We start from the raw sequence: 144179 nt of genomic DNA, 5'->3' as shown, positions 1-144179 counted from the left end.
GCTTTTTTTTTTTTTTTTCTCATTCAGTTTTGCTGTGTAGGAGTTATAAAGAATTCATGATGTAAAACTTAATTTTGGTGGCAAAAATTATTTTAAAAATACGAAATAAAAATTAAACACATGAAATGTCAGTGTAAGATTGAGTGGAACTGCCTATACTTTGCAACCTTTTGCATCCAGATTGCGAGCTTTTGGTCTTGTTTTTTGGTCTTTTTCTCTTCTATACAGTGTGCTGTTCCTTCTGGCAGCAGCAGTGTGCCTTCCTTTATGTGACACACAGGTGAGCTCTGCTTTGTAACACAGCTCTAGTTAGAGCTTGATGTCTGACATCTTGTTAGCATATGACTGATGCAGTTTTTGCTTGTAAGCCAGGCTGGGATTCCTGCTTTTAATATATTTGCATCAGTGCAAAACCTTTGAGTAGTGCAGACACAGAGGTCTTTGGTAAAGCTGGTGGCTGGGGAAACCATGGTTTAACTGCTCAGAGGTCTTAGAGCAAAACACTTGGGGTTGAATTAATTAATTACACATACTTTCAGGAGGTTCCTAAATTAGCTTTGTAATCACTCTACACTCTTGCTGTAGCTACTGGAGAAAGAAAGGAGGTACCTCAAGAGAGGTACCTCAAGAGAAAAGATCTGTTCCTTGGAGGTGCTTTTCTATTTTGGAGACCCAGGAAGGCTGCTTCCTTGTTTCAGATACTTTAATTAATATCTGAAGTCAGGTGGGATGAGTCTGGTGACAGATGAGACCTGTCTGGATACAGCTCATCCAAGGTAGCCTTCAGAAGTGTTGCCCCTGCACTAGGTCCCTTCCCAGACCATGGGGCAGAGCAGGAACTTCTTATACATTCTTCTAATGTATAAATAGTCTTCCTCTGAAAGCAGACATCTAAAATATGCAGGTGAATTCCTCTCAGAAATGTTTATTTTTCCCCACTGGTTGTGAAGAGACCTTACCTTGCTCAGAGACAGATGTCTGTTAAAAGCACTTTTTTGGATACTTATGGAGCCTTGGGAAGAGAGGCTGCTCAGCTGCTGCAGGGGCTGAGGGGGCAAAGGAGACAAGACAAAAACCTTAGTGATGTTTTTCTGATTCTCTTGCCCTTCCTTGACCACCATTGGAAGACTAATCAAACTGGGGTGCATATGCTCAGATTATTTAAAATGGTGTCCATACATTAAGGAAATGAAGCTGTTCTTGCCAAGACTAGCTGAGAGCATGAGTAGCTGGCATATGCCAGGCCTTTAAGCAGGACAGGGAAACCTTTAGCCTTCCCTTGTCTTCTTTAGTCATCTTCTTCTCTTTCTTTGTAGCATAGCACTGTACTTGCTTTGTGGAGCTCGCTGCACAGGGAAATAGCAATATGTATGTTTATGTGGATGTACTTTTATTTATGTAGATGTTCTTTTTTTGCAGTTTGATCCAAACGGTTATTTATGGGCTCTAATTCACTTAATCTGTGTTGGTAAGTAATTTTCTTTTGGAAAAAGAATTAGGAAGAGTGAATGTGTTGGATAAATCAGCTTTATTATGAAGTTACTGATATCTGAAGTTTTTGATGTAAGAAACACTTGGAAAAGACTGAGGAAGTGCAGTAAAGATAAGGAAGTGCATTCCTTTTATAGCTTTTTATGTTGAAGACAACAACAGAGTGAACTAGGTATTACAATCAGTTACCAGTGAATGACAAAATGTGCACATGCAATTTTAATCAACACTAAGCTTTTCTGGGAGTTTTTGGTGGCTGCATACTAAAAGGCAGTCCTGTCTGAGGGGAGAAGAAACATGAAAAAAATCCAAGCAATAACATGTAGTCAGAACTTCCTTGCACACAGTAATTTTATTTTTATACTGACACAAATATTCTAAAATATGATGGAATATGCTCCCAGAGGAAGGATGTTGAAATATTGGGGTGTTTTTTGCATTCCTGTGCATTTTTTTAAAAGTTTAACAATGAGTTGCGTGACTTGTCCCGTTTTCTTTTGTCTTTTTCAGACTAAACATTGATTTCAATAAATCATAATTTTTCTATGAAAAGCTAGAAACAATCAGACCCAGAAATTATGAAGAAAAGGAGATCAGTAATTTTTAACTAGGAGATTTTGTGTCTTTTGGACTATTAGACTGGCTAATAAGGGCCTTGTATTTGGTTCTTATCTGTCCTATAGAGACTTAGTGCTTCATTAATATGTTAAATCTTGTCTGCAAATTAGGGATATTTTCTTCTTTATTATTTTCTATTCATATTGTAAAGTTTTTAGGGCAAAGGAAATGTGCTTATAAGTATTTGTGTCCAGGGAGGTCTAGAGGTCTAAAATGTTGTTAACATACAAATAAGAAATAGTATATATGTTTTGGTTTTTTTTTCCTTTAAGAAATATTATATTGTAAACATTTTCTTGTTTAGACAAAATAAAAAGGTGTGGTTTTTTTTTACTTCAGATGTTAATTTACTGTCATGAGTGATGTTACTGCTTTCTCAAAGCCAGGAGATTGCATTTGTAAAGGAATGCTAGAAGGTGGAAAACTGCTTATAGAGTCTTTAGGAGGCCTCTTCTGTATGCTTGAAACACCTAGGAAGTGCTAGCATAATTTTTATGCTCAAAATATAGCTTCTTCCCATTTCTTTTGGTTTGTTTGTTTGTTTGTTTTGTGAGAAACTTGTTGATATGTTTTGGGGGAGGGGTGCTCTACGTAATTTGATTTCCTATCAACTGACACAGAATAAAGGTGATGCAAGGAAGGGCAAACAGGTGAGCTAACTTATCACACAGTTAAACAAGAAAGAACATTAGGGAAAGGACATGTTCTACCCTTCAGCTTGTCTAACAAAGGCAGAGTTGAGGACATCTATTACACAGTGTTCTGCTGGATTTGCTTTTGCTGGTTTTGTTTGTGAATAAAAAACAAACAAAACCACACCAAAGGCTTGAAGAAAGAGTCTAAAAGAACAGAGCAGGAAGCTGCATTGTCCCTTTCCTGAGTGTCTGAATCTTTTCCCAGAATAGAAATGGGAACTAACTAAGAGGTGGGTAGGTCAAGAATGTAAAGAACCTGGAAACCTTAGAGCTGAGAGAACTCTGACCAGCAAGAACAGCTCAGAGCCAACAGCTGTAGGGGTCTACATAGATGAACACATCATAGAAGTTACCAGAATTAATGGTGTGGGCTGAAGAACCCATTCTGCAATACTTTTCTAGGCGTATTTACACACATGTAGACACACACACGTGCACGTGCTCTTTTGTAGTTGCCATAGGTTCATTTCTGTTAATGGGTTAATCATCCTTTTTGCCATGTTGCTGAAGTGTAGTTCAGAGGGCTTCCACATCTGCCAGTACCACAGCTCAACAAACCATTGCTTGTCAGAATGATTGCACATCATGGCAATTATACATGTCATTTCAATTGCAGGGGCTTACAAAATATTTCACAAGTTATGGAAACCTAACTCTTTAAGGTAATGTGTTTTCATGTTCTTTTTTTTTAAAAAAAAAAGAGATTGCTATCAAAGAGGGTTAGAGGCACATTTGTGTGGCAGCTGGGTAAACTCTAGGGTTCTCTGCATTCCCAGTGTCAGCTTGGCCACTCTTAGCTAATCATTAATGACTTCTCTTGCAAAAGGAGCTTTATTTATTGTGGATAACAACAGCATGTGGTTATTGACAGTTACACTGTGAACTCAAACTCTGAATTAGTTTTAAACAGTGTGTTATCAAAGGATAATCACTCAGTCCTGGAAAAAGAGCCCCTAATTACCAGCACAGTCATCAAGTGGAAATGTTAGTTTGTGTTAGTCTTGAAAGCTGTATGGTTCAAATCTGTCAGTATCTCCCTGTGAGACACAGTCTCAGAAGTGTTTAGCTGATGATGACTTGCCACAGGACAGGAATGGCTAAGAACCTTAAAAACTTTGAAACCTTGTTCTAATCCCATGTGCTCATTAGAATTTCAGCCAGACACAAGTTGTTTTGAAAGCAGGTGCCATTACATGTTCACACTGTCTCTAATCTGCAGTTGCCTGTATGGATGGAGATGGATATGTTGTCACTGCATATTATGAGTACATTTGTAATACATTTGTGTATAGAATATGGATAAGCTCCTTTATTTCAAGGCCATTTTGCCTCTCTGTTTAAAGGGTCTCAATTTCAGTCTCACTTTATGTTCACTGTTAATGGCAGACTCACTGACACAGTAACAACAAAAATATTGTGCAAATGATGTGTAAATTAATTTTCTGATTAATATATTGCTATTAGTATAATAGTAATAGATTATTGTTATAATGCACGTGATTGTAATATATTGTTACTATTACCTAATTATAACATTGTGTCATAGGTTATATAATATTAATATTATGTAATATTACAGTGTTGTAATGCTGTTTAATATACTGATCTCTCATACCAAATGGATTGCATCACTCAAAGAGCACCTTTTTTTCTTTCCCTCCTTTCACAGTGAGCTGGACCAACAGTACATCAACTATGTATTCAGGTAAAATGAATAAGCCTTTGATACACCATTGCTGGTTTTATGTGGTCTGTGTTTTCATTTTAAACTGTGGTTTGTTCAGGAAACTCATAGCTAGCACTACTTAAATGTATTTACTTAGCAGGACAGTCACTGAAAGGAAAGTGCTAAGCTGAATGGCTTAGCAGCTGAATTTTTTTGGCTCTGGTTATAGGTGGACATGCCAATATACACCTGGGGAAGTAACGAGGTGTTAATCATGAATTTTTTAATCACCGTGTGCACAAGTGATCTATAATTTCCAGAAATCATATTTACAGAGTAACTGTACCTCTCTGGCAATACCTCACTTCACAAAAATAAAACTTGTACAAAATTGCCAGGAGGGAAGGTAGTGATTTTTGAAGTACGATCAGCAAAGCACATGAGCAGTAGCTGATTGTTCAGAGTGCTGTTAGTGGGGTTGAGTAATTTAGACTTTCAGTTGTTTTTCTGATTCAGAGATGTAAAAGTGGCTTGTTATTTTCTAGTTAGTGAAAGAGCTTGAGTCACTCACCAGATTTGTAAGCTTTTGTATTAAAAAAAAAAAAAAATTTAAATCTTTTCCTCAAAGAGCCATATAAGCCAGGACATTTGGTGTTTATGGCTTCCACTAGATTTTTATGAAGCTTTATTTAAAGTAAGACAGAGACTTTACTACATTCTTCTCCATCCATAATTACATCTTGTGTACGTTGGCCTTTTTTCTTGGAATGGTAGCTTAAGTTGTATGGGAACACTATGGAGTACAGATACGAAGTTCTAAGAAAAAATGGTCACAAGGAATGAAAGAGAGAGCACGAGTTAGGAATAAGCATAACAAAACTGATGTTGTACTTGTCCATTTGATTAAGTGTGTGCTCTTGTCTGGCAACATTAAAGATCCTGGAAAGCAGCACATCAGGGACACCAGTGTAGGACACTTCAGTTCCCGTTTGCCTTGTCAGCATCATCAGCATGATAATACTGTGTATCTTCCTCTATCTCACTTCAACCAAATCTTTTTCCATAAATTATTAGAGCAGACCTCTGATATTGTGCTTCTATGATTCCAGTGGTTATTGACCAGGGTCCCATGCATTTACAATATCTGAATATTGTTTTGCTTGAATTAGGCTCTTGTTTAAGTCAACTGTTGTTTTCCATTTACTATGAAGTGCAAAGCAAAAAAAAAAATTACTCAAATAAGGTATTTGTGTTTATTGAAAGAGTTTTGAAGAATTAGTCATGGAACTTGCAAATATGGTACTGTATGCAGAAGTAACTCGTGAAGACTTGAATGAGCTGTAGCTATTTGCCCATTGAAGGGAAAATTTTGAAACAAGCAGCAACATCAAATTTGTCATTTATCACCTCTCTCTCTGACTATGGCTGTAAGTTGTAATTTTAAAAGTTGAAAACTGCATCTGGACCTGAACCTTTGAATTCATTTTTTTGCTGAAGGTCCTTGTTTTTCAGCTTTGAAAAGTCAGGGCTGGGTTCCTGCTGAGTTAGCTGATGGCATCCTTTGGGTCTGGGAAGTTGTGTCCAGCAGAGAGCAGGAGTTCCACATTACAGGGAAAGTATGATACTTGATTTAGAGACTTTTGGAAAGGAGAAACTACTCACTAAGAACCTGTGATGTGTAATGGTATATATTTTAAGACTATTCTTTAAAATTAACCTTTTTTACCAACAACAAAATAAAACCCCAACAATGGACCTGTGTTAGTTCCAAGATGGTGGGGTTTTTTTCATCTGCTTTAAAACAAAGAGTTGTTACCAAAGCTTGCAAAAATTTTCACCATTAAGGAGCTTGAAGGTCAGTGTAGTTCCCAAGGTAATGGTGCAGAGCAATTGGTATAAAGCAGGTGGCTTAGAGGGGGCAGAAGACTGTATGTTTATTTATTTGGCTTGGGTCTTTGGGTATCTGCATGTCTGTGTGTCTGTATATGTATATATATATTTTTAGGTGTTTAAGAAGCTCAAATTCTATAGCATTTGGACCTCATCTTGTCTAGGGAAAACAAGTGGTACCATGGGCAACAGGATAAGTGACATATGATTTCTTTTAGTTTTGTTTTGTCATAATAGCAGATGATGTTTGACAAGGTGGGAAATTTGGCAGAAGCTCTCTCCTTGTTTGTGTCCTTCATGACATGCTACCACCATGAAGGTCCTCCAGTGTTTAATGGGGCTGAAATCTTTCTGCTGCAGAAGGTACTGTCTCTAAGTGAGACCTCTGTACATGTAGTTATCTTGGAGATGAGTGCCCCCTTCCCAAATTTGAATGAAGATGGTTAGAGTGTTTGAGAGCTATGTAGAGGTATGTATGTATGTGTACACACAGCTTTATCACACAAGCTTAATTTCTATAGAAGACAGTCAAAAGTAATATGATCGGCTAAAGAGTATTTTTGAATATTCTCAGAATGAGCACTAACTCCTCACAGGCAGTTCTGGGTCAGAATTACTGTAAACATGTGCTTGTCTCTGTCAGAGGGTGCCCAGCACTAAATGTTGTGATTTAACAGGCAGTAAGGTATTTGCTGCTTCAGCTACTCAGAGCTTCTTGAGGACTGTTTTGGCCATGGTAGAACCCCAGTTCCACTTGCAAAACACAGCAATCTGATGTGTACCAGTGGTTCTGTCTTTACAAGCATGTCTCTATGATTCTATGGTTTTTGAAGGAAGTTGATAGTGTGTCATATAAGTGCATCTTTCTCCTCTTAGCATTATTATCAATAGGTCTTATTTCTTATTTCTAACCTAGATCAGACAGCTATGTGGCTGTGCAAAGAAGAGAAAGCAGCTGTGTGGACCCAACCAGATGGTGTACAGAATCATAATATCATTTAGATTGGAAAAGACCTTTCAAGTCACTGACTTCAACTATAAACCTAACACCAAGTCCACCACTGAACCACATCCCTAAGTGCCACATCTACAAGACTTTTATACATACCTTCAGGGACTGTGACTCAATCACTTTCCTGAGCAGCCTGTTCTAGTAGCTGATAACTGTTTTGATAAGAAAGTTTTCCTAATATACAGGGTGATATGTAGGTCTGTTACAAGAGAGGCTGTTCAAAATGTTTCTGTGTGAAAGGAGTTGTATTCTGAGTTTAGAGACAGCCTGGACAGAGCAGATTAAAAGTTCTGCTCCAAGCTGCTTTGTGTCAGAATATACCAATATGTTAGATGAAAAATAAAAGAATTATGTTTAGATTAACTGTACTGACTCTATTGGACACTTACAGAGCTGCAACTGAAATCAGCAAAGTCTCCTAATGTATGCTGTCCCTACATGCCATGCACTATTTCTTGTTTTAAAATCTGGAATAGTTTTGGAGGGCAGAATGTCTGAAGCAAATGTACATGAATGGGAATTTTCCAGAATCAAACAGATCTGAAGAAATATTTGCTGATGTTGAAAAGTGTGGTGTTCTTCTCACTTCATCACTTACAGCATGATTATTCAATGGCTTGAAAAATAGGAGCCAGATCAGGAACAAGGCTGGAAGAAGGAGGGAAAGCAGAGCTGTGCTATGCAGAGAAGGGAGGGGTGATGTTGCTTCTCAGTGCCCAGCCCCATCCTGTTCATCCATCTCCCGTGAGTTTAAGCACGTGAGGGGAATTGTACTTTCAAGAACCTCCTTCTAATCCTTCAGTCTTGTTCCCACCACCTTTTTTTTTTTCTTTTATTTTTTTCTTTTCCTGCAGTATTGCGTTTCCATGCACTCTGACTTCTGCCTTAGTGTTTTACTGTTGACTGTTTTTTCCATAATCTTGCATTTTCCTTTATTCCTTTCCAGTCCCCCACTTATTATCAGAGAAGGAGCCAGATTTCTTACCCCCCAGCTAGGTGGCAAGGGGTTGCATGGGGGGCTTGTAATGTCTACCTGGAATGCATAATGTGTTTTAGAAGTAGGTCATGGCTCATATTGGGCTTTCTTTTTGTGGAGAACCTGGAAGAAAGTTTCAGTACACTCCAGTATCTGTTGCTGTCACAGAGGTGTGCCAGATAGCCTCCCTGGTGAGGAGAAAATAAAGACTTAGAGCAGGAGAGTTTCCAATGGTGAGTAAGCGACACTGAAAAAGGTGTAAGGTAAAGGCTCTACTCTATGCAGCTAAACTACATCTGGCTTCTGGAAGAGCAGCTCATCTGTCACTTTTGTGAATTAAAAAGCTGCAATAGATTTTCTGTAATAGGGAAGGCTAGCCTTGTAGGCATAAATTGCTGTTCTTGCTGACAAAACCTTTTTTCAGCCAGGAAGAAAACCACGGTGACCCAGCCCTCTGTACTGAGGGAAAAGGAGTGGAGAAACCCAACACAGGGACTTTGTTTTTACTGCAGCCTGATGTCCAGGTTGTCCTGCTGGAAATTTCTGAATCCCTAATGTGGTTTTACAACATCATGGTGTCTTTTCTACTGATGTTCTGTGCAGAGCAGGGTTACAGTACAGCTTTAATGCCATCTAACCCATTTGCCTTAACCTGCCCTGCACTTCACAAAGCAGGTTTTGTTTTCCTCTTATGTTTTCTTTGGACTGAGGCCTGGGATGTATGGTTAGGGTTATCAGTTCCTCTTGGTTGCAGAAGGAAACTTTTCTCTGAGCATGTCCCAGCTCTGACTGTTGGGGTTTTTTGTTTCTTTAAAAATTAATAATGCAAAAAGCAAAAGTGGAGAAACATGGTGTAGTCATAATTCTCATATCTGGTGATACAGTTTCACTTGCCCTGCTACTCTCCTCTTTTCTCTAATAGGCAGTCAGAAGCAATAAGCCTCCCCTTCCTTTTCCAACTTTGCCATGAAACTGAGGAATTGGAGCTATTTCTTCTGAATTCCTCTTGATGTCCCTTGTCTGGGGACAAGGAGTGGGGAGGATTGCCTCCTGTAAGTGATCTGCTTTACAGCATTCAATATCTTTGTGACAACTACATCTTTTAAAAACATGTATAAATATTGACAGTGTGAACATACTGTACCAGCTGATGCCTTTCAAAGACATTGTATATAAAACGTTAAGCTTAAAATACCCACCTGCCTGTCAGTCATGAAGCTGTTGTCTTCCATGGCTGATTTCAGTGGTAAGGCTTCCTTGGCCACGGGATTGTCATCCTCTTTGCAGCTCTTTTTTTGCTGCTGGTGCCTCTGTGGATGACATTGGCATTCACCAAAGCTTGTGCAGGGCAGGCCACCACAGGTGGCAGCCTGGTCACCTGCAGAACTAGGACCAGCTGAGAGCAAGCAGGCTCGAAAGTGTTAACATTGGAAAAGGGAGTTTCCTACTTAGAAGCACCAGAACATGGTACTGTACTGCTGCAGGTACTGGAAGTAGCTCATCTACTGTCAGTACAGTTTCCTAGCTGTAACCTCGTGTGTTGGCAACCACTTCTAGCTTTTCTCTGCCTTAACTTTACATTGTACAGTCTACCATTCCTCTGTTGGCTTGAATGGCACTTTACTGGCATTACTGGGTCTACTAAGCTGTAAGAATTGTTGGTAATTAGCCAGGGAAAATTGCCTACTGCATCATTCATAGTGAATGTCTTTTTTACCTATGTAAAAGCAGTGCTTGATGCTTATCAACCTCTACAGATAATCTTTTCTTCTTCTCCCTCTTCTCCTTTGTTTTTTGTCATGACCATATGTCCATGGTGTCCTGTAAATGGAGGAAGCTGTAGCTCTGCTTTTGGAGACATGCATGCTTCTCCCATCTTACAGTGCCCCAGAATATATTTCTGTAGCCTTCTAACCTTGGAAACAGCACAGAATGGAAAAAAACATTAAAAAATCAGAAATTTACAGGAAGAATTAGTAGCACTGAAAAAGGCTCTGTATAGCCTATACTGCAAACTCAGGGAAGGTAGGACCACAGAAATCTGAAGTGATACTCCAGACAAAGAACTGGTCACAGCTGGTTTTCTTGTTCATTTCCCATCTTCATGATTCGTATCTTTCTGAAAAGTGTGCATCATTTGGGCTGGCACTTGGCTCTATTTTCACGCTCTATTTTTTAAAAAGTCTTAAGTTTAATTGCATCATTTTTCCTTTCTCTGACGGGCATTTTGGGCATGAACGTGAGGTGCGTGCACAAACACGTGCATAGGACTCAAACTGGATTTGACTCTTGCATGCAATATATGCACATCCCTGTGAAGCAGACACCAGTACTCACACAGCTGGAATTAATCCTCAGACAGAGAGACACACAAGTCTAGACATAGGTACAGTTCCCTATAATTTCTGTCTCAGTGGTGTCAGCAGCTGGCTGAACAGCAGGTCTGTTGAAAAGGACTCAGTGGTAAAAGTGAACTCTGAGGCCTGTGTGAGGCAGCAATGCTTGAGCGTGGTAAATTAAGGGAAACCATATTTTGGGCTACATTTGAAGGAGTTTGGCTCTCAGGTTGAGAGAAGTTGTTACAAGCGTTGCTGAGGCTGCAGCTGGAATTCTGTGCTCAGTTTTCGGCCTCTCGGAAAAAGATACTGAGAAAGTGAAGACCTAGCAGAGGGTGAGTGGCATTGCTAGGGACTTGGAGCTGATGGAAGGAGAGGTTGAAGGATCTCATGTTGTTGAGATGGGCAGAGACCACGGTGCAGCCTAACAACTGCCTATACCTTCTTGAAAGGGAGTTGCAAAGATTATGGAACTAAACTTTTCTAACAAATGCCAGATGGTATAACATGAAACAGCAACCATAAAATGCAGCTTTCGATGTTGAAAGACATCAGGAAAAGCTTCTCAGGGAGAAGTTACACAAAGAGGTGTGGAATCTTCATGCTGGGAGGTTTTTGAGACCTAGCAGTTTGAGACAGAACCACAGGTGATATGATAAAATACTGGTGACAGTCCTGCTTCAGGTACAAGGTTGTATTAGGTGATCCCAGAGGTGCCTTCCCAATGAACCTCTTTTTTAATTAAATTGATACTTACACCTCAGTTACACTACTTAACTGGAGTAAGTTTCACCAGGAAATAACATACACAAAGCTGTCAATTTATAATGTTCAGGCTATGGGATAAATTCTGTATTATACAATTAATCCTTTTTTAAAAATTATTTTTTAGTGTGGTGCTCTTGGCCTCTGCATCCCATCCAGCAGGTAAAGTGGATTGAGTTGTTCCTTTTTTATGTTTCAGTATTGCCTTTCCTTTCCATACAGTTTTTTAGAGGATTCCAAAGCTTGGAATTCAACTGGAATATGATCAATAATATGCTATCTTGCAGGAAGAGAAGAGGGTATATAACACTGTGTAATTTGTATAGTACTCACTAGCACCTTCCTTAGCTGCACTTTGTGAAGCAGCAGCACAGGACAGACAAAAGAACAGCTTTTGAGGTGGTGCATGGTAAAGAACAAGGATTACCTAGGTGAATATGTCCCCATCAGAGCAGTGTCCCAGCAGTCCATATAGAACTGAGTTTTCCTTTCTGCTATGCAGAGATTTTGTTTTGTTGCTTTTTTAAGATGTATACCATCACTCAAGCCCGTGGCAGGATTTGGAGTAGCAAAAGATCAGAGGCTAAAAATAGAGAAATGAATATTTGGTGGTGGCTAATATTCCTATCATACTGGGTTTTAAATAGTTAGAAGGATAAGGATGATAATCTGTTGTTTTTCACTAGACATTTGCTCAGAAAAACAAAGGCACAAGCATTTAAATAAACAAAAATTCCCCTTTTTGCCTGGTGGTGCATATTGTATACCTAGCATTGTCCCACCAGGATAGACAGAGATGTCAGACAAATTGGTGCATGTCAAAAAGTGAAAGATGGAGTTTCCTCCAAATCTGTAGAGCCGGAAGGCTTGAGAACTCCTGGAAATTGTTGCTTCCAGGAGCAACCAAGTCCCAGGTTCCTGGAAATGCAAGTACTCGAGAGCTCTACTTGGAAATGAGAGAACTTTTTTAAACTTCTCAACTTGCTCTGTGTGACAGAGTTCACATGCCAGAGGGGGAAGAAGCCAACATACATCTGTGTTTCCTGTTGCTTCAGTAGGAACTGTCACAAGCTTTGTAATAAAGTAAGTGGATATGATGCATGTCTATCCACTGGCAACTCTTGCTTAAGCAGGATCTCCCCATTACTAGGAAAGAATACTCTAATGTATCTGTTTCCCCTTTTTCAACCAAAGGGACTGGCTAGAAGCAAGGTCAGAGAGAAATCATTAAACACACTAGAAATGTGGAAAGCATCGTAAATGAAAAGTCAGCCAGCTGTAAAGGCTTAGAGGAATGTTAAACTAGTAATGTTCATGTAATTGCTCTTCCCCTGCTTGTAAAAGTGGGTAATTTTTTTCCCCCTGTGTTCCACTGAGTATATTGCTTTCTCCTTCAGGTGATCTCTTCAGTGCCTTGGACTTTCCACTCCTGTACTTCTACAGGTTTCACAGCAGCTGCTGTGCCAGGTAACCTCTCTATAACAAGACATGTGAATGTTTTCAAAATAAGAGATCACATTGACTTCCAAACATGCCTCTCAGTCAAAAATTCTGGGCTATGTAAAAACTTGGTTATTTTAGTTTCTGCAAGCATAAGACAATAAAATGGCAGAGAATTTCTTCCTGTGAATATCTGTGCCTATTCTATGTGTTTGAAGGTTCTGAGATTCAAGTGTGCTGGAAGTATATGTGTTTATTTGAGTGAGTACATTCTGATCAGGAGAGTTCTCAGTCACCAGCAAAGTAATTTTTACCCAATGTAGGAAAGCTTTTTAAGTAGCCTCTTTCAAATGCTTCTCAAGTCAGATTAGCCCTTGTAAAACTTGCTGTTTGCAGTGATTACAAAGTATTAGTCTTCAGCAGTGTATGGGTGAACATGGATTTGTTTGTTTGTACATCTTGTTATTTGGCAGAAGGCTTTTTTTGGGTAAAAGGGAAAAGCTTTAACAAGCATTCCTTTATTTTGAGTAGCAAATGTTCACAGCTCAATAGTGTAATTCTCACAGGACAATGAAAGTATGTTTTCTATAGGTCTTGATTCTTTAAAAAAATGTATTCCTATCTTTCTCTTCCAGTCTTTTGCCAAATGGAAGTATTTTCTTTTTAGGCAGGAAAAAAATATTTTCATGCTAATTGAAGGTAAAAATATTTCTTGATTCTTAGGGGTTTGCTTAATTGTATCTAAATTTTCCATTAAAAGGTGAAATTAAAAAATTATTGTTAAATTATTTCCTTATGTACATAGTTTTTAGGTACAAAAGTGGCTTTTTTTTCTTCCAAGGGTCGATTATCCACACTACAAGTAACTTGCAACTAGGTGCTAATGAATAAGTTGTTCCATGGTAGGTAGCTGAAATCTCTTTCTTCTTGAAGGCAAGGCACTAATGGATATCTGTCTAACCAATATATTATTCTTTTCCATTTCATTAGAATATTCCACTGTTGTAACCTCCCACTTCTCTTTCAATTGCTCAGCTTCAGTAGCTGTATAGAAAGTAGCACTGTACACTACAGCCACTGAAAAGGAGTAATTAGATGAATAAACAAGCATCTCAGTTGCTGTCCTACATCTTGTATTCTAGTGTCTTTGTGGACATAAAGGATTTGCAATGTAAAGTCAGGGAAACTGATGCAGCTAAATCTACTGCCCATGCAGAATTTCTGAAGCATTACTAATAAGGTGCAAAGTGCTCCCTTCTGTTAAAGAAGTAAATTTGTGTTAATTGGGACATCAGTATTTCAGGTGTTATTATTAGCTGTTTCACTTTTTATCTCTGAATTACACTAAACAGCTTAAAATCACTCTGACTAAAAGCCCTTCTCCACAGGGCAGAAGATGAAGAGCAAACTTTAGCTACTGGGCTTTCAAAAGTTTGGGCAGTGCTGCTTCATTGAACTCACTGATTTCTCTGAGTGGAATGCTCAGTTGTTCAGCACTTCATCTTCTGAAGTAGGAGCTGAGTTTGGGGCTATCTTTTATCATCAAGGCTGCATCTGCTTGCTTAACTCCAGGAACAGCGAATAGGCCTTTGGGGGGGTCTCATTATGGTTCAGTGTAAGAAACCCTAGTTCCTCCTTCTCCTGGGTAGTTATTTTGCCCTACTTTTCAGTGTGTCAAAAACCACCTGTACTGACATGTGGCTGAGATGCAACTTTGCCACATATACTGAGCAGGGAACTGCACTTGGTGTAGGTGCTGGAGCCCAGCATGGAACTTCTGACATGGGGACACACTGTCTTCCACCCTTCCTGCTGTTGCAGAGAGGACACCAACTGCATTGTATCAGTATCCAGAGCAGCATACTTTCTTTGAATACCTTTTTTATTTACCTCACCACTTGTGTTCTGTGTTGATCCCATCTTGTTTTCCATATAGCCTCCCACAGTACTTTGTAATCTTCTCAACCAGCCACACAGAAATTTATGCCTTACATATCCTCAAGTCCTCTTTTATTCCCTGCTTGCTGGTTTCACTGATTCACAACCAGTGTAAGTCTGCCATAAGTGAGAAAAAATACAGAGCTAAAGCTTATAAGCTCTGTGAGGTCCAGTGAGATGTGGAGCGGAGTTTCCTTAAGAGTAGCCTTGGCTACAGGAACACTGAGGACTATGTCCTATATGACTTGAGGATCAAAATTCACATGGCTGTCAGCAGAGTTTTGGAGTATTCTGTTCCCAGCACTACTGAGTCATCAGTTAAATGGTAGACTGAATGTATTTCACTTCCTAATTGGAATTTAGGCTTCATGAAGTTTAAACCACTTGAATGCTTTAGGCAGAAACTTTCCAGTGGTTATTTCCTCAGTTCAAGGCGGTGTGGAGGTTGAAGTGAGTTAGTTGCCAAACTTGTGTGGCTCCTGTTAAAGTTGGCATTGCCTTTATTCAGAGCCATTTCAGTGCCTGAAGTTAATATCTCACCTCATGTTTCCAATAATCTCTACTTTTCTGATTATGCAAGTGCATTAGAGACCAGCAATAAAAGCGTCAGACTTACTTTACTCAAACCCTAGTCACTGACTGAACAAAACCCAAAATGTCCTAGTCATAATGTAAGCTCTTTGTCCAGCAGATTTATGTCTCCAAATTGGATTAACACAGCTTGAAGGGTGACTGTTCAGTTCTGCATTAGGAAAACCAAGATACATGTAAGACGTTGCTTAGCTGAAATTAAGAGATTTTGTTAACAAGCTTTCCCCATCCCTTGCAGTGGACTGTTGGGATTCTTTCTGATGTTGCACACAGTGAAGCTAAAAAGCAGCACAACCTCAGGGCAATATGCAGCATGGACTTTCCTTGCAAAGGTAAGAGAAAGACCCTCGCAGGAACACAGTGCATCTGTGCTTCTCACAACAGAACTGAGGAGTTTCTGCAACTCTCTGGTTTCCCTTGCTATTCCTATTGCCTAGGAACTCCAGGGACTGCCTGTGCAACTTGCATGTAAAGTTGATGTGACAAATATCAGGTGCACAGTGAGCCAGAATCACTAGCTGAAATAAAATACTGTGTATAGACTGGGCTTACTGGACCTGGCTTGATTATTGCAGCTAAGGATTTGGCTTATCTCAGTAATACCAAGCTATACTTTCCAGAGGTGTTTTGGAGAAGAATACTCCTGAAAACTCCCACTGCTATTGCTGCAAGGGAGAGCAGTGCATGTCATTTGCCTTGACATTAACAAGGCTTTTGGCAGTATCTCCCACAACATTCTTATATGCAAATCAGATTGTTAACAGTCTGCCTGTGCAGACAGTTAGATGGGTGAAAAGATGGTTACATGATCAGGTTCAGAAGGCAGAGCTTAATGATTCCTACTTTAAATGGGGGCTTGTGACAAGTGGAGTAACACAGGGGTCTGTCCTGGGACCCATCCTGTTTGACATCTTTATGGAAGAATCAGAGATGATTCAGTGCATTCACCTTTGCAAAGGAAACCAAATTGGTAGGGCCAGTCAATAATGCTGAAGGACAGGGTTGCTTTCCAGAGGCACCTGGAGAGGCTGGAGAAATGGGTCACCAGAACTCTTGCAAAATTCAGCAAGGACAGATGTGTGAAGCCTTGCACAGAGGAATGAAGAGCCCCTGGCAATAATGAAGGCTGGGGACTGGGGGCCTGTCAGGCTGCTCTGTGGAAAAGCACCTGGGGATTTTGGTAGAGAAGAAGCTGAACGTGAGCCAGCAGTGTGCTCTGGCAGCTAAGAAAGCCAAAAGTACCCTGGGTTGTGCTAACAGTAGCACAGGCAGTAGATTCATGGAAGTGATCATGTCCCTCTACACAGCACTTGTTACACCACATCTGAACCAGGGAGCTTTGTTTTAGGCACCTCAGTACAAGGAAGAGTGGAGTGAGTTCTGCAGAGGGCTGCCAAAAATATTCAGGGAGCTGCAGCACTTGTCTTGTCTTGTGAGGAGCATCTGCTGGACCAGGCTTGTTCATCCTGGAAGAGAGACAGCTTTGGGAGCACCTAACAAACAGCAGCTGCCCAGTAGCTATGGAGAAACTGTCAGGATAGATCTGGGCTCTTTACTGTGGTACATGGTGGAGGAGGGGAGTGGTGGTGAAAGGTGTTAAGTTGAAACAAGAGAGGTTCAGATTGGGTATAAGGAAAAACTTTTTCACCCCGTGTACAAGTCAAGCAGGGGCAGAGGTTGCCCAGGGAGGCTGTGCAGTCTCCATCTTTGAAAAGGTTTTCAAGGCTCAACTGAACAAAAGCCCTGAGCAACTTGGTCTGACCTCCTGAGATCCATTCCTACTGGAATTATCCTATGATCTGTGGATCTAGGGTCTGGCCGTACTTGGTTTAAGTTATTAACAGCTTATTTGTTAAATTATTAGTGGTAAATGCAGTCAGAAGAGCTTGTCAGACTCCTTTTCCCTGGTTAGATTTTACTTAGTTTCATCACTCTCAACTAGCTCACCTGAAAACCACAACCTTTCTGTGTGGTTTGTGATCACAACTTTGCTACTACTGTGAATGAACCTTTTACCTTCAGAGAACAACAACGAGAAAAATAGACTTACATAATATGCTTGTTTAGGAACTGTACTCAAATGAGTCTTTGGTTTTTCTGGGGATAACAAGGAGGGAGTGAGATGGCTGGTTTTGTGCTTTGCAAGCTGTTCCATGCTGTACATGTCACAGAGTTTCTCACCAGTTTGAATTTCTTCCAAACATTCTGACTGTGCAAATTTTAGTACCTTAGCTTTCTTCTTGCTCTTTGGTAGCAAGTCAACCGATCTAAAGCTTGCTCTTGTGTCTTGTTTGTTCTGTTGTTTGGTTTTGGGGTTTTTTTTTTTCCTTTTTTAACATTGTGCTGGAGATGTGAATAGCTGGCTCTGCTAGTAGGTATTGTGAATGAGGAGAAATGGTTCTACTTGTGGTATTTATGAGCTATCTGAAAAAAATGCAGGCAAAGATGTGTTGTGAAATACATTTTAAGCAGATCTGGGTCCTTCCCAGCTGAAGTGGATCAGAGCCATGAAGTCTGGACTGGATCAAAGCTTTCCCAAAGTTCAAGGGTTTCTAGATCTGTGGGGCTTTGGCCAACTCCAGGCATAAATTAGACAAAGTTTGTTCTAGCCACTGTTGTCAATGCAATTACGTGCCTTTATAGCAATTAAAGGTTTGTCCCTGTGTCACAGTAATTTAATCTGTTCTTCAGACCTAGAAGTCTCTGTTTGCTAATGTGCATGTTTTAGTATCTTGCTTAGGAAGGTTGTTGTAAAAGACTAAACTAGTCCTTTTTATGTTGTAGTTTCTAACCCCATGCTCAAATTATATGTCTTAAAAAGTTTAAAAAGGGGAATAAGTAATAAGAACATGAGATCTGTCTGAAACACTAATAATTTTATCAAAACTAGCAGTTTCCCCTGATGTCTTCCACTAGTGTTTTAAAGCTTGAAATAAGAATGATTTTAGAGCTCTGTCATACCCATCTGAGGCAGCATCAGGAGCATGGAAGAACTGCTTCTCCAAGTGCTAAAATGCAGCTGGTTTTGAGTTAGAGGTCAGGGAATGCTTGAAAAATTCAGAAACACCATACATTGGTTTTAGAACAGGGATCATAAAAAAATGCAGGGACAGATACAAATAGGCAGAAAGCAAGAGCTGAAATTTGACTTTCCTACAAGGGTAGGGGCTGATCTACCAGAAATTCTCACAAGGTATCTGGTAACTATAATCATAGAGTCATCATAGAATGGTTTTGCTTTGAAGGGACCCTCAAGATCACCCAGTTCCATCTCCCCTGCCATGGGCAGGGACACCTCCCACTAGACCAGGTTGCTCAAAGCCCCATCCAGCCTGGCCTTGAACACTTCCAGGAGAGATCATCCACAGCATCCTAGGGCAACCTGTCCCAGCATCTCACCACTCTCACAGTGAAGAGTATCTTCCTAATGTCCAGTCTTAATCTACTCCCTATCACTACATGCCTTTGTGAAAAGTCCCTCCTCAGCTTTCCTGTAGCCCCCTTCAGGGGCTGGAAGTATCCCTATAAGATCTCCCTGGAGCCTTTTCTGCTCCAGGCTGAAAAGCCCCAGCTGCCTCAGCTTGTTCATAGAAGAGTTGCTCCAGCTTATGAGGAGTTACAAATTTACATAGGGGATAGTTAAGAAGAGCCCTGATCACTATCTGATCACTAATGCTGCTTCCTGCAGTGGCTGGAAGTGTTATAACTATGTACAGATGCAGCCTAACATTGCCTGGATATGAGGGCCTTCTCAATCAAATCTTATGTCATGATAGGTGCAGAATAGCAATATTTAACTAGTACTGTAAAAATCCAATACTGTAAATCCAAATGTGAGACTCCCTTTAAAAAAAAAAACAAACCAACGAAATTGAAGTTAATGCAGATAAAGAATAAAGATAGAAAGTGCTTGAATCTGGACTTGCAAAATGATATCCAGTGGAAAAAAAGAAAAAAAAAAACTATGGTCACAACAACAGCTTTGCATTCCCACATGAGCATTTTTCTTGGATTGAGTAGTGCCCTAGATCATCCTCTTAGTCTCTCAGACTGACTGGAGTTTTCACCAGCAGTTGGAAAGAAGCAGTGTTTGAGGCCAGAATATGTTTATCTTGCAAATGAGCCAAGAAAGGAGAATGCTGTAGCCCTCAGACAGCAGCACAGGCCTCTAGGGAGGTGTAGAGAATGGAGAATTAGAAAATCTGTTTTCCATTTGGATGCTTTGTACCTATGTGACTGATGAGCTGGGGCTGAGATTGTTGCCACCACTTCATTTCTTTTAAAGTGCCAATAGACCAATAAACTAAACCATGAAATCTGATGGGCCTGCTTTGCAGATTCAAGGACACATTCTTTGTGAAGTCCACATATTTGGCCTCCCTGCCCTCTAATTTTTCATTCACTTAAAAACTGGAGCAGGGTTGTAACTTGTTTTTATGATAGTTACTTTGGCTGTGGCAATTTAATCAATGCATGAGGTTTTTAAATTCTTCCCCATAATGATTTTTGCCAGCTTTCATGTCAAAGCATTACTTTGTGCAGAGACAGACAAAGCACAGGTTTCACCTGTGTATGTAGTCCTGTGTGATATTTATAGTGACAAATGCTTTCTGCACTTTTGATGTGAAGCAAATAATGTTGTGTGTGTGTTACTCATATCTGTATAGATGCATGAGAAATGCTAAAAAAAAAATTGCTAAAGTGATCGGTAAAACAAGCAAACAACCCAACAGCAACAACAAAAAAAGCTTTTAAGAAGCGTAAGAAATATGGAATGCTTTGTCATAGCCTTGCACAGTTTTAATCCCCAGATGAGTAAGGATTTGAAACTGTAGTGAGATTTCTTGTCTTAATTTGAAAGCTATGATAGTATCGTGGGTCATGTACTGGGAAGAAGAACTGAAGATGCTCGTGTATACAGACAGAAGCATCTGGTGAGCTCTAACAGGGCTGTCAGTGAGCTTGTTCAGAGTAAGGCTGGCGATCTGTATCTGGTGATGAAACCTATTAGGGTCTTTAAAAGTTAAGCAGCAGAATAATCTAAATTATGAATACAAGGAAAAAATAGTATTTCAGAACTTTTCTTTGGCTAGATACTAGTTATTTATTAATTCATGTTCCCATGTCATGCTCAGTATTATCTCAATAAACTTGTAGGGAATTCAGTTAGTTTCCAATAGGAACCTATTGAGACACCTTGTTTTAAAGAGGAAGAATAAATAGTAAAGTCAGTGGGTTTTTGATTCCCTTACTTCCTCCCTCACTGATGAAATAAAGTTGGAAAACTGAAATCAAGTTGCACTGAGTTTTACACTGATTTTTTTCTGCATTTATTGAAGCAAAATTTAGATTAATCTGACCAGGAGTATGCAACTCTTCTACATGGCCATCCCATGTACCATGTGTCATCTCCAGGGCATCCGAACAGTGTTGGAGCTTCCCAGAAACGTAAAATCCTCCCTTGACAATTTCATTGGTTGCTTGTTTGTAAATGTGTCTGCTGCCAATCACCCTATGTTTAAAGGTGGCTATCAGACATTAAGAAAGTACTTTTGCTGAAGTGTCTGCAAGAGTATCTTATCCAGGGGTCTGTAGCCTGCTGCACTTACACACCAGCAGTTTTAATCCTCCCCCAAAATATATAACAGCTATTCCAAATGCCTCCTGTTCTCTTTGCTTTTATATTTTGTGCCTGGGTATCTGCTTCTTTGGTCGCCATGACGTCTTGAAGAGAATGGATAGACAATATTTCTCTTTGTGTCTGTGAAAAAAATGGGTTATATTCCTCCTAAAGACTAGAAGAGTACTCATGTTTTTTATTAAAGGAGAAATTCCTGCTTTTCATAAACTGAAGAGGCCACTACTGCAAGTCTTATGGTTATGTTCACTGCACCCCTCTTCATAGACAGCAGTTCACGTGAGAATTTTAACTGCTTTAATTCCAAGAGAACCAAGAGAAATAAAACAAATTCATGTTTTTGCACATTTTTGCAAGCCTAAAGCCTCTGCTAAAGCATGCACTCTATTTTTAGATCTTTTAATTCCTCTCGCACTGCTGCTTAGCGTGCAAGTGCTATAAAATATTCTGGTCCAGAATGTCAGTTCTTCTGCTGAGGGCTATTTACTTGTATAAATAGTTGCCACTCTGAAACAGAGTCCTGCCATCAGTACTTTCTCAAGTAATTGGCTCTTCATCTCTGCCCTATTGTGGGAGGATTTTTTATAAAAAGAAAAAAATCTGTTTAAAAATTTGATTTATATAACATAACAAGAACAAAAATATGTTCAGTTTGCTGGTGCTTGCCCACTTGGTTATACTGAGGACTGAAGTAGTGTCTGCTTTGCATGCTGCTATGTGCAGGCAAAAGTGACAGTGAGATTCTTGGCTGAAAAGCACATTGCTTTCTTGGCTTGGACCTCATAAAGCTGTATGCAAAAATGTCATCAACTCCCACTGGAGTTCCATAAACACAGTGAGTTTTCATTCGGCCAAGGTCCTGCACTGTGTGCAAGGGTGTCTTGAGATCTCTGCTCGCCCAGCCTGGAAAAAAACTGCATCTGGAAGCCAAAGCCCTGGGAGAGAGGAAGAATTGTGTGTTAGACCTGGCTGGACTCTTGTTGGTAGGTGCTCCCCGTGGCACCAGTGTGGTTTAGGTACATCTCTAAACTGAGAGATTCCATGATCCTAAAGCTTTTGAGTTCATAAATGTAGAAGTGAGCTGCTTCTATCTGCACACCTTGTGTACATGTGGATATTCACACACACATATGCACACATTTAAAGGTAATTAAAAATGGTGAAAGTTCTTTTTTATCAGTTGTTGGTCCTCCCTGTATGAAATGCAGTGAGTACATTTATTCTTGAAACATACATTTGATTCCTGTGAGTCACCATGGGGACCATGCAAATACCTTGGAAAAGAAAATGTGTTTTGCAGCCAATCTTCATGAGCAGACAAGGCAGTGTGCTCTTAACTTCATCTTAAGGGTCTATAAAAAAGACCAGTTGCTGAAACCTTAAAAATATAGGTTTTCAGGTAGTTTCCATGGAGACAGTTTGAGAGTTACGTTGTAGCATCCAACACTCATTACACCATATAATTGTTGGGAAGACATCAGTCTCCATAACAACTCCTTTGTGTGATACATGACCACTAAGCTAAGTGGCACAGGCTCCCTGAGGCACTAATGCAATTTAAGGAAGCTGTCTTGCAAGAACAGCTGAGACTCGCTGGGTATCTTGAATCTTCAGGTAATGGAAAATTTTAATATGTACATTTAGAAGAGTTGTGTAGGGCTGCAGTTGGGTATCCATTCGAAAATGGCAGCGACACAGCTTTTGGGCATGACATTGTCAACAAATAAGTACATACAGTGATGAGTTGCAACTTGGAGGTGATATTGCTCTGTAATTTTCATCAGTGCTCAAAATGATAAATCCAGTCTCAGTGAACATTACTTGATAGCTTGAGCCCTAAGACATGCTCTGAATCAGTTTGTTTCCTTTTATCCATTGTGTTATCCATTTGAAGTGCATTGTGTACATTGGGTATTGTCATTCTCTTGAGCATAAAGCAAGCTGCAGAACCACTAGGTTGGGTATGTCTTTGGAACAGGCTTTTCCACCCCTGCCTCTGACAAACTGTCTTTATTTGCTTGATAGTAGAAAATGGTGGTTTAAAAGTAGATTTCATCAAATATATCAGAATTTTGAATAGCAGAGGATGCAGGTTCATTAGTTCCTCTGCATAATAGATTCCTCGTCTTCCATTTTTTATTTGGGTTCCTGGAGTTGTGTATGGAGAGCTGAGGCTGGGAGATGAATCATAAGTGTGACAAAGAGAAAAGAGTGAGAACTCTTTCAGAAATCATTTCCGATGCTAATGTACTGATGTAGATGGCAAAATTTTATGGGAGAAAAATATAACACACTCATGTAGAAGATCTCTCAGATAGCTAAGGCTAGACTTCTGAAAATGAGCAAAAATAGCCACATTCTTCTTCCTTGCTTGTTCCCTGTTATTTTCAGGGTCTGGGTCACTCGCTTGCTTTTTGATTCTTAAAAACATTTATGAGTGAAATGTCTCCAGACTGCTTCACAAATCTAGAGCCTCTCTGACCTCTTGGTGACTCCAAAGTTGCTTTCTTCAGAAACTTCTCATGTTAGCAATCTGCTGCTGGCTCTCTTTTTCTTCCTCTCCCTTCCCAGTTCAGAACCAATCTGTGCAAAATGTGAAGTGCTGTCATTTCCTAATCTCACTCTGTACCCCTGCTTAAGGATTAAATTTTGACTTTCATCAAAAGTCATCAAGAACACCTCTGGAGGAAGCAGAGCGAGTGGCTTATGTCCTGTCCTTGAAATCATACGATCTTTGAACAATCTCAGGAGATGACTGTGAGTTGTTCTTCTCCTAACCACAGCTAGCAATGGGGAGGAAAAAAGGCAAAGTCCAGCTTTCTCTACATGCTGTGGGTGGTTGTCCTAAGGGGGGCAGAAGGGAATGTGTCTTCTAGCTGAGGCTTCCGCACCCTTTCTGAGGAAATAGGGGGCCAAAGACTGTAGTCAACTGTAGTCACTTCCATCTCTCTGTCCATGAATGAGACACACAGGGACTGCTGAGACCCATTAGGGCTAAGCATGGAACCTTGTGACATTGCTCACAAAAGGCATTGCTCAAAGTGGATTAGCTGTGTTAGTATTTTAATAAATTTTTTCAAGCTGATACCAGTTTTTTTAAGATTTCTGATGGAATATTTTGACCTTTTGTAACAATGAATGGTTAGGAAGCCCTGGAAAAACTTTTGGGTTTGAATGGAAAAATAAAACCTTAAAGAGAACCAGTTCTTCCTTGCTGTCCTTAGCATAATAAAAATAATAATAATAATAATAATAGCATGTTGATTTCTTTCCATTACATCATTACTAAAACAGCATAAACACACCAGAGAATAGCAATGTAGAGACTGTGTCTGGGTTATTGTTGTTGGGTTGTACGGAAAGGAGTCAGCAGGGACATTTAGTTATCTGGTCTGGGAATTATTTGTTTATGAATTAGGTTTTCCCAAAGGAGTTGTGAGATGGGAAATACAATAGGAAACGGACTTCATACATGCACAGAAATACCAAAACTGTGTCATGGAGGAGAGAGGTTGATGGAAACTTGCTATTTTTGCTAACGGATTTTTAAAAAATACTTGATTACGCATCCCGAAGTTTCTTCTGCTATTTTTGATACTAGTGATACCCTCCACAGCATTCTGAGTTAGTCATGACAGAAAAATGTTTTACATCCGATACACTAACAAGGAATATAAGCACTTCAGATGTTTCTATGGTTTTTAACTATGAAAAAATGCATCGTATTGCTTTTCACTTAAATATTCCCCTTAAGCTAGGCATCTTCCTTCATTCTCACAATATCCTTGAATACTTTCAGCAACATTTGTGCTTTCATGTGTAAAATCTATTTTCTTATAGCAGCAATACTGGGGGCAAGAAGATATTTGAAGATGCACTCAAAACCCCACAGCTCTTGAACTGACAATGGCCTTGATCTGCAGTGTTCAGCCTGAGACTTTGGGGTAATCTGTCACAGAAAGAGCAGTCACTGACAGTCTGTGCAGTGTCCTACCCAGCAACCCCTCTACAGCAAGGTGCTCCAGATATGATCAGTCTTGTCACAACGGGCCAGTCCCCATCCAGGTCATCTGAACCAGCAGAGGTGGCTTCAGAGTGGGTGTGTGCTTACCTGTCTGATGTCTGCATGGAAAGGGAAAGTTCACTAATGAGTTCACAGGTTGCTCAGGGGATATTTTCTGCTGTCAGTCTACCTTGTGAAGGTTGTTACTTAGTATAGGTTAACACCTAAGCACATGGCTTTGGGCTGAATTTCCAGCTGACTGTTGAAAAAAAAACTCACTTTTTGTGATGTGTGGAAACACGTTGATGGAGCCTGTAAAATATCTGCCTTTAGGCCAGTATTTTTTTTGCCTTATTTGCCTCCATTCTCTTTCAGAAGTTGTGGTCCCTGTAAATATGTTCTCTTGCACTTTGAGGGAGAACAAACTGACAGGGGTTGAAGGCATCCTCCTGGTTAATTTGGACTTTGGTAAGAATTAGGAAAAGGTGCAGATAGAGCAGCTAAATGGTGAAGAATAATCACAGCCACTAAGCAGTCTGCTCTTCAAAATACTGTCTTCCACCACAGTGCCAATGTGGGAACTGTCTCCAGGAAACTGAACTCTCATTTTTCCTTTTCTCCATGGCCCCTTGACTGCTTACAACTTTACACTCTGGAACCAGCTTTTTGTTGTTTTGGGTTTCTTTTTTTTTCCTGAATGCCAGCTGAGCTGCTGTGGTGGGAGATCATGATCCACCTGTGAGGAGTTTGGATTTGCCTCCTCTCCTGCCTTTGGTCAGAGGTCCTGATGCTGCAAGGCAGATAGAATAGCAGTTCCTGCCTGATGTGGCTACTGGCCCACCCACTGGCATCTAGCACAGGCAGATGCTGAGTTCATTGCTTCCCAAGGAGCCAACTCTGTTTTGTGCCAGGTATATGTAGCAAAACTGTGTTTGCCTGCTAGGTTGGCCGCTTAAATGTGACGATGCCAAAGCATGGCCATCTTACCTGGGTTATCAGCCTTCTCTGTCCCTTTATGTTAATTTTATTTCATGATCTCATGAAGGTTAGATGAGGTGAAGAATAGCTTGGAATGCCAGAGGGCTAGCTCTTGCTGAGCTTAACATAAGATGAAAGGTATTTTATTGTGGTGTTTTATAGCGGTGAAGTGTTAGAACATCTGGCTGCTCCTCCAAACTGAAAAGCAAGACTGTGAAAATCAGATAGAAAAATTTATTCTTTACCACAGTATGCCACGTTACTGACCAATAAAATTCAGAGCATTAAACACAAGATGATACTGAGACAAGTGACTGAGTAAAACAAAAAAAAAAGTGTATGTTTTTTACAAGTTCAAAAGGTTTCAGTGACTGGGTAATTTCAGCAGAAGCAGACACTCTATAGAAATTTCTATAGACTTGAAGTGAAGAGATTAATAAACTGCATGCCACAGGATCTAAGTTTTTTATCAGCTAAGGTCAGCATGCAGATATCTCCTTTTGTCCAGTGTGCCCATTGACTACAAACCTGGTGCATTAGGAAAGGGTCATAAATTCTCCTGAATTGTCTGTCATCAACCAATACTTGGCTCTTGGTCCACTCCACTTTTTGTCCATCATCCTAATAGGTAGAACACTTCACTGCTGTTGTTGTTGCTGTTGCAGTGCTTACTCCATTTACAGAAATATTCAGTAATTCATAAAATAAGAACAAGATGATGAATCACATTTCCCTGTCAAATTCTGAACTCAGAGTATTTAGGGGAGAGACTAAGTGGTAGGAGAAGTTTAAGGCCTTTGGAGTACTGGGGCAACATATAAAGCAAATCAAGTCCTTGACAGGCTGAAATGACAGAGGAAAATGACAGTTAAGCATTATCATGCATGAAGCATTTACAGAAAACAGGAGGCATTGGGTCTTAAGTTCGGTATAACCTTGAAGTAAAAATGTATTTCAGCTTTTGGTGAAATATACATGCAGAAGCAGTCCATCTTGTGACACCAAGAATGGACAAAGCACTTCTTGAAAAATTAAAAAAAAAAAATAAAATCAAAGTTATTTGGCCTAAAGACACCTTCTTGATCACCCCCCTCACCCTGCTGGCCATATTTCTTTGGATGCAGCGCAGGATGTGGTTGCACGTCAGGATGTGGCTCACGTCAAGGTTCTCATCTACCACCACCCCTAAGTCCTTTTCTGTCTCATCAGTCATGTATGTTCTTTTTATTTCTATGCTATATATAGTATGTGTTTATAAATGAACACATATATAGATGTTTATACAGTGACAGATGTGGGGCTTTCTAAAAAGAAAGAATTAGACCCTGTCTTACTCATGTTTTATCATTGTGAATAGGACCATGTTATCCTGTTTCTCATAGAAGAAGATTTTTTTTGTAGAAATTCTATTAATTACACTCAGTAACCTACATATCCTTTTTTATTTTCTGTAATTAACTATTGTAAGGTGTCTGTGCAGCATAAAATAACAGCTCTGTCTTATCTGTGGTAGCTCTTGTGAGGATTAAAAAAGATAATGCAGAATCAAGGAAATTAATGTATTGCCGAGAATTGGAAATTCTTTAACTATACATTAAATCTTTGTATGTCTGAGAGTTGTAAGATGTGTGCCAGGTACCTTAAAGAGGTGAGGGCAGAGAATTCTCTACAAGTGATTCAGAGACAAGAGACAGATGGACTTTTTTTGAGCCCTTTCTGCTTTGTAGGATGTGGCTGGGCACACAGCTGGGTTCCAGAATGACCCAGTAACTACAGCCTCAGTATCCCCTAATGGCTTGTTTTTCTCCCCAAGCCAAACTGCTAATGAGATGCACACAGTGCAAGAACAATAGCTTGGCCACCTTTGTCTTATAAGGAATAAAAGAATAATGAAGTTAGAAAGCAGCTCAGCAGTTCTTTTGGCGTTCACATGATGGCCAGGGTTAAAAAAGAGTTTCTGTAGCACATTGTTCTGAAAAGATAATACATTAATCCTTGACAATGTACTAATCTGATAAGACAGGATGCTGAATGACTGTAAGGAAGCAGATACAACCACCTATTGCATCAGTCTTGCAGGATCACTGTCTTGGTTATATTGGTCACCACATCCTGGAAATGAAAAGAATCACTGAGAAAAATCTTCATAAAGGCAATAGAAAATAGAGGATATATACCTAATTCACTCAATACTGGAATGGTGTATGAGTGTCTAGGTATAGAAATGCAGAGGATTATCTTCCCTCTAATTAAGAAATCTACTTTCTTACAGAAAGATGATATATATAGAAATACTCCTCTGTGATACAGTGATTATTATTTTGAGTATTGGTAAAGTAAAAAAAAACCAACACCGTAAATATCTGATGATTTTGCTAGAGGTGAACATTTTTACTGTTTCTGTTCTGAAAATGTTTTAGAGGGCAGGTTGCTGACTGTATTTGTTATTTGGTCTACCCTCTCCTTCTTTGCTTAATATGTTTTTAAATGCAACATGTAGATGATTTTAAGCTGGGTCAGAAATTAATTGATATGAAAACCAGATAGATTCGTTTACACTAGAACCAAGTTTTATCATTAGGCATTTGACTGCTAAGGCATGTTTGAATACTGGCTGCTTTTGAGTCACAGGACGTGGAACTCACTTTGTTCTTAACGAAACCCTGGAATTTAGCATTATTGTTTTAATAATGCTAAAAAAATTAAATAAAGTGAAATAAAATACGAGGAAAAGGCAGAAGAGACTGACCGAAACCTCCTTTGAGATAAACATAGGATTTTTTAGGGAAGATCTGTGCAGGCATTTAGGCAAAAATGAAACGAAGGATCTCAAACAATTTTACAGCAGCTGGTAAAACTTCTACATGGCTGGATCAAAGCTTTGTGGATCATGAAGTTGCTGTCACCGTTGCCATGGTGCCACCGTTGCCATGGTGCCAGCATGGCTTACAATTTAAGTAACAACCCTGCCCGGGCTTGTGCATCTCTTGATCAATAGTGTGTGTCAGGGAGGGCTAAAAGGGTTTTCTTCCTTCAGGAGAGCTGAACAGAGTCCACCTATGAGCAGTGTGCATCTAAGTCTGCTGTAATGCACAAGCTCATTGCAGTGTTTACTGCATTCATAGGCTCAGAGTCTCCAGCTGAGACTCTGAGGGAATGGAAAACTTTAGCACACATCTGCACTTGGAGTGAGAGTGGTGCAGGAGATGTGCTCAAGGTAGCTTCCACCCAGTGAGCAGAACTGAGAGGGAAACCTGTTTTCCTTTCCCCTTTTCTCCAACTTATTTCACTTTGGAGGGTTTCATTCCTTTGTTTAGGCTGCTCAGCTTATCAGGCAGGATCATAGCATTGCTGTTTCCTTTGGGAAGGACTATCATTTTGGTGGTTCGAGGTTAAGGCTTCATTACTTTTCCTCAGAAAAATCTGTGTCTCTTCTTGAAATCCTTTCCCTGTCAGTGGTTTTATTAATACTGCTCCTTCAGGGGGCTGCATTATCACCTGAAGCTGTTAGGTTAAGCAGCATATTTTGAATTTCCTTTTAATTGGTAAAAACAGAGCTTCAGAAGACAGTTGAAAACTCTCACAGATCCTTTCAATGTGTTGATTAGTACAACTAAATCAATATCTAGAGGAAGGAGGCTTTACATGAGAGCTGGATGGAGGACTTTTGCCCCCATTTGTGGTTATCTCCTTTAACCAGATGTTTGCTCTGTTACTTTAAAAATGGTTTAAGGGAGCCTTCAAACTTCTAGAAATGATCCAGATTGCACAGAATGCCTTATCATTACAATAGGCAATATTTTTGAAAGCTTCAAGGGAATTTTTTATTTCTATGGTAGATCATCCCCAAAGCTGACCTGAAATTAAATAGCTAGTGCTTGTTTGATTTTACTCTGCTTCTGAATGTGGTATTATTTCAGGTACTATGCAGGACTGGGAATATCTTCTGTGCACAGTATCTGCAGCTGTTAATGGCACTTTATTTTGACTAATGACCATGGGAGGAAAACAGTTTGGGTTTTTTTCCCCATGAGTTCCTTGTATTTGATTTTCTCCCCTGCCCTATTCACAAGCAGTCCAGTTGTACTTGACTTTAGTTCTAGTCCACTTTCTTGCAAGGAAGGATGTGTACCATGTTTGTCATCTTTAGCAGTGATTTTTGCTGCCCGCTATGGCAGGTTTCCAAGTGCTTGGACCAGTCTTCCTCAACCAGTGTGTGCTTACTGGTGGTCATTGGTGCCTCTTCTTGTTCATTGCTGGCTTTCTCATGTTTGTGAACCTTCAGAGTCAGCACCTGTTCTGTGAAGATCTCATCTCAAGTCTGGATTATTTCAAAACAGCTCATCAGAACACGCTGGACAGTTTTAGACTGGAGAGATCCAAGCCCCTTGGTGTTCTTCCATGTATTTGTCTGTCCCAGACAATGCCTTGTTCATCTGTTTCTGGAGGTGCTGGATCTCTCTGGATCAGACTCTTCTTGCTAAGATGCAGGGAAGTGACGTAGCTGGCAATGTTTGGTTGCCTTAAAGTTGTTGCCTTAAAGCAGAGGAGAGCTAGATAGGAATGGCTTGTACTCCAGCTGAGATGAAAACTGTATGTAAACAGAGGTGTTAATATCTGAGAAAATTAATGTGAATTATCAAATACAGAAGATGGCATTAAGATTAAGATGGGATGGCATTAAGATTAAGATGGCACTGTTCTTTTTTTCCTTTTCTGAAGGCTTTTGTTTCATTTTTGCTAGGCTTCCATACCTAACATAGCATTTTATATTTGTGTTCACCCTTGTACACAGTTACTCTCAAGGAAATGTATATACCAATGAGATGGAACTCTGAAATCTGGGAAGTTATTTCAGTGGCTCTCTCTCAAGAAACAAAAGAGTGTATGTTGTTTCTGGTGTTTGCCTCCTGTAATTTTTGGTATCACTGGATTATCTTGATGTGGCTGTTTTCAGTGGCACTAACAGTGATCCATTTCCCTAGTGATTTTTGATAATTGTCTTAGCAGCTGGGTAAAACATGCAGAAAAAGAACAAAACAAATGTTATGTCTATAAAAAGCTTGACATTGCTTTAATTCCACCCAGCAGAATGAAAACAAAGGTTATGTACATCAGAAGTTTTTCATGATGTTTTGAGATGATGACCCGATGATAAATAGGATGATTTATTTTGAACAGTGAGTGAACTTGATGAGCCTTTCAAAACACTGTCTTTGGAAAAAAATACATGTTTCTGTGAGGACAGAGGTTTTGGCAGTTTGGGGAAGTGAGGTTACAAGGATTGGCTCTGTGTACACAAACTAAGGAAAACTTTTGTGAAGTATTCTGTGTTCACTTACAGCAAGAACTATGACATTTAACTTTCTAGCAGTTTAACAATGAATCAGAGGAAACATACTTTTTATATGGTATGTACAAGTACAGTTGTAATATTAACAAATCATGGTCATGCTTGGAATAAATCCCCCATATCTCTCCATTCCAGATAGGAAAATTAAATCAGAATCTAAATTTTGAAAATGTCCTCATCAGTGTTCTTGGCTATATAAGAAACATGTTCCTGAACACCTCATAAATACTAGATACTAAAAATCTCCAGCCAGCTTTTGCAGCTTGAATATCTTTCCCTAAAGTAGCTGTAAAGTCAGGGGGTAGAAAGGACCAACAATAGCTTGGTCAAGAATGACAAATTTATGTAGCCAGTGCTGGCTGGCTTGAACTGATCAAGATCTGACACACCAGAGAGGCTATGAGAACCACAGCTGGTCAGTGGAGAAGGCAAGGCAGCAAAGAATGAAGCCTCCTGCATGTCTCTATGTCCCAGGATCCAAGTAAAGGATCCTTTGTAAAGGACGAGGGTACTTAGGATGCTATCTTCTGTCTTCAAGCCATATGTCAGACTCACCAGAATTTTCTGATGTTATCTGGTCAAGAAATAGATCTGATAGGGAAGCTGGCTCAGCAGTGATCTCACCTGTTCTTAAGGTCCTTCAACAAGGAATTCTCCAATTTTTAAAAAAAATTAATTATCTAATTAACTAATTTATAATTCTTAATTAATTTCTATTTTTCCCTATATTTTTAAAAAGAACTTTTATGAAACAAGTTTTGCTTTCTCTTCTGGACCTTTTTTCTTGTCTGACCATAATGTGATGAGGAGAAAGGAGGAGATCATTCATGGAGTTGTCTAGTTGTCTATCAAAGTTCCCTGGAAAATCTTTAAAACTACTGTAATAGTGCCTCTCTCCACTCAAGAATCACTCAAGAAAATTTACAAATGCAAGTGCATGAGAGCACATTCTCTCCTAGGGTGGTTTTCATGCTGGATTGATCCCTGCTGTGCAGCAAGTTCTTCCACACAGTAAGATATTTCTGTTTCTTGATTCATAATCTTTTACCCAGCGCTTCAGTGATGCCATCATTGTTCTTGTTGTCAGTATGGATCCTGAAGTTGAGCACTGTGTTGTTCTGCAGAGCATCCTGTTAAATGTAAAAGATGATGTAAGCAGTGTGAAGGATGTTAAGTGCTATCTGGGCCTGCCTTTGGTTCCCAGAATGATGGGAATGCCATGCGTTCTCGTTCTTTTTCTGTGAGGAACTGAATCAGGGAATCACTTCTAAACAAGACGTTTAAAACCTCTGATCAACCCACTTTTTTGTGGGTCAGTACTCTGGAGCTCCATGTCCCTCTGCTCTGTCACACTTTGGTATACCAGTATCCAAAGCTCAGCCTTTCATACAGGCATTTCACTGAGGAAAAGCAGACTTTTTTTCCTCCTAAGTGTTTCCTTGTAATCCTTCCTTAAAGCTTCACTGTAGTTCATGCTGTACCACCTGCATATGAGTTCTGATGATAGAATGGCTAAGATTGGAAGGTACCTTAAAGATCATCCAGCTTCTCTGCCTCCCAATACTTAAGCCCTGTGGAACACTTGTGACCAGCTGATACCTGGATTTTACTCCATTCACCACAACTCTTTGGGCCTGGTCATCTTCTGGGCTGATTAATTTCTACAAGTTGTGTCCATCAGCAGTGGAGGAGATTAGCCCACTCTTCTCTTATGCACAGACCTTCTCTCAGGTAAGTATCCACCATAATGACAGAATTACAGGATGTCAGGGGTTGGAAGAGACTTCTGAAGATCATTGAATCAAACCCCCTGCCCATGAAGGACCAAAACTAGAGCAGGTCACTAAGAAATGCATCCAGATGAGTCTTTGAAGTCTACAGAGGAGGAGACTCCACAGCCTCTCTGGGGAGCCTGTTCCAGAGCTCTGTAACCCTTACAGTAGAGAAATTCTTCCTCATGTTGAGGTGGAACTTCCTGTGCTCTATCTTGAATCCATTGCTCCGCATTCTGTCACAGGCATGCGTGAGAAGAGGTTGTCCCTTTCTTCTTGATGCCAGCCCTTATCTATTTATATGCATTAATTAGATCCCCTCTCAGCCTTCTACTCTCCAGACTAAAAAGCCTCAGGTCTCTCAGCCTTTCTTCACAAGTCAGGTATTCCAGTCCCTTAAGCATCCTCATAGCCCTCCATTGTACCCTCTCAAGTAAATCACTGTCCCTCTTGAACTGGGGAGCCCAGAACTGGATGCAGTACTCCAGGTGAGGTCTCACTAGGGCAGAGTAGAGGGGAAGAAGAATCTCCCTCAATCCCCCCCTCAATCTGCTGGACACACTCTTCTTAATGCACCCCAGGATACCATTGGTCTACTTGGCCACAAGGGCACATTGCTGTCCCATGGATAACTTGTTGTCCAGCAGGAACTCCAAGGCCCCATGGGGCTGCTCTCTAGCAGATCCCCTCTCTACCTGTACTGTGCATTTTGTTATTCCTTCCCAGGTGCAGGACTCTGCACTTGTTCTTGTTGAACATCATTAGGGTTCTCTCGGCCCAGCTCTCCAGTCTGGCCAAATCTTGCTGAATGGTTGCACAGTCTTCAAGTGAATCAGCCACTCCTCCCGGTTTTGTGTCATCAGCAAACTTGCTGAGAAGACACTCAGACTCAAGGTCACTGATAAAGGTGTTGAACAGGACTGGACCAAGCACTGATGCCTGGGGAATTACACTAGTTACAGGTCTCTAGCATAAACTTTTTTCCTTCAATGCTGGTGCACACTGTTTTTGATTGAGATAACAAACAAACTCTGAAGTCCAAGATTTTTATTTATTTATAAAATTACTTGTAAATAATTCATTGATTGCAACTATAAAAACAGTAAAGAACAAGAAAAATAGGTGTTAATAAAGTGCTCTTTAAATAGGTCTTCTCTCCGTGGTACAATGGAGTGACACATTAATTTTAAGTGAATTATTTTAAATTACGTTTTCCTCTTTTTCTGTGTGTGTGCAAGGAAAGATTTGAAATGATTTCCCAGGAATTATTTCAGCTCACATGGAAATGTTTTGTTAAATGATGCCATGCTTGGATTTTTTCCTAATCACTGAAAGCTGTGTCAGAATTTTGTGGAAATGTTCACAGTATAGATGTTTTTTAAAATAGGTTTTACTGTACAGGACGGTCGCAGTTTCTTTAAGCAAGTAAGTAGGCAGAGTCCATGGAACTATTCCTCTTTCTAAAATTGTTGAGACTCAACCATCCAGTCTGTATAATTTGGTAGAATTAGTGACTGTACATCAAAATCTTGGGGACCTTTGTTCAAAATCTGCCGATTATAGCTAATAAAAATTTTCCTTTCCACCTTCTACTTTTAAGGATTCAGCACCAAAATATAATTTGAAATCATTAACCTTACTTTTCCCTTCTACATGTTTTCTTTTCTCTCACAAGTGCATTCCTTTTCCTAAGACATCTGAATGCCTAAGAGGAAAACTGTGACCTTTAAAGTGAAGAAAGAGATTATTACTGCACTTAGCGTGTTGTGGTTTGATTTATTTTTTTTTAAAGGACATTCAACACATCTGTGTAGGTGGCTTTTTAAAGAACTGAATGTGCACTTAAAACACTTTAGAAAATGCTGAAAAGTACTTGAACGAAAATTACCTTCTGAACTATGTCCATAGATTTAGATTCTTCCCCTGGAACAAATTATATGGTTAGCTTCCCCTTGTTTGTTATGTTAAAATGTGTTCTTCTCTCAGATAAACAAGCAAAGGTAGATTTTTTAGCAATGTGTTTTCCTTTTGTTTTGTCATGTTTTGTTTTTTCTTTTTTTTCTTCCACATGCTTACTTCATGTGCTCTTCCAACCCACGTTTTGTTTCTCTCTGGCACTGAGACACTCTTACATAATTTTTCAAAAATACGACAGTGTTCTCCTGTAATAGTCCAGAAGGCTACAGCCTGCATTTTTGCAGAGGTTTGGGATGATCACAGTAGAATGGTGTATTGTTTTTTATAAGGCCTGATTCTGGAGTGTTCTTAAAGGCCTGTTTCTCTGCTGCTGGCCCCTCATCAAGTTTCTAGTAAACAGGATTCTATAAGGGAGTGGGTGACACAACTTTAACTTCTGTCATTTCTCAAGTACAGCACTTCAGTGTCTCTCAGGAGCACATCTTTAAGAAAAGAAGGCTCTGTAGATACTACAGAGCATCTTTCATTTGTTCCTGTTCACAAGCTCAGTAATGAATCATGTATATTTTTATGTAATAAATTAGTATTTGCCTAAGATAATGAGGTAATTTCTACAATCATTCACACTACTGTAGGTCAGCACAGCTCCTGCAAGGTGTAAGGGGAGAGAGAATACAGCCAGATCTGTAACAAAGTATGGCTGTGTCTTACAGTGCTTCATTTGAACTGCCATCCAGCCCAGGTGCTGTATTTTAGTCAAGTGCATGAAAGATTCAGCTCCTGAATGGTTAATTTCCACTTTTTGGATTCGGTCTCAGCTCTCTGTGGCTTCAAATGACTATGAGACAGGCCAAGGTGTGACCTGAATGTGGACACTTGCACTATCATCTTGAGTTTTGAAGTAACTCCCAGTTTATTACTTCCTTCTCTTCTGCCAGTCTCTTTTGGGTGCATCTGTTCAATGATATATTTGCCTGCATCTATACATGCAAAACTGCATGGGTAGAGCTGTCTTTGATTTTCCTCAGGGGTGGGGGCTCATTTTTTCTGTTAGCTTGGAGCTTTACACTGTTGTACACTACAGTCGTAAGCTGTGTGCAAATACTTAAAGACAGATGAATGAAGAGTTTGTATCAGGAGATATGTCTGTAGCTGTATTGATACCAGTGATTTGATTGCTGTACAGGAGCAGAGGGCACCTCCAGTCTTGTTGTATCCCACCTGGATCAAGTTCATCTCCTGTTTCTCTGCAAGGTGCCTGTGCTATAGGCAAATGGAGAACAGTCAAGGTGTAATATATGGTCATCTCTGGGAAGCAAAAAGCCAAGTCCTGCATCCCTGAATCTCCCTGAAGTAGATAATATGCCCAAATAGGTCAGAGGAGGCACTCACAGTCGCCATCAAGCACCATTCCTCCTGTGTGGTGTTTAGGGCTGTTGCGTGGTCTCACTGCCACCTTTAGGTTATTGTCCCTTCCCCAGCTACCTCATAGAGTGGGGCTGGAGAAGTGATGTAGAGCATCTTTTCTTCATCTGCTGCTGCTGCTGATCTTACCCTGATTGCACTTCAGGCAGGTGCAGATCCCTGCCTTTTAAAATGAAGCCATAAGTAAAGTAGTGGGTATTGACACCAAGGTCTGGTACACAGAGCCTGCACTAAGGTGGCATTTACTTCTTTGCTGCACACGTAGTGGTGTTTTAACAAGTAATAGATTATGGAATGAAGTTTCCACTGTCTTCCCTGGGAGTTACCTAGACAAACGATGATTAGGAAATCTTAGCTGATAATTGTTTGAATGTTTTGTTTCTTAATTTCATCTTTTTCCTTGGGCAATTTTGTGTTATCCTAAATAGTTCCTTTCATTCCTCAGTGCTTGTGTTTCCCAAGTATTTGTAAATCACTACCAAGTCTTCCTTTCCCACAGGCATTGCTTATCCTAACTGTTGACTGAAAACCAATCCCTCCATCTAATGACTCTGTCACTGTTCTCTGAACTCCTTCCATTTTACATTATCCATCTGGCAGCAAAATGTCCAAAACTGCGTGCTGGCTGCAGATGTGGTAGCTCTGTAGCTGCTGAGGTAGAGGGCTGCCAGAAACCCTTGTATCTTGGGATCTAGCTGTTTCTGATCAATACAATGAAAATATAAAGTCTTTTTTCCCCAGCTTCTCTGTCCTGACATCTCATTGTAATGAAAGATTTGTGATATAAACCTGCTGAAGTGCTGAAGTTGTGTTGTTTTTCTTTACCCCATGCCCTATTCCTTTTTTTTTTTTTTTTTTTTTTCCTTTTCTGCGCCCACAAACACATCTCAAGCTTCTCATTCTCCTTTTCAAGCCTGGGATCTGACTGCTCTCCCCAGTCTGCTGTCAGCAAATAAAACCCAGCAAGTTTCCAGGCCAGACCAGATGGGATGTGTGATGAGGAACCCTGTGCTCTGGTTCCCTGCCCGGCCTCTGCTGTGTCCTGGGTTCTGTAGGAGTCAAAATTGAAATGACCATCATACTATTTTCTCCCTTGGTTTCCCAACCTAATGAGCAGCATATTTTGCATGTGCTTTCCCCACAGTCAGGTTTCTGCCCCAAGCTGACTGCACAGCTCTGGTGTCCCTGTCTCTTGGGTTTTTTTCTGCTGTTTCTGGCCTGCTTCCCACTGTCCAGAGGAGAAAGGAGATGCCTGTGTTTCGTCTCTGTACTTGCATAGGGGAAGGGAGCTCCACGTGGAATCTCCATGTTTAGCAATGTCTCACTGTTTAGCATGGGTTCATTGGGTTTCTCCTGCCCACTGACAGTATCTTTTAGGTACTGCATCTAATGGTTAAGAAAAAGAAGGGGGGAAAAAAGGATATTGAAAAAAGTGGCTGCATGTGCAGAAATTTAACTGCAGCAAAAGTATTTCAGTTTTCATTTGTGAGAGGGCAAATTCACAAAGTGGTTTTCTTTTTTCTTTCAATTTCACAGGTTATCACTGCTAGCTTATCACCGTTCTTCTTTGTCATGACTGCCAATGTACTAACAATTTCTTGGTAAGTGCCTACATGAGTTTTTTCTCTTAACAGTAAAAATGAATTTCCATGCAGTGCGTCATGTGGAAATACTTTTAAAATGCCAAGTTCTATTAATGCTAGTAATATTTTGCATGTATGGAGAGCCAGGTGTGCAATGGTGGATGCAGTGCAGTCATAAAAATAGAAGAGTATTTCTTCTGCCCCCGTGGGAGAACATGGACATTTTGGACATTATGCCTCACCACAATTCACTCAGCATGTTTTACAGCTAGACAAATGGATGCAGTAGGCAAATAAATGACCCATTCAAAGTCACACTATAAATTAGTGGCAGAATTAGAAATAAAACAAAGGAGTCATGGTTTGGTGACAGCATCTTTTTATCTAATATAGTGCATTCAGTTCCCTAATGCAGTGTGTACTGTGAATGCATAAAAAGAAAATAGTACAAAAGTAATGATAATTAACTTTTTTCATTGCTGTACTTGGATTCATAATGTATGGCCACACATTATGAACCACCTCACTTGAACTTTCTAGGTAGTAGTGCAAAGGATAGTGGTGCAAACTTCTTTGGTCAAAGACAGTGGTTTTGGCCTGTGTTTGTACAACACCCAGTGAAAGGGAATCCCAGCCCTTCACTGAGGCTCCTAAATGCTTCTGCCATGCAAATAGCAATTAAATACGGGGCTAGGCATGTTTATCTGAGGATGGATTTGTTGTTGGAAATAAAAGTCTGCTTGCTTTTGAAAAGCTGTAAGCTTCCTTTTTTCCCCTCACAGTTTGGTTGCCATCCTAAAGAATCAGCTCTGCACTGAATGGAATTAGCATATTCTTTTTTCAGGTATGATAAAGAAGCTACAGGATGGAGAATCTCAATTTAAACGTGCCCCGTGTACATATGTGTGAATATGCATCCCCATATGTATGTTAGGCACATGTTATCTCAAATGTGCATTTTCTTTTTACCTCTTGGAATATGTTGATGTGACTTATGTATCTCAGTGCACCTAAACCACTCCTAGCATAGACCATTAACTTGCCATTCCTCACCATCTTTTACATGTGTTTGTGCAGGTCTGTCCATGTGCATGCTGGGGGTAGGCTTTTAAAATATGTATGCATTCCCTAGAAAATCCTGTGTACTGATCTGTGTGCTGATGTGAGCACATGGACTTCTACAGTTGCACACATACTACGTGCTCTATGTGCACTGAAAGTAATATAAAGGTTGAACACATCTGCATCTTTAAAATAAACTTCACTTTAGCCCTTGGGCCACTGTTATGCTTTGATTTTCACAATTCAAGAAATTAAGAAGAGAAACATTTTTGTTTGTTTGCTTGCTTCTTTATTTATTTGAATTCTGTTATTGCTTGTGCATCAGCAGTACCTTGGCTATCAGCAAAGCTCTGGAAATAGTTTGTTGGATGCTAGCAGCTGCAAAACACTCACAGGGTCATTAATCACCACATTTTTCTACTGTTGCTCCTATGTTGTCATGGACAATATTGTATGTTAATTTCTGAGTGATGGGTAAATGCAGCTAGCTGTCACCCCACAATAAACAGAAGCCAGAAGGTTTGCCAGATGGTAAACTGAAGGTAAATCAGGAATTGGTATCTAGCCATGGTTTTTGCTCTGCTTCATCCTGAAGTGATAACGATGGCTTCTATTGACCTTGTAATCTGGTGAGTGTAGATTGCATGGGAACGAACATGGATACCTGAGATTTCACATCCTTCAGAAAGGAATTATTCTCTGATGTAGGACAGAAGATATTCAAGAACAATTTTGGATGCAGACACATAGCTGTACAGATTACTAATTTTTGTACAGAATTGCCAGTCTAATTTTTAGAATGCTGCAGCAGATAGTTGGGGGTTTTTGTTTTGTTTTGTTTTTAAAGCTGCCATTAAAAATATTGTAGAAAACAGTGTACCTGTAGAAATTTAAAAAAAACCAAAAAACCTGAGTAATTTTTAAGACTCTGTTAGGCTTAGTTGTTCCTATAGTCAGTGGTTTTTTTTTTCCTTGGGATAAAGAATATGAATACAGTATTCAACCCGAGCTTCTGAAGGAATTAATGCAAAGGGTAGGTTTATAACTGGAGCTGAAATCCAGGCAAGACCTGAGGGTGAACCCTCCCTTAGAGATGAGTGCTAAGAGATTTTTAGTGATCACAGGTGAACAGATTCATGTGTTTTAGACCTTTTTGAAACCTTGCAGCACTTCTATCCTTTGCTCCTTGGTGGCAATTCCACACCCAAAGGTATTCAGTCTCCACAGTTGACTGTCTGTAGCACCTACTTTCCAGGGCTGTTTCCTGTGTAATTGTAAGATATTGTTGTTATACAATGTTTTTTCCTCTGAGGAACAGGGGCAAGTATGTGATTTTTAAAACAGCAGATCAAAGCTAATATTTAAGTCAATGTAATACTATTAAAGACCAGGGAAAAAAAAAAAAAAAAAAGAAAGAAAAGCCCTCTTACCAATTAACTTAACAGAAGTTTTTTTGTTTATAAAGTCCATTAAGGAGCTTTTCTGTTTCATAAGCTAAGTAAGCCATGAGGCTAAGATGAAAGGTCAGTACACTTTAGCTTTACACTGTTATAAAAGGGGAGACTACCATATTCCTGTCAGCTATAATTGGTAGCAAAGGAGATTTGGGGATTATTAACTATTGCACGGATGGAGTGGGCTGATAGCTTATTTCAGTTAATGATTTTATTTGTAAAACCATTCACCATGATTTGTAGCCCTGCTTCTAGCCCAGGTCTTGGAGAGGAGCATGACTGCCACCACCCCAGCCCTGTGAGCAGCATAGGAAGGAAGGGCTTGGGGATTCCTGCCCTTCATTCAGCTGGGGCAGGTTCCTTCACCAGGTTCCTCACAAAGAGAAGTAAACAGGAGAATTTCTACCAAGCTCACTACATCAGTGGAATCTCCTCAGAAGAAGTCTTTTACTTGATTTCTTCAGTCCCCAAAACTTAGGCTTTAGATCAGTTTTCAGAACAAAAAGTGAATAGAAGTTGGCAGGGGGAATTATTAACCTGCTGAGGTCCAAACTTTCCTGCCTTCCTTTCCAGTTATTGCTACTGTTTGGTTGTGCAGCTCTTCTTGTAACTAGATGCAAACTTGTCTCTCTAGATTTCTACCTGTCTGTTTTCACATCAATACCACCAGCCCTAAAATATAGGAAGGGTAGCTTCTGATATGATCAGTTAAATAAGATATTTCTGGTTTCAACTTTTTATTAGCAAGATGAATGAAAAAAATCACCTGGGTTCCTGTCTCCAGGCTAAAATATGTTTAGACAAAATAATACCTCTCTCTTAATGATGTGCTGTTTGGCATTGTATCAAGTAGAGGGACTTGCCTGATGCTAAATTTGTGGTATGCTTTGTTTACAGCTTTGTGATCAGTGGAGTTGGAGAAGCTTTGCTTGTTTACACTGAAAGGACAGGCACATAAGGAGGAACCAGATCTCACCAGCTGGAAAAGAGCTGACTTGCAGCCTGGAGACCCTGTCATGAGTAAAATGGAATGAAGAAGTGCAACTGAACACAAGGAAAGAGACCTATTGTTTTTCTATTAAAAAAGAAAAACTGTGCTATTAATAGTGCTGGTCAGAGAACAGCATATTTGGCAGGATGGTTAGGAGCCTTTGCCTCAAAGCACAAGACAAAGTATTTCTGATTGATGTGGTAAAGGAAAATCTGCACTGTCTCATGCTGATGGCTCTGTGTGAGAACCTCTCAGCAGCAGCTTCTTGCACAGGGAACTGAGCTCAGGAAAAGCAGCATTCCCAACTGCATGTCCCTGGGTTGTTTTTTTTTTTGTTGGAAGCTTGACAGCAGGTTGTACCAAAGAGAGTCAGAGCCCAGATCCTGCCATGAATTCAGGATCAGGAAGGATGGATTTTGGATCCAACTGTTCTGTAAGCAGCAAGCTGCTGCACACAGATCTGCCAGTCACATCCTCTGAACTGGCACGGTGACCGAGGCCATGGGGCTTCTGGAGATAATTCCCTTCTGGAATGGTGGAGGTTTGACAGCTTTGTACGACGGGGAAGTAAGCAATAAATCTCAATATCTGTAGTGATTGCTCTTTGTGTGTCTCTTTTCTTCTTCCGTTCTTCAAGATTTCTCTTGAACTCTGCAAATTTTTGTCAGCTGGAGGGGACAGAGGGAGACTTACTGTTCCCAGCAGTGGTTTGCCTCCAATTACTGCAAGAAGCAATAAAGATTATGTACCTCAAATGAATGTCACGAAGAGTGTAAAGCAATTCATCTCAAGAATTCTTAAAATAACTTCATTTCTGGTTGCTTAATGGTTGTTAGTCTTGATATATTCGTGCCTGGGAAAGCAGTCTATGTGAATGTAATATTAAGTGATGGGTTGATAATATTGTAGGGAAGGTCTACATGGTAAAAGAATTTTGATAACAAATCTTCAATGAGGAGAGGGCCTTGTCTCACATGGCATTAGATATCTGAAGTGTAGTCTCTTCGTCAGTATTGGCAAAGTTTCCTTCATGGTCAGTGGAAGCAGAAAGGTGTTGTCACAGAGATGATTGTTTTTTAATAGATTAATGATAATTAATGACTGACAGCTTTCTAGAAGTGATCATCTCTCTGTAGATGGAAATTAGGTGACTAGTCTAGACAAGACTCTTGGCTTTTAGAAAGCTATAGTTAGCTGAGGCATATCTGCTTCAATCTGACAGATTCCAGCAGCTGAGTTTTAAAGTACAGCTCCATTTTAACTTCCAATAAAACACCACAGTTTAACAAAGAGGTCAATTTACTGAAGATTGTTGTCAGTTCTATGCCTGGAGAATTTTAGGTAAAGATCAGTTGGTTTTTAGAAAAAAATGCTGTAGTTTAAAAAGGAGAATTCAGAGAAGTACTCTGGCCTGTATTGTGCCTAAGCTTATTCCAGTTAATTGCAAGGGGTCTGTTTCTACTGGCGTGTTGTCCATGCATACTGGGTCACACTCCAGCATGAGCTGGGAGTGAGTCCTTTTCTTGCAAGGTGATAAAACTCAGGTTTGGGGGCACCGAAGGAGAGAAGGACAAGCACAAAAGAAAAAACATGTGTTGGGACTTGAGCACTAGTCCTGAAATCAACATCAACCACATGGCACAAGTAGTGGAGCCCATACTCACTGCCCAGTTATGCCAGACAGCCAGTCATGGACCCTCATGAACTTCCTCCAGTCTGTAAGTTCAGACAGTGCCTGGGAGTGATGGATCAGGCGTCCTGGCCTCCCCCAGACAAATTGCTCTTCCAGTCAGCTGTGGCAATACAGTGGGATCCTCACCGTGCCACCTTTCTGCTGATTTTGAGGTGACCCTGGGAGACCTCATGAAAGAGGTCTGTGTGATAGCTGAGGTTTTGCAATCTTAGCTGGAACCTTTGCTGTGGGAAAAGCTCATCGTGTACCTCTCTTCTTGCGTAACTTTCAAGGGGAGGCTGCGGTTTGGATTTTTTTTTTCTTTTTTTTTTTATTTCCTCCCTCTTGTCTGTGCTGTTCATAGCACTATTTCAAAACCCAAACCACCCATCTGGTTTCTTGCTGGTGGTCTCAGTGGAAAGCCAGTGGCCAAATCAGCAGCCAGAGGGGCTGTAGCATTTTAATTGCAGGGGGCATGCTTGGGGCAGCTGTGGGAAGGGTGTTTGGCTGCAGTAGACATTACACTGACTGAGCTCTGGGGGAAGTCAGTCTCTGCAGCTGGTGAATTAGTATCTCTCTGCATAGTAAGTCCACTACCTTTTTATTCAACTTCATGCATGTTAAACAACACCAAGCTGTTTGCTTCTGCTTTCCTTTTTCTGCTTTCGTTTTTTTTGCCTTACTGCAATGTGCTTGCTTTTCTGAGACTCTGCTTGATATAAGCAAAATACTGCAGGTTCCACTTGATTGCTACATAATCAATCAAGGACCAGCTAGAAAGCAACAGTATTACTTCATTTATACCCCACAGAGAGTAATCCTTCCTCATCTGCTGCCCTCACCTTCTCTGATCAATCCTACAGACTCTTCCTTGAATGAGGTACTGTCTTCCCATACCCCTCTGCCCAACTATGAAGTGATTCTAGTACTTGCTATTGTAGTATAAAATTAATTTAACAGAAGAACTGCAACACATATAAACTCCAGATGTAAGAGTGAAGTTGGGCCCCTCTGTCAAACAATGCTGGGAAGAAAAAGCACCCCCTGAACCAACCTGACCTGCCTCAGGTGAGGATGACTCCTGTGGACCAGCCTCATGCTCATCAGTCTAGCAGAAGTGGAGCTCCAAGGCCTTCAAAATCTGCCTTTGCTAATTCAAAGTTTCCTCAAGGTGCTAAAGGTACAGGTTGACTTCCTTCTTCCTCAGGCATGTCAGAGCTGACAGGAGAGCCAGGCTCTGGTGCAGCAGCCAGCCCTTTGGGAGTGTCTGTGAGCAAAGGGCTGCTCAGGTGATACCAGCAGCGAGGTGATGGAGGGTTAGGCTGGCCCTAGGAGTAGAGGTTGTGGAGAGAAAGTCCTTTGGAGGCTGTTGCAACAAGTGAGTGTGCCTTGGTCAACACCTGAGCACCAAGGTGGGGATGTCAGCTGAAAGCATTAAGCTGCATCCCTAAGGTGCCATCTCAGCTGGCAGTTCAGAGCAGATGTGTGATACACAAATACAAATGAGCCACGAGGGGACACCAAGGGGATGACCCCAGCTTCCCCCTGCAGCTCATGGGAAGGGCTCTGTTCCTACCAGTGACACCAGGGAAGAAGAGACACAGAGGTGATGGTTGGGTTCCCTGGTCCCTGGTGGGCACAGGAGACTTGCAGGGGCTTTGCAGAGAAAACTTCATGACTTACTGAGGAAGCAGCAGCCTGATTTTTAATTCAGCCCTGCTTCAGAAGGAGGGATGCTGCAAGGGTAAAAAACACTTCAGGGTTGTTACAATGATCTGCAAAGAAGGGAACCTCAGGTCAAGCTTAAGATGGCCCTTGCAAGACTAGCAAACCATGATGTTCAGTAATTTAGAGAACAAATATACAAAGGGTGTAATATTAACATTTAATTAACTTTTTTTTTCCAGTCAGTCAGAAATTCAAAGTGACAAGCATCAAAACCAGTGCAAGCTACTCCTGGGGAGATCCCAATTGGACATCAGAAGAAAATTTTTCACTATGAAGACAGTTGGACATTGGAATAATTTCCCCAGGGAAGTGGTAGATTCCCCAACACTGAACATTTTTAAGGCTCAGCTTGACAAGGTGATGGGCAATCACATCTAAATAAAGTTCTTACCTAGAATCTTTGGACTGAATGATCCTTGAGGCCCCTTCCAACCTGGCATTCTAGGATTCTATGAATCACACAGCACTGGGGGAGGAGGAGTTCCCTTAACTTACAAAGATGTAGTGACACCAATTTATGCCTGAATGCAAATCAAAGGCTCTGTAGCTCAGCTAGTGGAAGAACATCTGGTTGTATCACTGCTTAAGGAATTTACCCTCTAAAATCTCCTCAGTTCTTGGGCTGTCAGCACATGAGCCTAGACAGAGAAACTGGAGTGTGCTGGTCTTTCTGAGGGACAGCAGGTCCCTGGAGTCTGTCCCATAATGCTGTTTTCTCATCTACTCCTTTTGATCAAACCACTCAAAGATGGCCCTGAATCATATAATGCCTTTTTGATCTTACCATGCTTACACTTAAATTTTCTAAATGTCTTCTTTTTTTTCCTTTTTCTTTCTGATTGAGGCTTGTGTTATCTGCTGCAGAGGTGTGACTTGTGCAGGTGGCTACAACACCTCTACTTAAAGCCAAGTGCCAAGGAAAGAAGACTGAAACAGTAAAATCAATGTTACCTACCACTGAGCTACTAACATGCAGGCACCAGAGCTGCTGTTCCAAAGTGATCTTCTGGATCTGGTGGCTGTGAGAGTTTCCAGCAGAAAATGTTATTAAATTAATTCAATTAACCCAATGCTTATCACTGAAGTGATTCTGTTGTTGTTTATTGCTGAGTGGATGTTGTGCTTCATGCTGGAAGAGAATCTATGCCAATCTTTCAGTACCAGTTTAATACTGAAGCTGAAAAACTGCAGAGCAAATGATCTTAGAAAAAAAGCATTAGGAAAAGCTTTATTTATTATTTTTTTTATAAAAAGCAACGTAACTATTAAAATCCTTGTTAAGGTTCAGAATTCTGATTGACTGTCACTCTTTTTAACACTTGTGTCAGAGTTGGTAGATGAGTGTATATATTTTTATGTTCTTGTTTCCCATCCTCAAACAAGAAGATCTGAAGAATTTAAGTAATGTGATGTCATCATAGTACATGTTTTGGAAAGGATTCTTTTATTAAGTATTGTAGAAAATTTAGTTACTGGAAGCTGTATTGGGTGCTGAGGAGAGGTTTTCTTTGGCTTTGTTTTACCTTTAAGCTTAAGGAGATTGTGGCTTGTAGAAAACTCCGTGGCAAATTTGTCTTGCCCTTAGCAGAAGCTGAATGAACAGCTTTCAAACAGATCATCTGCTAGTGTGAAGCAGGCAACAGGCTCAGTGAGAAAATTTAATCCTGTTCCAGACAGCAGACACAGGGACAGGCTTATTTGATTTGAAAAGAAGGTGTGGGTGAGGGGAAGGAGATTGAGGGCAGGGCTGAAAAAAATTGAAATACTTTTGTACCAGGCAATAAAATGGGAAAAGATTTGCTTCTGAAAAATGTGTTAAAAATTTGTTGCTTATTCATATGGTTTTGTTGTTTGGGGTTTTTTGGTTTTGGTTTTTTTTTAGGGCATATTACAAATACATGTCTGTTTAGTCCCAAAAAGGAATTAGAGGAGCACAGGAAGGTTGTGTAACTATTTCCATATTAATTGCCTAGTTAGAGAAGCTTAACCCTTTTTCTAACTATGCTTTATAAGTGTCATTGAGTAAACCTTTGATTTCTGCTAGAAAATAGATTATTTGGGGGGGGGAAGAATGCTGGTGAAAAAGTTGTGCCATCTCTTCCTGATGACTGAGGTGAGGAGTCTACCTTCTCCTTACCATCTGGGAAGGAATGCCATCACACAGCGACTCTCTTCTACTTTGGCTTCCAGAACAAGTGGGGGTAGCCAGTTGACATCTTAAGTCCTTGAAGGTATATAAAATCTCTTGGAAAACAACATTAAGAGCAGGCTTAGTATATTTTGTCATATGCTCTGTCATTAAGATTTAAAAACATACAGCTCAGAGCTTGTTCAATTGCCAGTTTGTTTTCTATATATGGGAGGATACAATAAAAAACCCTCTTTGGACACTCCTGCCTGCCAGTGGATAAAATCCCCTTCCTACATTCACAGTCATGACTGTAGGAGATGCTGTGTAATATTAGGAACCGAAAGCTCCTCAACTTTTCTTCCTGCTGTTTGCCAGCCCCATGCCTTTCCTGACTCCCCACAAACACCATTTCCAGAGGGAGGGAAACCTGAGCTTCTGTAGATGGGGCTGGTGAAGAGGCTCTGCCCTAAGGCTTATGTTGGTTCAAGTACTTGAGGTTCTGCACACTGTGGGAAGCAGATGTAAGGCTCATTCTCCTGGTGGACTCTGATCCATGTTTACACTTCAGCTTTTGGCTTTAGTGCCCTTTGCCCATGAGGGAAGCTGGTGCACCAAGAAATTTGTTTGTATTGGAGCTGAGGGCATCCAGTGCCTTGCCATACTGTGTAAGAACAACACCTGCCTGAGGCAAGCTGGGTGAATAAAACAAGCCTCCATCACAACCCCTTCAAAACTGATGAGGAGTAGGAGTTGTTGAGGAGTTGTTGAGGAGTTGTTAGGAGGAAATGGATGTTCAGATTGAGAAACTGCTGGTTTGGAGTTACTCTCCTTAAGTTGTTGGGTAATGAAGATGGAAAGGAAAGGTGGAGACCTGGGAACACTATTTGTCATGCCTAAGTGCAGGAGTATCTCTAACACCAGATAGATTAACAAGAGGGTTAAAGAATCTGTTAAGAGGACTATGGATCAAGCACGGAGTTATTGTTAAGCAGAAATGTTTTGGAGATTTGCAAATGCCCACTCTAAGAACGTTGCTATTGGAAAAGCAGAAAGCATTCATTGGCCGGGGTGGGAAGCACCACAAGGCAAATATTCCTCAGACCTTCATTTGAAAGTTGTGGAGATGAAGCCAGTCTGGATAATTGTCCCCTGTAGCCCTGGCTGGAGGTGGGATTTAGAAGGGATTTCTGCTGTTTGTCTGTCACACACCTTCTAGAACATCAAGGGATGAGCTTTGGCTTCAAATGAGGCATGATGGACTCCTCTGAAGGAGTCACCTCTCCCTTACTGGTTCCTGGAAATCAGTCTGTTCTTTGTTTACCAGGGGAGGGGTCCCTGTGCCTCTGTGCCAGTTACCTCCACAGGTTTATAAATTAACAAGTGAAGTTTATTCAGGTTAGAGCAGTCAGAAAAAAATGTAATGGAGATCCTCCATCCCCATAACTCTGCAATTAGGCAAGCAGTTCCATACCAACAACAAAGATTATCAGCATGTTGACAAGGGGTGCCCAGTGAGATCAGTCCCTCCGATGAGTTTCTTCATTTCAGCTGCATGAGAGAAGGGCCAACCACATTTCTGTGTCACTGAAGATCAAGCTAGAGGTGACTCTGCAGGCATTGCCCTGAATCTCACTTGCCAGCAGCTGAATGACCCAATCTACTTGTTTGGCAAACTTCAGCTGTCAGTGGACAACACCCCAATAGCCATAGTGTGAGAGAGACAAAAAGTTTTAGAAAGAAGAAAACAGCATCCAACTTCTTCTCTTTGCCATACTGCTTCTGGCTGTCTCAGAGCCCAAGGCTGAGACCTGCAAATCACTCCAGCCATGGACACTCAGAAAACAGAGTTGAACTGTAGTAGGAGGAACCTTTCTTGCTCCTGAGGCTCGATGAGCTGCTGATCTCTCCATTGCCTAGCACCAGAGTGAGCTTCTCTCTGTGGGTGTGTGTCCCACCTTTATTGGCCCCCCTGGTAATAGGGGGCCTGTCCTAACCAGGCACAGGTGGACTCACACCCACTCTCTGGCAACTCGAGGCACCTGGTTTATCTTGTTTCTCTACATTGAACTTTCTTTCAAACATCATGCTCCTTGAGGGCAAAGTTCCTTGTTCTCTCCCATTTAATGTCTCCGGTTATAGTCAATGAATTAGGATGTAGGATAGACACAGAAGCTGAAAGTTTCAGAAGGCAGCTTTTATTTCTTTATTATGTTTGTCTGTTCAGACTGCCTTCAGCACGGGTGCTCCTTGGGCTTGTTATTGACAATGAATAAGAACAGACTGTGCAGAGATTAACACAGATGATTGTAGCCTCAAGACTTGATGAGCTGTAACCAAAGGAAATAAATCTCCACTTTCAAGGAGGGCCTTACACAACAGAATTTCATGTGGCTCAGCTGTATTCAAAGTGGAATATTAAAATTGCTGAGCTAAGAATTGAATGTTGTGAATAGCCATGTTGTATGGGTAAATTGCTTACCACAGCTTCTCAAATGGAAAAAACACAACTAGATTGTTTTCATTTGGGTTAAAACAAACAAACAAACAAACAAAGCCCTAAAACAAACCCTCTGTGATTCAGAAATCTTTGGAGAAAAGCAGCATAGTTCACCAGACCAAATGCTGAATTGCAAAGGCAGCACCACTGAGGATTTTGACAGAGGAACCCTTAATCTTCTGCTACAGAAAACCAGTGTAAAAGCTAGAAAATAACTTCCCCTTTCCCTTCAGAATCTCTCTCATGTTTTATTCTTCTTGTTTCTGAAAACGTGACACAAGGACACGTTTGAACTGTTCTGGTTCAAACTCCTCTTTGAAACCAGGGAAAATTACTTTTAAAAGAGTAAATGCAGAGAAAAGCGAGATGATGCTGTAACCTCTTGCTGCCAGCACCTGGGGCTTCATGGGAAAACTGGGAGGGTTTTCTAGGCTACAAAAAACCTGGGTCTCTGTGTCTCTCTGTGTTCTGCATTCTGACTTAGTAAACCACATCTTCTTTTAAAAATGATGCAAATTAAATCTGCTTATCAGTCAATCATGATACCCTATTCACTTCAGCTGGGTTTCAGGTTAGATACAGCTCCCTTAAACAAATGCTTGTGCTGGTGTGAATGTCTTAGGCTGTGAGGTCAGCTAGGAGAAAAATAATAGAATATTATGTTGCAACAACTCCCAGTCCACTCAACCATATCATCCAAAAGTAAGGATTGGGAGGGTTTTGCAACTGTTTATGTTTTTTTAGGGAAAGGATGGAAGGAGAGACAGTTTTACCTGTCTTATGTTGGTCTCCCTGAGAGACTTTATGAACTTGCTTCATGACAAATGCTTTCATGTGCTGGAGATTTGGCTATCTTGCCTTAATAGGAAGGTACAAAGTACTCTGAAATATTTTTGACCACTCCAAAAATACATTCCTACTATAGAATTCAGTCATCATTTTCCATGTGATGGTTTAAAAACAAAAAACAAAACAAGCCCATGGCATGAGATTTCAGCTGGAGCATTCTTTAAGGTCTTAAGAGCTCCTTTTTTATTGTTGTTGTAGAATCCATTAAGTTTCCATGTCATCATACTGGTTTCATCTCCTCCTATATTCTATAATAATCTTATAGAAATAACCACTGTTACTGTTATGCTAAAAATAGATACTTCTTTTACTTTCTTGCTGAACTGTCAACTGCAAAAATAAATCATAGGAGTATTGTTATTAAATCAATAGGTTTAAGACTAGAATTCTCCTTGCTTTCCCAGTTTTTTATTTTCTCTATTTCACTGATTTCTATTTCTATATTTTCTATAGTGCTAGGATCGAAGCTCAGTTGTGCTTCGAAAAGTCTCTTTACTGATTGACTGGCTTCTGCTCCTGTGGAGAGCAGCAACCCAGGTACAGGTGGGTTTCCCTGTGCCTTGGTGGGGTTCTCCAGTGTCTCCTTCACTGAAGGTCACTACCATGACTTCTTCCCTCTACTCAGTTCCTTATTTTAATAAAACTACAGAATGATGTCCCTGAGACTCCTACCACTTTCTCATACCTAGGGATGAATTCAAAACCAAGCAAGAGAGGCCAAAGTGTCATCAGATATGTCTCAGATATTTAAGAAATTAAAGAGAGAATAACTTGGGTGGTTGGCAATAAATGTCCTGTTGAACACATTCAAAAGATCAAGTTTGCGAAGTATCTGAGCTTCCTGCTGGTGAAGGAATATTTCAATTTCCCAGTCCTGTGGCCTTGCAGACTTTCATGCTACCTTCCTTTATCTTTCTAGCTAAGGAGCTGCTTTGGGTGACAGACTGCCATTTCTTGCATATTTGTCTGTAATAATTGTGCTGCCACTATCAATTAAATTCACCAGATATTTTTCTTCCCGAACTCCTGCAGCTTTAATCTGAAACTTTCCATTTTCCTGTGCATGGACACCATCACAGCCTGAACACAGTCCAATTTTCCATTAATGGACACAGCAGGCTTTGAAAATAAATCAGACAAAGGGTGGAGTCAGTAGCTCCGGATGCACCATGTGAAAGAGGCAGCCAGATCCAACTCCCAGCACTGCACCAACTTCTTTCCATTTATCTTCATTTATCTTTGCATTTACTGACATCATGAAAGGTGAACCAAAAAAAAAAAAAAAAAAGAAAGAAAAAAAATAAGACAGGTAAGCAGCAGCAGTCAAGTCAAAAGCACCTAACAAAGAATGAAAAAGAAAACAAGATCTCATAGTTCTTAATCCATCTACATGATGTATCACTTAAACTGTGATGTTTGAAATGGTCCTAAGAGATTACATCTGAATGCTGTGCCTCATATACTCCACTGACTAGCAGAGGTCTAATTTGGAGTGATATTGCTGAAGTTAGAGGATATGAAAGGTTGGGTGCTGATCAAAAAATAAAAGTTGTTTTTTTCTTCTGTGCAGACTGAGTTTTAATTCAGCTCCAATCTGTACAGAAATAAGATGAAATACAAGTCACTCTGAAAGGAAGATGACAGCTTGTGGAGTCTTGGATTCAGAAAACATTAATAAACCTCTGGAGCTGTTATAGGAGACAGGAACTTCACAGTTCTGGTATTGGCTTTGTGTGTGTTGTTATCTTTGCCCATGGAAATACCCCAGATGCTGATGGGTGTCCAGTCTCTGCTGCTCACTGAAGGATGTTTCAAGCAACCTGGGAGGATGTCAGCTGGGAAGAAGGCATTAAATACTGAGCTTTCACAAACATACTGTGCTATTGGAATTTGTGCATATAAATGTCCTGGGACTGCTTCTAAGCTTGGGTTGTCTAGTTTTGGCTAGAAAGCATGCCCACAACTAGAAGACTGAAACTGGAAAAGCCTACTGATGTCTGGATGTGTGTTGGTCTTTGTCCATTTGAGGTGGCTCACTCATGCTTAGGTGTTTCATTAAAACGCTTGTGCATGCTTGTGCAATGCTTGTGCTCCATGAGGAGCTGCAGTTTGTGGGTTGCATCATGGAGACCAAAGCACAAAACTTGCCCTCTCTGAATAGCTCAGTTTGGGCCTTGAAGGCAGAAGGAAGTTTGCTGATGATTACATTTCATCTATGTTGTTTAGCACCCTTCTAGTCCTCTCACAGCTGGTGGGAGAAGAGAGGTCCTTTTCTTAGGAGGAGATGAGCATGAAGATGATGGTAATGATGAGTGGGTTGCCATTGCTTCAGTCCTGGTTTCTTTAGGAGGGCATATCTTTAACATGCCTCAGTTCTCCCTTTTCCTCTAGGGATGCTCAAGCAGACAATTGTGGTGACAGCCACTTGTTTTGCTTCTTGCCAGCTCTGGGTTTCCTTTTAAGGGAAAGTTGAAGGGTGGGGTAAGTGGCCCCACACCCAGGTCTTACCCCACCATGCAACCAAAAGAAAGCCAAAACACAGAGATGAGAACCAGGCCCACAGTGCTAATACCCTTCCCAATTAAAAAAGACTGCACATGGCAGTTTAATCAAGAGGAACCGATGGCCTTGCAGGCTGTGCTCTCACCCACAGGTGAAGGATGATGTGCAGGATGACACAAGGAATGTGTCTGGAGTCCAGGTCCAGGTTAGAGGTGTTCACACGTGTTGTTCTGCAGGGACATCCAGCTGGCAAGTGGGGAGGGACTGGGGAAACAGCCCAGTCTAGACTGTTCATCCAGCTTGGATGGTAACAATTCAGTCATTCTCTGCTCTGGGTGGGATGAGAGCAGCTTAGAAATAAAATCCTTTTATCTGTCTTTTAAAAACTTTACAGCTACTATGTTTCTACATGAGGTTTTTATGTTTTTTTACCAAGAGCAAGAAAAAATACGGTCAGGTTGCTTCAGTTGCCAGCAGAAAATACTGCTAGAAGCCACAGACTCCCATTGTTTTCTGCATATTTATTATTTCGTGGTCTGTTCCTCCCTCCCTCATGCAGCGTGTCAGGCTGTTCAGCTCTGCAGTTCTCCTGAGTCTATTCCTGGTGTGTTATCTCCCACCCCCATCCCCATCCCCATCCCCATCCCCATCCCCATCCCCATCCAGGGTAGTGGTTCAGTCAACACTGTGTTGAGGTGCAGAGGTCTGGGGGTGGCTGTGCTGCTGGCAAGGGAAGGATCAGCCCAGCATTCAGCACCTCTCTTGTGCTTACCTCTGGCTAAGCTGCTTTTTTTTTTTTTTTTTTTTTCTCTCTCTCTCTCTGTGTGTGTGGTTTTATTTTGTGGTTTTGTGGGTTTTCTTAGCATTCTACAAATATGTTGAGATTTGCATCTTCTCTGCTTTCTGTTTTGTGTGTATGTGATGCCTTTTTAAGCATGAGAGAGGGAGAGAGAGCTGAGCCCTGTGCACTCCCAGGTGTTCTTGATATGCATATGAGCAGAAATTAAAGGACCAGAATGGGGACCATTTTGTCTTCTGGTGCAGAGACCAAAAGACAGCAGTTCTGGTGCTGCAACGTGATGCCTTTGCCCAATGTAGCCACGTGGGGCAATGGAAACCACAGGGCTGGCAACAGAGGACAAAGAGATGGCCTGAGATATTCTAGATGTCTCCAAACCTTTCCTTGCTGAACAGGTCCAGCCTCTACAGGTGTTGAAGACAAAAGCTGGTCTAAAGTTCTGTCTGAAAACTGAAAGACAATGCCAAAAGTCTCTCTTCTAAATCAATGAGCTGAATCCATTCCTGGTAAACCAGTCTCTGTGAACACAGATTTAATACTGGCTTGTAGATAAACCAGGCTTTATATTCTTCCCTTCTGCCTTTTCATCCTGTCTCTCCTAGTCAGTGCTCAAAAGTACAAAGCCCTCCAGCTGTTCATAGAGGGAAGCAATGGGGAAGATGAAAATTTGCCCTACATGTGCTGTAAAGAAGAGACAAGTCTAAAGGCTCACTCATGGATGCTGGTGAATGGAACATGAGGGAAGGTCAGGCCTTGTGGCTTGCACAACTTCTTCCTCGATGGACATACCCAAGGCAACACTTCACTGCTCTTGGAAGCTCTTGGAAGATAATTTTCTTGTCTGTTTTCCTCTTAGTATCTTGTCTAACTATATGCCAGGACTCAAGAACATCTGCTGCTACTGAGGACCTCTCCATCCTACAGTTCCCACAGGGGAAAGATTTCCCTTTCAAGTCAGGGGAAATACTGGAGTTCAAGAAGTTATACACCAGTCACTGATATAATTTGACTGCAAACTGGAAGGATTCTTCTGGCTTGAGGAATTAAGTCCTGGAACATCATTTAAACAGAGTAGCAGAGGCAAGGCCCCTGGCTGCTTTAAGACAATGCTCAGCAATACTATGGAAAGGGTTGTATGATAGGCTAGAGAAATGCATAGAAAAGGTAAATTAACTTCTGGTAGCAGCAATATTTAGCTCTTGCCAACAGATGGAAATTTTGTTGCTCAAGTCAGTAATGTCTTGGTCCTTCCTGCCTTGCTTTTAAGGTATACAGGGCATTTTACCAGGGTGACAGTTCCAGCAGCACACTATTAGCATTACTTCTCCTCACTGTTGGTCCTAGTGTTTGCTGCTGGGGTCTGGGCAAAGTTGGGGTTTTTTTTTTTTTGGTTGTTTATAGTGATTGAAAAGCTCTCCTCTGAGCTTGCCTGGACCAGCAGACTTCAGGCAGTCACTTGGCTGTTATGGGCTCACAGTGAAGTTGTTGGGAAGGAACAAGGTTTAGGATTTCAGAAAAGCCTTTTTTCCTTGTGTGCAGCTTTCTTTGAAGGGATGCCTATTTTTTTTTTCCACTCTTCACTAAGAAGTTTACAATGCAAGATGAACAAAGTTTGAATCTGCTCCCCACACTCATTCTCCCCTACCCCAAAGATGCAACCTAGGACAGACTTCAGTCTCAACCACCAATGTTGGGATTGTTGCTGTGATTGCTCAGTCTGTCACCTCTCTAAACTACTTTTACCTTTAAAGTTCATGTGGTCTGTTGCCAAAATCCTTTAGCATTGTGGGAAGGTGTTACTGTTTCCTAGCAAACTGCTCCTCACTGCTTTCAAGGAAAGCTTATGCTGTAGGCTCCCTATTTTAGAAGGCTGGAGCAGTTAGCTGAAGTTGTAGCATTTAAAGATGTTCCAGACTATCTCAAAGTCTGTAGTTGCCCATTTAGTGAGTAGTTTTGGGAAATGGTAAATAAAACTTTTCTGTGTAATTTCTATGTTCAGGAATCTGTGTAAATACAACTGTTGTTCATATTGCCACCAAAATGATTTACAGCTGAAGGTCTCTAGAGAACCCAGACAGTGCCGGGGGGAGGTAGGGAGCCAAACCTGTTGCTTAACTTTATTAATGTGGAATGAGAATGAACAATAAATGGATGTTGTTTGGTGAGGCCACCTAGCTAGGTATGGGATTTAGGGGCTGTCCTAAGTGGAACAAAAAATAACTTGAATGGCAATAGGTGGCGTGTAATTGCATGTGTGTGTGCATCAGTGTCCAAAACCAAATTTGCAACCTCCCAGGTGAAACCAGCTGCTTGTGAACAACAACTGGCATGGGGGCCAGGTGGAAATTTTACTGCTACCTGGACTGAAGTGGCCTATCCTCAGTTCAAGAAGGACAGGGAAGTGCTTGAAAGAGTCCAGCGCAGAGCTACTAAGATGATTAAGGGAGTGGAACATCTCCCTTATGAGGAAAGGCTGAGGGAGCTGGGTCTCTTTAGTTTGGAGAAAAGGAGACTGAGGGGTGACCTCATCAATGTTTTCAAATATGTAAGGGGTGAGTGTCAGGGAGATGGAGTTAGGCTCTTCTCAGTGGTGACCAGTGATAGGACAAGGGGTAATGGGTGTAAATTGGAGCATAGGAGGTTCAAGTTGAATATTCGAAAAAATTTTTTTACTGTAAGGGTGACAGAGCCCTGGAACAGGCTGCCCAGGGGGGGTCGTGGAGTCTCCTTCACTGGAGACATTCAAAACCCGCCTGGACACGTTCCTGCATGATGTACTCTAGGTGGCCCTGCTCTGGCAGGGGGGGTTGGACTAGATGATCTTTCGAGGTCCCTTCCAACCCCTAGGATTCTGTGATTCTGTGATTCTGTGATCCTGAATTCTCCAGTGAACAAGGGACTGTGAGGCATAAGCAATGCTGAGAAGCCCACTTGTGCCTTACCTTTATGCACACCAATGGTTTGCACTGGGAAAACTAGGGCCTGAAAGCTCCAGGAGGAGGAGCGGATGCTCAAAAGGAAGGCTTGAAAAAAAAAACCTAAAGCAAACCTAAAACAATGGTCTGGAAAGAAGAAGATTAAGATCTTGGCTGAAGAAAAGACCCTGGAAGTGTGGGGAGATGAATGTTAGGAGATGGCAGGGACCCTGAGCCAGTCACATTATTGATTTATTAATAAGCAGCTTTACGCCCCAGAGGAAGGCAAAACCAATACCATTTGACACATATAGATGATAAAAAACAATTTTACATACTGTGACTGGTGGAAAAGAGTCTGGGTTTAAACATTTTTTTAAAACTTTTATTTATTTTTTTTAGAAAAGGAATAAACTCTGCATGGTAGAGTGTATGGTATATATTTCAAAGCAGAACAAATGATACAGAATGGATTATTTTCCCAAACTATTTAAAGTTGAACCTAAAATCATTTGTAAATCAACACTCATTACCATGTAAGACAAAGGCAAACAATCAACATTTTTTTTTCTTGTTTGGTACAGATTTCCTCTACTTCAGCCTGAATTTTCCCAGGGTTGGGGAGAATAGGAGGGCAAATTCTGCCCATTGTCCTTACCATAATTGTACTGACCAAGCTTTGTGCTCTGAGATCTAGCATCATATGGCTTTATAAATGTTCCTAATTGAACAGTGCAACATCATCACCATCTTAAGTGTTTATTTGACATTCAACATGTAACTGAACATAATTCCAAAACCCTTTCCCGCCCCCAAAACCAACAAGAACAACAACGAAAAGCAGAAAGTCTCCAGCAATCAGATTTCATCCCAGAAATCTGTGTAAACTGTAGATCAGGGCTGGGTAGCAGCACAGAAGACAAAAGACGTGACAGCATGATTCAACAGCGTCTCTGAAGACTACTGTAAGACTGTCATTCTTTAGTCTACATCTTGCAATCATAATTTGCTTTTTCCCTGCAATGCTATAAAGCAACTTGAAAACAAATTAAAAAAATAAAATAAAATCAAGACTCAAAAGCAAAAGGTAAGAAGCCTTTACAGAAAGGTAAAGCTTCTGCTTAGCCTTGACTGGTTGCTATTAGAAACAGATTTCTGCAATTCGAAGCAAATCTTGAACATATATACATGATGTTGGTGGGAAGGGATGCAGCCAAGGATGGAAGCCCTCCTAGCAGACCCACAGACCATTCTGGCTTGTAGGTCACCACTACCCTGCCTGCTCAAGCTAAGTAAACCATCAGGGCAACCGTAGGCGTTAGGCGTGCTCCAGGCTCTTGGCTCCTCTGTTCCCGGGTTGCACTGGGACTGGGAGGAAGAGGAGGAGGAGGAGGGGACAGGAATGCCAGTGAGGGCTCCCACTCCCCTTGCTCCACAGCCAGCTGAGTGACATGTGGGTTGCAGTGACGTGGGGCATAGCACTGGGGAGGCAAGTGCTCGCTTTTCTCTTTACCCCCTCCTCCCCAGTCCTGTTGGAATGTATCTATTTGAGTAATTAGATAAGTATTAATAATAACTGTAAGCTAGCATAGTCACCCCTCCCCCCTTAAAAATGGAGGGAGAGCAACAACATCAAGCAAATTCCCATTTGTCCTGACACGTGTAACCTTTCCAGACCCTACAGAGCAATCATATGCAGGCATTTTTCAGACTAGAATTTAAAGGAGTCAAAGCAGGTAAAGAAAGTGGATGTTTCCTGGCCTAACTGAAGGAAATAAAAAAAAAACCTGATTAAAGTTTAGAGCAAAAGAAAGTAAGCATTAGTGTGTTTACATCCTCCGGTATGTCCCACTTCTATACGTTCTGCTCACAAGCCCTTTCCATACTCTGAGCAAGCACTCCCAAACTTAAGAGAGGTAAGGCTTCAGCTAAAAATCTCACACTTGAGATTTTTATGGTGTGGGTTTTGTTTTTTTTTAATTAAAAACCATAAATGTAAGCATTTGACTTTACTGGATCCGTGTGGGGCATGTCAAGGGCAAGGCTTATGAAGTGAACCAGCACAGGAGAAGGTTGGACAAGGGTGTAATCCCACAGGATGACAGCAAGTGAACAATGTCCATAAGCACAGCACTAGCTTAGTGTGTATTTAGCATCAGGGAGCTCAGATGAAACCCTTCAGGTTTCTGGGTGTCTAGTCAGAACCAGGGAAACTGCAAGAAATTTGCTGTAAAACTCCAGTGCTGAACCATCTAAAGGAACTGGACCTTTAACTTCAATGGGTGCTGATTTTAGGGTTTGCACAGTCAATTCTAGTTAAAAACCAAAAGCTTTAACAATAGCTGATGCCCCTGCTGTTGGAGCTTTAAGACACCTGATATACTGCTGAGCCCTACTCTTTTTTACTCTTTTTTTTTTTTTTTTTTTTTTTTTAAATTTTAATAAAACACTGTTTTAAGATACAGCACAATAAATGTGCTTATTACGCACTCTAACATAGAGCACAGAAATACAACACTACAGAGTGCAAGTCTAACCATCTCCACAGTGGGAAAAGTGCGAAGGTTAAAAATATGCATGTGGCTTAACACAAGATATTTTTAAAAAACATGACATGGAAATCATACCAATGCTTTCATCTTTATCACAAACATGACTGAAAACTTAAGGTCAGTTGCTGATCCTTCTCTTGGAGTAGTAGTAGTAGTAGTAGTAGTGTAATCCTTTCAAAGGTACAATGTTGGGAAAGATCAGAGAATAAAAAAGCCAAGTGTCCCCAAATGATCCCATTTACCACTTTTCCAGTAGTTATGTTTTTTCAAGAAGTAAACACGTAAGGTCACCTTGATCTTTGCCATCAGTAATTGATACACTCAGAAACAGCTAAGCCAACCACCTGGACTGAGATCAGTTCGGCGTCGCACACGCGCACACACACGGATACACACACAAACACCCCACAGGAAAAAGTGCACTTTCAATTGCTGATACAAAAATAGATTGGCACATTCTTTTTGACACAGTGAAGATAATCCTCTTTAAAAGCTTTTTCACAACGGGTACGAAGTCCACTGGGAAGTTGCAGCAGGTCTGTAGAAAAAGCGCTATGAGAATGCACTCACGTGGGCTTCCAGGGTTTGTGTGACGGGTCAGAGGGGTGGCTGTGGAGGCTGCCCTTCTACTTTTTGCCTACTTTTAAAGCTGTAGTCCCCACAGACAGGGTCAATCACCACCCCATTTCAGCTAACTATTTACCAACAGCTCAGTCTCCACCTGTAGTGAGAAAGTAACAACAGGTAAATCTGTCAGAGCTGAGAGTCTCACGTCGACGCAGTGTTTCCTGTATGTTGCCAGAAAAAAAATGGTCTCGGGGTGAGAGTGAAGAGTTAGGAGTCTTGATTTTGCATTTTCCAGTAGTAACTGCAGCTCAGGAGAGCCAAGAGGGAACAGTCGGGAGCCCCTTCCCCAGAGGGCAGCCAGTGCTAGGAGTTCTGCACCAAGCGTCTGTAGTGTGGCATCACTTCATGCTCAGGAAGGTGGAGAGCAAACTCCAAGGCCACCAGCACCGGGAACTCGAAGGCGATCAGCTCCCGCCTGTTCAGACGGAACTTCTCTTCCAGTTTCTGCAATGACAGACAAGGAAAAAAAAATAGTTAGAAGTCCCTTTGAGCGAGGCTTTAAGTTCGTAGTGCTTTCTTTCTGTGATTCTCATAGGTGACATTATTCAAAACACACTTGCTGCTGTCATTAAACCTCTGCCCTGCTAGACCTGCATGGCACTCGCTTTAGAAAATGAGACCAGGATGAAGTGGATGTACTGACTCCTTACTGTGAAGGTGAACATAAAAAGCCCAGCCAGCCATGCTATTTCTGACATGTTTGTCATTTCACTCCTTCTGTCTCCAGCAGATAGGTTTTCTAATGATCATAGTGATGACCACTGCAGGAAGAGGAAGCTCCTGCCTTCATGCAAACATCAGAATCACTCGTGTTATGGAAAACATGCATCTCATAACTGCTCACAAATTTCCTCACAAAAGTTCCTCACAAAATCACTGATTTTCCTTTCAGTATCAGACTGTTACAACACCCTATTAGGGAAATTATTTCTGCTACAATTAGGGATATTTGATCTGAATACCTCAGAGGCAGAAGGTGTCATCTGCAAAAACTGTAAGGGCAGTGAGTAACAGAAGCTACTATCCTCAAAAGGCATGAGATGGGTTTCATAGCTGGCTTTTCGCTGTAATGTACTAAATCTCCCATCTGCTCTGCTGTTTTCACTGGATTTGGATGCTACAAGTAGGCAAACAGCTGTTCAGGACTATTTCCCCTACCCCTCCCACCTTCCCTGTTCTCTTCTTATAATCTTCCTGGCTTGCTATTTCTCTGCCTACCGGGTCTACAGAAAAGCTCAATGTGATTTTTTTTTTTTTCCCCTCATTATTCAGAGGGCTTTCTAACAAACTGACCATCAGCCTAGATCTGTGACTGTGGCACAAGGGCATGAGTCCAGGTCTGTCCCCCAGCCAGGTTTCCACATCTCACAAACTTGAATGAATTGGTTACAAGCAAGTACCCAGCTACCTGCTTTAACTTTCTGTAGTGTTAAATCAGACTGGTATCTCAGTGATTGTAAATGGATTACGGAACAACACTCAGATTTTACACTGTTAACTCCTTCATATAGAGAAAACACTGTTAGCTGTTTCATATGGAGTGGGCAGAAGACCAAACATCTTCCTCTATTAAAAAAAAAAAATAGGGTGAGGTGTTGAGGTATTCTAATGGGAACAGTTCTTGAGGTTTTCATGCCCAAAAGCTTAATTTAATGTCAGAAATTTTAATTTGGTAGCCTATTAGACTCTGTCTGAAATTAGTATCTGCATTTACCTCTCAAAGGAGAGTCCTTATTGACCCTTTCAAAAAGAGAATTAAAAGCCAAATGAATATTCTGAAGGTTAACTTCTGACTGGTATTGATAGAACAGTGGTCAGATAGCATTCAGACTCATAGTATCTGACACCAGGATCTTAAAACACATTCATTCCCATGCCTCTGTACTGCTTCCACATAGATGAATAACAAAAAAGGGTATTTAGATGGCTGTACAGCTGGAAACCCAGAGGAGAGCAGGCTTGCACCCGGGCACTTCATGCAGAAGGAACACTGGAAACCTATGGATACATACATCTATAAGATGCTTGACTTCATGTTTTCTGAGGTCACTGCCAATTTTGGCTGCTAAAAGGACACAGGCTCCAGCACAAAGCTTTCTGTTCTGCTTGTTCAGCTTCCCCTTGAGAGCGAGCTTCTCAAAGTAGACAAAGGCCATTGCCACTGTGGGCTCTTCAAAACCACATTCTTCTTGAGCAAGCTTGCGCATTTCTCTCTTCAAGCTGAGTAAAGAGATCAGACAAGTATGCTGTGAACTGCATTCTAAAGCATTCCTCACTTTACCCTAAGAGTCACCCTTTCAGAGGTTCTTGCTTAGTCAAATGGAGGGGGAAAGGGAAATGTAACCTACTGAGAAGGTATCTTAATGCTCTGTTTTGGATGCATTTCATGGCACATTTTGACCTCACCCTTCCCCCTCAATGCCCCCAGTAGACAGTTATGTCAGACTACAAAAGCAACTGAAAAGCTTTGGCATTTTTAGTAACAGTATTTCATCAGAGGTCTTAAGCTGCATGCAATTTATTTAGTAAGAACAGCTCGATTGCTTGTGCTCTGTAGACAGCTTTGCTGCTGGGTTATGGTTGGTCAAATCCAAACCAACAGCCTTTCCACGTACTGCAGCATTGTTTGGTTACAGAGCAACAAAACTCAGTATCCTGCTGGCCCCTTCAGTCAACTGAAATTCTCATAACTTCAGTGAAGCAATATGTCTAGCCTGCTACACTGGAAACAGTGACGAAACACTATGACTTTGATGTGAAGCTGACTACTTGCTTTGCTTCTGGCCATGCTGTCAGGGCAGGGCACAAAAGTCAGGGTTTCTCTTTCCTCAGTCTCCTTTTAAGCTAAGTGCCACCAGCTTAGAGACTGCTCTGTTACTTTTCTGGATATTTTGGTATAGTGCATGCCCAATTCGCATCCTTATCCCATTAGATGCTGAGTTCGACACCTGAGTGGTGAGTGTTTGTACATTCCCCTACCTTGTTTACTCACTCCACTGATCAAAGCAATCATCTGACTTATTCTGCACCTCTGCTGGTCACTGCTCTGGCAAGATCCATCAGTGCAGTGCTTCCCCTCATGCACAGCAGCAACTCATCTGAAATGTGAGACAGCTGCATCACCTTGCAGCCTTGACAAACTTTGCAACCTACCTCCTTATTTTACTGAGGGTTAACTTGATGTGAGGGAACTTCTCCTTGAAGGTCTCATTCATGTCTTTCTTGAGATCTGATGGCTTCACGTAGTCTATGACTGTTGTCTGTAACACATGGTCAAGAGAAAATTTCTCTTTTATTTTGTAACAAATGAGATATCACAGTTCCCAAAAGCAAGAAACAGTACCCAAGTGCCACTCAGTTCCAGTGCTTCCAATAGAGGAGAAAATTAAGTGTGAGTTAAGGCAACAATTTGTTAGTGACTGCTCCATCAGAACAAGTGATCTGAAATCTGAGAAGACTGTTCAGCACAAGCCCCCAAAAACACATACCTTGAGGAATCCTCCAACTATCACTAAGACTGAGTTTAAGCTAAATGTGGGTGGATAAAACCTAGCTAAGAAGTCTTGGTAAACCAAAAAAAGTCATCGCAATGACTGGTTTGATGAACAGATTTTGTGTGCATATCTCCATGCAGTTCTGAAACATACTGAGTTTCTCTCAAAATGATTCTTCAATGGAACTGGTGGTACAAATTTCTGACTGCCACAGCATACATTTGTGATAAAATAGGTAATTAGCCTACATGGCAGGTCATTCAGTCATGTGCAAGTAATATTGTTATAAGCTAGGCAGTTGTACACAAAAAAATATTGAGTTAGGGCAACAAAGTAAAGTCTATTTCCTTTGCATCAAGCTTGCTATTCCTTTTTGTCATAACCTCAAGAATTTCCTTAAGTAGGAGAGGGTCCTCTCAGCTAGTACTACCAGTGTCAGAGCTCACACCTATGGATGTGCAGTGTCTCCCTCATTCCTTCAGTCTCCATTCAGGAAGCATTTTACCCAAATCCTCCATCACCATTCAGGTGGGCAAAATATATCACCTGAACCAACCTTTGTTAACCAACCTTTATTTTGGGAATGTGCCAAATCTCTTCCTGGCTTTGGCTGTTCTGCCCTTTGGACAGAAGAAGAGAAGAGCCCCACCTTGGGTTGCAAGGGGACAACTTGGTCCCCAGGACAGCTTCAAGCATGGGCAGTGGGAGAGAAGCAGTCTGCAGGAGCAGTGCATTCTCCTTCCAGTAAAATAACTTCTAACTCCCTTCTGATCTGTGTTTATGGTTAGCCTGTATTATGGCAAAGGACTGTTAAAGCTGGACAACAAGAGGTGGAAATAGGCATGCAAAACACACTGCTACATGTTGTGTCTATATAGAAGATGGAGCCTCGCTGTATTATATCCTCACAGGAATCAGCGAAAAAAACAGGCTGTGTATGCTTGGGAGTTTTTTATTCATTAATAAAACAGTACATGGAAAGGCTCAGGGAAAAGAGAGCATAATAGCTCTGGAGAGCAATCAGACAACAACTGTTATTTGATGTTCCTGTCTAGATCCAAAATGAGCATGAAGGGCAGTGAGACACATGTAACTTTTCCTGCACTTTATTTAGAAGCTACAGTACAGAAAGAATGGATAACTGTAAGAATTTATAAGAAAGCAGAGCATGTGTTTTCCTGAATAGTGCACAGCAGTACTGAGGGAAAAATCCTGAAACAGAGAGGAAGAAAACCAAACTTCTTTTGCTATCGGGTGTTGTTAGGTCAAACACATTTTAAAATGTGGGCCATTCTGCTATCTGATTTGCAGTGTGAGAAGCATTACCTGTCCAGATAAATTGCTCCCCTACATCCTGGCAGGTAATTCTACTATGCATATCACACCCAGCAGCTGTCTGCTATTTTCTAATGCTTGCAGGCCCGCTCCAATGCAGTTACATGTTAGGCAGCAGTCAGTTTGCTGAATAAAGGGGCAATTTCTTGAGGAAATTCAGCCCTGTTACAGAAAGCTGCCAGTTTTGAGGGAACCTTCTTCAGTCATCCCTGTTGCCCTGCAGGAGTGTGGAAGAGCTGGAGTGCAGCCCCAGGCAGACCCTGCAATGTCACCAAGCCTGACACAGCAGCTGGATGCTGAGGCAGGCCACATGCTGCCATGCCTGAATAGAAAGAAGAGAGGAAAAGAAAGGCAGGAGAAGCCTTCCCCTAAGTGGGGCTGGAGGGAAAGGCTTTAACTGAATGTGTGGGTTTGCCTTCTTTTCATTTTGCTGAGCTCAGGAGGAGACGTGCAAGCATCTGTGAGGCCATGGATTTAGGACCTTACCAACTCCTCCTCTCCTTTCTTTCCTGGGACATTGCTGCCTGCCTGCCTCATCCTTACTCTCCTTGTCAGAGGATCATCAGCAAATTGGGAGCTTCAGACACAAAGATACGTTGGGAGTTTCATGTGTTATTAAGAGGGTTCCTCTTAGTGCTGCCAAACGAGGATGATTAAAACAAGACACATAACATAATTTAGAGCAGTGCCACCTGCTACTCAAAGTACAGAAGCATCGGTCCATGTCACTTACAGTCAAGAGACACTGAGCACATAGAGGCTACACACTATTAAATCCAAAGATTGTTTTAGTTAATACCAGCATTTTTTGGTTGTCTTGGGCAATCCTAGAAAGAATAGGCTCGGTGCTACTGTGCAAAGCTACATGACACCTTATTTCATGCTTCACTGAAAACCTAACTCCCCATTGTTTGTTCTCCATTACCACAGAGCTCCTTGGTTCTATCTTAATTATCTCCCTCAAAGTGATCACAGTTTTTTTCTGGCAGACTTGCTTTTGCACCTCTCTAGGTAATCATCTTCCCTTGCACAGAGGAGGACACAATCAAGTACAACCCTTTGCCAGCACTACAGAAACCACTTTGCTGCAGAGAAGGCATGGCAGCCAAAGAGGGTCCAAGCATCCTCCAGACTCAGCTGTGTAGAAATTATGCCAGACAGCATAAGTTTCAGGTGTTTTCACCTCCAACAAGGTAGTGTTGACAGGACCCCATCTCTTGTGACAACTGCTTGGAGGAGGAGGGAGCCCCAGGCTGTGCAACACAGCAACACCAGAGCACCAGTCCCCAGGGCTGCACCTCTCCCCATGACCACTCTGCAGGCACCATCTGTTTTACCTGGGACTCCTCCAACCCCCAGGAGGTTTGCCAGAATTCAGCTAAATTCTTTTTAGAAGGAGAAAAGCTTTTTTTTTTTTTTTTTTTTTTTTTTAAAACTTTATTTAGAGTGAAGCATTTAGAGGCTTAAAGAGTCAGCAGACAGCTTAAAACTGAAAATGGTGAGGAGGTACAGCTATTTTTAAACAGAGATTTGTCAGTTTTCTCCTGTTGATAAGAATCTCCCCTCTCCCCAACTCCAAATGCTGTTGCTTCCTGAGAGACAACAGTCTCTATGATATAAATCACAATAATGAAATACAGATGAAAGCTGGTGTGTGCTGGTTTTGATTCATGTAACAGGGTAACAGCAGCATGTTTGAACACACTGGCTTTAAGGCAGCTGTCTCATCTTGTCAGTGCCATGCTGGAGAGCTCAGTGAACTGCCCTTATTCTCAAGAAAAGGAATTGTGCAACTTTTTTCTTTTTTCCCTCTAGCTGCTGCAGAAGCCCAACTTTGTCTAAGTAGTGGATGCTATTTGCCTGGCTGGTGGCTATAGAGATGTAAGCATGTAGGAACCTGTCCATCAGAGAAACAGGTGACAAAAAAACCCCAGAAAGTTGACAGGTAATTTAAAAGCAATGATGAGTTAGTGTCTTTTGAGTGATCAGACCAGTTACCCCATTTAACTGTTCCTGACCAGGTACCCAAGCACCCCTCTCAGTGTCGTGCTGTGGCTGTGGCACAGCACCCATGAGGCTATATAGGAATCCTAGTCCTCAAACCTCATTCTGCCCAGGGCATCTCCTACACCCCACAAAACAGCTCAGCACTGAGCATCAAGCCCCTGCCTCTGTCCCTGTCCATGAGGGATGGAGTGGAAGAATCCTCTGCAGTGGCTCAGTGACCCATAGGAATCATCAGGGATCTTATATGGTGGGACCTGACCTAATGCTGTCCTTCACTGCCTGTTCTCTGCTCAGTATTTACACTCCTCTTCTGTTTTAGGCCATTTCATTGCACTCAAGTTGCCCATGAGTCCCAAATGAAGCTGCTATATTGAGGAGAAGACATGACTGTAAATGGTGTGGATTTTTGTCTGTCTGGAACAATTATGGTATTGCCCATATAGAAGCACCATTCAACACTGATCCCCAAAACTTTGCAAAGGGTTTGCAAATATTTCTGTAAAAGAAGCATAGAATTTTTCTAAGCACACATTCTTACTTAGACATAATGCTTTTTCTTTTTTTTTTTGTAGTTTTATTTAAAGTAAAGCATCCAGAGGCTTAAGAGTCTGCACTCCTAGAGCTATCAGACACATGAGCAAAGCACTGGGAACTACCAAATTGTCTCTTTCATACTCTAATCTCAAATGTTTGTAACTTCTGTCATCCAGAAACGTCTGTCTTGTTTCTCACAGCTTATTTGCACAAAACATTTCACTTCAGTATTCAGCAGAACTCTTTCAGGAGTGAGCTCCATTCACATTCTCTGTATACAAATCTGTATGTGTATATTTTAGTTCGGCGATGGAAGCTGCACAAGACAAATAAAAGCCTTGATATATGGTAGCTGACAGATGCCTGGACAATGTGATGAATGCTTTGGTCAAAGCCTGGGTTCTGCACACTTTTTGCATGGCTGGCAGTTTTGAACTTGAAGGTTAGCTTGTGTGTTACATGTGTTTTCAAGCAGCTGCTTTCTCATAGGAAAGCTGTGTATATAGTTTCATAAATATGAGAGGAGGGAGGATGCCTGAAATGGTTGGAAAGACTGGCAAGATGAAATATTGTTGAAAACAAATCCTGTTTTGGTACACTACCAGTAAAAGATGTTTTAGCTTTGTATGCCTCTATCTCCTGCCTAAGAAGAAAATCAGAATAAAATAGGTGAAGAAAACAAAAGATTTATAGTAGACTCTCTTCACCTGTGGTTATTATGTACCCCTGACAAATCTACTTCACAGAGAGCAGACAGAAGACTGATGCCCTTAGCAAACTTTTGCTAGGTCATTGGCAACTTCTCAACCACAGAACAAATGGAAAGAAACAAATGACAATGCACTTTCTGGACACCTTAATGCATGCCATAGGTGACCAGCTAAGTAGCTATAAACTGTCAGTAAACTAATTCCTATACTTATGGCTGAAAATGCATTTGTATCAGAAATCTTGATAGTGTGGAGGCTTAAAATGGTGATGGAAAATGGAAGTGATTCCTTATTTATAAGAAGTAGGTTAAAAAGGAAAAGGAAGACTAAAAGAAGATGTTTCTGTTGTTAAAAATAAATTAACATTCAAAGATGTTGAAAGGAAAGATTTTTAATTTCACAATACAAATAATCTCAAAACTCTCTCTTTGAATTAAAGTACATGGAATAGCACCAGTTTATTTTACGTGGTTAACACAGTGGAATAATGATGAATTTATACAGTGCTTCACTGTTACAAAATAACTGCTTATTTGAGTCTTAGCCAAAGGTAGCATCAAATGCATAGATCACAGGGTTTAAACATGAATATGTATCACCTCTGTGATCCTCTGCTGCCTGAGACTTTGAGGTACAAGGTTGCACCTGATAAAAAAGCAGATTGGAGATACTTAATTTTCAGCTAGAGAAGAGGCTCAAAGAACAGGGTGATGGCACCAAGGGACATGGGCTGCAGCAGAATACTCCCGACCTTGATGCTCCTTGTGAAAGAGAGAAGGGGGTGGGGTGTGCAAGACTAAATGTGCTATATCATCATGCAGAGCTTTTGTTAGACTACATGGCCAAGGCAGCAAGCAGTTCTATTAAAATCACACTGGAGGACTAATACTTATTAATGCAGCCTGGCTGTGCTCAACACTAGCGCAGTACCTGGCAAACATCGACTGATGTTCAGCCCACTCTAAGGGTACTGCAAACTTCTGCAACATGCTTTTTAAATTTTCTTTTATTAGTGGTGTAGAGATGTCAATTAATTTTGCAAAAATTAAACCAATGAAGTGAAATTGTAGTTAAGTACCTGAATTGATTTCAAAGTATATGCCTTGGGCACTGATGGATGGATATTCAAGGATGTTATTACAGAAGGGTCACTCAAAGTCAAGATGCTAGTGATGAGGGCTTTTCTTCCTTTGCTGCAAGTTCTTGCAGTGCAGAGCAACCAGCTGAAGACATTCCTGCATTTCTGTGTTGCCATCAAAAGCAGGACAGTGGGGGTCAGCTGCCTGTCTGTCTCAAGGTGAGTTTCCACCTTGGGAAGTGCCTTTCTGCTGGCAAGTATGGAAGGAGGCACTGGCAAGTTTGGATGTACCCTGGTCAACATGAGACTCGAGCACAGAAATTACTGCTCTGTCTGGAAGATAAAGTTCCCATTCTAGGGAGATTTAAGAATCTGCAAGAATTCCTGTTTTAGCAGTATCAGCCAGGAAGACATCTGTTAACCATGACATGATGCTTCCCTCCTCCCCCGCCCCCCAGCAAGAAATTCTTCTACCTCTTACTGTTTATATTGTGGTAGAGATTGTAGACTCCTCCACAAAGGGAACACAAAGCAAAATAATTTCTCCTGGCTAGACCAGGATTTAAATATGACTAACACAATTAAGAGAAGCCATAGAATTTCTGCTGGGAAAGTACTGAACTGCTTTTTCAGAATCATCTCCTAACAGGCTGTTTGTGGGTATTACATTTAGAAATGTAACAGGGAAGTATAAACCTGGTCAAGCTAAGAACTTCGCTGTAAAAAAAGACGAAACTGAAAGCACTTTTCCTTCCCCACAGCTATCTGACAGCTGAGGACTTCCAGTTAAAATTTAAAAACCCCTGCAAGTCAGGACTAATTCAGCTCAGTAAAGTTGCAAGACTATAAAATCAACGTCAGTGGAAACTCAGGCTTCACAAAAATGGTAGGGAGCTGCACGTTGCATATGCTTGAGTGCTAATTGCACGTGTTTCAGGGTAAAATCCAAGCAGGACCACACATTTTGCCTGTCCTGTGCCTCAGGATAAAGCCTGCAGTGTTTACTGATGCAGCATTCACACTGAACTCCACAGAGTTTTAGCAGTGGAGAAATCCTGCCCTGCAAAGCAGAAGCCAGGTTCCCAGGAGTAATTTCAGTCCATGCAGCCCTATTCCACAGCCCAGCATCCAGCCTTGCTTGTCCACACTGTTCACATTCCTCCCGCACACCTTCCCCCCATTAATTCCTCTGACACCCATAAGGGGCGGAGGGGAAATACTTACAAGCTTGCAGCTGCCAAAGCATTAATGCTAAATGCTGGCCAAGTAATGAAACTTTAATTACAAGCTGCAGCTCTCCACACACAACAAAATGCTGGGTGCTGACATCAGAGCCTCTCTCAGCTGCTCTGGCACTTGTGAGAGGCAGTAATTACAGCTATATTCTGCTCAGGACCCAGAGACTGGTTTCAATCTGTGTGCAGCAGCTTTACAGCTCTGCGGTCATTTGGCAGAGGTCTGCCAGTGCCACCCTGGCCTTGCAGGGTCAGGAGAAAAACCCACAGGCTTCTTGCTGGCCTCAGAATGCAATTTAACTGCAGCATACACCAGTTTTTATATTTAGTGAAGAAAATGACTTGAAATTACAGCCTGTTATGCTCCTGTTCACACTGATGTGAATGCAGGGATGGGGAATGCCAGCTGAACCTGGAAAGTCAAATATGGATGTGAGGAAAGTCTCCTCCATAGCCAATATGGCCTATATGCATCAGCCTGACGTATGTGCCCTCCTTGCCTCCAAGCTGCAAAATCCTATTTAAGTCACGAGCTCCCAGGACACTCTGACACTACCTTTCCTCCCTTCTCATGTCTGAAAGAAGCACCAGTCCCAGATTTCTCAGCCAAGCCATGAGGAACAACCACCCACTCTTTGGTTTCCTGCTTCAACCAAGGGCAGGCAAAAGCCTTGGACAAGCAAGCTCTTGGCATGTGCTAGTTATTCCCACCAACAAAAGAAACACAGCACTTAATGTCCTCCAGGCCTTTCTTAAGATTAGTGGCTGCCTTCACAGAGGGAGACCTGAGTGCTGCAGACCCTCAGGCAGTGCTAAAGAAGTGACAGCTGGAAGGCAAATTCAGGAAAAAAAAAAAATCCCCCAAATGTAAAATAAGGTGTTTTTCCATACACAGCAGTAATTAACTCCTAAAGAAAATGAGAAAACAGGGAGACTCCTGTCAACCCAGCTATCCTCTAGACAAACAGTAACATTGATTTTAACAATTGCCCTTGAAGCCTATTTTTCATCTTCACAGCACATAATCAGACCTCTGCCTCAGTGGAAATCCCCACTAGGCTCCTTATTGCAATAAAAATACCTCAAAATGTTGTGGTTAACCAGCATATGGAAAAGAAGAGTACTGAACACCCACCCCTGATCCTTGGGGGCCTCGCCTGCAGGATGCTATCCTGGCTGTCCTATTTGGACTTGCCCAACTGTGTCCATCTCAGCACCAAGTTCATAAGGGAATTAAGAACTCAGGTGAGAGTCCTGCAAGACTCAGATTGCCTGGTGCCCATTTGCAGCCTGCATAAGGCTGGAAACACAACCATGACTGCTAAAGATATGTTCACTTTGGATGCCATTTAATGTCTCTCATTTTGAGGGAAGACAGTTTCCTGTCCATGACAATAACCATCTCAAAACCTAACAAGTATTTTCCCTGCTATGAAAGGTTGCCACTTGGTAGGTTGGCAGCCAAAAATGACCTGCCAACCCTGGAAATAAAACTGGCTAAAAGTAAGGAGAGGACATACAGGACTTCCCACTTGAAAATTTGGTACAAACACAGCCTCAGAGCTCGATTAAGCCTTTCTGTGCAACAGGTAGAATGCTCCTGACAGCGAGGAGATAAGTGTCAGTCTACAAGGAACACGTAAAATCCATTTATTTTGAGGAAGGAGCACCAAAGAGCCCTATTATCAAACAGACACCAGGGTGGGGGGCAGAAAAGAACCTTTGATGCCTGCATATTTAAATGCATTAATAGTTTCTTAAATCATATTTCTGTTTCAAGCTAAGAGAAGACCTCAGTGTTTCAAATCCTATTCTATTTTTATATAGGTAAGAGTACTAGTTCACCACTTTGGGAAGAAAAACAAATAAAACCCCCCACTTTCCCCTGAAGCCTGCTACTACTTTGGATGTGTATTTCACCCAGAGCTGTGGTCACATGCATACAACAGCACTGCATCTTGCACCAAAATAGCACACCAAAGTCTACAGATTTGCTGCAAAAGAAGAAAAGGCTATGGAAGTCTCCCACCACAGAAAACATCGAGTTAAAGTACAGTTCAAGGAACAGTTATGTGTCTGTATTGTTACAGGCTTGGATATAGTGAAAAACATGCAGGCTCTGCTTGTAATTGCTGCAATTAAAGGAAGGACTATCCCATGGTGAAATAAATATCTGGGAAACAAAGGCTCCACTAGACACTGAAACACTGTTCTGAGGAGTGAACGATAAGCATCAAAACACAATGCAGCTTCATGACTTCAGAAAAACCCTAGTGGGCATCCTCTTATTTTGTAATGGATGCCAATTAAAGGAAGTATGAATTTTCCTCTGAATGTGAGAGAATGAAAGCATTGTTCAAACAAGCCTTTCATCTAAAGCTTTATGAAATACAGCAGTAATAAAAGAGTTTACTTTTGTAATACCTCCATGAGTTTGTTTTTACATGTCCTGGTAAGTAACTGTCATTTAGAACAAAGCATTCCAAACAGCTGTTATTAGTAGATTAAAAAAAAAAATCTTTTAAAAATACAGCCAAATGTAACCTCAGCCTTCAAAATACTGTTACCAAAATTTATCTGTGTCACACATAATTTTGCATATCACTTACCATATATGAAGGAAATATTAAAACCCGCTTATGTTTGCCACATGGCCATTGGGGATCATCTAAAAGATTTGGGTCATATTCAACAAAGTCTCCCAGGTCACTGCCTATAAAACAATAGTAAATATAATAAAGGGACTCATTACATCAACAAATCTCTGGACTTAATGTAACTGGCAAATGTGTTCACAGATAAAGCACAGGATGATCTTCATGCAAGATTTTTGAAAGAGTCAGAAGACTTCTCTCAATCTTGACATTTCTACTAAAACAATTTGCAAAGATATAGAGGGGACCACATCTTGTGAATTACCTGGCAAATGTGAATTTAGGGCTTAGAGAACTGCAAAATTATATGAAGCTCCACAGTGACTTCTATTCCCAGCAACAGGTTCTGTTTATGCAGATGTTTTGATTTGTTTCATTTAACATGCCAAATTATCTTAAGCATATAGTGCTTTGGCTTATGGTTTGTGCCTGGTTTTGCAAACACAGCCCCTTCCAGCCTAATAAAGGTCACGAGTATAATTTACACTGTCAGCTTATCACTACCATGTTGCCCCTGTAAATTTTCCATAGCAAAGGAAGGTAATGATGAGGCAGATGCTGGAGGAGCAAACATTGCCAGTGACAGGAGGAAGCACGCCGAGTGTCATCATTCTTCTTTTCATAACTTTCCATCATCTTTAAACCAGCTTTGCTAAACAAACAGGGAACGAGCTCTGTTTCACCCCCAACACAAAACTGTATTTTGCTGAATTTAAGCAAAACACAGGGGCTAAAACATGACTTATGTCCATCCTTCACAATAGCTGTCTATCACCAGCCTATGCAATGATATTAAAACGAGCTTCTTGAGAAGTTACCTGCATCAATGCTCCCCTGGGTGCTGTTAGCTCTTGCCAAAGAAAGGCTACGATGGCTTGCATTGCGAAATTGGGAGAAGGATGAGGTGGAGTCTATCGTGTTTCTCCGAGTTCCCAGAGCATTGGTGGGAAATAGGAACTGTGTATAAGAAACAGTCTAAAAAGAAATTCAGAACAGAGAGTTACTATCAGCTCGGCTACAGTGTGATGCTTTTGGTGCATCCCAACTAGAAGCAAGGGAAGCCAAATTAGTGGGGGATTTTCTGGATTTAGTTGTTACCCACAGATGAATAAACACCAGTCACCTACATTTGCTTCAGTGCAGTCAGTTTATCCATTAAAAAAAAAAAAGCTTTTGAAAAGGCATTAATTCTTCAACAACACCACAAACACAGACAGAGAAGGTCTAATACACCGGATTTATGAAAGCCCACTCAAGGGTCAGATTTAAAAATATGTCAATTTGGTCATTTTTTTCAGTAGGCCTTCTCTGTAGCAGGTTTCAGCTGCTTCTTTACTGAAACTTCATAATCTGTATGGATCCCTCAGCACAGAGCAGCCAGAGGCAAATCACTTGAACGCTGATAAGCTTAAGCATTTTCCCCAGTATTTTTCTCCTTTAGAATTTTGCCTGGCAGAGTCTTCTGGGTGTTGTGAGATAGCATTTTACACCAATGGCTGTGGGAGATGATTTACTACTTCCCAACATGGACCAAGTGTGAATGAATAACTTGTGACAAAATTATTTTTAGAGTGGACCAGTTCATTGCTAGTACCCTCGGCCAGGAACAGACTACGCCTTGCTTCTCAAAGGTTTATTTTCCAAAAATAACATTATGTTGAAGAAAAAAAAATTAGTCTCAGAGCCTGGACTGTTTTTTGAGGAGGTCAAAACAGGTATCAAATAAATCATGTGAGCTTTCATTTATTTATAAACAAACAGATTGTCCTCAGGAATTTACAGCCTGTGGTTTGGCCTGACACCTGATTAGGTGAGCAAATCATGTGTAGCAGCACTGACATAGGGTCTTTAAATCCATAAATGAGAGCAGACTGGGTAAACTGAACTATAAAACGTAAAACAAGTCTTTCAGCAAAATGTATTTTCATTTACAGTCAGAATTGTCTCTCCTCCATGTATTCATTTAAAATAGGCAACTTTCCCTAAAGATTCATAATTGCATATTCTGTTTAAATGAACGTGCTCTGGGATTTTGAAATACTCATCAGATTTTTACTACTGCCTTCCTGCCCTTTGGAAAAATATACTGTTCAGCAAAATTTATTTCAGGGAGTTGAATTGAGAGTAAACAGATTTACAGCATACAACTCTAACCAGAAATTATTTTCAAGCCCCCAACAATACACTCTGCAGTGATGCTTCTTGTTAAGAGCCAGGGGGAGTCTGCACGATTCAGTAACGCTTTACAGGCCCTGCTGTTGCCACAGGCAAATTACAAGGAAAAAGAGTTGTTTGCATTGACAGCTTGGCCAGTCCTCTTCAATTTCAGTTTGCACATACTGTGCTTTAACTACTGTGTTACGCTGCACATGTTAATTTATTTTTGTATCTGTGCTTGTTGTTAGTTAAGCCATTTGTTTCCTTACTACATAAAATCTAAGGGAGTAGGAACTGCAGCATCCCCACCTTCCCATCCGCTCCAAGCTCCACACCTTCAAGACCAATTATCTCTTTCAGACACACTCCAGTAGAATGGCACTGCCGTCCACCATCCAACTTCATATCCCTGGGGAACAGAAACCAGAGCAGAAACAGCTCTTAGTACACACACCTTGTTCACCTTCCAACCATACGCTGAAATAAGGTATAGAAGATTAATCCAAAAACACCAATAAAAAGCACCAACCAGGAAACTTTTCCTACAGGCAGCACTTGTGCTGTCTATAATACAGTACAGAGTAAACCCTCAGTTTGTTCTAGGTTATACCTCATACCACACCCATGATGCAGGGCAAGGTTGCCCATCATTGGGTGCCTGTGACAGAACACAGCAATGGGAAGGAACTGGATGTCATTTAGGCTTCAGGTGAGATCTAACAATCTAACTTGATTGACCATGTATCCAGTAGACAGACACTCTCAGAGTACACACCCACATCCCCCTGTGCTGTTGGAAGAGATAATTGCCCATGAAAACCCCTGGGAGGGATTCCTGCTCCTTTGTGAGCAGGAGAATATCCAAAACCCAGTGACCTTCCCACTGGAGGCCAGCAGGAGAAACCCAGGTCTCCATTGCCTCAGGATTGCCTTAAGATTTATTTCTAAAGGACTGGCCCATTTGGCATCTTAGACTTGGAGGTAAAGGAGACACCTGAGACAACTAGGCTGCATCCCATGCTTTAGCCTCACAATCAAAAGGTAAAAAAAAACTATGAGCAAATCTGTGCTCCACAAATGACAGCTGTGTACAACTCCAGGATATTTATCTCACAATATTTTCCTGGCTTATTTCCACTGAAGTCCAAATATGTGCTTAAAAATCTGTGTGTGAGAGATGCTGACACTGAGGCTTCAGGGAGAAGCCCTCCAGGCTCTTCACCCGAATGCAGATGGGCTGGGCTATCTCCTACTGTGTCTCTGCACACTCTGCTTCCTTGTCTTCCCTTTCCAACTCGTTTTATTTCTCTGAAATATGGCAATTGGTGACTCCCCAGTATCATGTATTTTACTGCTGGAAAAAACCAACATGCCTATCAGCTGGAAAAGAAACTTCTGTGACAAAGAGAAAGACTGTATCAAGTTTCTAATCCCCAAAAAGTCCTCTTAGATTCTTGATTGGGGTCCACTTAGCACAGTGTCACACTATCATTCTTGTTTCCTGATATCATGTTACTGAGGGCCTAGATAAATAATTATGTAAAAATAACCCTCTATCAGAGGCATGGGATTAGCCTCTCTACTCTCGTACAGAATGTGCTTAAAGGAACTGTTTCTCATAGAGATAAATGCCAAATAGTAAACACGTCAGCAGGTCTTATCTATGAAACAAACACACAACCTGAGGAAGCCCCCAAACCCAAAAATGAAAACAAGTATCTGAATTACCTGAAATTATATCAGAACAGTTTAGTTTCCTTCCACTCAGAAAACCTCACAGATTAAGAAATAATGGTGTAACAACTTTGAAAACAAATGCTTTCTCTATGCAATTACCACACAAGGGTAGATAACCCTGGAAGTCATCAAGAGAAAATCCAGATCCCCTTGAAGAGTCAGCATAGCAGGGTTGGGTTGTTTTGTTTTGTTTTGTTTTTTTAAAAAGGCAGCTCTGAGGGCCAAAAAGAAATTGATGCCCTGGGTCCAGATCAGCTGGCTTGTGTGAGCACACATGGGAATGATTCATGAACACTAGCTAAAAATCAATGGACATTACTACCTCAGTTTTCTCATCTTTCTCATGTTTCTACAGAGGATTCTACCTTCAGGACCTTGTAAATAACACTGCAGTCATCCTCCCTCGTCCTACGTGTTTTGCAAGGGCTGGCTGTTCAGGGTCTCTCCCTCCTCTACATATGCTCTGTATTTCTAAGTAGTGTATGAGTGTTTGTGTTATAAAAGAGTGCTTTGAAATACTACTGTTCAGAGACAAGTCTGACCATAGACCAGAGAGTTAAACTCGTTATTTTGAAGAAAATCAGTACTAAATAGTGCATAGTTTCTTATCAGCATATAAGCAGAAAAGATCATCCTAGCTTATACACATCGTCCTCTCAGTGGTAAAAGATCTTGGTGAGTAACTGAAAGGAAACTGCTACATGACTTTATTGTGTCCTTTTTGATTTCCCAAGTACTGCAATCAGCAGCAAGCTAGTCAAGTTTTTACAGGACAAGCTTTGAGTTCTTTCCCTCCTTCCTATCTCAGACAAAAGCTCATGAACACCTCAGAAAAGCTCTTGCTGACTAAGGGCTTCAACCCTGCTGCTGAGGGGTGCACCAACACAGCTGCTTCCTCCCCATCCCCCCAAAATCCCAAGAGCACCTAGGGAAGAGCTGGGAGGTGCTTCTCCTTCTCCTTCTCCTTCTCCTTCTCCTTCTCCTTCTCCTTCTCCTTCTCCTTCTCCTTCTCCTTCTCCTTCTCCTTCTCCTTCTCCTTCTCCTTCTCCTTCTCCTTCTCCTTCTCCTTCTCCTTCTTCTCCTTCTCCTTCTCCTTCTTTCTCCTTCTCCTTCTCCTTCTCCTTCTCCTTCTCCTTCTCCTTCTCCTTCTCCTTCTCCTTCTCCTTCTCCTTCTCCTTCTCCTTCTCCTTCTCCTTCTCCTTCTCCTTCTCCTTCTCCTTCAAGGAGATGAGTTGTGCTTGGTTGTTTGGGTACAGCCAATGCACCAGGGCTGCCAACCATCACCACCAAGTCCTCATGTGGCACTATGGTCAGTAGGCCCTGCAGGGCACATGTGTATGGAGGACAGGCACTTCACATATTAAAAACCAAAAAATAGTCAAGCTTTCAGTGTGTTTCAGTTATTTAGATTACCGATGGGACTGAGGAACTGCACAAACCAGGATCCAGTAGTAAAAGGTTCTTACAAAAGGCAGAGTAGGAAAGAAAGTTCTTGACAAAGAGGTTTTTAAATGAAGAAAACTTCCTTCCCCCTCTTCTTCAGTTTTTATTTCCCTGTTTTATTTTCCATTAGTGCTCTCTAATGAAGTTTTCAAGGGATTCCAGCAGGCATCGAAAGGAAAAAAAAATAAATCTTGGGAACCTAATTTTACTACCTTCACTTTATCTGAGCAGGGAAAGCTTGAGAAAATGACAAAGTCAGGGATGATATTTCCTTAGGAGGCAAGAAATTGGATCTTACTTTCTGAGAAAGTTTGGGGAGTTACCCTGATTTATATCAATGCCAGGCTGTAGATATTCTATTCATAAATATCAGTTTGAGAAAGCTCAACAGTGTTACAAACTACACTCAAAACTATGTGTATTATTTTATTTATCCAGGACTGCAAGAAAAAAAGAAAAAAACAAAAACAAAAAACCAAAACATTTTCTCATCTATTAGAGCTCACAGATTTTCCTGAACAGAGACTTAAGAATCCCAAACTTCTTGTGGGATGGTGAAAAGTTTTCCTGAGCAGGTACATAAGAATCAACACAAGAGATCTCACTGTGTCTTTTATTTGTCAGGCCTGGATTAACATAATATGAATTGGATGCTATTACCTTTGGAGGTATAACATTTCTTTAGTGATACAAATGTTATGCTTTGACGTGCTCTACAAAGCTCCACGCAAGACTCCTGCTGGGCACTTGCTCTTTAAATGACAGCAAGAGCTGAACACTTTAACCTGTGAATAATTCAGGAGTCCATTAAATATTAAATAGACTTCTAGATACATGAAAAAGCCTTCTGCTTTTTGCAAAGAGGAATCTGGTAATTGTTACTTAGAGATGTAAGCCTTTTGTGTCTATATTTTATGCTCAGTGATTCCTGACTGTTGAGAATATCCTAAAAGCAAAAGTGGTTCATGAAGACATCAAGAAAGCACACCATTCTTATTCATCACTGTAAGTAATTTCTATTTATCATCTGTTTATAGAGACAAGGACAATGACAGCTTTGGAAAAGATGCACTGCCAGTCACTACATCAGGAGACCTCCCCTGGCCAAAGACTGCCTGCTTTAATTGATCAAGAGCTTTCAGATCCTAATTGTCATCAGTGTCGCTAGAACAACAACTCCAGTGGCAATTCACAGGGAGAGGGGGTGGAAAAACTCCTGGAAAGATGGTTCTAATGGGCCAGTATCCTTTTTCACTCTTTGTGTTAAACACAAATTTAAACCTATTAGCTTTTGGAGATTCATTGCCTAATTTCAGTCTAAAGGGAACAAGACAACTCACAAAAATAAGCAATGGTGGCTCTATAAAATTCATACACAAGATGATTGGTTTTGAACTGTCCTGTTGTGGAAAAAAACCACCTAGATTTATGTTTCTTTCTGTAAAGCTATTATGGACTTGGTTTTGGTTTTTTGTTCAATTTGAGAGAACACGGCAAGATGGGCAGTGGGAAAGAGAAGCAGGGATATTTCAGTTTCCCTTTTATGGGCTAAAAACAGATAGGCCTACAGAATGACTTATCAGGAATAGGACTAGAGAGTGATGATTTTATCACAGTTGCCTTGCATACAAAAATCAGCTGGGGAAGAATAGCAAGAACTTGGTAACAGGTCTGAAGGACATAATGGGGTATCCTGCTCTGCTCTGTGCTTATTGCTACTACCCTTACAGCAATTTAGATGGTCTCCTTTTTCCTGTAAATATTCCCCTATTTTCCACACTCACTGCAGTGCTTGTTACCTGACCTGGCAAATGACTGACAGCAGGGTTGAGGTGTGCAAGACAACCTCATCTAAATGCTTCTTTTTGCCTCATTTTGCATTCAACTTTCTCACCCAGTTTAAACACGGGAGACGAAACAAAGATTTCAGAGCTGAGGTAACAAAGACCTCTAGGAATGCTTGACCTATGGGCCCACTGATCATTGTGGCTACTTGTTATTTAGGGTGATGGTATTGAAAACCTCTTGCTGGCAGCATTACTGAACTCCTTAGAGTTCTGGCCAGCACTTAGTGAGATTAAAAGTTAAGTTCAGTCATGATTTATCTTTAGAAACAGGATGAAGCTGGTTTGCAGCATTGCTAAGAGGGACACAAATTGGTTTTATCTAGCTAGTTGCTGCTTTACTTCAGAAGAATGGTTTGCTACCTGGGCTTGAATCCATTCCATTACTCATATTGCATTATTTCCCTTAACTGGAGGCAAGTTCAGTCAGATGAATACCTATATTCTTGTCAAGACAGCAATATTCAGCAGCTATGCCTTTTGCAGTAAGTTTCCAACCACTTAATGAATTCACTGCCATGAAGAATAAAAAAATGAGGTGAATTGGTTTTATAAGGACACACTCTATCTGATGCTCTGGATTTTCTGTCCTGTGCTCATCACCTCTAGCTCCTCTGGCAGTCAGCCCTTGTGAGCTCTGTGCCCAAGAGCTGAATGTAGGACTAGCAGTGTTGCATCCTCACAACACTAGCAGCTCTCCCTCCCCACATCCTCTATATTCATGGGAAGGAATTCACAGGAACTTGGAAGCTCTTAAAAGGTTCTTACAACATCACGAAATAAAATATCATCAGAATAGGTATGATTTCAGTCTGTGAATGTTTTTTTGCCATTAGCAAAAACAAGACTAAAGAGTCCCTTTTCAAAACCATGTTTTTAGATTAGTAACCACAATGATGCACGCCAAAGAAAAAATAAGCCCACAACCCAACTGAACTATAAACCCAAATAATTGCACTAACTTATTTTCCTGGGGGGAAAGACAACACGGTACCTGCTTTCTCCTTTATTACACTTCTAACAGTGACAGACATACACTGCCATCTCTTTTTTTGAAAAAGCTAAGGCACCCTAAAATACTAATGAGAAATGGAGAACTGGATTGCTCTCAGTTGGCTGCAAGCATATGCAGAGCCTTTCTGCAGGCCACCACAGAATCAGCCAGGTTGGAAAGGACCTCTGATATCATCAAGTTCAACCCTTAATCCACCACCACTGTAGTTACCAGACCACGGCACTGAGTGCCACATCAGACTCTTCTTAAAAACCTCTGGGGATGGAAAACCCACCACCTCCCTGGGCAGCCCATTCAAATGCCTGATCACCCTCTCTGTAAAGAATTTGTTCCTAATATCCAACCTAAACCTCCCCTGGCAGAGCTTAAGTCCATGCCCTCTTGTCTTACTGGGAGCTGCTTGGGGGAAGAGACCGACCCCCCCCCTGGTTCCAATCTCCTTTCAGGGAGTTGTAGAGAGTGATGAGGTCTCCTCTGAGCCTCGCCTTCTCCAGACTGAACACCCCCAGATCCCTCAGCCCTTCCTCACAGGACTTGTGCTGGATCCCTTCACAGCCTCATTGCTCTTCTCTGGACCTGCCCCAGCACCTCAATCTCCTTCCTGAACTGAGGGGCCCAGAACTGGACCATGTCCTGCAGGACACATGGAGTGACTCCAACAACATCCATGGGGACTGCCATCTCCTTGGAAGTTGAAAGGGTGCCCAGAAAAGCTCCAAGAGCAGGCAAGCCACAGAGAATGTGTCCTCTTCTTCCCTTGCCCAGGAAATCTGCCTTTTCCAAGTCAGCTACCTGGGGGCAGAGCTGTACCTGGTCCTTCTCCATCCTGGCTGGTGCCACATGGAGGGTCTGCAGAGCTCCCTTGCATGGACACTGCTGGGGACTGTGGTGAGCAGACACCTGCAGCACCTTCCCTGTGCTGGCTGCAAGGGAGAGCCTGGCTGTACCAGTTCCTGTCTGGGGACATGTGTAATGACTCTGACAACTGAAGGATGACCTGACTAATGGCTAAAGGGTTAATACCTGCTGTGTCTGATCCCCATCTCCTGTCTCAAAGGGCTGAAATCCAAGTCACCTCAAACCATCTAAAGACCATCTCCAAATGAATAATTCCTTCCAGTCGTGTTTAATCTATCTGCAAACGGCTCCTCTCTTTGGTCTGCTGTGACATGAATCCCCTCTGAAGGCCCAGAGAAGGTCCATGAACGTGTGTGTGTGCATGTGCTGAGTGCCTCTGTCATGGGACAACTATTTTCTGGTGACCTGAGGCATCTTCCCCTGTCCAAGAAGAGGAAGAGCAACAAGGCTCAGCTCCACTTGCTGTGAGCTTCTACCATGACAACCTTTGACAAGGAAGGTGTGTGCCACAGCAGCTCAGAGGTTGCACAAGGTGCACCTCTAGTAACTGGCATTACCTCCCATTTTAAGCCCTTCTGAAGAACTATATGAAGAACTATTCTGAAGAACTATTCATTCATCTCCTGCAAAGAAGATATAAAGTGGATACTGAGCCAGAAATCCAGTTTCAATACCCTTCACAAAGCAGCTCTTACATCTTTTGGAGTATATCTTTTAAATAAGAAAGAGGAACTTGAAGAATAGTATTATCATACCATTACATATGATGCTTAAAATTTTAAGTATTATTAAAGAGTACTGGGGTGTCAACATGATCCATAGTATAACATCAGTGAATGGTGAAAAAGGAGAGGAGAAACAATTTTTATAAAGCACAAGTATCTCTCTACAGTGGAAAAAAATGTTCAGCAGTCACTGCTGCATTTTGTCACACATTTATTTCATTTGTAAACTTCACTACAAAATCTCTGTGTAGTAACTGCATGTGTGTTTCATGGGTGAGCTAGATTTTGTTCCACAGAAAAATTCAGATCATGAAAACCCTTTAGTCATGAAGTTTTTCAACACACAAGATTAGCAACTAAGAGCAATCCTACAATACCACCACTAGCAGTTGGGTTGCCTCTTCTAAGCCGTGCACCACAGAGTGACTTTGTATGTCATAGAAATATACTCAAAGCCAAGCATTCAGACTAGCCTGGTATGATCATGGGTTTGTGTGTCTGTTAATTTAATAACAGAGGCAATAACACTGTTACAATGCTTTCAGTACAGAGCAACCTTCCCATCACTGCCCTCAGTCACCACTACACCCTGGGCAGGGTCCTGTAGCGCCCAAGGACACTGGGGGACCAAGGGAAGCCAGCAAGCAATATGCTCAGTACATCTGCACCAGTATAGCCTTCCTTACATTGCTTTCACCTGGCTATGTCTGTACTCACAGCCCATCTGATGGTCTAGATGGAGGACAAAAAGCAAGTTCTGGTCCTGCCCATTACCCTACTCTTGGACATGGAAACAGGTGAAGCTGTGACTGTCTGCACACCACCAGCAAAGATGCTGGCAATAGTAATGCAGTCAGACCCAGAGAGTTCAATTTCTGGCTCAGATCCACAAAAGTACCTGCCTCTCAGTGACTCCATCAGGAGATAACACACCTCAAAATATTTGTCAATTTGGTATTAATTCTCTCCTTTTCCTTTGCGCAAAAGTACTGCAAAGGAAAGCATTAGGTTTCTGTCAGATACAAGGTGCAGAGAAAATTCTGAGGACAGAAAATTCTAGCGATTATTTCTGTTCATTACTTTTTCTCCCCATCATGTCACTGTGCTTTGTACTTTTGCTTCTCTTCAGCCTAACAGAGAAAACCAGAGAGCATTATTCCTCTGGTACACGGTGTCCTTCTGGTGCACCACCGGATTGGTCTTCTGAAACCACTGGTGGCAAGAACTGCCATCATCACCAGCAGCCTCTGTGCCACTCTGAAGTACTTTTCCCTCCAAAATCCTGCTGCCAGCTACACCCCAGTGAGCTACACTTGGGCTGCCAGGGAGGGGGATTTGGGAAACATTCCAGGGGACAGCTCAAATTTCATCCTCTCGTGCACTTCCAGAGTTCCCATTTCCACACCACCCAGACCTTCATTCATATTTGTACAACCACTTAAAAACACAGTTTAGGGGATTGGGAAGGGTTCCCGACAAGCTTGAGAAGGGGGCCCAAGATAATCTCATGAAGTTCAACAAGGCCAAGTACAAGGCCCTCTACTTGGGCTGGGGCAATCCCCAGCATGATTACAGGCTGGGTGAATTGGTGGAGAATTGGTTGAGGAAAGAGAACAGCCCTGAGGAAAAGGACTTGGGGATGCTTGCTGAACAGAAGCTCAACATCAGCCAGCAGTGTGAGCCTGCAGCCCAGAAAGCCAATGCTGTCCTAGGCTACATCAAAAGAGTTGTGGCCAGCAGCAGGTCAAGGGAGGTGATTCTCCTCCTCTGCTCTGCTCTGCTGAGACCCCACCTCAAGTACTGTGTCCAGTTCTGTAGGTCCCTACAAAAGTAGGACATGGAGCTGCTGGAGCGAGCCCAGAGGAAGGCTATGAACATGATCCTGTTCACAGAGCATCTCTCCTGTGAAGACAGGCTGTGAGAGTTGAGGTTGTTCAGCCTGGAGAAGAAAAGGCTCCAGGGAGACATTATAGTGGCCTTCCAGTACCTGAAGGGGCTACAGGAAAGCTGCAGTGGAACTTCTTCAAGGGAATGTAGTGACAGGACAAGGCATAATGGCTTAAAACTGGATGAGGGGAGATTTTAAGTTAGACATTGGGAAGAAATCCTTTGCTATGAGGGTGGTAAGACACTGGAACAGGTTGCCACCCCATCCCTGGAAGTGCTCAAGGCCAGGCTGGATGGGACTTTTGAGAGACCTGGTCTAGTGGGAACTGTCCCTGTCCATGGCAGGGAAGGTGGAACCAGAGGATCTTCCCACGCAAACTTATCTATCATTCTGTGATTCTTGCTACTGTAGTTTGACCTCAGTGTGAGAGTCGGGCAAGCATGGCCCAGTCTAGAGCACACTTCTTGCACCTTGCTGGTAAGGGGTGATGCTGCCTCACTCACCCTGGCAGAGTTTAGCTGTGACTGCAGACACTGCAGACAGGTTTGGTTTTTAAAATCGATCCATCAGTGCAATTTAGCTGCCAGCATCAATACAGTAGAGCTCTTCTGTGTTGCCTACAACATAACGGGCTGGTAGCCCCTCCAAAACACAGCTGTGCCTAGAGATCTCCTCCGATGGCTGCAGTGCCTGCACGTTGGAGCCGAGATGGGAAAGCAGCAGCAGCTCCACCATGTGCTACTCTCACATAGAACAGTCTCCACTACATGCATGTCCACCTTGCTTCTGCCAGTGCTTACTCCAAAGCTAATTGCAGGCATGCCCAAGGTTCCCAGCAACTAGTTGTTTCTTTCTGTAAACTATCTAGCAATGTTTGCTCAACATAAACCAGCTAGGACCAAGGACAGACATCAGCAATCAGGGATTTAGAGAAAGCAGATCTAAAGGATGCTGTCTCACTACAGTACTTCAGAAGGGTACCAGTGTCCCTCCCCCTCTTAAACCACACATTCAAAATGTGTAATGAAGTAAGCAAACACTGTGCAGCCTGAACAGAGTGGCTACAGTTTATGCTATACTGCTTCATCTGTTCTTTGCACCAGCTGTTCCTGGAAGGAGGTGCTATGGAATTGTTTCTCTCTTCCTGTGATGCTCTGGAAGGAGGACAGAGGACATTTTTTATTTTTTAATTTTTTTTTAATCTTGGCTTTTTAGCAAAGGGAACAGGGCTGGATTGTTTTGCACTGGCACTTGCTACCTTCTCATCCCAAGCTTTCTTGCTGCGCAAGCATGGTACAAGACATTACATGCTGAAATAGTATTTAAGTTTGCAGCTGGGCTCATTACTGATTTAATTTAGAAGGTATAACCAGTCATCAGAATTTCAAAATACATTCAATTTTCAATAAAGAGGAAATTTCCACAGGGCAATGCCCATAAATGAATGACAGTGTACCCAAGAAGAACGAACAAAGATGCCAGTCTGTCAAGAATTCACATGATGTGTCATCCCAGTTTAATTAAGGGAAAAAATTTACTGTAAGATACGAGAGCAAGTCAACTTTCCTACAAAGGTGCCTCCTTTCCTTGGTGCATTAAAAATAATCCCCCTTTGTTCTGAATAGTTGATGTACAAGCAGCTTGTGGCAAATCATTCTACAGAATTAAATAGACGGATGAAAAATATAAGGCAAATCCATCCCTTGGGTAAATTTGACTACAGACAATCTGTGTGTCTTGCAAACCCACCTCCCTATATCAGTCCTGTTTCAGTCCCCCAAATTTTTTGCCAATAGATCCTACTTCAGAATTCTGTGGTGAGCAGCCAATGCTTTATCCCTTTGCCCCCAAGGCACGGAGCTGCCACCAACCCACAGTGCCCTTCCTGGTCCTGTGGTGCTTCCTCGGAAGGCACCCAACAAGTCACGTGCCAGAGTCTGACAGACATCATGTCCGAGCCAAATCCAGTTTCTTCCACTTCTGCAGTTTCAGTGGAAGAGCAAAAAGCCTTCTCAGTCTTTGGAGAACTGTTTGAATATGAATAAACTTTTCTGTTGGAGGTTTAATGTCTCAGTACGTTGAGGGATGCACAGCAGCTCCACAGACATTTAGTGCTTACACCTTCAGAACCTACATGGTATTATAGCTAAAATAATTGTTTTTGCTGACTGAATAACTTAATCAAAGGCTAAATGTAAAATAAAAAGGTATTATGTTTACATCCAAATACTTCTCTGTAGTTCTGGAAATCTATATACAGTAGCACCATGTTTGTATGGAAGAACAAGAATGCTAAGACTGCTTACGAAATAAAAGTTGTGCTGTGTATAGAGTACTTGTTTTGTCAAAGAGAAGTGAAGTCAGAAGAAATACTAAAATGAGTGCATTTTTCATGAACATTGATTTCAAGGGGGAAGTTTTCTCCAGTTTAATAATCAAAGATACCACAACACATATAAGTAAACTGGGGATTGAGGGCTATGTTTTTAACCTGGTAATCTTCCGAAAGTCAAGTATATCTAAGTGCATTTATCTCTTCTCAGAGCAGATATGTAAAAGCATTAGCTTCCATCATACTGTTTTCCATTATCAGGTCTACATGCAGGCCCAGAAAGACTATGTAGTACATGTATAAATATACATACCCGACTTGGGTACAGTCTCGATATGGCAGCACTGAAAATATGCTGCAGAAGGATCTTCTGCTGCTGATAAGGACTATTCTAAAATATAAAAGAAAATAAAAGAAATCAAAGACTAAAATTTAAAAATCCCACCACAATAAGCAAAGCAACAGGTGTTACCACTGAGGAATTTGTAACCATAAAACTTCCACCACAAATGACTTCTCCCTCCTCTTTTTTTATCTCACAGGTAGGGTACCACGCTACTGAGTCTTTCCAGAAGTGCTGCAGCCTGTGCCATACGTTACACGGAAAAGGAGTAGTGGAGTCCCATCCCCTCTACAGGCTTTCTAGGAAGACTATCCTGAATATATTACTTGGAATCCAGGACAGATACTTTTCTAGTCAAAGGAGTCCCAGAGAAAGGAGTCTACCCAGAGAGGCAACAAGCTGTTCTGACAACTGACCACTACGGCTGACACTGAAGTGACAAATCCAACAGCAACCCAGTTGGTGATGCACACCAACAACCACTGGCAATGCACATGACAACTCTCAGGCTGACTTGAGAGACTGAACTTACTGGACAAGAATTTCCATCTGCTGGTCATGGCCTTTCTCTCTGCTAAACCAAAGGACTTCCTTGGTTTTCATTCAGCTTTCTGCTTCTTAAGTATCCTGATTTGTACACAAAGTTTTCTATTATCATAAGCTTTCAGATCCTTTCACTCTTTTTCAGGCTCCTCCTTAGGTCTTCTCCATTTTTCTTCCATCAGCCTTCTTGGTTTCTGGGCAGAATTATTTGCCTCAGCAGTTGCACGGGTGGCAGATACAAACATCACATCTTTCTGTTTTACCTTTAAGATCAGTATCTAGCCCTGACAACTCACCAGCCTCTGCACTCATCAATCACATCAGTAATCTCAGTTATGATGTTGCACTTACACTCAGGCATGACTGATCCCACAGCTCCTTGCCCCTTCTCCTCCAGCACCATGTCTATCTTGGTCACTAATTGTCAGGAATGCCTCCTCCTGTAAGCATGGCTTGCTTTTCACTCCTTGTAAGCAGGTAGCTCAATATTTGGCTAAGTGAAAGAACATGTTATCTCCCTGCACAGAGCTTATCTCAGAATCCAGGCCACTCTTACAGTAAACACTTTGTATTTTTAACCAGGTTCCCAATACCTTCATCGCCTGCAAAATCACTGTGTGGCATTAAATCAAATACCTTATAGCAACCTATCTGTTTTATAGCCACACTATTACCTTCAGCTATTAAGATCTGACATATCATTAAACAACATCAAAGCCACCTTGAGGTCAAGACCCACTTTCCAAAAAACTATGTGGACTACCAAGAGCTACAGAATTTTAGTTCTGGGAGATGCAAATTAGCAAGAAGCCAAGAGAAGCTTGATCAAGATGTAAAATATAAAATGCCAATAAATAACTAAATGTAAATATATCCTTTTTCCTTATTATATCCAGGACACCAAAAATTGTACAATAGAGCAACGTACACTAAAAATAACATTCTTCCCTCTAAAGCTGGCCAATAGGCTGCATCCCCTCAGACTCCTCTAACATATGGTGATGGCAATTTGTGCCATCTTCTGATCTGATTGGTGCTATAATTTACTAATGTTTTAACTTCCTAAAAATCTCCCCTTGTCGTCCAAATGCTAGGAGCTACTTCAAGGTTGGCTATAAGGGCTACTACCCTTTCTTGCTCTTCTCCCCAACATTGATATTTCTGATACTGCATGCCACAGATCTGTATGTGAGGATTTCACCTGTATTTTTCATCATTTTTCCCATGCTGGTCAAAGTTGGACAACAAACCCTAGCACACTATTTTTTCTTTACTGTCCAAAAACCACCATATGCACCTATAAATCTTGTACCAGTTATGCTCTTGTTAAAGGCTATTTCCTTATGGGACCAGCGTAGCCTTAGATCTTGGAAAAAGTTTAGGTCCCCAAGAAAGCTCCTGCATGTAATGCTGGGGAAAAATGCACAAGAATTCAGAACAATCACTTTTTCTTCTCCGCGATTATTCTGTTATAGCAATCCTATTTTCTTCCTTAAAAGCTTGTTTAAAAGCAAAGTGGTATTTACCCTTGAATAAAGGACGGTTTCTAATATTGAACATGCACGTAGCATTAGGAAGTTCTCCTGCAGCAGATAAAGTATGACCTCATCATTTGCCTGAATGCTACTAACAACCCTTGCATATGGTAAATATCTCAGATCCTATAAAACAGTCTCAGAGTGCATCAGTAAGTTATAAAGCAGGGTAAATAATTTTTTTGCATTTGAAAAAGGCAGTCCACAAGCAAAAAAACCCTGGTGCATGATTAATTTTGTGCATGACACTGCTTATTGCTGAATGGTTACTACTCACAACAGCTTGCTTGTTCACTGGAAGCCTTGTTTGCTGATGTATGAAACTTGGCACAGATTTTGAGGCTGACATCAGAAAGCATCTTTGAATTTGGAAAACCACAGTACCCACTAAGAGTATTCCACCCCGCTCCCTCTGGCTGTTTCTGGAAATACAGCTCTTCCACCAATGCCTTACACCTCCCTAAAAAAACCCGAAAAAGTAACTCTTTAAATAAAAAAAAATGATGCTTCCATACCCACAAGCAGAGGCAAAAGTGGGAAGTTACGCCAGGAAAATTTGCTGTGTATATAAGAAGTAATCAGATCAGAAAGGAAATCAAAATCACCAGCTTCTAGTTTCCTGCAGATTTCTTTCCCTTGGGACCCAAGTACTGCCTCTTTCTACTAACTGGGGGAGCCTCTCAACATAAACATCTCCTGGGCATCCACGGCCTCCACTGCCAGTATGACACAAAGCCTTATCTGCAAAGGTGCTGGAGGGGACTGGTGCAAAACAGCTGGACTGGAAGAGCAGCAAGGAAGGCAGTGGCCAGAAGCTCATCATAAAGGATAAAACAGCTATTTATTTAGATATGTACACCAAAAAACAAAACAAAACAACAACAAAACAAACAAACAAACAAAAAAAACCACACAAAAAACACAACAAAAGCAAAAAAAAAAACAAAAAAAAAAAAGGAGGGCCTGCAATGGTTTGCTGGAACAGAAAGTCCAGAAACTTGTCACAAAATGTACTTTGGAGAAGAAATTGTGGTGGAGGCCCAATGATGCTCAAGAAAATTAAATTGTTTATAAGATAAAAGCATTTTCCTGGATTTCACCTCCTGAGAGTGTCTCCAACATCAGACGCAGCTTGAGTTGGAATGGATTTCTGAGCCCTGACTACCACTGTGCCACCTAGACATGTTTAAAATTACATCATGAAAAGGTTTTCACTCTCTAATTTTCACATTTCAACAGAAAGTTGTATTAATTACTATGGCTCAGAGCAACCTTTATTTTGCAAGACAGGTGTTGAAGCTAATCTTCCAATTTCTTTAATGAGGCATATGCTACAGAAATACAAAACCTTACTGAGCTCAAGGCTTTCAACAGAATCAGTAATTTCTTTGACTTTAAGAAGAATAATGTCTGTTTTCTTCAGCGTCTGTCTAGGTTTGATTGTGTTGCACCAAAAGGCTGTGATTAGTCAATGTGATATGATTGTATGTATCACACACACACACAGAATATTGTAGTCTCTTCCCTCATACTTGGTTGATAATGTTTGACTACCAGGACTTTTTTTTCTGCCCTGCATACAAAGGTGAACACACAAACCACAGATGCTGTCTGGGTGGCAGACATTATTTTGGATCTCAAGCTCAAGGCTTGAGGCTTGAGGCTACTGAAAGGTGGCTGAGGGAAAGAATGAACAGTGAGAACACTGCAAAAAGTAAACCTCTTGTAAGTGCATGTGTGTGCATTTCCACAGTTAAAAAGGCAGCAAACCAGACTTTTCATACCCTAATGGATGCTGTTTAGCCTTGGCATGGAACTGTACACTCACTAACAAAAAAACATGAGAACACAATAGCCCTGGGGTGGGCAAGGAGCACTGGGTTACTGCTTTTGCATCTGCTACATGCAGGATGACTCCAGAAATGTTCTTGTCCTGTTCTCACCATGAATTTTTTTCTCAGCTGGCTTGGTTTGCTGTTTCTGATGGATAGGAAATCTGCTTCACAGTTTATGGAAGAGACCATCAATAAACCTGCTAAGTAAAGGGGATAAAACCACATACCTGTTGCTACCCATGCTAATTTGTAAGCTAGGGATGTCTTGTCTTTGTCTTTTAATGGGAAAATGTATTTTGTGCTATTTTACAAGATGCTTTGATAATACACTCTAGGAAACCTAGTTTTCCACATCCCTTATTAAGCCAAGTCCTAGAAATCCAAAGGAACCGGTTTAACCAGCACACAGAACCATGAACAGGAAGCTTTACAAGGACTGGCTGATAACCTCAGTCCCTGGGTCCTGGGTGCAGGTGTTTCTTCTCCATAGTGAAGTAGCTTAACTCTTATTTTAATCACAGCTGGTACTGCCTCACCGCTGGACTGCTGAAGGCTGGATGCACAGCATTGCTGCTCAGTGCATGTTACCCCCAGGCTGAGAGAGGAAGAGCCCTTGGTGTTACAGAACAAGGACACCTCTCTTCACAGGCTGAGAGCTGCAAATAAGGGCAGTTAATGGAGAAATGAGGCCCAAGCTATCACCCATGCTGCTGTTATCTTTGCTGTGACACTCGCAGCCACACACCATTGAAACGAGTACTGACAGCGCTCGCTGTACTGAAGCTCAAGCTATCAAATTCACCACTCAAAAATATTATTCTATGAAGATGTTTTCAAAGCTGGGTTGCTCAAGTTAATTGAAAGGCCATCATGCCACAACAGAAAGGTCAGGGGGGTTGGAAAGAGCTCTGAGAGCCTGACTCCAGCACAGCACCTGCATGACCATGCTCTAGCTACAGGCTGGGGGGCTTTCTACACACTGCAATACTTGTGCAATACCATGTCACAAGGACACCAGTTGTAAGTCTCTCCAGGTACTCAGAAACTGTTGATTTTCAGATTAATACATGAAGTAGATCCACCTCAACTTTCAAAGGTCCTTTTCACCCAGAATGCCTACTAACTTCAGCGACTGCAACAGCACCCAGATCCCCTGAAAAACAGGTGCTCAGATTACTTACTTTACTCCTAGTCTTAGCTGGCATTAGGGGTGGCACAAACTGTTGACTTTGCATTTTATTTTTAGCTATTATTGCTGTGGCTTTGTGCACAGGACAAAAAGCATTTCCAAAACTGTGTGTTGTATCTGTATTCTAGATAAAGGGATCTTTATTATTGTTATGGAAATATTCTGGAAAACTGTGTCTGCTGATAAAGATAAGCAGCCAGTTGAATAACAAAAGCTTACTCACTGTTTTCTTACCAAGAAAAATATTCAGTTATATTATCAGACATAATGACCGATACATAAACTAAGATGAAATTCTAGGATATATTCTACAAATACTTTTTTTCAACAGATAGAGCAACAGTTCATGAATCAAATATTTATTCAGCTCTTCACAGGTAATGCTTCTAACAGTTTCATGGATGTATTTTACATATGCATCTCAGAAATTACTCGTTCTCTGTGGAATTTTCATAATAACTTTATGAGTAAGATTTTTTTTGTTATAAGAAATTCCCAGGGTGTACATATCTTTATGCACAAAACAGACCAAAATTAGAGGGCTGCTTTTCAGTGTTTGATTCCACGTGTAGTAAAGTCTTTGTAGGTGTAAAGACTATAATCAGCTGCTGGTCAGACAATAGTTAAATCGACAGTTCTGTCATGTACTTGTTTGCTACAAAAGCTGTTTCAAAAGAGCCATCATCTCTCAGAGCCACCTTCTGCAGTATTTATGTTGATTACTACCTTTCACTTCATTTAATTGTATGTGTAAGAATAAACACGGGGGAAAATTTTGCTTGAGCCAAGTAACACCTATCAGAATTCAATTTCTAGAGCCTGTGGTTCAATGTAATGTCAGAATTTCAATTGAGCTGGTTCCATGTTTGATGAAAACCACAGGCTACGTGCACAAATCAGTCCACAGGAACATAAATGGTTCTTGCCCATGGCAGTTGTATGACACCAGGTTAAGTGCAGGGGTCAGCCCTCAGTAGGGTGGTTTTGTCTACATGCAACCTGTTCAGGTAACCTCTTTCAAACCTAATCAAGCTTGGAAGGACAAGAATAAAGTCATGAGGCACACAAGGAAATAGTTTGGTGAAAAAAAACCCCAGAGAGGGCAGGTGTCTTCTTTATAAGCTAGTTTGACTTCTGAGCTGGATGATACTGCAATAAATAACCTATTTTGCTGATGGGAAAACCACAACAGGCACTCTGCCCTTGCAATAATGGAAGTCCCATCTGACTGCTGCTGAACAGGTCCCTCTGGTACCTACAGCTGCCATCCAGGCACTGCACACCACAGCTGCAGCTCTCATGCATCCTTTGGGTGCCCTGCTGCCTTCATCTGCCCTGAAAACAAGGATCCCCCTTCCCACCTTGCCACAACCATCCCCAGTTGTGTGTTTACCAACCATCACTGTGTATCAGGCAGGATACAACAGTGGGATTGGGATCTGCCACATTTGTAATTTATCTTGTAAGAGTGGGGATAACTTTAATACCTTTCCCTGAAGCTGTTTTCTTGAGTTGTTTGTCTTGTAAGCCCCTAGCCTCCTGACAACCCAAATACCTTGACACATACACTTACCTACACACACTAACAGATCTTGAAATATCATTCAGTCATTAATAAAACTTATTCCAGACGGAGTCAGCTCTGCAGCCCCTCTCACACTTTGCACCTTGCTCCCACAAACACAACCAAATCGTACGCCTGTAAGTTGGAGTAAGCCCCAGCTCATTTCCATTTTATGCAAGTTGTATTACAGGGACATGGGGCTTAAAAATCCATAGGCTAGCACTTCCACTGACTTGTACCTCACCTGAGGAAAGAGTGTGCATTGCAACCTGCGCCTTCACAGACTAATTTAAATGGCAGGTATATGGTAAGTGGCAACGGCACACTGAACCCTTGGATTGCATGGGGATGCTGACTCTGCCCTTTCCCTCACACCCCAGGGATTGCCTTTGCAGAAGCAGCCTTTGGATGCACAGTACCTGCCATTCCTGGTGTCATGCTGCCTCATGTTCTTGATAAAATGAACCTTCTTGAAGTTCTTTGGTCTGGGTGATCCTGAGAGTGTCCGACATCTGAAAAATAAATCAGTTGGGGAAGGGAGGGGGGGAAAGAAAAAAATAAAAGTACTCAGTTCCCTGCTGTAGAGCCAAGAAGTCTACACAAAGGCAGGAAGGAAAGACGAGACAAATGATTCAAGTCACCCTGTGTTAGGAATCAGCAAGAACAATAAAGACAATAAGTCTGGAAATGCGACAGCTCGAATAAAAAACAATATTTAAAATAATAATAAGAAAAGGCACCACCACCCCTCCCTTCATGCAAAAAAAAACACATCATAAAAAAAAATCTCAGCAAAATAAAACTTCCTGTAATCTGCTGTGACAGCTTAGCCCAAGCTTTCAGAGGAAAAAAAAATAACTAAACCAAAACCTAGTAAATATGCAATTTTCCCCTCTCACACCAACACCCACAGTTTTATATTCTCCTCAGCTTTGATAAAAAAGCTATTGAGAAAAGTTCTCTTTTGTTTTAATTTTGGAAAGATTTTAAATCTCTCATTTGCAAGGATAATTCCTATTTGCTTCTAAGTCTAAATACTACTTTTCAGAATCCTGACAGCATACAAAACAACTGAAAATAAAATAAATTACCTCAGGAAAAAAAAAAAAGAATTCTTCAAAACATTAATCCTTAAATCTATTTTACATCTGAACGCACTTTTAAAATTGCGGTTAAAGAAAGAAATTGCCAGAGGGAAGAGAGAAGAGATAAACAGCAATATTCCTCCCCCTCCCCTCCCTTCCAGCCTTGCTCATTTTATTCAGCTGAAACCACAAGGCATGTGAAAGCTTTCTCTGTTTCATCTCAGTGCTGTTTTGTTGCATCGCACGGCACGGGGTGCAGGCACCGGAGATAACTCCTGCGCTCACTGTGCGGCGGGGATGCAACTGCTGCATCCCTCGTGGGAGGTAAGGGACAAGCATCTTCCACTGGCACACAAGACCAGCCACAGTCCCTCTGTGTTGAGCGCCCCTAACCCATTTTTCCCACCCTCTCCTATGAGCAGAGTTCAGCAGCTTCCCAAGCCCAAGAGGTCCTTTTGTTGGACTGAAACCACAGATCACCGGTCACAAGCCACTAGGGGCTGCCAGTCACCTCTGGTGTCCCCAAATGCTGTCATGCTACAGGGGCACACCCTGAGAGGGAGACCCTGTAACTCTGTCACTTCTGCTTTACTCCTGTTAGTAAAATCCTTGAAATCCCCCCCATAATCTGGTTGTGATTAGCCTTGTTAGCTTCTTCACAGGGAAAATACCAAGAGAGAGGTTCAACCACCACTTCTGCAAATTAGCAAATAAGAATACTGCCATGCAAACCATACTTTGTTTATAAGTTTTGCCAATTATACTTGTTTGAATCATTTATGAGAATGCTTCATAACATGCTGCTAAGCATTCAACAGTAAGCCTGGTAAAAACAATCAAGCTTTGGTAACAGGCCAGTGGGTACAGCCCCTGCTAATAAAGTCTTTGATTCAAGGTAGGGAGAGACAGCCAATTTGCATGTGGATAAACAAGGCTATAGGCTAAATATCAATATTAACCAGCAGAATTACAGGTCCCAAGATAAGGAGACATTCAAAATTAAGCTGTTTCCTTGCTAAACAGCTGACCTGGAAGCGTACCACACATCGGTGAGATTACTGATCAGCCCATGTCTGAACTCCGAAGCAGTTGCTCCATTTTCCATCACCCCAGAGGACTGCCTGGTGACTAATAACTGTGGTCCCCAGAGAAACTTCAGCCTCCCAAATGCAGAAATAAAACTGCACTGAAGCTGCTGGTATAATAAGGATGGGGGCAGATTTACTAGTGAAGTAGCAGTAACAAATCTACCAGCCAACACAGAGAGACAGTAATGCTGGTTACTAAAGTAAGAATGTGTGTACCAAGAGAACAAGTAATAAAAATCCATAGAAAATAAGATTACTAAAAATATTAGTCTTTAAATGCTTACTTTATTACAGCAGCTGTGCTTACTTTTTAAAGGTACTGTGTGAGAAGCTAGTCATTCCTGTTAGTGACAACTAAACCTCTCTACTGATCAAATCTGACTTTTTATTTCCTGACATTTAATTTAAATTCTGATTTTTTACTTCATGACCTAAAGCCAGGGAACATGTAATTCGTGTCACCTACCACCTTGCAGGGTGTGTGAGACTTCAAGACCTTTACTGACTATGAAGAACACGAACACCCAGCTACTTTACAACATGGGGAGGTAAAGCAAGTCTATCCGTGTGTGTGCCTTACAGACAAGCAATCAGAGAGGGAATAAATAAAATGACCTCCGCAGGGGGGCATTTTCCTCGATGTCCTCCAGAGTCTCCAGAGAAGATCGCTGGGAGATCAGCCGACGCCTGCAGAGCAAACAGAACACAAAAGATCACCATGGGTTAGAGGGCATGAGAAAGTTCTCAGAGCTGTTATTCAGTAACCCACAAACCACCCTGGGCCACATGGTACCTTCAGATAATAACCCATTGTGTTCTGTTCTCCTTACCTTACTAAAGCGATTTGATCTCAACCAGAAGCAAACTTACTCCCTACAAGCTTCTATAGCAAAACAGATTTTAAAACTTCTGAACAGCTCCTCCTAAGTTTCTGCTATCGTGTTTTCCTTCCTTCGGGGGTTTAACACCCACCAAAACACCAGTCCCACATGTGCTGTGGTACAGCCTGAGATGCTACAAATGCAGTTCTTCGAGAAAATAATACAGATGTAGATATGCAGAGGCTGTCCACTGTTCATGCTGTGGGACACATCTCTCTTGCCCCTTGCCCTTTTTGTCAAATAAATGCCACTCATTTCTAAGTGATGTCCATCTCATCACTCCTGTGAGGAATGATTGAAGAGACGTGAAAGATGACAGAGCTGGCATCACTGTGCACAAACAAAGAGAGCTCTGAGCAGCACAGATGAGTTTAGTCCTGTTTTAAACCATTTTCCTACAGCTGAGTCAGATCCCTTCTCCAGCTTCAGTGAAATGAAGTAAGGAAATCTTAGCATGTCACGTTTCCTTATTGTTCTAGTGGGCAGGGAAAAAGTTCCAGTACAGGCTTGGTTTTACCTGCAACTGGCTCTGCACAGCCTCCAAACACCCCAATGGCAACACAGAACTAGGAGCTGTACCAAGCCCTCAAAAAACCACTGTAAATGCAAACACTAAATGTGTAAGATACATCCAACCCTGGGCACATAATAAAAAACTAAGCTGGCAATCATCAAAATGAGCCATTTTGGTGGGTGTTAACCAGCTGCAACAGCACAAGGAGTGTCAGCACCTGTAAGTCCTAGGGGGCACAGTCAAGGTGTGCAGTGCCTTGCCAGTGATTTTATGAGTAGGAACTTAAACAATGAAGGTCCTCATAGACTACCACTATATTTACCCCACTTTCCATTAATACCCATCCCACTGAGCTGCCTTACTCCCTTGAGCTGCAAGTAAATACTTTCCAGAATCTAATGTGTGCTATGAGCACACCTGTACTTGAAGGGTGCTCATTAATTTATTCTTGGGCTGTATTTTCACCATAAATTGTTTTCTCTGATGCCAGCATAAGCAGCTCTTAATCCTTCTTGTAATTTGCTAGCCCTTCCAGTTGTGCTGCTATAACTGTTCTTGCAGCCACGCTGTAAATCTGATTACCAAAATGTTTTTCAGTTCAAAATAACCCTGAGGTTCAGTGATTCAGTTTACTACTAGTTCAAACACCAGATTTCTATCACTAATCCACAGACAACGCATTTCAGGATAGTTTGAATGCATATGTGGGGTTTTTGTATACTTGGAAAAATCATTAAAAAAACCCTCAAAACGATTTATAGAGTAAATAAGTGTGAAGTATAATCCTCTTAGGAAAATATGCAAACCTAAATCCCCTCAGGCTTTGTCTAAGCTTGATTTTGAGAAGATCTGGTGCAAGACAGGATACACCTTCAAAATGCTTAGAAAAAATAAACCCTGCATTTCAGAGTGTGCTGAACTTGTACACCCTGGAGAAAGGAGAAGAGATCAAATGGGTACCCATGGTCTTTATCCACAGTCTCAGGACACAGAGATGCTCTTAGAGGGACAAATTCAGAGCTGGAGGAGCTCCCCTACTCTTCCAGTGAGATTGGTCCACAAAGAAAAGTTGGTGGTTTCAGCTACCAGCACCACTGATGCAGCAGATGAGAACTGTTGCTTTTTAATACCTCTTTGTATGCTATTAGCTTAATAACACACTTAAATTATGGTACCTTCCCATCTTGTGGGGTTAAAACATCATAAGCATATTTTGCAAGTTTTCAGTCAAGGAGAGGAAAACAGCAGCACAATCTTTCCACTTTCTCATTATTAAATTTATCAAACCAGTCACATTTCTCCTAGATGCTTCTTAAAATACTGTAAGGTGCTTGTACAAAACCGGATGCATATTCCAGCTGCCACTGCTACCCTCCTCCAATCCTCCCCTCACCCAAATTTAGGTGTCATCCTCAACTTCACTGCCAGTGGCTGGGCAGACATTTGTATCCACTATTAAGGTAGAAGCATTGGTTGGCAGAAATACACACAACTGCAGTTCACCAGCTTCAGGGCAGCTTTAAATGCTGGTCATCCAGTTGCCTGCTGAGTGTTCAGATTCCTGTGGCTTCCCTTGCTGGTCTTTACTTCTTAAACCCAGCACCAGTGATGCTGCCTCCTGTTTTTATTTGCTTGTTAACCTCAAGTGCCACCCCTCCCGACACAGAAGAGCTTGCACTGATTTTCACCACTAGTAATTCTGCAGTATTCTGGGGACCTAACATGGCAAGGGAGACTGCACGAAGAAGGAGGGGGAGCTCTTTGCTCACCCAAGACTGGGAGAGGAGCACTTGATACCTGAGCTCCTGCTGAACTGGTGTAAAAATAAGCATGACTCTGGATAAATTCATCCAGGAAGGGAGGAAGGAAGAAAGCAGATCAAACTTCCCCAGATCACCAGCAATGAAGAACCATGGGTCAACAGAAGTCTGCAGTGATATAAATAGGGGTTGCCCCAGCCCAGTCTCCTTCCCTGTGCTGGCATTGGGAGCATTTAAAGTGAGAATATCCAGCCCAGCATCCAAGCCAGCTGAAAACTGCCTCATCTTTTGCTTATCCCCAAAATCACTCATTTTAATCAGTTCAGCTCCCTGTGCAATCACAGGAGCACCGGTGAGGTGGATTTGCAGCAATTCTGATGAAATCAGTTCATTCTGCCTGGGAATTGCACTCTCTTCTCATTGAAGAAGCTCAGCCTCAATGAAGTATGTGCAGTTATTCCACTTTACCTTAAATCTTTGTTTCAAGGCCTAATTAAGATGACCTAAATACCAATATTTATAAGCTTTCCGCAGCTGCATATTATACCAGAAATGCCAACTAATGAACCCACCTGCCGTGAGCCAAGTCACATCCTGTGCCACACACAGAGGAAAAAAAAATATTTTTGGAAAAGCAAAGCTTTTGAAAGGTCATTTCAGGGAATACAAGCAAAACCAGTTTTTCATTGTCTTCATTAAAAATTAATTGTCTCAACTGGTGTTTAATATTTAAAGTAATTCATCATCTTTCTTTCTGCAGGCAAGCAGTCAGGGTTTCTCTATACAACTTCTAAAAGGTTGGGTTTTTTCAAAAATCGATGAACATGCTACAGCAGGTGGTATACATAGCCATCTGCACTGAAATAATTAAAACTTTTTAATATCACACACCACAACCATTATTACATAAAGCTGTGTTGATATCTATTTTATAAAAAAATTGTCCAATTTCAACAATAACTAGTAGAAAATCCTTCTGTTGTTAAGGAAGAGTACCAATACACAGACAAAACCAAAATAGCACAATGTGACTCAGAGAAGATTCAGGCTTTGTGATAAATCTTTAGGCAGATGCATTTCTAATGTGAAATGCTTTAAAACCTGTGCACAGTTTGTAGCAGGCAGAGAGCATGCACTAAACCACAACTGCCCTTAATAACAAAACTAAAGATGTTTCAGTAAAAATGTTAATTTCTCCTTGTTCATGGAAAGCTTTAAAAAAATCCCTTCTAGTTTAGCCACCACATCCAAGGTATAACAAACTCACGCCTGTCTCCCCAAGCTGCCGCACTCACAGAAGACAGAACTTCAGCTCTGGAAAGATGGTGACCTCCTAGTTCTAAAAATCAGCCCCTGCAGGACACTGTTGGCTGCATGTCTCATGCAGCTTACCAAATTTATTTGTTTTAAAATCCTGTGATACCATTTTCCCTTAAATTCCTGTTTAAAATATTTCTTTTTCCTGTGTCCTCCCTGGTCCCTGTGTAATTGTTTTGTGAGCCCAGAAAAAATCGATATCCTACAATCAAATCCCAGCCCCTGTCCAAAGAAGGCAACTAAAGAGATATTTTATGCCCTGGTATTTTTAAAGGCTGTTCTCTAAGATATTCATGACCCTTTTTGCATACTGGATTTATCTTTGACCAGATGTCTGAATCTCTGTATACACTTCTTATACTCTAAAATGCTTTGCTTCCCTTCTCCAAACTCAGATTACCATGTGGCTCAGTTGCAAAAATGGAATAAAATACAAGTACAGATAAAATAAAAAGAAATACAAATAAAATAAAGCAGGTCTGTAATCAAAAGAGCAAATAGCCAGTGTAAGTAATCTGCAAAAAGATTCCCTACAACAAACACATCAGTCGGTGGAAAATTATCTTCAGTGTCAATTGTTGCAAAAAATTCAGCTCAATTATGCTAAACATACAAAGTCTTAAGCCCCATAGACAGGAGGTGATAAAAAAACAGAGCTGCAATCAGAACACTGGATAAATTCATCCAGGAAGGAAGGAAGGAAGACGATAATATAAGAGATAATGATAAATAAATCCATGTGTAATGACTTTCTAGCACAGCTACAAAACCAGGAGGAAAAAAGCTGCATTTTAAATACACCTGATTTTTCTGAAAGTAGTGGGTGTAGATTCCCCCCTGCTTCTGTTAAGATTACAAATCTACAATAGTTGAAGGCAGTAGCGTGGGTGCCACTGGTTTCCAGAACAAAAGCATCCCTAAGGACAAGCTTCTCCACCTTGTCTGGGACAACTGAACCTCTTCAGAGATGTGGTGATGATGAGACACATGAGTACTGATCACCTGAACATCTGCCAGCTGCCTTAACACTGATGGCAGAACTTGGAGGGCAAAGACCTTTCAGCAGTTGAAGACTTGGTACTTCACATGCCCAGTGGGTCACCTCCTCCCTCCAGGTGGCCAGGAAAAAACAATGTGCATGAACAAGAGCCATGGGGCAGAAACATCAGGTTTGTTACCTTCTGGTCAAAACTGTGCTTCTAATATTGTGGCTTGGGATCATCAGACAAGAACAAGACACGACTGACTGACACTTGGAAAATGCTGAATTCCATGTTTTCACTGTACCTTTATCACAAAAGATGTATCCTACCCAGAGCAGGACTACGCTAGATACGTACATAAGGAGAGAGGAAAGAAAGTGACCATGAAATTTGCAGCAATGGGGAATGAGATCACCTCAGGGTTTGCCTGTAGGTGCCTATGGGTCCTCTGCCATCCTTTCTGAAAGGTGCCAGCTCTGGACTCCATGGGGAGCTCTTCTTGTCCAAAAGCCAACAAAGTCCTTTGCAAACAAAACACGTGAAGCTCCCATAGGTCAAACCAGGCAGAGCATTACTGTGATGCTAAAGAAACAACAAAGCACAGAGCTGGTTTTTGATTTTGCTTCATATTGTTCCTTCCAGCACCAAACTGGCTTGAAAAGTACATGGGAAACAAGGACAGAATTTAACAAGACCTAAGATCAGGCTTCTAGGTACCAGAATGTAAAGATTAAATGTGTGTATGTTATATATTACAAACAAATATATATTAAAATATGCATATTATTACTGGTAAAATATATAATGACTCCCTGTTAGCCTGCTAGCTGGACTCCTCTGCCCAGACTCCCAGGCTAAGCTGCTGTCAATTAATAGATTCTTCCGAAATATTATACAAGACATCAGCTGTGTATGAATACCCATTCACTTCCTGACCCCTGACTCCATGACCCAGCATGAACCCAGATGAAAGGTCCACTAATGAGTCACCTCTCACCCTCTCTCTGAAGTTTTTACTGGGATTCCTATGTCCCAGCTCATTTTCTTCCGATCTTTTGCCAATATCACAGGAAGACAAACACAGGAAAAACAATCTCCAAGACCGTTAAAAATTATTAAGGAAAACAGCATTTCCAGGAGCTACCCAAACCCACAAAAAGCAGTATTTAATTGTGTGCTATCACAATTATGCAGCAGAATCACTCTGCAAAGAACATCAAACTCTTTTTATTGTGTATTGGCAAAGCTGTCCATAACAAGAGTTAAAAGCATCTGGTGCATGCCGAAAATGGGTTATTTTGTTTGTTCAACAGTCCAGCTCAAATACACAAAGAATACACCTAGAAATCTCCACTTAGCTGTTACCTTCATGCAGGCAGGTGGGTTGCAAGCACAGCTGAAGACCACAGCCTTCTGCAGGGGGATATGAAGGAAAGTCTCTGACACAGAAAACCTGAGCTAGCAGGACCCCCAAGGACCTGCCCCTCTTGGGATACGTGTTGCAAGCAGAGACCACCAAACCTTAAGCTGGCAATAATTAGAATAATGCCATGGCAAATGCCTCGTTGGTCTCCATCAACCTTTCAGGGGCACGCAGAATTGATGAGCAGAAAACACCGGGATGAGGGGAGAGGTATGGCTGGAACATCCCTCCATGCCAGACTCCTCCTAAACTACACGCCCTCCCTGCACTGAGTATCCTATCTATATTGCCATCCAACTCCTTCCCCAAGCATAATCCTCCTACAACACCCAAGGCAGAAACTTCAAAATACACAGCACTCGAACTGCTGCCTGCTCACCTGTCTGCACATTAGCACCTCAGCATCAAAAATACCTACACTGACATCCTGAAGGCAGGGGTTTTTCTGTGTGTACAAATCGTACTCATGTCAAATGCAGAGCACAAAAAGACAGAAAACAGAGTGAAGGAAATGAATATGACAATACTGAAGTATCCCAGTGACCGTTCACAGTGTGGCAATGCAATGATTCTTCAAACGGCCCACAAAATTCTAGTAAGGTTCTGTCCAAATGTCCCAGTGGGACATCTGGGTCTAGATATATCAAATATAGCACTGAAGACAGGAGGCTTACACTAGAATTACTGAAAAGTAAGCTGTTGACTGCCAAAAGTGTGAACGTGTATATGCCTGTGTGCAGAAAACCAGAAGGTATGGAAGAACTGGGATTTGGGGGTTTTGTAGCATCTTACACCATTCAAATTGATACATTAATTATAGTCTTGCTAGAAGACATGATTCTGGGAGGAAATGCATTTAAAATTAGGCACTGATACGAAATCTCTAGTGAAGGAAAAAACAGGGTTGATTCTAGGGAAAACGCAAAGCAATCACCATATATTGTTGATTCTGGGGGCCCTTTCATTTTCACCTTCCCCAGCTGGATTCTGAATTCACTGAAGATGGATCATCTTCCCTCTCCAGGCAGCTGCCTCTGCACCCAGTCTTGCTACTGTTGGCTCTACCCAAGCCATAATGAGGAACTACAGCTGCAGTTCAGTAAAACTCATTTAAAGACAGCAGAGATTTCAGCAGTTCCTGAAGCGTCTAAAATCTACATCCCCTGTTATCTGTAACCAACGATTTACAGATTCAGTCTTCACTTTACTGACTGCAGCAACGTGATAGCTTCCAGAAGGCTGGTGCACAGTGATTTATTTTGAATATGCCTGAACACTGGCATGGCTGTATTCTTCAGAACAGCCATTACCTCATAACCTAACACATATTATCATGGAAAGACATCAGTGGGCACCAGGTTAATTAAAGACACTCAAAACTAGCAAAGGAGCAAGCAACAAGATTAATCTTCTGTCCTTATGAAAACAAGGATGCTTGCCAAAGCTGATACCATAGCACCGTAAAGAACATACCAATACTCCATCTTTATATCCTTTCTCTATAATAAAACCCTTATAGTAGCCTTTGTCTGACCAACATTAATCTTGCAGATTTTTTGTGGGGTTTTTTCTGCCTGACAAACTCCGTGCACCATAAACTGATGAATATTTAGGCCTGTCCACCAGCAACACTTCTTACAAGTTGGATGCTAAGCACACCTATGCCTACTCCTAAGAAATAAAATAAAGAATCAGCACTTAACTGAGGACACTACTTCAGAAAGCCACACTGGAAAACCAGTTTTCCAGGTATCAAATCCCACAATGCAGAGCAGGCAAAATTTTGGAATTAACTAAGAGATTCACTTGAAAGTCAAGGCTACACGTGATAGATACTGTAATACATGGAAACACACATATGCACTACTAACCCATCTGAAAAAAGGCTAATTCTAGCCTACATACATAACTATGCAATTAAAACATCTCCTTTTTGTTTTGTTTTCCTTTTATTTCATTAACAATATTTCTTAGGCTACCTACAGCCCTACCTCATATCCCTGCCTTGATTCCATGTGCTAACTGGGAAAACATATTCTGCAGCCCCACACCTTCACATTAGACTCAGAAATGAACTAAGCAGGCAATAACAAATAGCATTGCTAAAAAAAATGTATCCTAGTCACTGTGAATTGCCTGCATAAAGTTATTTTAATGGAAAAAAGACAGTTCCCTGTGTAAGCAGGATGTGAACACCAAACCAAACCAGTGAAAGCCAGCATGAAACATCATCTCATGCATGAGATATGAATGCTGGCACAGGTGGTGCCAATCAGAGTGCTTACTGGTGCATACTTCGGATTTAGTTCTGGGAACATTTGCTTCAAATTCCCTTGGGATCAGGCACTTTTCCCACCATCCTGTTACATACCCAGGAGTCAATGCCCTCCCTTCCCATGCATTGCTAAAGCCCAAGCTGATTCATATTGCTCAGAGAAGTCAAATATTGAATAGCTGAGATATTTAGTACTGGGTACACTACCGGTTATCTGTGATAACACAAGACAGCCCAGTACCATAATTATAAATATTACTACATCCATGGGGATGAATGCCTTCTTGCCTGCTACTTCACACAGTTTGAATGCTTAAGACAACTGAGCACAGAAAAATATAAGATCCATTATTATGCTAAAGGAAGATCCTTATTGTCCAGCAGAACTGCCTCAATGTGCCTGCCAGCTTGTGGGCCTGCAGCTGGCGAAAAAGAGCTCTGTTCTTCCCTCCTCCTCCTCCTCTCACTGGTGACAAATCCTGGAGATAACCACCATAACTTCTCTGGAAAAAGCAAACTACCTCCTTTTTCCCTCTGTCCCTGCCAGTGTGACTGGGCACATCTTCCTGTTACCAGGCACGGTGTTGATAGGTGGTAGCAGAGGATTAGATCATTTTCTTCTCTCCCTGTTGTAGTCTCTTGCTCAGCACAGCATACTGTAATTGGCACATTCCCAGCCTGAGGTTGCTCTCTCCTGGTACAGATCTCTATTAAAAATTTAAATGTTTTCAGAAACTGGTTTACTCCATTCAGAACATTTAGCTCATATGATACACAGGGTGAAAGCCCAGCTATGAACCAAACACAGTGGTACAGCTCATCACAGGTACACACACGAAGAATCACAGTTCAGAGGGTGACACTGAAGCATTCAGATCTCTGCCAGGAGCCTTCATTTCTCCCTGCTAAGCAAGTATTTTCACCCAGCAATCACCCTAATGAACTTATCATTGATTTGCCAAACGCAGCCTACATCCACAGGCATGGGATCTGCTTTTCCCAAGGTCAGTACTTCCCCGAAAGCATACACCCTGATCGGCAGAGGCTGAAGCCTCAGAAAACATCTGCCCTACTCTCTACCACAAAAAAGCCTCTTTCAAGAGCACTGTCCCCACTCACATAGGGAACACATGCTGCTCTGCCACCCCATAAACAACTAGATGTGAAGACCTGAAATCCAAATTTATGGCCTTTTATATTTCTTATGTTCCTCACATACCACCAAAGTACTGGCTTCTCAGATGTAGAGAAATAATGCTTATTCTGGTCGTCTGAGCTGCCTCCCACTTGGCTACTAACTTAATAAAGAACTGGATTTTTCTCAGTGCCAACCAGTTGGCTGGCCAGCAAATGCCCAGTACTGAGGCATCAGTTTTGAATCATCTGGGGGAGGGAGGACCCTCCAAAAAATCTGGATATTGCCCTGAACTTTTCTTGAGCCCTGAAGTGGTCAGACAGTTGGAAAAGATGACCATTGCAAGTCCCTTCCAACTGGAATATTCTTTTCTATTCTATTCTAATTCCAAGTCTAAGTCTAAGTCTAAGTCTAATTTTACTCTACTCCAATTTGCAGATTCAACAAACCAAAAGTGAGGAAAGCTACCAGAGCACTCTGCTACACTGATATGTCTACAGATATTTTTTATTATCAGAGGAATAAAAAGCATCTCATAGTGACAAATCTGGCCAAAGTACAACTTACAGGGCTGCTTTAAGACCATCATTATTAGAAGGCAGCACAAGACCCACATTTCATATTTACAAACTTGGCTTCACTGCCTTGGTTCACCCATGCCAGTGCTTTGCTCAGTATCTCCATGTACAGCCATTTCTTGACAAAAATACCGAAAACAACAGCTCAGGCATATGCAAAAGCAGGCAGCCCTCCTGAAGTACACTGATTGCTGTACCAAATAATGACTCCCAACACATTCAGTCTCTCTCCAGCACACTCAAAAGGTTTGCATCCATGTTATGCAATGAAGAAGAGTTTGGCTGACCTACCCCTAATGTCACAGTGATCCACTTCAAATATCTTGTGATCCCTTGACCTGATCTAATCTACAGTGCATATAAGAAAACAATTAAAACATATTAATGATATAGTTGCAACCCATCTTCTGGGAGAGATGATTAATTGAGAACAGGTTCACACCCTAACATTATGGAAGTCTGGAGGATCTGGGTTGCCCAGCTCTTCTCATCACAAATTGCTAACACAAATGTTAAGCTGCCTGTGGTGAATTTATACACCCTGTACATTCGTTCAGATGGGGGCCTACACATCAGAGGTGGGGGTAAAATGTCTAAAAAATGTCTGAAGTCCCAGGAGGGGCAGTTTTTTACTGGATCTCCCACCTCCACTTGTGAGGCTCAGCAGAGGTGGGGATGGCTTCCACAATCCCACATTTGATGATGGACTTCTCCCTTGTCAAAAGGGGTTGTTGTAAGCTTTACTAACAACAAACTTAGAAGGTTTAAGACACCATTCAACATCTCAAATCTTCCCAGCGGTCAAAGCTGGCTACCCAAGGTCCCTATCTCCAAATGACTGGGATGCACAGGAGAAAATCACAGCACCAGACCTCAAAGCTGAGGTGCTGTAAACTGATTTAGTCTGAATGATTTCCAGCACTTGGAAGGAGCAGTGTTGTGGTTTTGAATGTAGCTATGCTAAGTACTGCCTTAGGCAGAATAAATAACAGACCTTTGATGGCGAATGCCACAACTACAGATGCAAAAAAATTATTTAGCTCTTCTTTATTAGAGACCCATTTAGGTTTTGGGGTATTTTTTTTCTTGTTGGTGTTACTTCTGTCTATACACATGTACTTTTAGATGGTTTTAGGAAGAAAAAACCCTTGGCCTATACAGAAATTGATATGTTTGATACTTAAAGCTTTGCCTATCTGCCTGAAACAAATCAATCACAATGCCATTCCCTTAGAGTGATCAGGCATAGGGATAAAACCTATGTGGACATAAGCTAACAAAGATTTTATGTTTTCCTGATCTCCTCCTTCCTTTTACTTCTCAAAATCACCATCAGCACCCTTTAGAGAAAAGGGGCCAAGACTTCTTTCAGAGCTGTGCTACTGTCAAGTCCTCCAGCAAGAGCAGGGTTTTTCTTGATAACATAGAACAAGGCACTTTGTCATCTGATACAGTGGCAATTTTAAAGCTCTGCAATGAACTGCAATAAAGCTGCAGCTCATTAGCAATGAATTAAGTTGATGAAAGGTTACAAGGAACCAAGGACAATTTTTAGGACCATCTCGAGGCAGTTTTTCCAGGCCATCAGCTCTCTTTTGCTCACCAATGAACACATCTTGCACTTTTTAGAAAGTCAACTGCCTGTTTCCTCATGAAAAAACCCCGAAGTACTGCCTAATGAAACAAAGAGTCTTCCTCATGCTAAGGGGGTGCATTTCAGGATTCTGCTCACATGTTTTAGTCAGGGATGCTTTGATGTAATAGCATGGGAGAGAAATTTTGAAGGATTTACAGATTAATCAGTCAGAGTGAGGATGTGGGTTAGGAATGCTAGAAGCAGTGCTCCTCTGGGATACTATCTTCAGCTCAACTTACCACAGACGAAATGAAACATGCTTTGGGAATGCAAATGAACTAGGATGTCACAAAAAAAGTAATTCAATTTGGACCAGCAGGGTTTTAAACTCAGTTAGTTACCTATGAGATCTTTATTTAACTGTAAGCTGTAAACTGGCAAAATACCTGCTGTGATCACCTAATCGGACTTAATTTTACTGCTGCTTTAAAAAAATAAGCTTGATAACTCATTCTAACAGTTTTTTAGGTCACGTTTATATTATATATACGTATATGTGTATGCACACTCACACTTATGCATGCTCTGGAACAGATCTGCAAGGGAAAGGGATCTTTCATACGCATAAAAACACAGGTAGGATTTTCAGCCCTCTCACCAGTGTGAAACAGGGAAGTGGAGTAAGGCACCTAATTAGTCATTCTCCATTTCAATCCTCAATAACCACAGAGAGCCTGTTTTTCTACTGCAGGCATTGTCTTACATCAAACAGTTTTGTAGATAAGAAAAATAAGTTCTCTTCCTGAAGGCACAGAAGCCAGTATTTTGATAGGAAAGATGAAACAGCATTAGAAATTAACTGGAACGCTTCTTCCTTTCCCTAGCCACTAGAGTTATGTCTATTAGGATGCATTGCTAAAACATAACTACATTATGGAGACTGACAAATTTTGCGCAGTCTGCTGTTTCAGCACTACAGAACGCAAGCCATTAATAGCTGACTGCCTCGTTCAGATAAAACAAGACAATTACCAGCTGTACCTTACACAATTAACACTACTGCTGCCAGCATTTTCAGCGGAGATTTAGCTCTTTTATAGCTCACCCAAAGTCTTTAGGGGACGTGTTATTAGTACATCTGTCCTGCTGTAAACATAGTTATCATGCGAAATTCCATTTATCATGCTGATCAGGAAGCACTTTCTATCAGCCTTTCAGCCTGAGAACACTGATAAACAGGCAAGGGAATTTGACTGCTCCAGTTAGCCAGGACAGTGCTCATAGCCAGAAGCATTTCTGCTGATTTCCATTTGGAATAAGCAGGAAGCTCACGCTAACCTCCAAGATTAGGGTATATTATATTTGAGCTTGAGGTACCATCATGTTTGATACTGTTTGTTTGTCTCATTGGTTGATTTTATGTTCTCCTGTGATTCTCTGCTCCTCACTCCTCTCCAAGAAGGAGAAAATGCCTTGTAGGTGCCCAGGCTAATGGAGCTGCCTGGGTGTAGTGGGTGTAGGCAGCAACTGGATTCCCCATGACTGTGACCCTTTATTGGTAATAAACCATGTCCCCATCCCAGACAGCAGGCATCACCTTCTTCCACACAGCATCACTTTCAACATACAAAAATGGGCTTGGGTCAAGTGTAAACAGACACCAGTTCAACAGCTGCCAACCTACACTGTAGTGAAACTTGTCTAAGATGGGTATGAGGTTTTAAAAAATGAACACTTTTAAGATTTATCAAACTCTGGTGCCTTATATACAGAATAGCCCACACCTGGAGGCTTGATGTGCAGAGAAACTGTCCTCCCTGACAACTTAACCTTCAGAGACCTACAGAACATCCTGACACCAAAATAATATTAAATAAAGGTAAGCCCTAGTGTACAGCTTCTACAAACTACAGCTTCATAATTGGTTTAAACCAGCCTCATTTATGTTAATAAGCTTATGCTGTGACCAAAAGGCAATGTGCTGCTTTAGCCATCTACCCACCCCCTGCTCATGCCAGCAGAAGGTCTCCTGCAGCCAGCCAAGAAAGGGAATTGATCCTGCTGCTAACAAGCACACAGGCAGATTAAAAAAAAAAAAAAAAAAGATTAGTGATCAACTTTTGGGGGGCTTTGTGAAGGAGAAAAGAACCTGCTGTACACAATGGGATCAGCCCAAAACAATCCTGAAATCACAGCAAAAGACCTGATGTTCCTGCACCCCTGGAGGCTGCTCCCATAGTTCCTGCCTGTCCCCAAGCCCTTCTCCACTGCAGCTACAGGTCTCACCTTCAACTCAACAGTTCATGGGCATCTACAACAGTAACAGGGAACAGGTTCTGGCTGGAGCCCTCCAAGCTCAATGGAAACAGATGCCAAATAGACCTGTGGCCAATACTGACCAGATTCAGTCTTTGGCTACTTGAGAGAAGAATTCCAGCACAGTTGATGTTTTTCTGCTTGATGCAAATTAAAGTAAGCACCTCAAAAGCAGCATAACAAGAATGAGATAATTTTTCTTTATCAGTTCATACTTTCATTTTTTTTTCTGGTGTTTAAAAACTGCCTGGCAGGATGTAAGGGACTCGGAGGATGCCGCAAGGTTGATGGAATCACACTGCTGCAGCAAAGAGCAGAGGAGGAGGAGACCAAATCCTGACGATATCAGAAAGAAAATGTTGTTTGAAAGATACATTCTTTTACTGCTGAATAATGAGTGATAAAGTGCATGAAATATTTTTGTAAATGTGGGAGAAATTCGTAAGTCCAAACCAAGATAACTGTTCCTGCAGGCTGACACTGGTACATCCAGATGGTAACAGAAATTGCTACATTCACTATGTTAATACACTGACCAATAATGGATTGTATTTTAGACAACTTATTGCCAGATTTTAGGAAGGGCAGGTCATGCCTGACCAACCTGATCTCCTTTTATGATCAGGTGACCCGACTGGTGGATGAGGGGAGGGCTGTGGATGTGGTCTACCTAGACTTCAGCAAAGCCTTTGACACCGTCTCCCACAGCATCCTCCTGAAAAAACTGTCAGCCCGCAGCTTGGACAGGAGCACCCTGTGCTGGGTTAGGAACTGGCTGGAGGGCCGGGCCCAGAGAGTGGTGCTGAACGGGGCTGCATCCAGTTGGCGGCCGGTCACTAGTGGTGTCCCCAGGGATCAGTGTTGGGCCCAGTTCTGTTCAACATCTTCATTGATGATTTAGATGAGGGGATTGAGTCCATCATCAGCAAATTCGCAGACGACACTAAGCTGGGGGGGAGTGTTGATCAACTAGAAGGCAGGAGGGCTCTGCAGAGGGACCTGGACAGACTGGAGAGTTGGGCTGATTCCAACGGGATGAGGTTTAACACGGCCAAGTGCCGGGTCCTGCACTTTGGCCACAACAACCCCATGCAGCGCTACAGGCTGGGGACAGAGTGGCTGGAGAGCAGCCAGGCAGAAAAGGACCTGGGAGTCTGGATCGACAAGAAGCTGAACATGAGCCAGCAGTGTGCCCAGGTGGCCAAGAAAGCCAATGGCATCCTGGCCTGTATCCGGAACAGCATTGCCAGCAGGTCCAAGGAAGTGATTCTGCCCCTGTACTCAGCCCTCGTGAGGCCACACCTGGAGTACTGTGTCCAGTTCCGGGCCCCCCAGTTCAGGAAGGATATCGAGGTCCTGGAGCAGGTCCAAAGGAGGGCAACCAGGCTGGTGAAGGGACTCGAGCATAGACCCTACGAGGAGAGGCTGAGAGAACTGGGGTTGTTCAGCCTAAAGAAGAGGCGGCTCAGGGGAGACCTCATCGCTCTCTACAACTACCTGAAAGGAGGGTGTAGCCAGGTGGGGGTTGGGCTCTTTTACCAGACGACTTTCAACAAGACAAGAGGGCATGGACTTAAGTTGTGCCAGGGGAAGTTTAGGTTAGATATTAGAAAGAATTTCTTTACGGAAAGAGTGATCCGTCATTGGAATGGGCTGCCCACTGAAGTGGTGGATTCTCCGTCCCTGGAGATATTTAAAAAAAGACTGGATGTGGCACTCAGTGCCATGGTCTAGCAACCGCAACGGTGGTTCAAGGGTTGGACTCGATGATCTCTGAGGTCCCTTCCAACCCAGCCAATTCTATGATTCTATGATTCTATGATTCAGATCATTCTGATGTTTCATCTAATTTTGTCAAGACAGGGTGGATGTAAGAAATCAGCTAGCACAGTGTTTCAATCAATTATTCTCTTTAAATTAAGAACTGAGCATATCCAGACTGCTTAATTTCTCCCATACATCTGCATTTGCACATCTTTCTTCTCTGAAGAGCTTCCAAAAGCTCAAGTTTTAATCAGAGGACTATTTTTGATCCTAATTTTCCAAGCTGCAGTTAAGCTGTTTCATGACCTAATCTGATGGCAAACGTACTGGCATTATACAGTGATGTCAAGCCAGTTGTACAGAAACTAGTCAGAGTGTTTCTTATTTTTAATCACTGATACACCAGGTGCCTTGTGTCCAATTAGAGCTATCAGTCTGCAGACATTGCTTCAACTGAGGTCACCAAATGACTTGCTGAAGCAAGTGCTGCTTGGTTTTAATAAAACACATTGCAGAACACTGTCTGTACATCAGCTGCCTCAGCTGTGCCTCTGAGAACCGATGCTGTGAGCAAAGCCAGACCTGCTTTCCCTGATGCTGAGCTCAGACATTCACTAACAGAAACATCCCAGATTTTGTGGGGAACACAATGTTTTGATTTGCCCAAAGCCAGTGTTTCACTTTGAAATAATTTTTTCTTCTTATCATATATACACACACCTATACATTCATCTGCATATATGATATAAAAGGCTCGCACTCAGGAAAAAAACTGTTTCCCACTGTTTAAATGTGTCACTTTTATGAAAAATTTTCCTTCCTGAAAAAAAGCTCACAGAGTTGCCTCTGGATTGGCTTGACAGCATTAAAGGGTGTGTTTCCTGACAGATGGCTTCCCCCTCTTCTCCCCATTTAACAGTTCACTGTTCTGATCACAAGAAAGACAAGCAACTGCCTCTAGAACTTTAATCCCCCCCACCCCAACTCCTAATCTTTATACAGCAAATATAATGAGCTTTCAGTGACATACAGCTACAATTTTTAACAGGATTGCATAAGCAAAGTTATATTAAAATCCACTGAAAATGCAATCCAATTCTCCCAAAGCATGCTCCAACTATAATTAATGACAGATTTAATTAATATTCACTTACTCAATTTTTTTTGCTTGTAGGCTTGTGCCCCACTAACCCAAGGACAGCAGAGAAGAAATCTCCTCTATTAAACTTCTTTTAGATATGACAGATACCATACAAAGCACGGCCATGAAGTTCCCTATCCATTGCACCTCAACTTCATTCCCTAGAAGCTCTTTCAACAGCTACTTCCAGGATGTAACTACAGGAGGTATAAGAGGTATTTTTCCACTGCTGCCCGACAAGCAAACAGGATGGAAAAAGAAAAAAAAAAAACCTTCAGTGTCTTTTGCAAAGTATTTCCAAACACTTGGAGGTGGTGAGGTTTCTCTCTACCTGCCTATCTACCTACAGAGTGATGCTGTGTCAAAGCGTCACTAAAACAACATATGCATTCTGTACCATCATGTATTCCCCTAGCTCTCCTACCACTCTCATGAGAAGTCACTTAAAATTTAGTTCTCCCAGTTATTTGCCACAAGCACCTGAAAAAAAAGAGAGGAGCCCAACTGGACAGTTGTTTGAACAATGTGCTCAGGTTCACTTGCAGGCAAATAGTGTTTGTGTTGCTTCATGCACCTCAAAGAGGCAAGATTTCATGCTAGAGGATGGCGATTTTCTTGCAACTCAGAGCACCAACTGAGATGGGAAGCACCAAGTTATCTATCCTATTCTTAAAGATGAACAGTCAAGAGACATTTTTCTATGTCAATGAAATTGCAGTTTCTCAAGGCAACACAAAGGCTGAGACCCTACCCTTTGGGGAAGGCCTCAGGAATGCAGCCTCAAGATCTGCACATAACTCAAACATTCAAAAAATCATACGAAGTTGCATTCCCCAACCAGTCTCCTGAGCCACCTATCACTACAAAAAAAACCAAACCTGAGCCTAGTTCTCTGCAACATTTTGAGATCCTTCCAGCAAGGGAGGAGGGATGAGGAAGTGAAGGGAAAAGTGGGAGGAAGAAGGGAACAGCAGCTTCTCCTTCCTAACCTTTTATTTTCTTTGAAAGCTTTGCTTTCTCCTTTACACAGAGTAAAAGCAGAAGTTACTTTCTTTTCCTCTCTCCTGGAAAAAGACAGACAAAAAAGCTGTACCCTCCTTTACTCTTGCAAATATCCCACCCTGTCCCTGCCAGGCTTTCTAGGAACTGCACCTTTCACTGAGCTGCAGAGACAACTTTTGTTCCAAGTGTTTCTTTTTTTCAATTCCCATTTGAAGGCTAGTGAAGTACCAGAGCATAAACAGATGCCCATTAAGTTTATCACCAAATCAAGTAATTATATTTTTAAAATTACTATCTTGATCTCTGTAAGATGCTCACTCTAACCTCTGACTTCACAAGAAAATTATTTGACAGACCACAGACACATTAAAAAAACCCAAAAAAAACCCCTCCCAGAAACTGAGTAATACCAACCTCCAAAGCTCCTACGGCTGCTAAACTGGTCCAGTTCCACATGGACTGAGGAGCTGACCCAGCATTTCTCCATTTGGTCAGTAATCAGGAGGAGACACAAAGTTATTTCAATTCACAAGCTACAACAACTGGGGAGGAATTCTTAAAAATAAAGGTTGCATATAAAAGGGACATCACTCTGCACTGTTACAATGTCCCAGTGTGTCTTCTTGTTTTCCAAGGAACTTTTACTTTTGCCAGTAAGTCTGTTATTGTCAAAAATCATTACGCCATCCAGACCCAGGTATTTTAATTAGAGACTTCATGGTTGGCTTCATCCCCACGGACAGGATTAAAGGCAGTAACCAGCCCCACAGCCACCCAAGTGAGTGGCTGCTGTTACGACAAGTTTTGGCAAGAGCCAGTGAGGAACAATTTGCAGGCATCAGCCCCAGTCTGACCGTCAAACACCATTATGAAACCCATATTCATGCATAGTAGGTAATTTTGAAAAAGTTCAGAGCTGGCTTTGAACATTTCAGCCCATCTTGTGACAGGTCAACAACCTGTTGGGGATTCAGCATGCCCCAGAGCAGCTGGCTGGTTTCACTGAGACAGGCAACAGCGTTACTGGGTCCTATCCATAGGTGAAAGGCATATTCAAAGCAGGTGGCAACTGCCTTGCAGGGAAAAAAGATGATGAAAGTTAACATCAGAAGTACCTCTTGACTGAGTTCAGTCTGACACATTTCTAGGACAAGAGGACAAAGGCAATCTCCAAATCCAGACCCTTCACACAAATACCAATGGAGGGGAGAGGATGCAAGAAGAAAGTTCAGCAGTCAGGAGGACACATGGCTCCCCCTGCATTTCTCTACACCTCCTCTTGTAACTTCAGTACCCACACTGCTGATTGTCAGGGTGTGTTGGCTCACTTTTCAGTGTCACATCTACCTTACCCTGGCTCCTGTTAGGGGGGATGTCAGAGCAGAATCAGCTCACCAGACAGTCCCACTCCCAGGCACTGCTGGTGTACTGAGTGCCCAAGCTGTCCCAACCCATCTGAGCTGTACCTACCCCTGCCTCAGAGGCTGCATCTTCCCATGGCCAGAGGTCCCAAGGCTGATGCTAAAAGTAACGTCATGACAGGGGAAACTGTTACCAATCCCGTGGTAGTATTTTGAATTTTTTGGGAGAGCCTTTTTTCTGTGAATAAATACAAGCAAGGATTCTACATGTATGTACGGTGCCTCCAGTCTTCGGTGCTGATTCACCAAAACCAGAAGGCATGAGAGATTTGTGACTGTATATCCTCTGTTTAAACAAGATATACAAAACTAGAGCCTGCTAAAAATTTATTATTTCTGTGAATTTTTATTTTTGCCTTCTGGTATGGAGGTCTTTGAGGCTGGATCTTTTTAGATCTTTTTTTGATCTTGAAAGTTCAGAACTTTGTCAAAAAGACAGAATATAGGGAGAGTAGGGTGAGTATCTCCACCTCATCTCAGAAGTCCAGGAACATTAAAAAGCCTCTGTCATACACTGCAAGACTTTAAAGCTGGTGATACTGAAATAATTTCCTCTGCAACAAAGGTGGGAGAGGAGACATGGTCCCCTTTACTGTATCATGTGATATAGAAAAGTTGCCAGTGCTTCCAACCACCATGAAAAACATACTCAATCTTGAAAACAGCTATGAAAAAATATTTAAAATCTGCTGTTTGCTCCTCCATTTCCCCAAGCCAGGAGTCTGATGTGCACACATATGCTACCTTTCTAACATGATTACTGAGTTCTGCTGAAGGCACTTGCATATTCAAGAAGGGGACAAAAAAGTTTAAGTCCCTGCGAATAGATGCAGTAGACCTGGCTCTCCTACTCCATGCAACATAAAAAGCTACGTATTTCTAAAAGTTGAAGAACCTGAATGGGGCTGTACACAAGCAGAGCCAGACCTGTGTGCTTCCTTAAACCAACACCTATTTCAGTTTAAAGATACTTTGGGCTGTAAAGTGGAATGTTAGAAGTGTAAGCATATTTGCTTCAGTCAGCCTCTTCTTTAGAGACAATAATCCGTTTAACCATCTCAAATCACCTCCAGTCACCTACAGGGAGAAAAGTCTTTGCTCTATTAGCTGCATCTGACAGACAACAAAATAACAGAAAATCAGCTGGAGAAAATTTTGACAGAATATAAAGGAGAATATAAAGCACAAAATGCCTTGAGAAAAGATCTCATTTTGCCACCACTTTGTATAAAAATGTTTTTGTCACAGACTTCACTGACTTAGTGTCCAGTATTCTCACAGGTTGCAGTAAGTTATATTCAGCACTTGGTATTACAAGAACTACTTGCCCATGATAATTTACAGAAACATCTCAAAGATGACTGATGAAAGCTCCTTTTCTCTGAGACTTTAAAACATACCAGACTAGTAACTGGAAAAAGTCACTTACATCAGTAATTTGATCTGATCCTGCAAAAACTCACACACCTCAATATTCCTAACAAAGGCACCAACGGCATGACAAACGATGGACTCCTGCAGAAACCTCAGATGATGGGGCTTGTACTCAAATGAAACTAGAAAATTGCTCATTTTGTCTTTGTTAAGCAATGACTTTATAAGCCAAAGGCAGCAAGTTACCTGAGAGAGTAAGACTGAACACATCTGCAAGTGTTTGCAGGATCAGGCTCTGTTTTCAGACAATCCTTTTTCAATGACAAAAGCCAATTCTGAAATAGTTGTTTCAAACTTATCACCTCTTTCAAAATATATGACTAAATGTATTGCAAGGAGGATTTACTTTAGAACAGCCTTAGATAAGGGTGAAAACACACAAAACCGTCTATTTTTTAAAAAGGATTAAGGCACACTTAGATGGCACAGACTTTAAATGTAGATCAGATGACGCTGATACAATTTTAAATTATTTTTATGCATAAAGTGGCTAATCTTATAATATCACACATCTTAGATCATCTGACTTGTGTGTCTGTCTGCATATTCAGCATCACAGCCTCAAGCTGAATAAACACACAGAGAGAAGAAAGAGATTCTTGTTTCCTGGTAAAGCTCCTTGCATTAAAGACCTGAAAGCAGGGCAAAAAGGCCCATTCAGAAATGTGTCACAAAACACTTCATCGCAGAGCTTTGTTGTGAGAGGGATGAAAAACAAAAAAAGATTTTGAACAACAGTATTGCCTAATGGGATTATGTACACACAACAGTTTCCTATTTACAATACCCTACCAGGGAGTTACATGAAAGCTCAATTTTTACCTGTACCAGTACTATATATATTATTTTATGACAGATACGAAACAAACAGGGGTTAGACCACAAAACAGCTACTGAAAATACTTCCTCTTCCAAGAAGGTTATCAGACAGGCAACTAAAAAACCCCAATATTTCTCCCCAAAACAATGTTTTATTATCTGTAAATATGCATCTCTTCATTGTGGCCTTACGCAGGAACTCAGGAAGCATAGCCTTTTGTAGTATGTTTTTGGTTACTTAATGCTTTCAAATATATATGAAATAGCACCTAAGTAATATAAAAAAATAGTATCCTGATGGCAATACTGCAGTGTTTGAGGACAAACTAATAGCAATCTTTTGAACTTGTCTGCATACAAAAACTTCTCTGTACTTATAGTCAGAAAAGATACAGAGAAAGAGGCCTTAAGACTGAGTATTTCCCCTTTCCAGTTCCTTCTTTGTTTTTATTATCTTAACTTTGCACCAAGACAGAACAAGCATACCATGATTTGAAGCTTTTTAAGGAAAAAAAAACCAACTGAAACCCACATTTAGGAACAGAACCGCTGTGTACTACACAGGAAAAAAAAATTCAGTTTAGCAAATGGAAAAACTTACCCCTTCATCTCATAAAGAATAAATACAGCTATCAATACAGTATAAATATCCTTGCTTGTATTAATAAGGACAAATGAAATGTGGACACACAACCACTGTTTGATATAAAGCTCATCTAAAGCCTTCACAGCAACAGCTTCAGCAATCCCACCATCCTCCCCAGGCTGCAAGAACAATGTCAGCAAGAAAACTGAGGGAAAAGTAATCCATGGATCCAGGATGAGGCTTTCTGGAGCAAGAAGGTGTGAGGAGGTAGCAGCGATGGTGAGGGGAAAAGGCCAGGGGTTTGCAGTCAATGATCAGGGTCTCCCACAGCTGATGCTCAGGTTCTGGCACAGGTGCTGCCAAGGGGAAGCCAGTGCACTCCTGGCAGTGAGAATCACCATGCTTGATCCCAACAAGAGGAAACCATCTGTACAAGTTCAACAAGTGGGAGGTGTGAGTGCTATCAGAGCAGCACTCAGTTACCTGTGACAGAGTGATAATGAGAACTGGGAAGATTTCCTTTCTCAGGCAGGATCTGCTAACCACTACTTGGAGAACATGAGATCTGTATGCCTTTATTTTTGCTTTAGAAAAGAATCCATCCAGTGAAGGAACCAAAATCGCACTTCTGCCACTGTCCCTTCTACTGCCCAAGCACTCATTGCATTTTCCCTCCTCCCCACAAGTCTGCTACAAGAAACAAGCTTGAGCTAAGTGTTCCTTAGGGGCCATGGCCCCTCCAGCAGCAGGGAAAGAAAAAAAAAAAAGAAAAGAAAAAAGAAAAATTGTATTACTTTGCTTCTGTCATCCTTTTCCTCCTCAGACCTGAACGATAATGAGCTTGTCTAACATGGAAGGGAGAGGGGAAATGGCTTTGAGCTTGGATAAGTAGAGGCAGATGGATGGATAGATGCATTCATCAAACACTGAGGACATTTGACTGGGAAAGAGGGCAAGCACAAATGTGAGTGTGAGGAGCTGCAGATGGCAGGGCTGCAGGAGGAGCATAACCCTCAAACCATGTGCCAAACCCTGGTGTGGTTCCCCTTAGAAAATCTCGGGTGGAAGCCAACATGAAGGCTCATTTGGTAGCTGCTTACATCAAAGTCACAGGCACAATTTTGCATTACTGCTCCCACTTAAAAGTGAAATTAGCTATACTTTGTATAAAAGTGGCACTTTTTAAAATCTTTCTTTTAATTAAATGAACAAACCCTCCTTCCCAGACCTCACAGACAGAAACCACTACTTCCTCAGCCGATGCAATTTCGCATCTAAAAACAGCTCAGGACAAGGGTGAAAACTTGCTGGGTATGACATTAGCCTTGTCTGTTGATCAAGCTCACAAACTGCCATCAACAAGGGAATCAGAACTTCGAAATTTTCATTTTCCTGTTTCACCTTTTCCAATAAACAGACAGGTAAGATATTTGCTAATGTAACTGCCTGTAATTTCATAATTTTAAAAAAAAAATCCATTTTCACAATTTTACATTTTTGATGTAAAGCTGTAGGTGAGCTTTACATCAAAAAAATGCTACATTATGAAATGCAGACTTAGAAAGACCATAACTTACTAGCAAAAAAGAAGACAGATGCTCAGTGATCTGATTCAACAAGCAAAAAAAATAATTTTTTCCCTACAAAGTCTTTTTAAAACCTCCCAATGGAAAGAGGGAAGTCAGCGATCTCCAGTGGAAATGTCTAAGGGGTAAGGCATCATAGGGTCAAATAAAAAGTCTATTAACCCACGTGGAAGGAAGGGTATGAGAAATTTAAACTTGCTCAATATGAGTCCCTTTTTCCAAGAACAGGGAACTAGAGCTGGTCTGAACATCCGTAGCGCGGGTGTCTGGTTCTCAGAACCAAGCTCCTGGCTCTACTGATCCACTCCTGCTGGGCCCTGCTGCTTGTGGACACAGACAAAGCCCTTCTGGATAGAGAAGCTCTTGGTCTAAACAATGTATAGTGCCAGTGGCCCTTGCTTAGCTTTGTTTCAGCACAGTGGATGTTTTAGCTGCTTGTGCAGACCAAGAAACAGCGCAGCCCAGCCAGGCTGTCACCCCCTGCATGGCAGGGGCACTCTGTGTGAGCAGAGCTTTTGAGATGGCTTTTCATTCTGACTTTGCCCTCATTCCAAATTTATGGAAACAACAACTTGAAGAGCAGTCAGAGAATTACAATCATACCGTGTCAGAAAAGCAGAACTTCCACCTCAATTCTGCGTTTCTTACAGCCTGCCCACCTCCCTCCATACTGTACGACAAAGGATTAGCAGTGCTGTGGCCTTCAAAGTCACACTTGAAGTTTTATAAAGAGCATTTTTGTCCATTTCTATTAATGTGTCAGTAAAAAGCAAGCTCTCTGACCTGCTGATTTGACCAGAGATATGCTGTTAACTTCAATAAAAGCAGAACCACAATTACAGTCCACAACAATGACAATCACTCCTAAAAAAAGATCCCCGGGAGGGCGAGTAAATGGGAGCAGATCTGGAAAGAGCAGTAAGCAAAATCTGTGAAAACGTGTAAGGGAAGAGCACATGCTGTCTTTTCAAAGTGAGATTTTTCACAGGAGCTCAGAGAGTGCCTCAAAATTCATGGTTCAGAGACTCCTTCAAAAATCCCAGCTTGAATTGCTCAACTGCTCCGCTCTCTTGTGCAGGAATAAGACAGGAATACAGACGTGTAATTCAGAACAAACACTGATGAAGTCAAGTTTTCATTACCATAACCCCACATCTTGGGAAAGTGGATGCGAGGGTTAAGAGCCTCTCAAAAGCTGTGATTCTTCTAACATATGTAAATGACACACAAAACAAAACCCCAGACAAGACCTCGTTGAAATATTCTTGGGAATCATACAAAACAGAGAACTGCAACAACTGCAAGACAACTGCCAGTTACGCAGAAGACTGTGCCACCCTCAGCTGTAGACATCACATTCATTTATCCTGTAAGACATTCGAGATATGCAATCCTTCACAGGTTGGAAATACTACTTCTGCACCTAAAATAGAAAAGACAAGCTTGATTCTGTTCTCATTGGTACCTGAGCAACCCTACAATTAATTCAGAGCCCATTTGTTTACACATGCCTTGACATTTGCAAACACAGTGGCTCACAAGGGCTTTTTCACTCCAGACTCTTTGCTCCCACCCCATCCTCCCATTTTTTGGGAGTGAATTCCAGATACAGCCCACATCCTTGTGCGGTGCCCTACTGCACAAAACATTCTGTGGGCACTGGGCTCAGCTCCTACAGGACATTGAGGAGTACAGACATTTTGTATATGACTAAACACAGCATTGGTACCACACCATAAAAACCAACCTCCCTCCAACTACATCCTTCCAGGAGAATGAAGCTTGTGAGCTCACAAACTCACTGAAAGAAAATACACGTTTCCATTCACATCATCAATTCAGCCTTCACACAAAATGTAAGAATAGCAACAGAAAACACCACCTCGAGCATGGCTATTTAAACATACTGGCAAATTCATACAATTTGCATTTTTTTACTTTTAAATTTATTTGCTCAAATGCTGATCCTTGCTACACCATAGCAGTATCTTCGACCTGAACAGCCTTACATCAGTAAGGAAACTAATGAACAAACAAGAAACCAGTATTTATAATAATCTCTTTAAAACAAACAGAGGCAAAAAACCTTGGACAACGAAGTCTGTTCCTTAAATCAAATGTGCACAGACAGTTGCTATTTGGAAGGCTGTTTGTGAGTTCTGCAGTACCTGGAGTGTCTTCTAAAATAGAAAAACATTTTATCTTGAGGCAAGTCACGGACATTGGAAAATACAGATTTTACAAATAAATCTCAAAGGTCACAATGGAGGTATCTGACAGCAGCACTTTGTGTTCTGCTGTAAAGTTGCTTTTTTAAGAAACCACCTCTTAGATGCCACTTCTTCTGCATTAGAAGAAGTGCTTTTAAAAGATGGCATTCTACAAAACAGTAAACACTACCAATTAAAAATCAAACCCGGTTTTCCTTCAATTAAGTAAAAACTGCCTCATGAAATTAAAGAGGTTCCTAAGATACACAATTGGTTGAAGACTGGAGGTTATTTAAACTCCATTTTAGAAAATGTTAATGACACCTTTATGCTTCAAAGACTACATCACTAAGACTATGAAGAGCAGCTGGTGAGTTATCCACACTTTTTTACACAACTCACCTACCCCAGCCATTAAAGTGCACTTTGCACTGTAGCATCTAAAGGCTCTTCCTCTCCTCTTATTACCAAAAAGGTCCTTTCTGTGTTTTAGTTGGAAACGGTATCATTCAATTCAGTAAAATTGGAGAATTATGAAGTTTGCTTGTAACTACTAAGCGTGCTCAGTTCTGCCCATGTCCTAGGTATCATGGTGGAGTCTTTGTTCTCATGTAGCTCCCTGTCACCTACACAGGACTTCACTCCCCGCTGTGCATGGCAGCCGCACCCCACAGACACGTGGACAAATCCTTCTGCCACCCCATGGCTTCCTGGGTGTAGCTGATTACAACCTCAACTGAAAAAGGAGGAAATTAAATTCCTCTTTTGTTGGATCTGTAGGTACAGGCACAAGTGCAGGAGAAGCAGGAAAATAGGTTTGGTCTGTGGAAGGGTATGACATTGAAAAAACAAGGAATAAAGTCTGTGAGCACAAAAAAAAAAACAAGCTCAAAAATGAAAAGATGTTTTTGAGACCCATTTCAGACCAAATGTAGTCTCTGGTTTATGTTACATCCTTCAGACAGGCTGAGTGCAGGTTCCCAGAACATACCAGCATAAACAAGGAGCGATGAGAGCTTCTTAAACTGTAGGTACAGACTGTACTTGTGTACACACAAATGTCTGTGTGTGATCCAAGCAGGTCTGAAGGCAAAGGGCCTTATATGATTTTCACCCCCTGGTTCCCTTTCCTCCATCCCTAGATGTGCTGGGGGTATTGGGCGAAACCAGACATTCCTCCAGGTGACAGAGCAGTCCTCCCCGAGTGCCAAAAGCATCCTAGGTCCTTGGGGCAGTCAGGCTCTGCTTTCCTCCAGGGCTATGCTCCAAGGAAACTAAAATTCTGCAGTTCTCCCCCTGAAGTAGGCTGGGGAAGCTGTGCTGCTTGTGCCTTTCCAAGGGCACATACATCACCACCCTGGGGTTACAATTTGCTCCTCTGTTATGAGAGCAGTTGCAGCAGGGAAGAGGCTGCTGCAGTGCTGCCAGTCCCCTCTGTAAAAAGCAATGGTAGTAACATCTGACACTTCCACTGTGATGAAATGAAAATCCATGCCACTGTGCCAGCATGTAAACCTCCTGTCAGACAGGGACACAGCTCAGCCTGGGGTCACTCACCTCTTCCCCTTCCCTTCTGGTATATTAACCTCTGTGTGACTGAACTTTGCTGGAAGGCTGGGGCCTCCCCTAGCACTGCCAGCCATGGCAAACCCAGCAGAAACAAAGATGCTAGGAATGCTGGAGCATCCCCATCCTTCCTTAGCCACTTTCCTTACTGGGAGTTGCTGACACTTGTACTTCCAGTGGCTCTTTTGCCATCCTGAAATGGGAAGGGAAATCATGCCCCACAGATGGGAGAAGACAGAGAGAGGGAGCCATCATCAGCCTTCCCATGATTCAGAAGACAAAAGCTCACCTCCAAGGACAGCAACAGTGCTTAGGGGTTGGTACCCATGGAAGCTGCACCGTCATCACCACCACATCCCCCTTTCACTTCTCTATCCCTATGTCTACACAAAAAATATATGCAGATGTGTCCTGTGGGGTCATGGGTGAGGCCACGCAAAGCAGATAGGATGCAGGTGGGATTAGAAACAGTTCCCTGAAAGGAGGCTGCAAAGTGAGTGGCACTACTGACTTCTTGGAGCTCAACATCCTACCCAAAGCCCAGAGACAGGGAACAGCAAGCTGAAGAGCCTTCATTCCTGTTCTTTCCAGTGGCTCAGTTCCAGCTGCATGATATGTTGCAGAAAGAAGTTTGCATAGTGTCACCTTACAGATTTTTCCTGTTACACAAAATCATGGGTTTTTTTTTTTCTTTGTAGGAAAATATATGCTTCTTTTGAATGCCCTTACACATCAACTGATGTGCCTATATCTGATTTGCCTTGACAGCATACAGATTTGAAAACTTAATCATATTTTCCTTGGTAATATGATTGTATGTAGGAACACCAAAATGCAATCCATTGCTGTCTGAAAAATTATTATAAATAAAGTTATCTAGCTTTCTATGTTTAAAGCCCGCCAATAACATACTGTAAAATCCCTGATATTGCAAAGATTTACTTAGTAGCGTAACTTTATATGCTGGTACTCAATTTAACTAATTTTATACATATGTAAATGTACAGTTCAAGCTTTGGAGGATCTTGGGTCAGAAAGGACATACCTTCCTTTGCCATCCAAGACAAACACAGGAGAATATATTTCAGTTGTGGTAAGTGAACCATTTTTCCCTCCAAACCTCAATTTCACAAAATTGCTAGCCTAATCTATAACAACATGGAGGAAAACAGAACTGCTTGCTAAGAACATCTGCTAATCCTTGTGTTTATATATGGGGTGAAAAGCTTTTTTTTTTTTTTCAAAACTACTTCTTCTAGAAAAAAAAGTATCCTCTGCTTCACTTTTTATTCCCTTCTAAATTTTCCACAATAGAAAACCTTCCTTAGCCAAAACCCCCAAACACAGCTGCTAAGAGCACTGTTGACTCTGAAATACATCATGAGAACAGAAAATACATTTAGCATTCATGACAGGAAAGCAGTTGCTATGAATGTAACACAGTAGGCCCTGTAAAGGAACCTTGAAGCTCCTTAAGTATGTACTCCTACAAATTTGCATATTGCAGCCTGAAAAACAAACCCTGAGACTCCTTGAAGTTTCCCACTGGCACATTGTGTTTTCTCCAGCCACCAGTGAAGATTTCTTCTCCTAACTGATTTGCTGAGTTCTTTACCCTACACTTGCAGCAAATAAAACCTCTTAAGACCTTCTTATGAAATACCTTCCAATACCATTCCTTAATTTTTTCAATGTGTTATTTGAAAATACAGGAAAGCAGACAGATACTCTCCATATGCCAAATTATGTCATTTCCAATTTCTAGGAATAATACTTCTCACAGCAAACTGGCAAAGGGATTTTTAGCCAGCTCTGCATCTTGCTGCACCTGCTGTGTTGCTAAGCCTGGAATCTGAGGGCTGCCCCACAGCCATTTTAACAATTCTGAGTGTAAAAGAGAGTGGTTGTCAGAAAGGATTACATCCTTGGGGGTATTATCACACCTCCAGAGGTGAGTTTATGGATATTTGCATGTGTCAAAAGAGAATGTGATTTTATTTATCATGGGATAAGCTGATGTCTGCAGAAGTTTCAACATACGTAAGTCCCAACATGTAAAACCAAACCTCTGTGCTTTCAGGTTAAATTATGAAGATGAGCCTTTATGTTCATATAGTGGAGATCTTGCCTGAGAGACTACATACAGCTGAAACTGGAGGGGGTGGAGGTGGAATTTAAAACAAACCAACAAATCAGGATGTGGTTCTTTTCAGGATCAGAGTCTGTTCAGCCTGGAGAAGATGAGACTGAAGGGTGATCTCTTCAATGTTTACAAATATCTGAAGAGTGGCAGTCAGGAGAACAGGACCAGACTCTTAAATGGTGTCCAGGGGCAGGACAAGGATCAGCAGTCAACTGGGAGGTTCAACTGAAACTAGGAATAACTTCTTTACTGTAGGGGTAACACAGCACTGGAACAGGCTGCCCAGAGAGGATGTGAAGTCTCTGTCTCTGGAAACATTCAGAACTCACCTGGATGCTATCCTCTGCAACCTGCTCTAGGTGAATCTGCCCTGGCAGTGGGGGTTGGATTAGGTGATGTCCAGGGGTCCCTTTCAACCACTAACATTCTGTGACTCTACTTCTCATCTTTACCTCCTATCACATTTGACACTCTAGAGACCCACTGGACGGCCCATTTGATATAGACTTCTTTGAAATGAGGAAGCCACACACTTACTAGAGGGTTGGCATTTTTTCTTTTCAGAGAAATTAATTTTTGTGTTTTAGCTGCTTTGAACTGATCCAGGCTGAGCTACATCCTCTGCCAAAAGAGTTCTCAAAGTCATAATTACAGATTGAAGCATACTTCCTATCCAAAAGCTGTCCTCAAACTATGATCTGTCATTATTTTATCTATCCACCATCAAACTACATTTTTGGAATGATCTGAAGAACTGGTAATGCACAAGACTGCTACCGACCTTCACCATTTCAAGATAGTTGCAGCAGTATTGTGCAGCAGAGAGCTGTGTAGCAGGCTCCTAGGGAAAAGGGACACCCTGGCTACCTGCACTGGAGCTTTGCTGGTGAAGAAAAGGCTGAAAAGAAAGACAGAGTAATGGAAATGCAACAACCACATAAACAAACCTGCAGAATTATTGCTCTTCCTCCACTCTCCTGACAGCTAATGAGTGGTCACCCCATGCCTGCTAGGCACCTGCATGGTAAAACCACAGGACTTCCCCAGGAGGGGCTGGACCTAGAAAGCTTTGAATTGGTGGCCAGTGAAGGCAGCCAACACAAACATGACTCTTTGTATGTTAGCAGTTCAGGTTTTCTGGCAGGGGTTAATGGACATCCCCTCAGGCAGAGCCCTTTCACCCATTGGGATCTAAGGCCACCTCACTCTGTAACCTGCCCAGTCCTGAGGCTCCGGCACAGGCAGCTCCCTCTAAGTGTCTGTCCCTCTGTGAAGGTGTCTAATTAATTCCCTAAGAGTCATGAACACTACATGCTGTCCCAGCTCCTCTTCAGAATTGACAGCAAAAGGTTATTTTTCCCTTGTCTAATGAATTTTACCTCTTTCACCTGCCTGAGATGCTTGCTAAGTTGTATAATAAGAACCTGAAATATGCCAGAGCAAACTTCTGAGGGATGTTTTTAAAAGCTCTTTGTATTAAGGGAACAAGGCCGATACATCAATGCTGTCCATCTGTCTGGGCATCACTGTATCACAGTGACTTCTGAATCAATGGTCATCTGCAACTAACATCTGGAATATGACCACATTTCCTCAAGTTTCAAAGGAAGCCACAGAAGGAGGCACAAAACTGTGCCCTGAACAGGGGAAAAGAAAGGCAGAGAACAACAGTGATGGATGCCTGTCGGTATGATGTGGGGCTGCATGGCTCAGAAAGCTCACCAGCAAAACTGGACTACTCTGACACAGCCCAAAGTGATCCTGAGGACCCAGCTTTCCAGAGTGCTCATGCTGAAGGACATGGGTGTGCTCTGTGTCCCTTGACAGGACGTCTGGAAGAGCCTGCAGGCTGTGTGCATGGGGACCACAAGCGCTTTCTCAGGGAGCAGCCCTTGGAACAGTTGAAGACTTAGGCTGTGCCTGTAGCACTGAAAATGGGCCATAAGGGACCTGCCTCAAGAGATGCAGCAGGATGCTGGAGGTGCAGCCCAGTGAAAACAGCCTTTATTACCTGAGTCTGAGCCCTGCTGTTGAATGTTTCCTCTTCAGGGTGGCACAGGGAGGCCATTTAGCCTCCCAAAGTGACAACTGAAGTCAATAAGCACCCCCCTTTTTTTACAGACAGCCGCTGCCAGTGGTATACAAGGTCACGCACCTATGAAAAGACTTAGTTCAGCACGTGCACTTCCCAATTCACTTCTCAGACCATTAAATTGATGTTTTCACGCTATTCTTGTATACGTCATTCTGAAAGTCAGGCTGCCTTGAAGGGCTTTAAGTTCAGAGAATAAATAACTGAGGCTCCATCACACACAAAAGGTCTGATGTGCTTCCAGCAGCTCCCTACCCCACTCCTGATGGTGGGATGACCCCACAGGATGGACGCTGCCCCCAGCTCTTTGTTTTGCTCCTCTTTCAGGACTATGTAAGATGCTTGTTTCTGAGAAACTCTTCTTTTGTCACTGGCATGTTCACTTTGGAGGCATCTTCTGTGGTGGCCTTAGGAGGACTGGGCTCTGACCTCTCAGCCCTCCACCTCGAAACTAAACAGCAGGATTCAGCTCCTCAGCCACACCCAGGAGGCTTCCTCTGGCACTAACAACCCATTGCACTTTGCAAGTTCTACAAAAGCCAAGCAAGTCAGCCATTCCACCATCCTACTTCACTTCACTTCACTGCACCTCCCCAGAAGATGACTACTGAGGCCAAATACAGCTGCATATTTTCTGATGGGTAGAAGCAAACTGAATTTTCACAAGCTTTACTAATCAAAAATTAATTTTATAATTACTCGGGAAATTAGATTTGTTGTGTAGGTCAATAAATTCTGAAGATAAATCCATCTGGACCACATTTACTTCAATGTCCTTTTGACTGGACCTCCTCCCCATGATTACTCAGCAGCTATTCTGCTCTGCTTCCTTCCCAGCACCAGCTGCTCCCAGAAGGAATTCTCCTGCCCATCTGCCTTCAAGCCTGACACAGCAACACAAACAAATGCAACTGTAAGCAATGTTTAAACTCCAAATCCAATTGCTGATTTGCTTTCTTAAAAAAAAAAAAAAAAAAAGACACAACAAAAACCAAAAACCAACAAAAAACAAACCCAGAACCCCAAAAAAACCAAACAAAAAACAACCTAACAAAAAGAAAACAACACAACCCACCAGAGAAAAAAAAAAAAAAAAAAAAAAGGATGTGCTTGTTTCTAACCACCTGGCTCGGTGGAAAAGGCCTTATGCAGAAAAGGAAATTTCACATATGGAAACAGCAGCGTCTTTCCCAAGGAAAACTATGGCAACAAGAATTCCAGGCATACACAAAAACAAGGACCTAGGATCACCACCTAATCTACAGGATATAAAATTATTTTAAAGCAGTCTTGCTGAAATCTAGTTCCACAGAGCTTCTCAATAATAAAAGATGAAATTGTCAAAATTAATTCTAATTTGACATACCTGGAAAGTACAATTTCACATGAAGGAAGACCTGGCAGAAGAACCTGGCCCTAGTTACCAGAAGCCTTGTGTCCTCAGCCACCTATTCACCACAAAAGTGATACAAACTCCTTCTGCACTAGACAGGAGCCTTTGGCATCAACAAGCTGACTTCTGAACAAGTATGTTTTTGCCATTTACATATAATTACACGCTAGCCTCCAAACAGCTAGAAGCTCCATGTTCTTTTCTTGTATCGTTTGTTTCTTGTGAATACACATAGAGCATAAACCCAAACCACATTAATGATAACCTTGTTAAATATAAACTAGTATGCAATTATACAAACTGCTAACACAAACAAAAAAGCCAGGAAACTCTGATTACACTTCACAATGGTTTCTGAAAACTAAATAAAAACAACAACATAAGGTAGCCTGTCTTGCCTGATACAGAAATAGAAAATGTTTTCACATTACAAGATAACTTACCTACCTCAGCACAGGACTACCCTGTCAAACAGTGCATCAAACTCAATTTCAAGGCTGCTGCAAGGAGAGCAGAAAGGTGAGAGGAGAGACAGCGGATGTACACATTCACTACAGAAAAAAAATCTCTTATTTTCCTCTCTGCTTCTTGGCATCATCCTCTTCCAGGTGAGCTAATGCTGGTCTCTGGGAGTTGCTGTGATTCCCACAGGCCAAGTGCTAGGCATTTGGCTCCATTCAGAGAAGCAGAAGGTCCATTTGAACCCTCCATCCCTGGGCTTATGCCCCCCCCCGTTTGCATGCTTGAAATTTATCTTCTGTGCAGCTAAGAGTGAACCCAGCAACAGAGTCCCTGCCACATGTTTTCACTGAGATGATGGGGAGCAAACGCTCAATACAGCCTCTGAGGTCTGCAGCTTTCCATTCTTGATGTTTTAAAATATATACCTTTCCAGAACAGAAACGAATTCTAAAGGCAGGCCAAAGTCTGCCCAAGGCTCCACACACGTGCAGTCTCACAGCAGTTAGCAAAGCTGAGGCTGTAAACCAGAGCTCTTTCCCTCTTAAGTCCACACAGTTCTCAACCCACAGGAAAGGAAAAATTCTCAAGTCACAGTCTCTGAAAAATTCAGAGAGTGGCAAAGAAGAGCAAGGGAAACCAACAACAGGAAAAGGAAGGGCTAAGTGAGAAAGTGATACAGGTGAGAAGTGAGCATCCTTGCCAGAACTGAGTGCAGAATCACAGCTGCAAGCCAGGGAGACCATGGAGGGTCTTTAGGAATCTTAGCACAAATAAACACACTAACTGGAAGAACAAGGAGAATCCAGGTTCTTGAAACCTAAGAGAGTGGTGCCAAGTACATTATCACCAACAAGTAAAAAGTTCAAGAGTAGAAAAGCAATTCCCAAATCATGGTCTGTGGGTCACTTCTCACTCACAAGGCCATGCGCAGCAGTGTGCAGAACTGTCACAAACTAAAATGCACAAGTGTGCCTTTTACTGTGCACTGCTGTGCTGGTGATCCATGATGCAACGAGAGGGTTGTCACTTCTGAAAATGTTTTGAGAGACACATGACTGGCTGAAGATGGGTGGTAACCCACCGGCTGGCATTTTACCTGGCAAGGTGGGGCTCTCTAGGAGCTCAAAAAAAGCCACTCAAAACAATCCGGATGGAATTAAAAACAAACAAACAAAACCCAACAACAGTGGGGCACACAGCTAAGACAACTTTATCCTGGAATACCTACAAGTTAGTTGGTTTTGAAAGGGATTTTTCTAGAGCAGTCTATGCTCAATTACCCTTATAAACCCTTGCAAAAGCATGTGACTCAAAGTCTACCTATTTGTCCAAGGGAGAAACAAGAAGGGAGCGTGGCAAATGGGGAATGTGGGAGTGGCGGCCGATGTGGGCTTGGGGAGAGCAGTCACTTCCTCCGGCTTCTTCCCTAGCTCTTCTTCCCCCCCAGTCTTTGATAGCCGAGTATGTTGTTGAAAAAGTGAAGAAAAATGATTCTGTACCCATGGAGCAATCAATTCAATATGCATTTACACATTTTTATGTGACAACACCTCCTTAGCCAAAAGTCGCGGGTTTTCAAGTAGGTAAGGTTATTCTTTTGAGATAGTCTTAATAAAAAGCAAAAGAGTACCCGGCGGCAAGGAACAACCCACAGAAACACAAACCACTTGTAGATAAAGCAGCTTATTTAGGGAGGTAGCCAGACGCTGCTTACACCATGCGCCGTACACCATCACTGGGCATCGATGGCAAGATTTCCTTCCCTTTGCGGGCTGCGGATCTGCTTACAAGGCACTTGGGTTCGCAGCCCAGAGGTCAGGCAGCACAGCGGGCTGAACGCCCCATTCCCTTCCCAGCCACCAGAAAAGAGGTGACAACCGCTCCGCAGCATCGCCGGGCTGCAGTGAGGGCGGGCGGCTGTGCAGCCGTGCGCCTGCATTTCTTCGCAGGAGCGAAACTTTCCGCCACTGGAGCCCAGGCGGGAACCACCGATGCCTTCCCGGAGGCTTGGGTGCCCCTGGGCATCCTGAACCGAACTGCCCCTGCACGCTCGCACATCCTCACCGCTGCCGCTGCTCCCCCAGCCCAGGCGGTACCGGGGCGCCCCGGCGCCCGCCCGGCCCCACCGAAGGAGGCTCCGCGCCACCGGCGCTCCCCACCCCGCGGCGAACGGGCTGCCCCCCGCCGCTCCCGCCCTTCCCGAGGGACGAGCCCACCGCCCGCGCATCATCCCCGCAGCTTACCGGGACCGCTGCAGCTCGAAGGCGGCGGCGGGGCCGGGTTGCACCAGCTCGCTGCCGCTGCCCTGGGGGCTGGCGCGGCCGAAGGTCGCCGGCAGCACCCCCGCCGTGAAGGAGTTGAGGCGACCGCGGCTGCCCGCCGCCGCGGCGCCCAGGAAAGCGGCGGCCGGCACCTGCACCGCGGCGAAGGCGTCCTCCTCCTCCTCCTCGTCTTCCTCCTCCTCCTGGGGCCGGGGGGACTCGGCGGGCGCCGTCGGGGGGCTGCCCAGCCGTGGCGGCGGCGGGGCCTGGCGGGGCCTGGCGGCGGGGCCGTCGTTGCCCGGCGGCGGGGGCCGCCCGTCGAGGGAGATGCTGGTGAGGAAGGAGAGCGCGGCCTGCCTGCGGCGGGGGTCGCTGCGCACCGGCGGCGGCTGCGGCGGCCCCGGCGGAGGCGGCGGCTGCCCCTTCCTGGGACAGGGCTCCGGCGGCGGCAGGGGCCCGGCGGCGGGGCTGCCGGGGCTGGCGGCCGTGGCGGCCGCCGCCATTGTCGGCCGGCTCCCCCTCCCCTCCCCGCTGGCCGGGCGCTGCCTCTGGCTGCCTCCCCCTTAGGCGGGCGGGCGGCGGGGCATGGGTGCCGTCGGCCCGCCGGGGTACATGGGGGTGGAGCGGGGGTGCCGTCCACCCAGCCGCACCGCTCTGCCCCGGGCCCCCGCCGCCCGCCCGCTCCGTATTTATAGGTGCAGCCGCGCCGCCGAGCGCCCTGTGCGATAACACGGCAATCACGTGTGGGGAACGGGGAGCTGGAGGAAAACAAAAGCCCGGCCAGCAGCCCGGAGGAGGAGGAGGGAGAAGGGTGGGTCTCGGCGAGCTCCCTCCTTTCAACCTCTCGTCTTTTTTTCTTTTCCCTTTCACCCCCTTCCCTCCTCCTCCTCCTCCTCCTCCTCCTCCTCCTCCTCCTCCTCCTCCTCCTCCTCTTTTTCCCTTCCTGGATGCGAGGGGGCGGGCGGGAACCGGGGAAGGTGGAGTCTGTGCCCGTAGTATACTGCACATGGTTCTCGGAGCCTGGCAGAGCCAGCGCCGGTCCTGGGGTCTGTGGCTCGGCTCGGCTCAGCCCGGCCGGTCCGCGTCTGCTGGAGCAGCTCCGGGCTGCAGCCCTGCAGTGCTCGGCGGCCCGGGCGCTGCTCTGCGGCTTTTGCCGGGTCGGAGCCGGTACCCCGGGACAGGGTCTGGCTCTCCGGAGGGGGGTTGGAGGGGAACGATGGGAGCATCTGCGGGTCATGCATGGCACGGCTGGGCCTGTCCCGGCTCGCACTGGCGGCCTGCTGCAGTGTAAGGCGTGCGGCTGCCTGTCTGTGTGTCTGTCAGTAACATCTCACCAGCTCCCTAAACTGTTAAAAGCAACCCCCACCGCAGCCTTTCCCTCAGACACCTCCCCAACCCTTCTCTTTCCCCCGCACCAGGGAAAGCACAGTGAGTTTGATCTCTTGTACGAAGGTCAAGCCCCAGAATCGCTGTATTCCTTGTCTTTCCCAAACTGGTGGCTGCTGTGCAGCTGCCTGCAGGTCTGTACCCTCCCTCCTGCTGCAGCTGCGGCTTGGGAGGGTGGGTGGCCAATCGCACCTCAGCATAAAGCTCTTTTACCTCTTTATTTTGATCAACTCAAGCGTGCTACAAGTGTTCTTGTCCTGTGATGATAATTTCATCAACAGCTTATGTAAGGGTTGGATAACAGATACATACAAACAGCGGAACATATGGTTGTTGCAAGATAGTGACACACGCCTTCTTCATAAAGCATTGCAGTGACTTCTATTATATTGAAATTATCATTGGTGGATGATTTACAGTCATCCCAAACTGTCTCAGATATTGTAGTTGCCTCTTCGGATTTTATCAAAAGTTTGCTAATTTAAGGAAAAAAAACAAAACCAAGATGATATGGTCAGAGAGAGAAAATGATGTTGTTGTAAGAAGCTACAGTCCCAGGTTTGTGTTCCTTTCCAAACTGGCCTTTTGAGCATTCAATGACTTTTGAATTGCTCTCTGTGAGTTGGATTGATTTCTGAATGTTTGGCCTTTGCTGACTCTTGAGTGCCACAAAACACAAACTTTAAGAGGCCAAGTCCCTGGTGTCGGCTTCTTACGTGGTGAGCATGCTGCATCCCAAGCAGGAAGTGCTGAGCAAGGGAAGGGGAAATGATAGAGGAAAGGGATGTTTCCCACATCCTACCTTCTTAGAGAGGTAAGTGCTATTTTGAGATGGAAGTTCTTTCAGACTGCTCTCTTAAGGTTTACACTGATGCTGTCATTTCCACTTCAGAAATGGATCATTTGGATCTCTCACCACCCTGGAGAATAACCTCATCTCCCACCTCCTGGGAGAATGCTCTGTACCCCTGTGGTAGCCATGTATCAAAATGTTTTGGAGAGGAAGGCTGTGGATTTGCAGACCACCTTCCTTTGATGGGGTGGGCAATGTCCATTTCTGACTGTAGGTCCTGCCCCTGCAGTGGGAACCAGTGGGATGTCTGGTGTTGGGGCAATGATGCACTAAGCTCCTGTGAGGGAATTCCATGCTCCTTTTGAGCCAGTATCACTTTTAAAAGAATTCAGGACTTTCTGAAGGAAGGGCCTAGGGAAGTGTCACTGTTCTGTGGCCAGATATCAGTGTGTTCCCCAGATGCTGACCTCTGGTCCAAGGACAGCTACTAGATTGGTCGTGAAACTCAGGCTTCCCACATTACAGCTGAGTAAGGTATACACTGGGATTTTTTTCCCCTCTTGCATTTCTGCAGCGAAGCAGCCACAATGTATATTTTCTCTGGTGCTCAAAAGCTTGCTATGGCAACTGAGTCCTGGAGAGTATTTTCCACATCCATGTCTCATGAGACATACAGGTCTGGGAAAGAGAGCCACCACCAAAACACCGCATGGGGTTCCAGATGTTGGTCTAACTTGGGACAGTTCTGCACAGGAAGTTCAGAAGTAAGCACTCCTTCCACAAAATTCCTCCTGTGAAGTGATAAATCACTCTCTGTCGTAAGCATCAGTTTAAATTGAGGCACAACTTCAGCTCTAGAGCTGCCTAAAGGGCAAGGTGTTACCCCTCTTCCTTGCCCACATGTGCATCCAGATGCTTTTTGGCTCCTGTTACTTGCAGTACTGCCTATGAAATCTCTGAGATGATCTCCAGAAATGCTCGTGTGATGCTTACTGAACCTCCTTGCATCAAAATTAGAAAAGGGGGGGGGGGGGGGGGAATAGATTGCAGTCCTTTTCCAGCCTGGCTTATTCAGCTGAGCTCACCTTGTCACCCCAACAACTCTGTTCACCAACCTGAATACCTTAGTGGACCTCAACTGATGCCCATAGTCTAACATGCACAAGCTGCCTCTGGGGATACTGTGTGTGTATAGACTGCATTTTGCAAAAAATTATGTCAAAGGTGGGTGAAAACATCCCTTCTACTGCATGTGAGAATAAACCTACTTGAGAAAGCCACATGCAAGAAGAAAAGCATGACTTTTTTTCAGTCTGAAGTGAATCTATTTTTGATACTGAGTGGGGTACCACAGTACAAAGATAATTGGCACGTTAGAAATACCAGGCTCTCTAGACCTATTTATACATTTATACATTTAGTAGCAAATTTAAAGGATGTGCACAACCTAAGGTGGATGTTTTTTCCAGTTACTTACATCCTTTTTGATCTGTGTTTAGTTAAACTACAGATGATTATATGTGCTATAGTAGTCCTGTCTGCTGGAAGATATGTGGAAATGTTAAACAAATTGACTTTGCAGCTTGAAACTTTTTTCTTTGATGGGAAACCAGTGGTTGACTAGAGGAAATAGCAAAGGAAACCCAAAAAGACATATTCTGGAAGCTTGCTTCTCTGACTGTTTTTTCAATCATTTCCCTCTCCTAGTTCTCGTCCAACCAACCAGCTCTACCCAAGTGCAAGCAAATGTTTTTATTTCAGAGGTCACAGGCTTATGTAAGTGGTTGGATGACAAGTGGTAATAGGAGTGGTAGAGCAAGATGGCTTTTTCACCCAGTGCACCAAGAGCTGGAAGACATTTAGTTGGTTGTGGGTGTTAGGAGACAACATGGAGTTTGGGGGACCAGTCAGTGTAGGTGAGTGGGTTTAAAGAGCTTGAGGAAGGTGGAGAGAGTTTGGACAAAAATGAAAGCACAGCAATTTACCAATCTGAGAAATGAGATTGGAGAGATGGTGTCTCTGTGTACTCGCCTTCAGAAGAAAGTTAATCCAAGTGTGGAAACCTCAGATTGTCTTGTTTTTTCTGGAACTGGAGTCCTGCTGCAACACAAGCGTGCAGCCAGCGAGACAGAAAGAGCCAGTGTGAAAGGCCACAGACCTTGGGCTAAAGCTGGGCTCCTGAGCAGCTTGCCAAGTCAAGCTTAAAAATGTCTTTGCAGGTGAATCGGAAACTTCACTTGGAATTTGAGTTAGAGGCAAGATTTGTATTATTCTGAGAGTTAACTCTGCAAGAATAACCGGTCCTGAGTCACCAGCCTGAGTCACCAGGCCAGTTCTTGAGTGGCCTCAGCATAGTGTTTGCCTGCTTTAGTGACAAAATCAAGTTTCTTACTGTCACTGACACTTGTTAGAGCTGCAGAACTGAGGCAGATAGGGGAAGAAAAAGTAAACACAGCTGTCTCTTGGAATTTTTTGTCAGGCTTGGGTTTTGACTGTCAGGATCAGCCAGGTAAATGCTGTTACGCAAAGCTCAGCAAAGAAATAACCTGGAGATAATTCTTCTGCACTCCTGTATTTGAAACCAGAGATCATTATTACTGGTAGTCATGGATATCACTATCAGATCCCAACAGCAGATTTCTTGTAGCTTGTAGGCAGATTTGCTGGGCAAGACTTTGGAGCATCAAGAAATGTGTGAAGTCCCTTTTCAGAAGAGAATTGCACTTTGAAAGAAGAGAGCATTTGTGACACTGGAGAAAGACTTGGAACATGAATTTCATAATCCTTCTGTTTAGGACTGTCTGGCAGAAAAAAATGGTAGAGGGAGTCTGAACACATTTCACTGAGATCCACAGTTAAGAATGGAAATTGGATAAAGACAGGACAAATTCTTTTCAGAAGACTAATTCTGCATCTGGATAGCAAGGCTGGGTTTGGTGCCAGGCCCTAACCTTCTCTCTGTTATAAATGTAGCCTGATTCTGAGAAATGCTAAGTACTTGTGCTTCCCATTGGTGATTTTTAAGGAGCCTGAGTGTTTCACTCATCGAGAGCAGCCTTTACTGGTTGAAACATAAAAGCTTGACATTAATGTGAGCATCACCTTGCTTTTGGAGCAGCGTTCCTTGAAGGGTGCATAGGTCCACACTTCTCTCTGTACAAAGAACCTAACTTTGTTCCCTTGCATCATTCCAGGATGAATGCCAACATCAGCCAGTTAAGTAAAACCAATTTCATATACGGCAGTGAGGAAGTGGGAGAGATTTGTGACCACCTGATGTCATGGTTGGAGCACTGTGGATGACTGCAGGGATAGGACACATAGAAAAGGATGCCCTTATAAAGGTGAAATGATGCCTCTGTAGATCAGCTGAGGTGTGAATGGTCAGGGCACCCAACCTGACACTTATTTTAGATGTCAGAGGTGCGGCATGCGTGGTGTTTGTGTGTGTGTATTGAAAGGTTCCTGAGATCTTCAATAGTCCAGTAGCACACATATTAGCTGTAGGGCCAATTTGATGGTTGTTTGTCCCTTGGAGAAACTAGGGCGGTCTATTTAAGTGGTCAGATCTCACATCTGTATCATTACGCCAACTTACAGTACCTTTGGGTGGGGCTGGTGGCAGCAGCCTTTTATTAAGAGTATTTAGCCTTTTCCATTGCAAGAAAACCATGCTAGATCCATGCTAGATCTAATTCAGGCCAAACATTTCTCGGAAAACTTTGGTCGAAGTGGTTATGCCAGGTCCAAGGGCAAGACCAAGAAAAACACATCCCTTTGCCCACATTAGAAATTCTTGTGGCCTTTCCTTTGGAATACCCCAGTGTCCCCTCACTGAGATAAGAATTCAGGTAGCGTGCTCTGAGGTGGGACTGGGGAAAAAGGAGGGGATGCCCCTCCTGTCAGAATCCACCCACCCCTATCCACTTTTAAGCCTTTGAATCATAGCTACATATGCTGGCTAGGGGCTTATTCCTGCCTTTCAGCTAAAGCTGCAGTGGAAATAGACCTTCTCTGAGCAAACCTCAGCCTTCCACACATGTTGAACCAGCTGAGCACATGCAGTCCCCAGACCTACAGGAGCACCATGAGGGGTGTTCTGGGCATGGTGGAGGCAGCTGCTGGACCAAGGGTACAGAGCAAGTGAGTGGAGTGAAGGAGGGAGCAGCCTGTTTGGATGTGGAGAGGGAAGGAGCTGCAAGAAGAAAAGACACCATCCTCAGGGCTGATGCATCTGCACAGAGGGGTTTAAGGTTTGCACATCCAGCCTGAAATCCTCTTCAAACTCTTCTTTTTCTTTCTTTCTTTTTCTTGCATGCTTGAATTTTAAAAGTTCCTCGTGCAACTTACTCATTGTTTGTTTGCATGACATAATATTGGTTCCCTTATAGACCCACAATAAAAGGGGAGCTCTGTTTTACTGGGTGCTGCTAAAATGGTTCCTCACGCCTCAGTGAGCTTGCAGGGTAAGTAGACAAAACAAGGAAGGTGGCCATGTCGGAACTGCAACTGGAATGTGGCCCTTGCTGGCTCCTACTAGAGTGATTAAGTGGGAACAGGGCCACATAGCTCCTCCCTCCCTGGAAAAACAAAAACTGTGGGCACTTGTACAGAAAACAACCCTTGCCTCTGTTTGTCCTTGTCTTACTGCAGCTTTTCTTCTGTGAAATCAGATTTATTTTTTTTTCCCTCAGTATCCTGATGAACTAATATAGGCGTGAGGTCCAAAATGGAGCAGTCCTTACTGAGATGAGGAATAGGCAAATGTCCTGTCTGCCTGGAAATCTCCTTAAGCAACGGCATAAATAAAATACTACTTCGTAGGGCAATAGAGTAGAATGACTGGTCACTAAAAAGAGCTTTTTTAAAGGTTTTAATTAAGTGGCAGCTGTGATTTATCTGGTTCTTTACCACTTTTAGACAATTTGAATCATGTACAGTCACTAGGCACTAAGATTTCAGAGGGGAGCCTCGAAGAACACCCATCTTCATCACAGCATTTGTTAATTTTTAATCACCTCAGGATAATTTTAAAACAGACTTCAGGTTTCTGAAACATTCATGTGAGTAAGCCCTTCATTTTGCTGGCTGCTGAGGGTAGGAAAATCCTCCAGTCCACAGGACAGTCAGGCAGGAGCTGGATGAGATTGAAAACGCTGTTGACACCTTCTCAGACACCATCTTCAATGAGTAAAAACATTAAATAAATAGAATCTGACGTTCCTGGAGGGACATGTTGGTGGAGTGTTTCACTTCAGAAGCTCTCCTACGAGTTCAACTTGACTGGAAATGTTTAATATCCAAGGGAAAAAAAAGAGTTCAAAGTTGTTGGTTTTTTTTTCTCCTCTTGAAAATATTAAATTCAGGGAGTGTGATTCCAAGGGGAATGAAGAAGGCAAACGGAAAACTTTTTGGCGGAGGGAGCCAGGGTTTTGCTTTCAGCTCAATGGCATTTTTTGGTCTGCGTGCAATGTGATACCCCCTGAGCCCTGCACTCGCTTTGCTCTGAATTTTCAGGGAAGGTTTCAGAGTCCTTTTAACTCCGGGAGATGCTCAGTGGGTAGTGCTCATCACAGGCCAGCGTGGAAAGCAAGAAGCCAGAGAGAAGAAATCAAACTGCCTTGTCACCTCAGGCCACCTGCCCGAGGTCCTGGGCTGTCTGCAGCCACTTCTGCTCATGCCTGGGATGGGTCACAGATCCTGCCTGGATCTACCAAGCAATACTCGTGTGTAAATATTTGCCACTGGCAAATTTCCAGCATAATAATAGCCAGCCAGGCCAGCTCTGCTTGCCTCTGTCCCAAGGAAGCCAGAAAAACTGGAACAAGCAATTGAGCTGCTGAGAAGGAAGATGAAATGGTGGTGACCTTGGGGGGAGAGGGGTATGGGATCAACCTCAGCTGTGGACTGAGTGGGAGGAGGATGGAGGGCACCTCCTCTCCAATCCTGCTGTGTGCCCAGGTTGGGGTCTCACTGCTTCTGGGTCAGCTCATGGGCTTCCCACCACAGCCCTCCAGAGATCTTTCCTGGCTCCCTGCAGCCCTGGGCTGCTGACATGATGCTCACACAGGGCTGCTGCCTGTGCTCCCTAAATCCTCCTGCTTGCCTTTGTGTTGGGAGGAGAAGAATTCCAGCTCCCAGCTCAAAGATTCACCCACAGAAGAATGGCTCTGTCCTGGCTGGCTGCAGGGAAGGGGTGGCTTGTGGCCATCTGGGGAGAAACCAGCAACTCAACCCCAGCCCAAATAACCCTAACGTGCCTCATGTATGTTTCACATAATCCAGTAGAAATTAAAGCTGCTAAAAATTGGTCTAAACAGTACACGATTTTCCTCCAAAGATTTTGGCAGGAATTTTTTTGTAAACAGCAAATGGAACTTACATAAATGGAAAGGCAATTCCCTGGCAAGACAGATCCAAAGTCTTCTGCTGTCTCTGCTCAAACTGTATAGCACCCTGGTGGAATAATCTTCATGTTGGCATCATTGAGGCTGCTTAAATAAGTGAAGCATTCAAGAAAGTAAGGGAGGAGAAATGGCATTCAAATCAAAAGACTAAAAGCCGAGCCTCCTTGAGCCCCAAGGAAAGGATAAATCCATTAAGCTATGAAGAAATAAGAACTGGAATGAGTCCATCAGATAATTTCTAAAATTTATTGCAAAATAAAACTTAGGGGTCAGAAAGCAAACTAAAATAAATGGTATTGTAGCAGCAGGGTTAAGCTTTCCTCACATGGCATTTGGTACATACTTAGTGTATCTGCAGGTCTCTGTTGGGAAGTTTGACACACTGGTACTTCGTTCTTCCAAAGTAAAAATTAATGGTTTAGTTCTAATTTACTTCATTGTCTTAGAAACTGGCTGGTTTTCTGTGCCAGCACCTCATAAAAATAAAAAGGAAATAGTTCAAATACACAAAAAGGACTTAATGAGATTTTTGCTGTCTGTATCTCTCTGTATATGTATGAGAGTGTGTGTGTGTATATATATATATATATATATATATATATAATTTTTAAATTTTTTTTTTCCACTTTGCCTTTCAGGGATGTAATTGCAACTAGAACATAATACATGCACTCAAACTAGAGTGGTAGAAGAAATATATAGCAGGGTTATTCTGCTGGCTGTTTGGGAAATGTTTAAGTCTTCTCAGTGATGCCAGCATGACTATGTTCCTATGGGAACAAGCTGCCTCAAAGCAAGAGGCTTCTATAGCAAGAGAAGGTGAATCCTGGCTAAAAACTTGGAGTTTAGCACAAAACAAAATATTCTGTAAATATGAAGCAGTCTGCAGTATTCTGATTAAATCCACTCATCTTGAAAACTAATTGAAAGATTTCTACTCTGCCAAGGAGGCAAGATACAGTCAGCCACATTCAAGCCATCATTAAGACTAACTAGTAGATCCTCAGTGGAAAAATGTTATTTGTATCCTCCTTGCCCAGAGATGCACCCTAATTATGATGTTCTTTTTGAAAAGCACCATAAGAGAGGAGTGATCCCATAGGCTTTGATAGGACTGTTGCTGGATTAAGAACTGTTCTTTGTGAGGGAGCACATTAGGATCTTGATCTCTGATAATGTTTGCCTCAAATGCAGATCTCCTCTGAAAAACAAAATCTGTTGTATATTGTAAGAGGTTTATGTTGCCTTAAATTTGACTTGCACTGGGAGCACTGCTTACAAAAGAAAACCTGGGAACTTCAAAGCTCTGTTAAAGGTGCCCTAAAAATAAGGGATTCTGGGGAAGAAAAAACTGGCAATCTGACCAGTCAGTCAGAAACCTGAATGATCGCTGCAGCTGTCTCCATACTTCCTTAAGTCAATAATCTGAGTGTTTGTTCCCTGAACCAAAGGTGATCAAATATATTTGTGCTTTATTTTCAACTCCCAGGTGTTAAAAGTGCCATCAAAGTAGCCATTATGCCTGTAAGTGTTATGAAGGAGACAGAACTTTACCTGCAGTTCTTTCAGGTAATGAATGAACTGGAAGTTACTGGGAGGATGGGACTTGAATTTCAAGGTAAGCTTCTAACTTGGGGGAAATACACAGTTAAATGAAGTCAGATATGCTGTACATCAAGGATACAGCATAAATGAAGCCTCAGATGTGGTCCCATCATGTCCCATCTGGTGCTCCAAGCCCAGAAATACCAATTTTCCAATAGAAATAAGTAAAACAGGGGTGTCAGACTTGTATCTTCCAGTCCTGGTCTTATCCTTCCTGCAACCACTACTCAGATATTTTCTCTAAGTCTGTTCTCCTTGCTGGTTCATCTATGTCTTGTCTCTGCTGGCACAGTCTTGTGTTCCCTTGCTGTTGTTCCAACAACTCCCCTTATACCCCAGTTGAGCTTCAGAGCATGGCCAGGCTGGGACATCCAGATATTAAAGGCACTGGGACCATTTGTGTGTGCCATTTCCCCTGCTGCCTTTGGGCAGATGATGGTGAGATGCTCCTAAGCAGAAGTCCTAAAGGTGCCTAAGAAACCTTTAGATTTAAGGTATTGTAAACACCTCCAAATAAATGGGCTTGGTGGCAATATGGTAGGACTCATGCTTGGTGTTGAGAAACCTAAAGCAGGTTTCAGGAGAGATCTGCTGCCTGCGCTGGTTTATGCTGTATTGGGCCACCCAGCAGCTCACAAGGGGCCACAGGGTTCCACCTCCCTGTATAGCTTTACCTGAGTGATGGTTTATTTTTGGAGGTAGAAAGTTCGTGAGAAACAGAAGTGAAGAGGAACAGGCTATACAGAGAGGTTTATAAATTGCAGAATTGAATGTAGTGTCAAAATTCCTATCTTCTGGTTTAGGTTTTCTACCACTCTGAACAGCAAAGAGATGTTGCCAGCTCTCCCTGTTTTCATTCTTGAGAAGATACAGGGATTTTAAATTGACTAACTATGATACCTAATCAGCATTTGGGTGGACTGAATATAATATCTGATAATATATAAAGAATCATACTGTGCCCTTGGAAATAACTGTCTGCAGTTGCTATCCTCAGAACAGCCCTTAGAGCTCACAGGAGAACCACACAATGAAACATGGGTGTGTTAATCCTTTATAGTCTGGATAAAATGTGAATTTGTTTGAATAACCATCTCCTGGTCTTGGGCCTTTAGTGTTTGCTTGCCAAACAAAACAAGATAGGTGAGGGACGTGTTGCTTATATTGCTCTGTATAAAGCACACCTGGACTGCAGAGAGAAGCAACAGGGTGATGGGCCATAGAGGTAAGATGACAGATGCAGGTATGGTTGGTTG

The 144179-nt window shown here is 42.2% G+C and overlaps 2 protein-coding genes and 1 long non-coding RNA gene across 5 annotated transcripts in view; 2 read left to right on the top strand and 1 right to left on the bottom strand.

Annotated features, from left to right (window-relative positions):
• TMEM241 (transmembrane protein 241) overlaps window positions 1-42191 on the top strand; it is a 57670-nt gene extending 15479 nt beyond the window's left edge. For 2 of the 3 annotated variants that reach the window (XM_030446156.1, XM_030446155.1), the window contains exons 7-15: window positions 229-280; window positions 1420-1468; window positions 3421-3466; window positions 4474-4509; window positions 11577-11611; window positions 12847-12916; window positions 15657-15750; window positions 38041-38105; window positions 41501-42191. In XM_030446156.1, coding sequence (XP_030302016.1) covers window positions 229-280; window positions 1420-1468; window positions 3421-3466; window positions 4474-4509; window positions 11577-11611; window positions 12847-12916; window positions 15657-15750; window positions 38041-38105; window positions 41501-41561 — 508 coding nt within the window. In that variant the 3' untranslated portion in view covers window positions 41562-42191. Of the gene's footprint in view, window positions 1-228; window positions 281-1419; window positions 1469-3420; window positions 3467-4473; window positions 4510-11576; window positions 11612-12846; window positions 12917-15656; window positions 15751-38040; window positions 38106-38869; window positions 38932-41500 lie in introns of all 3 variants that reach the window. The other variant, XM_030446157.1, reaches the window with a different exon arrangement.
• A 1876-nt stretch (window positions 42192-44067) lies between these two features.
• On the top strand, window positions 44068-45588 carry LOC115597935. The gene is made up of 3 exons (XR_003987275.1): window positions 44068-44146; window positions 44227-44446; window positions 45174-45588. It is a non-coding gene; the product is annotated as an uncharacterized LOC115597935 (long non-coding RNA).
• Window positions 45589-59771: 14183 nt separating this feature from the next.
• CABLES1 (Cdk5 and Abl enzyme substrate 1) lies at window positions 59772-133235 on the bottom strand. The gene is made up of 10 exons (XM_030444677.1): window positions 132715-133235; window positions 96710-96781; window positions 94341-94433; window positions 87226-87303; window positions 75380-75479; window positions 73732-73888; window positions 72869-72972; window positions 63020-63126; window positions 61879-62086; window positions 59772-60310 (listed from the first exon to the last, which is right to left on the bottom strand). Exons 1-10 carry the CDS (start codon window positions 133233-133235, stop codon window positions 60170-60172), a joined length of 1581 nt encoding a protein of 526 aa, XP_030300537.1. The 3' UTR covers window positions 59772-60169.
• Between the last annotated feature and the right edge of the window lie 10944 nt (window positions 133236-144179).

The sequence above is a fragment of the Calypte anna genome, chromosome 2 (assembly GCF_003957555.1).
Source record: "Calypte anna isolate BGI_N300 chromosome 2, bCalAnn1_v1.p, whole genome shotgun sequence".
Classification (NCBI taxonomy): domain Eukaryota; kingdom Metazoa; phylum Chordata; class Aves; order Apodiformes; family Trochilidae; genus Calypte; species Calypte anna.
The sequence above is the reverse complement of the archived record's forward strand: the minus strand, read 5'-3'. Positions and strand labels throughout refer to the sequence as shown.

Bases quoted from the DNA above. Each gene is read 5' to 3' on its own strand.
- CABLES1 (XM_030444677.1), bottom strand. From the start codon at position 133,235: ATGGCGGCGGCCGCCACGGCCGCCAGCCCCGGCAGCCCCGCCGCCGGG. The intron at 94,434-96,709 runs GTCATTTTATTT...TTTATTTTTCAG, and splicing joins GAAAATGCCCCCCTGCGGAG to ATGTCGGACACTCTCAGGAT. The intron at 87,304-94,340 runs GTACTGTGCATC...TTTATATTTTAG, and splicing joins CATGACACCAGGAATGGCAG to AATAGTCCTTATCAGCAGCA.